This window comes from Acomys minous (assembly GCF_964271855.1).
Source record: "Acomys minous genome assembly, chromosome: 3".
Lineage (NCBI taxonomy): Eukaryota > Metazoa > Chordata > Mammalia > Rodentia > Muridae > Acomys > Acomys minous.
The window spans coordinates 81,586,334-81,729,305 of NC_140485.1; the positions used below are offsets into that span (position 1 = coordinate 81,586,334).

The 142,972-nt window shown below is 47.7% G+C and overlaps 2 protein-coding genes across 22 annotated transcripts; one reads left to right on the forward strand and one right to left on the reverse strand.

The window, feature by feature from the left end:
* Nucleotides 1–2,197: 2,197 nt before the first annotated feature.
* Nucleotides 2,198–56,548, reverse strand: EFCAB8 (EF-hand calcium binding domain 8). 6 transcript variants are annotated; one of them, XM_084774432.1, is made up of 27 exons: nt 56,385–56,548; nt 54,063–54,159; nt 51,611–51,758; nt 47,736–47,854; nt 46,213–46,313; nt 42,738–42,873; nt 41,262–41,367; nt 38,513–38,597; nt 37,608–37,732; nt 35,102–35,175; nt 31,073–31,203; nt 26,655–26,722; nt 26,191–26,342; nt 25,559–25,693; nt 23,404–23,514; nt 21,491–21,718; nt 19,589–19,659; nt 15,419–15,623; nt 13,897–14,079; nt 12,670–12,783; nt 11,037–11,258; nt 10,379–10,537; nt 9,071–9,239; nt 5,322–5,454; nt 4,539–4,734; nt 3,659–3,757; nt 2,198–2,836 (listed from the first exon to the last, which is right to left on the reverse strand). In XM_084774432.1, the coding sequence occupies exons 2-27, from the start codon at nt 54,102–54,104 to the stop codon at nt 2,384–2,386; spliced, it is 3,765 nt and encodes a 1,254-aa protein (XP_084630558.1). In that variant the 5' UTR covers nt 54,105–54,159; nt 56,385–56,548; the 3' UTR covers nt 2,198–2,383. The 6 variants fall into 6 exon arrangements, with proteins under 6 accessions (XP_084630558.1, XP_084630559.1, XP_084630555.1 ...); XM_084774433.1 differs by having other exon boundaries at nt 11,037–11,243; nt 46,213–46,316; XM_084774429.1 differs by having other exon boundaries at nt 46,213–46,316.
* LOC311593237 (cilia- and flagella-associated protein 337-like) lies at nt 56,285–118,873 on the forward strand. Of its 16 annotated transcripts, none has more exons than XM_084774436.1 (8): nt 56,285–56,433; nt 61,402–61,469; nt 61,782–61,933; nt 62,442–62,576; nt 64,092–64,202; nt 65,895–66,122; nt 67,808–67,878; nt 102,116–102,281. In XM_084774436.1, exons 1-8 carry the CDS (start codon nt 56,423–56,425, stop codon nt 102,129–102,131), a joined length of 792 nt encoding a protein of 263 aa, XP_084630562.1. In that variant the 5' UTR covers nt 56,285–56,422; the 3' UTR covers nt 102,132–102,281. The 16 variants fall into 16 exon arrangements, 3 of the variants coding, with proteins under 3 accessions (XP_084630562.1, XP_084630563.1, XP_084630564.1); XM_084774438.1 differs by lacking the exon at nt 56,285–56,433 and adding an exon at nt 56,559–56,727; XM_084774437.1 differs by lacking the exon at nt 67,808–67,878 and having other exon boundaries at nt 102,116–102,284.
* Nucleotides 118,874–142,972: the final 24,099 nt, after the last annotated feature.

Consider the following 142,972-nt stretch of genomic DNA (forward strand, 5'->3'; position numbering starts at 1 on the left):
CAACCCTGAGAGCTGTGTGGCCCAGGTCAATTGTCCTCGGGGTACCTGCCTGTCTCTGGTCTGACAACTGGAATTATTTCCAGAATGGATATGGCTTCCTCTACTGGCCATGTGGGAGAACTGTAACATTCTTGGTCTGCTGAGTACAGAGCTATTGGCATTTTGTCCTGATGCAACTGTGCCCTGAAGTTATATGCCCTTTATCTGTTAGAGTCATCACAACAGCCGATAACTGCTGGACACTTGCCTCTTCCCAGCAACCCCATTCTCCACCCTCCACCCCACATCCCCCCCCCCCACCTCACATCCTGCCACCACACCACACCCCACCCCCAGAGAGTCAAGGCAAAGACAGACTGTTTGGAAATCTTGGGTTTTGTATTATTGTTTTGTTTAAGGCTCAGGAGGCTCGAGTGATGGCTGAGTGGTTAAGAGACCCCAGTAGATTCCCAGCACCCACATGGCGACTAACCACTGTCTGTAACTCCAGTTCCAGAGGATCCAGTGCCCTCTTCTGGCCTCTGCAGGCTCTGCAGAGACACATGGTGTGCAGACATACATGCAGGCCAAACACCCATACATGGAAAATTTTGAAGAATCCGCCCCCCCACACACACACACACACAGGATTTCTCTGTGGTATAGCCATGGCTATACTGAAACTCTGTTTACCAGACTCGCCTCAGAGATTTGCCTACCTCTGACTCCTGGGTGCTGGGAATAAAGGTTCTGCAGTCAGTCATCTTCCTGAGTTCAAATCCCAGCTTTACCTCAGAATAGCTATGTGACCCATGGGCAAGAGATGCAGCCTGTCCCCATCTGGTCGGTTGGGATACCAGGCCCTACAGCACAGAGCTGCTGCACAGGAAGCCATCAGCGACCACCATTATTGTCATGATTGTCATTACAGGCTAATACTTGCTTCCTCCTAGCTGTGTGAGAGCAGGGCCTTGGTGTTCCCTAAGCCCCAAGGCTCAGAGCCATACCCTGACCTGGGCTTAGGAGAAGCCCACCACAGAAACGGGATCCCAGATTCCCCGACCCAGCCCAGGTATGAGTGGAGGGCTCAGAGAGAGCAAAGATAGATGCTGGGATCTCCATAAAGGAGCCAAGAGAGGCCAAGACGCAGAGGCCCAGGTCAGAGCCATCCACTCCTGAGTTTAGCCACGCCTACTTCTTTGTATCTCTTCTAGGGATAGACGAAGGACAGTAGGCTCAAGGAACAGTAACCATGGGCCTCTGCGACCCACAGAGGAGACCCAATCTGGACCCCAGAGAGAGGTCTTGTTCACCTCCAATGATGGTTGGTTCTAAATGTCAACTTGCCATGATTTAGAATGATCTGATTAGGGAGCCACAAGCAGGAAAATTTTTCTATACCCTGTCTTGTCATGCCTTAATTGTGGGTGGCACCTTCTCTTAGCAGCTGAGATTAAAAAATAATGCATAAATAAATAAATAGAAGGAGAGGTGTCTTAGTCACTGTTCTATTGCTCTGTAGAGACATCATGGCTAAGGTGACACTTAGAAAAGAAAGAATTTAATTGGAGGCTTGATTACAGCTTTAGAGGGTTAGTCTTTGACAAGCAGAAAGGCGGAGCTTATAGCTGAGAGCTTTACATACTGATCTGCAGGCAACAGACAGAGAATGAGGGAGAGGGAGAGAGAGAGAGGGAGGGAGGAAGAGAGAGAGAGAGAGAGAGAGAGAGAGAGAGAGAGAGAGAGAGAGAGGAGAGAGAAGAGGAGAGACTGGCCTTGGCTTTTGAAACTTTAAAGCTCACCCCCAGGGGCACACTTTCTCCAACAAGGCCACACCTCCTAATCCTTCCCAAACAGTTCCAGTAACTAGGGACCAAGCATTCAATGGCGACCACTCTCATTCAGACTGCCACACAAGGGAGAAGGAAGACTTTTCACTTTTTTACTCACTTGGCCTTCCCTCTTGCCAGTGAGTTAATTTACCCCATTGTTGCCATTGCTGATTCCTTTGATGATATTAGAAGTGTTTTTTTTTTTTCAGATCGGTGGACTGAGGACCAGTGGCTCTTCAAGAACTTCCAGACCTTTGGTGACAGAATGGGACTGCTGAGACCTGTCCCATAGCACAGCAGGGGCCTGAGGGAGCTAAAGGCATAGCCCAAGCATGTTGACTGTAGGACGCTGACACAGAAGAATATTTATTTATTTTCTTCTCCAAAATTGTGTAGAGCCACAAGACAGCTGGATTGATCCAGAAAGAAGCAGTGTGGGGGCCTCTTGGGAAAGGACCGCATGCCCTGGGCCTGGCAGACAGTGAGCCAGGGACATGCAGTGCCCTATGGGTCCCCTGCTACAAAACAGAGGAAAGAAAGGACACCTCAAAACATGAGGTGGGAATCTCACTTTACAGAGGACATGAGGGCGGCTGCCCCAGGCCTTGGATGCTGCATGAGGGAGGGGAAAGCTGACGTGAGGTTTTCTGACCTTTGTGGGGCACACTCAAGGTCGGTGATGACGTAGAGGAGCTGGACTGAGCCAGAGTGGGTGCCCAGTGTCTCAGGAAGGAGACAGAGGCCTGAGGCCTCAGGGAGGTGGAGCAGATGGGTTCCACAACCCTGGAGGATGATGCTCCCAGGGACAGCATGGAGACGGAGGAAGGTGAGGCAGCAAATGTGTTGCTAGCTGCCGTGTCCGTGAAGATCTGACCCCGCACATAGTCCATCTCTCTCCGGATATCACTAGTCACCCAGTGGATGCGCCGGCCCTGCTGGTCCAAGGCCTTAGGAGCCAGGAAGTCAGGCTGCTGGATTGGCTTCAGGTCGGTGAGGCACAAGCTTTGGTAGACCTGAGGAGAGATCTGGGAGCAGAACAGGAGACGAAAGCCTGCTGGAAACAGGTTTGCAGCAAGGGAGGGCCCTCAGGTCTTCCCGTGACATGTCAATCTCTAGTGCTGGGTTGCTCCTAAAGACCACAGCTGTGGACCACACACAGCCCCCATCAGGCCCACCTTCCCACTCTCCCCTTCCTCTACTTGTCTGTGAGCTGGTCCTGGCACCAGGACTCTTCTGGACTTTTGAGGAGGCCGTGAGTTAGGCCTCAAGTGGGGCTTGCTACAGAGTTCCTGGGCACGCCTCAGGTCTCCCATTAGCACTCCCCAAGCTGGGCTCTGAGAAGCCTCCAGAACCCTCTCATACCAACCTACACAATAGGGAGTTCCCATAATGCACTAAGGCAGATAGGAGGGAGAGACTGGACAGGTCTGTGCAGGCAAGAGACAGGATGGCTGGCTTTTTGAAGTCTCTGATTTTTCCTTTCCTCCACCAAGGGAGAGTCAGCCCTTCCGTGTTGTCCCCACTTGTGCACCCCATACTCACACACCTCACATCTACTCTTGACAGCCCGCACTCACAGGTGCAAGGGCAGTTAATCTGCTAGTGGGTAAGCCAAAGACTATAATGGTGTCCTGGGGGGGGGGGCAGCTCCAGACAGGAAAGGCCAGGAGAGGCCCACCCCTCCCTACGTCCAGTGGTCTGTGTCCCCAGCAACAAGATTTCATGACAGAAAGCACGCCAGCATGACCAGTTTATGCCGGAGGCTGGAAACGGAGGGCACAGACCCAATGCTGTCTGCTGGCCCCAGATGTGGCCCCAGCACCTCAGAAGCAGCCTCGCTCCCTCACCTGCTGCTTCATCCACTCGTACTGCACTCTGACCGTCAGGAATTCGGGGTTCCGCACACGCTCCTTCGGCTTGTACGCTGCTCCCAGGATCTTGCTTGCCTGCAGGAGTCACGGGTAAGAACAGTAGATAGAAGCCGCTGGGATGGGGTGGGGGTGGGGGAGGGGGGCTTTCTTGTAGGGGAGCCATCCTAGAAAAACAGCCATGCTAGAAATCCTGTGCTTAGGCTGCGTGCTGTGACTTTTGCGTTGTTGACTTTGCTGAAGGAGGTCTTGTGTTTAGGCTATCTTTGGATCGTTTACCTTTGAAGGAAATATAGGAGTTCTTACAGGGAGGATTGTATTCTTGCCTGGGGGCCGGGGAAGTGAGATTGTAATGGAGCTTGTGGTGTCCCTGCTATATAAACCGTACTCACGGGTTTTTTTTTAAATTCTTTTTTTAAAATTTTTTATTAATTTATTCTTGTTACATCTCAATGGTTATCCCATCCCTTGTATCCTCCCATTCTTCCCTCCCTCCCATTTTCCCCTTACTCCCCTCCCCTATGACTGTGACTGAGGGTGGCATCCTCCCCCTGCATATGCTCATAAGGTATCAAGTCTCTTCTTGGTAGCCTGCTATCCTTCCTCTGAGTGCCACAAGGTCTCCCCATCCAGGGGACGTGGTCAAATATGAGGCACCAGAGTTCGTGTGAAAGTCATACCCCACTCTCCACTCACCATACTTACTGTTAATAAAGTGAGTGGGCCTTGATCAGAATCCACCTTGGCTGCATACCCTACGTGTCTCTGTCTCTTCCAATTCGCACCCCCTCTTACAGGTGAACCCTGGTTTGCTATGTCCCGAGGATGGTGCCACTTTCTCTTCCCCAACTGTCCCCACCTGCTTGTCCTTGGTCCATTGATTCCAGCTCTCCTCGATGTCTTCCACGGAATGGTCCCTGGTCCACGGGGATATGAGCGACATCTGGTGTAGCTTGGCCCGCGCCTCAGCTTCCTTCTCTGCTTTCCCATGCAGGAGATCCATCAGCGCTGCCTGCTCGCGCCGCTGGAACTCCAGGGCTTCAGCCAGCTCCTTGCTGTGAGAGGCTTCCTTCACAGCGTGCTCCTTCCCATCCCCCCCACCCCCCACCCCCCCCCACCCCCTACCCCCCCCACCCCCCCCACCCCTCCTCCCACCCCGCCATCTCCCCTCCCCCACACTCAGGCCTCTGCCTCCCGACTGCTGGGATTAAAGGTGTGTGCCACTATCCTTGGCAATAATTAAAAGAAAAAACAATTGAAGAAACCGAAATTATTTGAAATTTGAGGAATAAGGATGGAGTGCGTGGACTAGGCAGGAAGGAGCCCGGAGGAGAAACAACAGCTGGAGGAACAGCCCTCTCTGCCGCATGCGTCACAGGTGTCTGCTCAGGACCACAGCCTTGGGTGCAGGGTTAGGCAGCCCCTGGCGATGTAGCAATGAGCTCTCCAGGTATCACTGCCACCCTGCAGGGCTCTGTCTGTGCAGCTCTTCATGACTGCTCAGTCCCACCACTGAGGCAGCTGAACTGAGCCACAAGTTGCTTGTGGATCCTAAGCTTCTTCCCCCACCCCACCCCACCCCACCCCACCCCAGAGAGAGGCTTCTGGGAGCAGGGAGCCCCTGTTGGCTGTAGCGACTCACTGCAGCTCCAGGAAGGAGCTCTTGAGAGGGTGGCCGGAAGAGTCACTCTTCTCCTCCAAAACTGCTTCCTGTTCCAGATCGGCTACCATCTTGGCCACCTGAAGTTTCCTCCAAGTATTCAGGCCAAATGTTCCTGTCATGTGACCAGGCCCTGTTCAGAACCAGGACCCTGGACCCACTGCCCTGCCCCTCCACCTCACCCACTCACGCAAACCCTGCCTGCCTGCCACGTGCCAGGAATCATGCTGGTGATACAAGGAGAACCCTAGACTTGCCAGGCTCCAGTCCCGGGAGGCACCTGCGCTTAGGCGGAAAGTGTCCTGGGCTATGTGTAGGTTGACATGGGACGAGCACTATCGCGAGAGCCTCAGTCTGGCTCCCAGCAGCTCATGTGTGAAATGACAAGGACATAAAATGGTCGGGACCTGCCTGGGTGAGATCTGAGGTGCAGCAGGAGAGAGAGAAGTCAGAGTCCCGCTCGGGACCTGACATGGAAGCCAGTTCAGCCCCCAGAACTGATATGGTAGAGAGAGAACCAAATTCTGTGAGTTCTGACTGCCGTGTGTGTGTGTGTGTGTGTGTGTGTGTGTGTGTGTGTGTATGTGTGTGTATGTGTGTGTGTGTGTGTATGTGTGTGTGTGTGTGCGCGCACACGGTGGCACAGGCATGCCATGTCACGCGTGGAAACCACCCCTCCCGACACACACAACAAATAAATAAATAAACAAAAGCAGGGCATCCTCCTTGCTGTGGAGTTATGAAATTAAGAGAGAGGAAAGATACGGGCTGTAGAGTCCCATTTTGGAGAAATTGCCGAAGAGTTATAGCAACAAATATGAGAGCAAATAAAACGAGAGACAGGAAAAGCGTTGTGAGAAACACTAGGCTGGTGGTCTCTTTCTTCCCCAGGCGGTCCTGATGTGGGTCTAAGCTGTGTGAGAAGCAAGCTTGGCCTCGACAGAAGGACGCAGCTGCGGGGCAGCTGAGTCAGCTCTTGGCAGCCCTGCAGCAGGCAGGACTGGATCTCAGTCCTTAACGCACAGAGTCCTGTGAGGGGTGCCCTGAGCACTGGGAGCGCTAGGAGGTAGAGGGTTGGGCTAGAATGAGACTAAGAGAGAGGGTCCCCCAAGAAGAAGGCCAGCCAAATCCGCTTTGGCATACCCAAGGAGAAGACCAACTGAGTCTGGCTGAATCTGCTTTCCAGCCCCGCCAGCTCGGATCCAGCTCCGGGGAGTGAGAAGACACGTGCTCAGGGAAAATGATGCCAGCTCTAATCTTTACAGGTCATTTACACAACGTCCAGAAAAGCCCCACTGTGCTCTGTTTTTGAAGTGTGTGTTAGTAAACTGTTGTTCTGAGCTCACTAAGAGGCTGGCTTTGGAAGCAGGGGTACCCACCCCCCAGTTGTGTAACACCAACCCCAGTTGTAACCCAAGCATATTTATTTCAAAGTATCCTCCATGACCCTCTGTCTGCTCACGGAGATGTCTTCAATAATAAAGTCGGCGTCCACCGCATAACCACAGGCCCCCGAGTTCAACCCTGCAGTTCAACCACTGCAGAAAGGTGTGATGCTAGATCCTCCCGAGACTGGGGAGACTGAGGCAGGCAGGTCCCCGGGGTTTGCTGGCCAGCTGCCTTAGCCAAGTTGACAAGCACCAGGCCAATGAGAGGATCTGATTCAAAAGATATCTGGCCTCCCTGTGCATACACGCACATGTGCACACTCACAAACACACACAACACACCAGAATCTGTCTTTACAAGCCAAGGAAACAGGAGAAGTTTGTAAATATTGCTCAACGAAATGAGCCAGACAATGGGCCAACTGCACAGCCTCATGTCTAAAATAGTCAGAACTGACTCACGGAAACAGACAGCAGAGCCCCGGCACTGAGCAGGGAGAAACTGCAAGATGACAGAGCTCAGAGATCTGAGGAAGTGTAGCTACGCAGCCAAGTGCTGGGACAAAGAGAGCTTTACACTTGGCTGGTGAAAGAGCGGATACTGGAAAGCGCTTCAGAAGACCGCAGCAATATTAACTGCAACTGAGGAATGTACATTACATATATCCTTAGTTAGGGGTCATCTCTAGACATATGCCAAACAGAAATGTGTGTTTGTTTATAACAAAAGCATGTACAAGAGTATTTATTATTCATTTTTCTTTTATATTATATGAGGTTTATTCTGTGGGCATGGGGAGAGAAGGAAAGGGGGCAGGAAGGTACCCTAGACAGAGAGACAGGGAGAAAGGGGGAGAAGTAAGAGCTGGGGTGCTGTTCTTGATCGTGTGAAAAGCTAGAAAGAGCAACAGGGGTGAAGAGCAGTGTTCACTGTGGATGAATTTCACAGCCAGAGTGTTTAAAGGGCAAAACAGAAACAAAGAAAATGTGATCCTGTATATACAAAGTTCAGAAACAATCTGTGAGTTTAGAAGCCAGGCCAAGAATAGTAGCACCCACCTGGGACCCAGCATTGGAAAGGACACTGCAAAAGAATGGAGAGTCTGAGGCCAGCCTGGCCTGTCACAGGGAAACGCTGTCATTAAAGCCAAAGAAACCAAACCACAATGCAGGATGCAAAGAGACGGCTCAGCTGGTGAAGCGCTTGCTACCGAGTCCTGAAGACCAAGTTCACATCCCCCCCCCCCACAATAAACACCCAGCGCAGCTGTGCACACCTACGCCCCGTGCTGGGCCATGGAGAGAGGCGAACCCCCGGAGCTCACTGTCCAGCTGCTCTAGCCGAATCAGTGAGGAGAGATCCTGTCTGAAAAATAGGGTGGAGAGCAAGTGAAGAGGACATCCGATGCCGATCTCTGGCCAAGACATGCTTGTGTATTCAACAAACACATGCGCACACACCTGTACAAACCTGCATGTACACCACACATGCACACATATACAGAAAAGGGGGGGAAATGCCAGGGCCTGGAGAGCTGGCTCAGTGGGCAAAGACACTTGCCACCGAGCCTGCCAATCTGAGTTCCACCCCAGGGACCCACACAGTGGGAGGAGAGAACCACCTCCCACAATTGTCCTGACCTCTGCGTGCATTGCGAGCCACATGCCTCCCCTAATAAAGAAATAGCTGGGGGGTTTTCAACCGCGTTTTAATTGTGGGTATATCTCCTACAGAAAGGCTAGTGGCAGCCAAGGTGATGAGGGGGGCACCCCGGGTGTCTGCTTCCCAGTGTGGGCTGTACAGGTAGATATATGCACACGCTGGAAATTCAAACTGGGACTTTTTGAGCTCGTGAGATTTTCTTTATATATAACACCAGGACTATGCTTATTTCCTTGGGAGTTTGGCTTTGTGTTTTGTCGTGGTTTGATTTTGTTTTTGAGACAGGGTTTCCCTGTGTGGCCCTGACTGTCCTGGAACTCACTCCTGTAAACCAGGCTGGCCTTGAACTCACAGAGATCTGCCTGCCCCTGTCTCCAAGGTGCTGAGATTAAATGTGTGTGCCTCTACCACCTGGCTAATGCTTTTTTTCTTAAGAGAAAAGATCAGACCTTACCAGATATAAAATTTCCTAAAGCTCACCAAGGCAAGCAAATCTGGATGGATGAGTGAACGTGTGGAAGGATGGTTGATGGGTAAAGTGGACAATTGGACAGATTCACATCTTACAAGATTTTATGTGCAGCTGTGAGACCCTCCTCCCCACAGGGCATCAGGGTAATGCCAGGTGCGCTCTGTCAGGGACAGAGACAGGAAAGGCCATGGGTCGGCAGCAACTATACCTTTGTTTTCACCAGAGAGTTTCCAAGCCTTGAGGTCCTGGTCATCACCAGCACTGACAATCAGCTGGTAGGCGTCAACATACAAGATATCTGCTATGTTTTCCGAGTGGCTAGTCCAGGTAATCAGAAGTGCTGGGGGAACCAGAGAAATGGTCTGGCCCTCCACAACCTGTAGGGGGCAGCAGAGGATGACTTACACCATGCTATCACACAGACTCCTTGTATCAAATATCCTACATGTTAAATATTTACATTATAATTCATAACAGTCGCAAAATTACAGTTATGAAGTGGCTACAAAGTAATCTTGTGGTTGTGGGTCACCACAGCATGAGGCACTGTATCAAAGGGCCACAGTGTTGGGAAGGTTGAGAACTGCTGCCTTAGCAGGTACCTAAGACCCAGAGCAGCAGAGTTCAGGGAAGGGCACTTGGACACCAGCCAATGAGCTAGCTCTGGGCAGTTGGCATTGCCTGACATCTGGTAGGTCTAAGCACTTCCCTGGCCTCATGGGCCCCTTTGTCAAAGCCAACAGAGTCATTTTCCATTTACTCTGCTGAGAGCCTCTACACAGACCACCTCATCGGAACCTCATGATCTTAAAGACCGTAGAGCATGTTCACCACTTTACTGTGAAGAGAGGATCAGAGATACTCAGAAACCAGCCTGAGGCCACAGAGCTAGAATGTGATGGGACCAGAACATAAGCCCACACACCTTCTCTTTTCAGCCAAGCACTGGAAGAACAGACTGTAAGGGGTGGCTGGTAACGTAGCTGGCATTCCACTAGGAAAGATGTTACACTGAGAGAAAATAACTCTGTGTAACTGAGAAGTGACCAAGACCGTGTGTGTGTGTGTGTGTGTGTGTGTGTGTGTGTGCTGCATGAGTGTGTGTATACGGTATTCATATGTATATGTGTGTTTGCCTGTGTCTGGGTGAACACATGCATGTACATGACACACGTGGTGGCCTGAAGCTGACCTCGGGTGTCCTCCTTGATTTCTTGGGATCTCTTGCTGAACCCAGAGTTTGCCAATCCCAGCTGGTCTAGCTAGCCAGCTTGCCCCGGTCTCTGGCCCACGCCATCCTGCCCAGCTGTTAGATGAGTCCTATGGACTCAAACTCCAGTCCCCACACTTGGGCAGCAAGTGCTGTATCCACTGAGACATCTCCCCAGTCCCAACCATTTGGGATAAAACAAGACTGAGGAAGGGACATTTATTCTGCAATAAACAGGAATGATAAGTTCTCTCTTGAGTGGCCCTGGCAGCACGTGCCCAGGCGACCCTCCCGCCATCTTCCTACCTCCTCCTCCTTCAGTGGGATGTAGTACACGGAGCGGATCTGGAGTTTTTTAGGGATTAAGAACCGGAATTTATTCTCTGCTTCGGTGGAGATCTTGATCCCACTTTGTTGGAGTGGTTTCTGGCCAGCAATTAAGCAGTAATCCTTGATGTCCCAGATCTAGGTACAAAGTGTGAGTCAGTGGCCTCGCACCCCTGACCCCAAGCCTAGAGCAGGTGTGAGTTCCCCTGACATTGTCCCTCTGCGCTTCAGGGTGGTTCATCCTTACACCTCTGGGACAAACAACCATTCACCATAGAGGGGCCACAGGGTGATCTAGGCCAGAGCCCTTGCTTAACAGGCAGAGGGGTTTTGAGGGGCTTAGATGGGCAAGGCAGTCCTGCCTCCTGTCTCATTACAGAGCACAGAATCATCCATGAGACAGCTGTTGACATCCATGAGACATGCGCAGTCACAATGGTGGATAACAGGATCCCAGGGGTCTGTGTGAGGGCTTGGAGAAGGCCTTCCAATAAGCTCTGCTTCATTTCACTGGCGATGGCAGAGAAGGAGACTCCTAAGTCACTCACCTTGTCCCCACCAAGTTCCCTAGTGAAACCAGTCCCCAGCAGGGCCGTGAGCAGCACAGAGATGGCCACGAGCTGGGCTGCCTCCTCACCTTGATGATGCCTTTACTGTCCCCTGTGAGGAGGATCCAGTCGTTCTCATCGGTGGCCATGGCACCCACAACAACTTCCCCATTCTCATCGAGGTCCACAGGGAACTTCCCCAGCAGACCTCCATTCCCGTGGATGGACCAGGCGTAGATGAAGCCGTCAGCGCAGCTTGTCAGCATGCTAGCTGTGTGTGGCAGGCGAGGCCTGGTCTGCAGGAAAATGATCTGCAGGAGAGACGTTGGCCTGCCTCAGCACTGCCTGGCTTCTTCTGGCCACTCTTACACATCACTAATGGACCCACACGAGTCACCGAACCCAACTGATGCCCCCACTCTCCCAAGATGCTCCTTTCATCCTGGCAGGGACTAGGAAACAACATACTGGCATGTGAGCTGCCCTCAGCGATGACAGCGGCTTCTGGTACCATAGTGTATGCCCAGCAAATGGTTACTGGAAGAAGACGCATGAGTTTGCCTCGTTCATCTCAAGTTTTCCAAGACGGTAAAGTTAAGGAGCTTAGGGGGAAACTCTTTATCTTGGGTGCACACTTGAAACTTCCAGGCCTGTGGTTCTGGTAGTTGGCGGGGGGTGTGGGGGTCGGCAAAAGTGCCCCAAGACCAGGGGAAGGAAAGTGCCACCTTCAGGGGTAGGCACTGGACAGGAAAGCTTAATAGAAGTTTCTACTATAGTGAAAAGATATTGCTTTTTTCTGAGATAAGATAAAACATGTATATACAGCATAGAAGCATAGGAAAAAATTCAAATAAAGGAAGTCCAACGTGCCTGTGTTGTCTTTTACAGAATGTTTTTTAAGGTTTATTTGTGTGTGTGTGTGTGTGTGTGTGTGTGTGTGTGTGTGTGTGTGTGTGTGATGCACGTGAATGTGGGTGCCCATGGAAGCTGTAAGAGGATGGCGGACAAGACTCACCATCATCCACACCACAAATGGGTCTCACTTCTGAACGGGGGGAAACTGAGGCTTCCTTCCTTCTCATCCCTCACTGCCAGCACGGGGGCGGCAGAACAGCCAGAGAGGAGAATGCGCAGGCTTATGGCAACATCCCAAGAATTGTGGGCCAAGCTAGGGCACAGGACTGATGTGCAGCTGGCGCTGGGGGTGTGTGCAGTCAGGAGCCTGGCTTGGGCAGGACTAGGCCGGGTGCACATGATTAAGGAGCATAGATAACCAGCACCATCCCTGATGTATTCTGGCTCAGATCCCTCAAGCCCCTCAAACCCTCAGACCCCAAATACGGTCCCCTCACACTGGGGAAGGAAATGCTGTGTTGACATTGGGATCCCAGGCTCCCTCAGTCCCAGGCTCCAGTAAGTTCTCAGCCACAAGAGGCTGACAGGTCTTCCTTGGGACCTTTCAGAATAAGCCAGGGCAGCTCACAGCCACTGGAAGTCTGTCCTCAGGAGATCCAGCGCACTCTCCTGGGTCTCTGGGCACCTTCGTGGATGTGCACATATAAACGTGGCAGACAAGCATATACACAGTAATAAAAAAAATCATATTAGTTCCGTCGGCAGAGTGCCTACCTAGCATGTATGGACCCTGGGTGCGCTCCTCAGCGCTGCACAAGCCAAGCGGCAAACAGCTGGTGGCCCAGGGCCCTGCTGAGCACAGCTCACCTTCTCCACTGAAGCATTGGAGTGCAGCAGCATCTTCTTCCAGAATTCTTCCTTTTCCTTTAGAGTATCTTTGTGAAGTGGTGGCTTGTCGGGTGTGTCAGCACTCAGAGATTTCTAAAAAAAAAAAAAAAAAAAAAAAAAATGGCCTCCCAGGTAACCACACAGCATCCTATAGACCATAGGGATCAGAGGTGGGGCATAAAAAAACAGTCAAAGAAACCCAACCCTGCACAAAGACCAGTGGGATATCTAGTTGGGCCTTAGAATACTCTGAGACTGGAGGATTTCCATTCTAAGTGAGCAGCAGTTCTGCTTTATAGGGCAGAGACTCAAGGTGCCTTAGGGTGAACCCTTCCTCTGTCCTGGAGTGAAGCCAGAGGGGCCTAACACCCATTCTTCTCAAGCAGGCGTGCAGAGGCCTAAACTCATCAGTCAAAGATGGCCCAGTGTCTGACAGGAAAGTGTGTTGTTCACTTTACTGATTCTCCAAGCACCCAGAAGTGCCCGAATCTCCGAGCGCCACGACTTGTCAGCACATCTCAGCACGGTACATCTCATAGGGCGGTAAGGCCCATGCATCCCACAGGACAACTTACTTCTTCTCAGTGGACCCTGCAGGCGCCACACCTGGGACTGGGGAAGCTGGTGTCTCGTTCGAGCCTCAGGCCTCAGCTGAGGTCTGCAGAAGCAACCAGACTGCCTCCTCCATCCCTCTGCCCCTGCACTGAGAGCCTCCTGTACGTAGCGTTGGGATAAAGTCATCACTCCCACAAGCCCAAGGTCAGTTACCCTCCTTCAGCCCTTGCTCCCATCCCGCATCCTAAAAACCAGAGCTGTCCATCAATCCTGGGCCTTCAGGGCTCGGAGGTCAAGGCTGTCATCTCACTACACCCTGTCCTTCTGTACTGCAGCTCAGGCTGGTCACAAGTGGCATTTGGGGCCCCCAACAGTTCACCCCTGGGCCAGGGCCATGAAGCCCATGGTCTATCGTTCCATTTAGGCTCTAGAATTCTGTGCCCTGTGGGTTCTATCCCTAAGCTTTCAACTCTTAGACCTGGTCTGGGAGATGCTCTAGGAAGGGGCCATCCCCAGGCCTGAGTAAGCAAAGTGGGTCAGCCACAGTGGAATCAAAGCAGAGAGGTCTCCTGCCTGCTGCCTGCCTCTCTGAAACATGCTCAGAAAAAGTGAGCAGGCCTTTAGGTGCAGGAGGGATGGGCTCTCTCCCACCTGCTGAGTCGAACTCCTTTCTTGCTCTGAGTCTCGCTGGTGTTTCATCACAGGGGGAGTTGCTATCAGCCTCTTTCTCATAGTGGAGACAACAGATCTCTTGTAGGACTTCTGTGCCGTCTTCTGCCTTTCGCTGCCTGGAAAGGCCCTGCCTCTGGGTGCGCATTCCTCTGACTCTTTCACCTATGCAGAGAGAACGGGCAGCTCCAGAGACACAACCACCACAAACCAGTGCAGAGGTCCCCAGCCCTACAGGGAAGCCAGCATTGCCTCCCAGAAACCTTATGCCTTGAGCGGCCTCAGAGAAAAGCTTATAAACACACCCTGGGCCTAACTACCACTAATGCCCTGGGCAGGACACAGCTCCTAAGAGAAACTAAATGTCCCCATCTGAAACAGGAACAGTGGTTTCTGAACATTAACTTAGTCATTTTTAATCTTGGGTGAGCCCACAGTATAAAATAGATAAAACACTGAGCTGTTTGGGGGATGTAGTACCTATTAGAGCCTCCCACCCCCGAGCTTTGCAGGAGTTTCCACCCATCAGCATACATATGAATAGGTGACCTCTACCCACTGGAGGAGGTGATCGCTAGCCCCATTCCATCTTTAGGCAGCTATGATGGAGCAATGGAGAGACTGTGCTACAACTTAGCAATGTACAGACGGTGTACTACAACACAGCAATGTACAGACCGTGCTACAATGCAGCAATTTAGAGACCCTGCTGCCACATAGCAATGTGGAGACTGTGCTAAAATATAGCAATTTTAGAGACTCTGCCAGTTTCCTACATCCCTAATCATTAGCCTGGGGAGCCTGGTGTGAGATTACTGCTCGATTGGGGAAGCTGTGGGCAGAATCTACTGCCAACCTGATGGGGTTTGGAAGGGCCCCAAGAAGAGCAAAGCAGTCTATTGGTGTCTGTGAAGGTGTTCTCAAGGCGGAAAGACCAACCCTGAAATGTGTGCCCAGCTGGAACAAAAGAGGAAGCCCATGTCTCTTGGCACCCTTTTCTCTGATTCCTGGTCACCCTGATGTGAGCCACCCAGGCTGTCCTGGCTCTTTTGCTATGGCAGACTGGAAGCTCGGAAACTGTGAGCCAAGTTAAGTCCGTCAAGTGTTTTGTTACAGCAATGAAAAGCTAACAGTGGGCCACCTTCAAGGCGGGAGTAATCTATTGAAAAGGACAGCATAGCACTACCAGGCCCTGGAGTTGGACTGTCATGGTCTAGTTCTACCCTTCCTTGGATGTGTCCCCTGAGAAAGGTGCCTGAGCTCTTCGTGCCTCCATTTTCTCCTCTGTCACATGAAGATGCTTATAAGAGCCTCCATCCACTGGCCTCGCTACCAACCCCCACCCCACCCCAGTACAACTTTCCATCTCTCCCCTCTGCTCCCATGGTGCTCTCTCTGCACTTCCTGATTCTGTCCCACAGCCCTCCCCAAAAATAAAAGGAAATTGTGATTAGAGTGAAAGGTGCCTAGGAAGCTAGGAGAATGCATGGCACTAAGATTGTACCTTCCTCAGCTGCAAAGGCAACGGGCTCTTAGAGGCATTGAAGCACAAGATGGGCTTCAACATGCGGATATTCCAGAAGATGATGTCGCCGTTGTAGGAGGAGGTCCCAAGGAACTGGTTCTGATACTTGGCCATGCTCAGGATGTCCTCCGTGTGGTAGGTCTGCCAGTGGTAGCAGGACAGGACCGGCTTGCTCTCATGGAACCTGTGCACATGGCCAGAGGCAGGAGGCCCAAGAACTCACAGGCTGCGATGCTCTTTGGAGGACACCACAGCCTTTGGGATTCAGATGCCAACTCAGAGCATCATGGTCTCAGGGTGTAAAGCCCCCACTGGCCTCATTTTCTAGGCACCCACTATGCACCACACATAAAGACTCTGCTTTTCAGGTTTACTAATAATGAATAGAGGCTTAATCATTGCCTGAGTAAAGACGTAAGTTAAAACAAGGGGAGGTGATAGCTGTGACCAGGCCTCCGGGAACAGAAGGGACCTTGTACATGCTGGTCCCTCCTCCCGGAATGTGGGTCCCTCCCAAGTGCTTCCTCATTCTCAGCTTTCATCTAGGCCTCATTGACTCAGCCGTTCAGAGCACTTTCCACTACTAACCAAGGGCTCTGCTCTTTCCTCACAGCAGTCAATACACTTCATAAATCCAATGATCTTGTGACTTAATAGGGACTGAGTGTTTGTATGCACTCAAAATTCCTATGTTAGAACTTAATCTTCAGGTGAAGAGTGGAGCCTTGTGGATGACATCTGATCGTGAAGACAGATGCCTCATGACTGGTATGACAAAGAGACCAAAGAGAGATTTTTGTCCCTCCCTGCACATAGAAACTACAGCAAGAGGATGGCCCTTTGTAAATGAGAGAAAGGCTCTCACAAGACTCTACACTGCCTTGGCCTAGTATCTTTCAGCCTCTGTAAGTGCAAGAAACAAATCTCCATGGTGTTATGCTACAGCAGCCTAAGTGACTAAGGTAGAAACTACACAGAGGAGTAAGGTGCTGCAGTAATCGGTAACACCTAAAAATGTGCAGGTGGCTTTGGAGGGAGCAGTTGGACAGAGGCTGGAGGATTTCTAAGCCACATGCCAGGAAAAGCCTATGTCAGCATATCTGGGCCATCAAGGATGGTCCCAGGTGAGGACATAGAAGAGGGGGGAATAGAGAAGGTCATGGTGGGGATGTAGCTCAGTGGATAAGTCCTTGCCTAGCATGTGTGAAGTCCTGGGTTCGATCCCAAGCCCTGAATAACCTGGGCATGGTGGTGATGGCTGTAATCCCATCACCAGAGGGGTGAAGGCAAGAGGATTAGGGAGTTCAAGGCCAGGGAGGTCAAGGCCAGCTTAACTACAGGAGATGGAAGGAGGGAGGGAGGGAGGGAGGGAAGGAGGGATGGAGGGGAAGACACACACACACACACACACACAGAGAGAGAGAGAGAGAGAGAGAGAGAGAGAGAGAGAGAGAGAGAGAGAGAGAGAGAGAGAGAGAGAGAGAGAGAGAGAGAGAATGTGTTTCTCCAAAACTGCGGAGATGGGACCCAGGCTAAGCACACACTCGGCCACTGAGTTATACGCACAGCCCCATCTTTTTAAATGTCACCTAAGTGGTCCTAAGTTACTATTAACAATGTAGTTGCCAATGACCCTTCTGATATCTCAAGTAGAAATGAGGAACCCACTATCAGAAACTGGAGGCAAAGCCATCGTTGGTACAAAGACCTTGGCTGAACTGTGTTCACACTCTAGTGCTTTGTAGCAAGTTGCAAGCAATAACACTAGGTATATGTTTGACTGAAAGGATTTCTGAAAAAAAAAAAAAACTAAAGGTGTAGATGGTTTTCTCCTGTTTATTGTGCTATTCTGGAAACGAGAAGTGATTTTAAAATGAAATTGTTGAGCAAAGGGGGGAAAGCCTGTGATTGCTGCCCAATTGTGGGGCATTAGCCAAGCACATATGAGGCCACGGTTCAGTCTATAAAGGGGTTGGGGACAGAACTTAAGATTTGAGACCTTCTCTTCTCAGCCTTTATCTGCTGGAAAGAAAGATGAGCCTGCCAGGCTGTGGTCCAGGCTGTCTGAGGCGGTTACTGTGGGTCAGCCCCTTAACCGAAGCTGGGCCCTATGCCCTAAGACCAGTGCTTCTCACCCTGTGGCTCGCCATTCCTTTGGCAAACCTCTATCTCCAAAAATATTTATACTGTGATTCATAACAGCAGTTAAATTACAGTTATGAAGTGGAAGCAAAAAAATGATGCTTTGGGGGTGCTCACCACAACATGAGGAACTGTATTAAAAGCCCGCAGTGTTAGCAAGGTTGAGAACCGCTGCTTCAAACAATGCAAGAATGACTCTGAGAACAAGTCAGGCATTTGAACTATCCTCCCTGCTGAGAAAGGGTTTCAGGGAAGAGGCCACCAGCACAGGTTAGACCTCAGCAGCCCTTGCCTTCATCACCCTGCTTCATGGCCTCTCATCCCGCATTCTGGTCTCATGTTCTTCAGCCATAGCCCCTGAGGGGGATAGTATGACACAAGCTGTACCAACAGAGACGGAAAGCTTGGTTGCTTCCAGCATCTAGATTCCAGTGGGCGGAGCTATGGGTTCAGGACTCCAGCCCCAGACAGCCGCAGGACCCATGCAGGGAACAGACCCATCAGAGGGGCATCACCTGGGCCCAGGGCCACCAAGAGGCACAGCTTCCCCAAGCCAAGGAAGGAGGTTGTTTGAAAGCTTACATGTCCAGCTCCTGAAAAACAGGATCTCCATCTCAGGAGCCTTGGAGGCAGAACATCAAGAAAGAGCAGTATTTAGGAGCCCTAAGAGGACTTGGTGGATAAAGCTGCTTGCACTAACCGTGATGACCTGAGTTCAGTCCCTGGAACCCACATGGTGGAGCTGATGCCTACAATTTTCCTCTGACCTCTGCATGTATCACATGGCACAAATATATGGTAGATAGATGATAGCAGATAGATACATAGATAGATAGATAGATAGATAGATAGATAGATAGATAGATAGACAGATAGACAGACAGATAGAGGCAGATGGATGGATAGATGAATGGATGGATGGATGGATGATGGATGGACGGACGGATGGATGGATGGATGAATGGATGGATGATGGCTAGATGATGAATGGACAATAGAACTGAAATTTGTTTCAATGCGTTCAGATTCATTTGGGATCTGTTGTTCCTTCCCCCACCCCAACCCTGACCCCTGTTTCATGATCTGCCCTGTACTCATTTCTTTTGGACTCTGGAAGTACCTAACTAGTCCACATCACATGTTTATAGCCAAGAGAGAATTTGCCTCAGGATAACTGGTACACTGGGTCTCATCCACATCTGACTTAAATATTTAGGTGAGGCTTTGGACTTAGGCATTTCAGTTGATGCTAACCAAATGCCAACCTCAGGGCCATGGTCTTCCCCACCACCAGCTGGTGGCCTTGTCCCTCCCTCCCCCTTAGTTCTGTTTCTTGGGAAAGGTGTCAGCTCTGAGGTAATTATGTAGCTCACTCATTCCAGGGGACCATTGTTAGAAAGAGCCCGAAGCCTGAAGGAATGCACTTTGCATGTGAAGACATGAATTTGAGAGAGCCAGAGGCAAAACACTATAGACTGAATTTAATTTTTATTCTCTCCAATTCATGTACTAAAACCTAACCCTCAGTGTGAGTGTATTAGGAGGTCAAGGGCGGTGAGGTCGCAAGGATGGAGCCCTCAATCCTTCTGCCCGGTAAGTGTATAGGAAGGAAAAAGCCTTCTAGAACCAGGAAGCAGGCTTCACCAAAAGCCAAACTTGCTAAGACCTTGGGTTTCGACTACCAAGCCTCCAGGACTGCAGGAAATAAGTCCCTGTGTAAGCTACCAGCCAGTGGCATCCCATCCTAAGAGACTGACGTCATCCGCCCACACAGAGAGGCTGCAGGACAGTGGAGACTGCTGCTCTTGCCAGGGCTATCACAAGCAGAAAGCACCTCACGGCATGCTAAGGGAGCGGGCGGGTGGATGCACGGGAGGAGCAGTGGCTGAGAGCCACCACCAGTGCCCGCGAGCTGCAGCAGCTGCAAGGACAGCTCAGGGTGAGGAAAGCACAAGAGCAGGGGAGACACCCGGCAGCCCGAGCCTCCCACTCCCACTTGCTGCTCACGTGAAGTTGGTGATTCTTTTACTCCACCCCGTCGTGTAGTACACTTTGTTCATGTGGACAATCCCACTAATCTGTTGGAGATAGAGAAACGGAGCGACAGACACCTCAGACAGCATGCCTTAGAGCCCAGGGGCTTTCCTACGTGTACCCACCAGAAAGTCAAAACTCAACGCAGGTGAGACTTTCTAGGGTCAGTGCCACCATCAAGCTTTCAGGGTGTCTGCTAATTATCTAACTGATGGGACCTAGAGACCATCAAACCTGATGATGTATCTGAAAGAGACAGACAATGTGGGTGTCCATGTCCATTTTACAGAAGAAATAACTGAGCAACAAGTAACCAGGCTAAGGTCCAATCAGAGAAGAGGCATAGTGTATAGACCACTACTAAACCCCCTGCTGGTGTACAGGTGCACACATGCATGAACATGCTTGTGCATGTGTGTTTGTGTGTGCATGTGCGTGTGCATACATGCACAAATGGAGGCCAGAGGTCAACCTCCAATGTAGATCTTCAGTTATCCATTTTGTTTTGGGCTGAAGTTCACCAATTAGGCTAGTCTGGAAACACAACAAACCTCAGGGATTTGTCTGTCTCCACCTCCCCAGTGTTGGCATTAGAAGCTGATGCCACCACCTCCAGCTTTTGATATGGCTGGTGGGGATCAAACTCTTCCAACAGCTGAGCTTTCTTCCCTGCAGCCTCACCTCTGGCGTCTTGACCAAGTACTCTTTCTGCACGGGTTAAAGGAAGGGGGCTTGAGTCCCACGGAGGCACTTAACGTTGGCTCTACCCTGTGTCCTATGCCCTATCCATGGACTGTTCCTAGCGCCCTGACAACGACTTTGTCTTAGGCTGTCTGAAAGTCCAGAAATGAGATCAAGGTAGACTACAGGAGTGATTATAGATGAAAGCCAGAACTCAGGACCTGTGACACTGTTTCAACTTATCATCCAAAAGGAGTCACATGGCAACCCGTGGCACCTCTCAGCGTCTCAGAGCCCATGCTGGCCTCCAGGCTCCCTCAGTCTCTCAAGTACCGGTTGTACGTTTCAAAGCCCATGCTAGCATCCCAGTCCTTCTCAGCTCCCCAGGTTTTCCTCCTCCTGGGAACACACTTGTTCTCTTTATAATGGCAAGTGTCGTTGCCCCTACACACACACAGACACACACAAACACACACACACACACACACACACACACACACACACACACGCACAGGCATGCACACAAACACACACAGACACACATACCCATGGGTGCATGCACACACAGGCACACAGATGCACACACATGCATGCACACACACACACACACACACACATACACACACACACACTCCACTATTCTCACTACACTCTCTCTCTCACACTGTCTCCTAGCCGTGTGCTCTCCCTTGCTTTGCCATAGGCTCTATCTCTGGCTACCTCGCTATCTCCACTACTCTCTCTTCCACTCTCCCCCTTCCCTCGCCCTGGCCACGTCCAGTCCGCTGGCCACGTTCCGTCTACGTCTTTCTCTCTCTGTTCTGGACTCTTCCAGGTCCTCTGGCTGTTCTCTCTTTCATAGCTACAATAAAAAACCTTAAGCATTTCATGGAGCGGCCATGTTGCCAGTTTCTTTACTGTGCCTCCTCACATACACTTTCAAGTAGGAGTGAGCACTGGAGCCTCCAATTCAAACACCCCCACTGCTAAACACACGACCGAAAGCTGCAGGGAGCAGAACAACAATTGTCCTCGCCACTAGCACCTGTGGACTCCTCGCTAGAGACAGGACTCACAGGCTCAGGGGGGTTTGAAGGCAGGCAGCCTGGGCATGCTGGGCAGCCTCTCAGACTCACAGAACACTGTGCATCCCAGGATCCCCACGAGGCAGCCCAGACAGCAGGCCTCACTGACCTCTACTTTGTCCGGATTGGGAAAAGTGTGAAGGCATTCCCCAGTGTTGTAATTCCACATCTGCATTGTGCCATCACGCAGGCCTGTGAGCAGACACCGCTCCGACTCGTCTAGGGCCATGGCGGTCAGCTCGATTTTCCGCATGCCGGACACTATGAACTCCAGACTCTTCTTGCCCGTGGTGATGTCCCACACACTCACTGTGCCACGTAGGCTGCCACTCACCACCTGTAGGCACAGCACACACAGATGCCCTCACTCACTGCAGGGCAGTCCTAAGTGTGTCATGGGGCTCCTCCTCTCCACAACCCCACCCTCACCTCAGCAACCTATTCCTGAAAACAGACCTTCCTGGGCTCTGTGTCACAAAACTGCAGCGACTGCTCTTTTTTAAATGGATCAATTTCATAAAGCCCTCATTAGTGCAAAAATGTCACTTGGGAAGTCAAGTTCCCAGAAGAGAGGGGAATGCCACTGCTATGTTAAAGATTCTGTGGCACTAGATGACTGGTTTAAACTTCATGACTACAGATGGTTGGACTGTTACAGATCCAGACCCAAATGATCCTGGGCTGTCCTTAGTTACCTCAACAGCCACTCACTGTCCACCTCTGGGTCTGACCTAGCACCCTTTCAACTCTGAGTAAAGTCTTTAAACTGTGTTGGCTTAGCAAACCAGTTTCCACTGGCTCTAAGGCTGAGGATAGCATCAGGTAACATCTGAGACCAACAACAGAGTTCCCTCTGCTTTAGTGTCACTCACTACCTGCTGCTCCCATGAATATGTTTGGTTAAATGCCTCCGTGTATGGCTTTCTTCTCATTCTGTGACTATAAAAGCTCACGTAACCACTTCAACATGAGAACGTGTAATTTGGGGCACCCTGAATCCATGTTCCCAGGCCACAGTTATTCATGTTTGGTTTCATATTCATGCTCATCTTCTACCCCATGGAGTGAGAGTTGTTGTTTACATCAACACACTCATTGCTCTCTCTGGAGAAAAGAATCCATGGTACAGAGAAGATGCTTGCCAAAGCACCTATAGTCAGGACCAAAATAGAGAGAAAAAGCCAAGCAGGGAGTGGGCTCCCAGCTCCTCCACAGAGAAGCACTGAGGAGGCAAGATGGCCGTGCATTTGCTGCCTTCATCCTTCTCCAAGAGTAGCCTATGTGGGTACTCTAAACCGATACGGCCACTGAAGAGAGCTGGGTGTGTTTACCAACAAACATGAATGCTGCTTTGCAGCCATGAAGAGCCCTAAGGCAGCTCGACACTGGACAGTGATGCTAAAAGCCATATTAGAGGAAAGCTCCAGCTTTACACAGCCAAAGGCCACTCCTGCACAGAGAGTCACCCTGTCAACTGCCTAGGCCTGACAAGAGGTGACACTGGGAGTGGGCAGAAGCCTGCAGCCCTCTCTGTCCACATTGTTAATGTATTCTCTGTGGCCAGCTATCCTGTCCATGCTGGGGCATCTCCCCAGCTGAGGGCACAGGCTGCAGTGCCCTTCCCAAAAGAAAGAGAAGCAGCTTCTGCAAGGAGGTACTTTATGGGAGCTCACAGGGTGGAAACGTTGAGGGACACCCCACACCAGCATCTATTTCCGTCGTAAAAGGACTGTTTGCCAAGAGCTGACCTAAGTGACACAGCCCAAGGCAGGGATGCCCAGAGGGGTCAACAATCTAGTGACCAGAGGAGAGAGCTCAGTCAGATCCCATGCCAACCAGTCTGCAAGAGCACTTCATGTCTAGATTTTGGTGACACCAGGACTACAAAGGGGCTAACCATTTCCAGTGCGCCACGTGGGATGACTGCTACTTGAATTCAGAATTGGACCCATGGTGAGGGCTGGGTCCTGACACTGTCACTGTCGCTCCTTCCAACTGCCGAGGCCAGCCCTGTCCACTCACCTGCCTAAATATCTTGCTGTAGAGGACCGCACACAGGGCTGTGTTGTGAGTCGTCATCTTCCCTGTTTTCACGGGGCCCTGGGATTCCAAGTACCCTCTGAGGATCCCAATCTGTCGGGTGGGGAGAGACCCACAGTGACTAAAGCCTTGAGGAGAAACCTCCAATACTATCACATCCAAACATCTCTGGATGTGTACCCTACGAGGCTCCTCAAAGACTCAGAATTCTGTATCATCTCTTTCCCCTCTCCAAGGTCCCTATTCCCAGGACTGGGACTCCTGATCCCTCATATCCCAATAACCCTGAGGCCCAAATCCATGGTCCTCTTGCCTTCTGAGGAGCTAAAGCCTTCCCGAGCTGTTTCCTTTGTAACCAGCATGGCAGACATGAGGATATTCTAAGGACACATTTATGTCTTCCCATCTGACTATGGGACTGTTGAACTGATGGGCCTCAGAGGAATGGGAATTTCCCAGGGGATCTCAGGCTAGGAGGAGGAAAGGTGCCAGTCAGAGGGAAGACTTGTCTCCTGGAAAGAGATTCCACAAAATTCTACCAAATCTTCAGACCATCTTACAGGATGGGACTGGGCTACAGAGAGCATTGGGTTAATGGTGGGTATGCCCAGCACGTGCCTGGGGCTGTTTAGATACTGGCCCTCTAAATAGCTCTTGGATCTCACTTCAAGACACCGTAAATCTCCTTTTTCTGTTTTCCACTGGTGACTTGGCTCTTTTAACTGGCTAGCTGAGGACCTGACTCAAGGCACAGATTGTAACCCACAAATTCAGTAACACCCTCAGGAAGCCTTCTGTAACCAGTCCAGTCCCATGCAGGGGAGACCTCCTGTGCCATGAACCCTTACATCCAACACTGTCACATGACCTTGCATATTCTACTGAATTAACCTTACCTTAGTAAATATACTTTTACATCCCAACAAAGCTGTGGGTTAAATGCTGTCACAGCCCCACCCAGAGAACCTATACTAATGCCCAGAATGAGTGGAAATGAATTTCAAAGGTCTAGTTAATTTTTTAAAAATACTAAGAGCCAGTCCTGCACAAAGCAGATAGTAAGCGCCTAACTTCTTTTTTTTTCTTTTCTTTTTGTATTACTTTATTCTTGTTACATCTCAATTGTTATCCCATCCCTTGTATCCTCCCATTCTCCTCTCCCTCCCATTTTCCCCTTATTCCCCTCCCCTATGACTGTGACTGATGGGGACTTCCTCCCCCTTTATATGCTCATAGGGTATCAAGTCTCTTCTTGGTAGCCTGCGATCCTTCCTCTGAGTGCCACCAGGTCTCCCCCTCCAGGGGACATGGTCAAATATGAGGCACCAGAGTACGTGTGAAAGTCAGACCCTACTCTCCACTCAACTGTGGAGAATGTCCTGTCCATTGGCTAGACCTGGGTAGGGATTTGAAATTTACTGCCTGTATTGTCCTTGGCTGGTGCCGTAGTTTGAGCGGGACCCCTGGGCCCAAATCTGCCTATCGTAATACTCTTCTTGTAGGTTTCTAGTACCCTCTGGATCCTTCCACTTTGCTATTCTCCCACGCTTCTCTCATCTAGAGTCCCAATAGGATGTCCTCCCCTAAGTGCCTAACTTCTGTCTCTCCACAAGCCTACTGCAAAGGGGAGAGCCAGCCACGTGCACAGGATGACACCTGTGACGCTTGACAGAGCAGCCAAGCCACTCTGAGGCTCAGTATATGGCCTCAGTAAAGCTCTCTAGACAGAACATCCTGTCTCTTGTCCACCACTGGGCTCTCATGTGGTACCAGGCCACACCTTGGCTCTAGCCAGTCCTCCCTTCTTTCCATTCTCAACGTCAGGCTGACCCAAGGGCACCAGGCAGGTCATAGTTCACAAGCACTCTTCCTGACAGTTTTCTCCAGGGCCTGCCTGCCTTCCTGAAGTTCACAATTACAACTGGTGGGACCAAAGGAGCATGGAGAAATGACAGGAGTGCGCAAAGGGCGCTTGAGTGGGGATGGAATAGGGGCAGCAGGGTAGAGAAGAGGATGAGCTAAGGTCCAGAATCTACTCTCAAGGAAGCTCAAGAGCCAGAGCCTCATGGACTCCAGGGCCAGGCCAGCACAGGACAGACCCTGCTAGCTGTGCCTAACTCCCAGGACAGCCACTCACGTTGTAGGTGCTACAGATGAGGGTGTTGTCCTTGTGTATGTAGGCACTGGTTATGGGGCAGTTGCCCAGAGGAAAGAGCTTCCCACCGATGGATTGGAGGCACACATATTCCTGCAGGTCCCACACTCGAATGTTCTGTAGGGGATAGGCAATAGGCAGAAGAGTCTGCAGATGCAGCCAGCACCATAAGCCCTGGGGATGCCCCTGCAAGCAAGGTCATCCATGTATAATGTGTCTGCTGTTGCCACAGCCCAGCCTACTAACGCCCAGATGATCCAGGTTCTCAGTGAGTGGGGAAGAACAGAGCCTCATCCCTGGTTTCCTAAGCACCTCTGTACTACCTGCTCTCCTAAGCTCAGCAAGCTAAAGCAAAGACAACAGGCAGCCCATACTCTGCCTCCCATCTTCACTTGCTCCCCCCACCCCGACTCTAGGCTAGTTCTAGACACTACCAGAGTATCTGCCTGTGTGTCTTTGACAAAGCCTGAGACCAGGGCCAGGAAAGTTCCTCTATGACACAGACTCCTCCCCATACTGGCTGAGATACATTATCACCCATGGTGAGTGTCTTTTCCCAGGGAACAGAGCTGGATGTATGGGAGACAGAAGCACACGCTTCATGAGGGTGACACCTTGTCCATGGAAATGCTGATCAGGATGCTGGTGTTGTAGCTGTTCATGAGGAGGTGCGTCACTGATGTCCGATGTCCCTTCATCATCCACACAGGCTTTTTTGCGACCAGGGGGTTCCATAGGCGGATGTGGGAGTCATAGCCACCAGTTGCTGCAGCCAAGAAATGAGTATTAGTAACCAGGGTCTACACTGAGACCTTCTTCCAGGGCCAGGCCGGGGCTCCAGCCAGAGTCGTCATGCTGGGGAAGGCCACTGTGACCTATCGCTGTCCCTCTTGCCCTTTGCTCTCTATCTCTGTCTCTGACAGGGCCTGAGTCACACCACACCTCCCAGTGAGTAGATCACAGGAATCCAGACAGAGGCCAGGAGCTACAGTGCCCTGTCCTCAGATCTGACAACCCCAGGCTGCTGCATCCCACCCCATCCCCAACTCTGCTACTGGGGAGCACAAAGATTACTTACCCAAAAAGCTCCTGTCTGGACAGAATTCAAAGCAAAGAATTCCTTTTCTTAAAGTCAGTGATGATAACCTAGGACATAAAATCAAGGGGAAGGAGTCACTATCTCTCCACCCATGAAGAAGAGTGGCCTCAGAGCTGCCCAGTTACACACACACACACACACACACACAGTACCCAAAGTATAGCCCAGCACTACTGGTGAAGTAGCAAATGCTAAAATCAGTAGCTCATAGGGATGTACCCACAACTTACAAAGAAAAAGCCCCCACACATGAGCAAGTCTTTCCACTTGTAAAGTGTTTTTGTGTTGTTCCAAGAACAAAGTTTAATATGATTTTACATCTACCATCTACCACTCCCAGGCAGGTATCCTCTGAGCCATAGCACAAATAAAAAAATGAGTAAAAATAATAACTTAATAAAAATAATAACTTAAAAAGCAGCCTATCGCCACCAGCACAGCGCTCTCACTCTGTGCTGGCTGCTGTCACAGGTCACCCATGCTCACACATGCAGTCCTGGCCCTGATGAACACTAGAAACAAGAGCAAGGGTGCACAACAGTCGCACATCTGCAGAGGGAGGAGGGTTCTGCTGCCAGGGCCTGGTGGGCACAACAGGAAATGGCTCAAGACACCCAGGAATGAGAAAGAGGAGGAAGGGCTAGACAGGGCTCAAAGGTCCAAGAGACCCTAACAGGATCCCAGGGCTGTCAGCTCCCCCACACAGGCCACTGAATTTTCTCGAAGTTGACCGGAGTGATAGTCAGGCCAACTGTCCCTTATCACCTTCACGCCACACCATGGCTACTCTAGAGCCCCTTAACTTCCATCGCAGCCTCCCAGCTGCTTCATAACCTCCAACCTTGCTTCAAAATTCCAAGAACGCATCAAAGCACATCTATTCCACGCACTGGTGAGCCCGAGATGTGGGCCAGTGAGACGGCTTAGTAGGTAGAAGCCCTTGCTGCCAAGCCTAATGTGCTGGGGTCAACTCCTGGCACCCAAACCCCATGGTGGGCGAGAGCCGCCTCCCACAAGTGGTCCTCTGACCTCCACAGGAGTGCAGTGCTATGTGTCACCATCCCTATAGTAGGGACATGTTTGGTTTGGTTTGGTTTGGTTTTAAACAAAAGACAGATGCCTCCCTCTATGCATTTATGTGCAGAGAAATTTTCTGGAACAACAGTCACCAAGATAGCATAGAAGAAATTGCTTCAGACTGAGTCACTCATCTGTGCGACAGGCACCCACTGGCTCCTGCTTCCTGCCAGGACTCAAGAGTCACTGTGCTCCCTGCCTTACAGTCCTGTCTCCTGGAGCAATGCACAGGAGCAAGGAAATGGATGGAGCCAGGAGGGACAGTGGCCAACCATGAGGAAGGCTGCAGGGGAAGCAATGGGGAAAACGGAGTGACTCACTTTAGATAGCCTCTCTAAAGAGCGTGATGGGAGGCAGGAACCTGCGGGGGGGGGGGGGGGTTTGACCAAGGGGAGCATTATAGGGAGAGCCCGGCTTCAGACTGAGGCAGCAGTAAGTCCAAGGTTATAGGGCTGGCAGAAGTGGTCAGAGGCAAGGTAGGCAGGGCCTGGACTATGAAGGGTTTGTGGAGGGCCCCAGCTGGAGGAGATGTGTGGATGGTTGTGTATAGGGACAACAGACAGAGAGAACCTAGTGAGCAGTGACAACGACTTCAGGATGGCGGTGGTGGAAGAAGTAAGGGAAAAAGGAGGGGAGGCAGTGTGGGTCAGTTCACGCACTCCACACTAGCTCCTACAAGCCCAAACCCTGACCCTACACCAGCTCCACTTCTGCCTTCAATCACCTGAAGAGCTCAGGTAAGACCAACTACAGGGAAGCTGGCCCCTCAGGGCCCTGGGAAGCTGAGGTTGACTCCACAGGGTCAGGTTCAGCTACTTCAAGTCTCACTACAATGGTTATTCCCCCAAAAGGCCAAGTGCCAGAGACCAACAGGCAGCCAATACTGCCACCTCCTGTCCTCAGGTGGTACTGCACAAAGACTGGGAGGGAGGGGCGGTGTTGTGGAGAGAAAGTAGGTACAATACATCCTCCTAAGTATTCCAACCTCTCCACCTCCACTCTTGGCTAACTCCAGGTCACCGTCATGCGTAGCCTGAACTATTGTGATAGTTTCCTCCCTGGTGTCCCCGCCTCTTCCTGGTCCTTGGGCTTGAAGACATACATTAGACCCACCATCCCTCTGCTCAAAACCATTTGATTCCAAAGAATTAGAACAAAGCTTTCTAAGGAACTTGGCGAAATATTAACTTGGACTAGTTCCCAGGTGATAATAAGGAACTATAGCTTTTTTATGCCCTTATGCATATATTTAAGATTTTTAAAATAAAAATGTTAATTAAGAAAACAACAGGTGGTGGTAGCACATGCCTTTAATCCCAGCACTCAGGAGGCAGAAGTAGGTACAACTCTGAGTTCAAGGCCAGCCTGGTCTACACAGTAAGTTCCAGGATAGCCAGGACTACACAGAGAAACCCTGTCTCAGGAGGAGGAGGAGGAGGAGGAGGAGAAGGAAGAGGACACAGGGGACGGTAACGCATGCCTTTAATCTCAGAATGCAGGAGGCAGGGAGATCTCTGTAAATTAGAGGCTAGCCTGGTCTACATGGGGAGTTCCAGACCAGTCAGGGCTATACAGTGAGACCATGTCTCTAAAATTAAAAAAAAAAAAAATATATATATATATATATATATATATATATATATATATATATATATAAGAAAGAAATAAGATAAAACAAGGGAAAGTGTGGGCTTTATCTCAGTGATGGAGTACTTGCCTAGTAAGCACAAGACCTTGGGTCTGGTCCCCTAGCACAAGGGAAAAACAAAACACGAGAGGCAGATATGGTGGCTCATGCCTATAATCCCAGCACTCAGGTGACAGAAGCAGGAAGATGACAAGTTCAAGGCCAGCCTGAATGACACAGCAAGGCTCCCTTAAAATCTAAACAAAAATATGGAGAGAAAGAAAGAAAGAAAGAAAAGGAAGGAAGGAAGGAAGGAAGGAGGGGGAAAACACAGCAGGGACAGAGAAGCAGAAGGCACGAGGCAGCCGGGGGTGGGGGGAGTGTTGGGGGTTGCAGGGGGCCCTCAACTCTGGGCCTGCAAGTCTAGAATGGAAAGATGAGCAGGTGAGAAAAGGAAGGCAGCAGGACCAGCCTCCAGGGGCCACGGTGAGGTGACCCTCTGGCCTCCTCCTGCCATCAAATGCAATACAATTAAAATCCCTAGAATGAAGGAAACATGTTTGAACCGTCTCTAAGAATACATGTGTGTGCTTGGGAGGCGTCTCTTTCTGCATCGTGGCTTGCTGTGGACAGAGAAGATGTGCCTTTTGCTAGCCTACCTGACTTATTCTGAGGGTGGTAGGTCTGTGGTTTGGTTTTACACTGTGGATCAACATATGCCACCCAAAGTGTTATCCGCTCAGAGAATCCCTGAAGTAAAGGAGGTGGGCACTGGCTTCACCCCACAGGTGAGAAAACCGAGGTCCCCAGGGGGAAGCCACTGGCTTTCACTACTTCGGTCAGAAGTGTATACTGAGCCTAGCACAGGCCTGTAATCCTAGCCTTGCAGGGTGGAGGCAGGAGGATCAGAAGTTCGAGACCAGCTTGGGCTACATGAGATCCTGTCTCAATGTTCCCTTCAAAAAAGAGAGAGAGAGAAAAGACGAGACATGCCTTTTGTGTACCTCCTTAACATATGCTGGCGTTGATTTGGGTTTTGATGTTTGTTTTTAACACGTTGGTAGGTAAAACAGGAGGACTGGTGCTGGCCAGGTGGGTCAGTGGGTAGAATATTTTCTACACAAGTGTGAGGACATGAGTTTGGATTCCCGGAAGCCAGGGAAAGTTGGGAATTGTAGTCTGCCTCTGTAATGCAGTATTTCTACAGCAAGCAAGAACCTTCAGGGTCTCACAGGCCTAGTGGACACAGTCATCATGAACAAAGAGGCCTTGTCTCAAACAGTGGAGGTGAGGACCAACAGCCAAGGTTGTCCTCGGGCCTCGACATGTGCACTAAGGCATGCATTTCCTCCCCCACCCCCGCTCTCAGACACAAGAGAGAGACAGAGACAGAGACAGAGACAGAGACAGAGACAGAGGAAAGAGGTCTGTTATCCTTTTGCCACAGATAGAAATTCCAGAATGATGATTAAACAGAAAGCAGAGCCCATGTGTTAGGTCCCACCTCACTGTCAGCCTATGGGATACAAGTTGCTTCTGGGACCCAGCACACGCGTCAGGAAAGCACCCTGCTGACACACACCAACCCAGAAGCAAGTCCTCTCTCAGTAGGGCTCTCTGCATGTGGCAGAGGGAAGCCAGATCTGTCCAGGGATCAGCTGCTGTCCCCCTCCCTGTGTCAGCTGCTCCTTACCTGGGTTTCTCAACATCTTTGCTTGGCAGTATTATCAGCACTAAGGAGGCTCTCTCGCTGGCTGAACAGGAGACCACTCCATTCAGCTGGGGGATGTATTTGACCTGCTGACACCAATTGGGGTGCAGACCCTGGGGGAGAGAACGGCTGTAGCAGGTGATCTCCCAGGGACAGTCTCCTTCCATATCCTGCCCCTGGGACATGGCCAGGGCCACCACCGGGTGGGACTGGTGTTGAGGGGGGGGGTGTCTAATGTATTTTGATGCTAATTACTGTTTGTTGTCTCTGCGACCCACCTTTTAATTAATAAAAAACCATCCCACCTGGGCAGGGCAGAGGAGATAGAGGTGCGGCTAAGGGTCCCAAAATGGAGAGAGAGGAATCCTGGGAAGAAGAAGAAAAGACCAGGAGGGAGACCTGAGGGGAGAGCAGTAGGAGGCCGCCGTGGGTTAGATGGAGGAGACGCACATGGCCGGTGTGGATGGAGATCCGGCCCAGATGGAGAACATTAGCACGTATTTGGGATAATGGATGGGAGGTAGCTGGACAGAAGTTATTAGAAGCAGATGGCATGGGATTGGGGCAGGGATCCCATACCTGCCCCACTGTGGGAAGTAGTTTAGAGGATTAATGTCTGCCCTGCCCCAGGTTAACTAAAGCTATTTTAAAACATAACCAGTGTCAGTGTCTTCATTGATTGCAGCCGGGCCTACTAGTAATACAGATAATTTAAAAACAATAGACCGGCCCTTGCCTTAGAGATCACAGCTTGGTGTAATAAACATGTCAGGGCTTGTTTCAAAGCCCAGTGTAGGAAGCAGCTACATGCCTGGGCTTGTTTCAAAGCCCAGCGTAGAAAATAGCTGACAATCCAAAAAGCTGACGTCTGACCAGATGCGTGAGTGATAGATAAAACCTTAGTAGTAAGTTCTGACCTAGGAGCAGCCAGGACTGCAAGTTGGTGATAAGAGTGCCGCAGAAAGCTAGATGTGTGAATTAGAGAGGGTAAGGTTAAAGTTAGTATAAAAACCCTGAGAAGAAGCAGCTAGCTCTCTTCTCTTCGCTCGCTAGCTCTCTCTCTCGCTGCCACCATGATCACTTGAAATGCTGCCAGCCAACGGGGCGCTCCCCCCCCCCCCCGACGGAGCAGACAGACATGCTGTCAGATAACAACCCGAGAACCGATTCAAGTCGCAGCAGCGAACCTGTTCGGCAGAACTTCGCAATATCAGGTCGTATACCCTAATGGCATAAGCTCCCAGAACATTGATATTATAAGATGCTAAATGCTACTCCTATTAGAATTAAGATAGTTTTAAGAGTGTAATGAAATGGTATTGGTGGCTTGGCCTTGGAGCCTTAGCCGCTGCCTTTTGTTGTAGTTGCCTTTGTATTGCTAATAAACCTCTCTTGCTAAATCGTACCACTTGCTCTTGGCCTGACTCTTTTGTTCCGGATTCTGAGTGTAAACTCTCTGCTCGCGACACTTGGGCAAAGCCATGTGCCCCTTAGTCCTAACCAGGTCCCATGACCAAGGAGTCTAGGCCATGCCTATCTCAAAAACTGCCTAAAAGCCCCAAGCCTACCATCATCTGGACTCCTGTTCTCTAAGAGTCGCTTAGATTTAGAAACCGCAACGACTGGGCTCATGATAATACCATTCTTTCTTCAAAACAGGAAAAGAGTGAAGCCAGGGGTGCCTGGGCCCCAGTCTGCTATCTACTGGCTGCCTCCGCTACAGGAGCCTGCATTTCTGGGCCCACTACCCTGCTCTGCACTCGGGGCAGAGAAGGCAGGTTGGGCCAGGCTCCGACTGCCCTCTGTGCTGGCAAGAGTTCATCAACTTGACACCAACTAGAGTCATGCGGGGAGAGGGAGCCTCCGTTGACAATCTGCCTCCATCAGACTAGATGATCTGCCTCCATCAGACTAGACTGCAGGTGTTTCTACGGTCATTTTCTAGATGAATGATTGATGTGAGAGGTCCATGTCACTGTGGGCGGGGCCAGGCCTGGGTGGGTGGCCCTGAGCTGTAGAAGGAAGCAAGCCAGGAAGTAGCACTCCTCCATGGTTCCTGCCTCCGCTCCTGCTTGAGTTCTTGTCCTGACTTCCCTCAGTGACAGACTGTGATGGCGTCATGTAAGCAAAAGAAACCCTTTCCTCCTCCAAATTGCCTTTGCTCAATGTTTCATCACAGCAACAGAGGGCGAAGTACCACACCCACACTCTGGCCCCGGATAGCAATACTGCTTAGCCTCCCAGTCTGGAGATTTCCCTCCCCAGGACAAGCGAAGAGATTGAAGACCAGGGAAGGGGTGAATCAAAAAGACTATCAAATATAGCTGGGTGGTGGTGGTGCACACCTTTAATCCCAGCACTGGAGAGGCAGAGGCAAGCGGGTCTCTGTGAGTTCGAGGCCAGCCTGGTCTACAGAGTGGGCTCCAGGACAGCCAAGGCTACACAGAGAAACCCTGTCTCAAGGGGAAAAAAAAAAGACTATCAAATATTCATACAGCACCTTATACATGGAAATCACTGGGTTGGGTCTTATGTCACTACTTCCTCTAATGCCTGTCACAATAACAGTACTGAGGCCAAGGCACTGAATGAGCCCTGGGGATGCTTAGTAACTTCAAGGGCAGCTTCTCCGAAATGGAAAAAACCTCAGATGAAAAGAGGGAAGGAGCCAAGCACGGTGGTGCATGCGGCAATCCCAGCACTTGGGAGATAGGGGAACATGAAGCCCAATAAAGAAAAAGAAAGGGGGGAGGGGAGAGAAATAGTGTGGGTATCGCCTCCTGTGAGGTCACGTGCCTGTTCCTAAAGTGAGTCCAACTCAGATCTGCCCTGAGAGCCTCATTCCTGCATTTGTTCCTCAAACGTACCAGGAGTCACGAGGCCCTGGGTGGCCTGACTCAGGAACTGGAGACAGAACATAGAGCGCAAGCCACCAGGCCCCTGTCCCTGAGGCGCTGTCGCTGTGGTGAGCATCACAGGGTAAGAACAATCAAAGTCAGGACCCATAATCTGTTCTGGGGACAGAGCTACCAGCAGAGGCAGCAGCAGGGCATTAGGACCTGAAGTACAGAGACAGCAGAGAGCTGAGCAGACCTCTGCAAGCCTGTGGTGAGAGGGGACCTGGGGAGCTCTGGGGCAAGCCAAGGAGAACAGCGGAAGACAGGGGTGCCTGCCTGCCTGGCGTGCACAAAGCCCTGGGTTCAATCCCCAGCACATATGTGTGGCACATGACTGTAATACAGCACTGGGAAGGTGGAGGCAAAAAGATCAGAAACTCAGTCACCCTTGGAAACACGGCAAGTTCAAAGCTAGCCTGGAATCCATGAGACTCCAAGTCTGGTGCTGGAGGGAAGGGGTTGACAATGGAATAAGGTGGGGGCTTGATAGGCTTGTGTTTGATGCTGTAGTTAAAGACCTAAGATTGTCTTAAGTAGGACACGAAGCCGCTGGGGTGACATGACTATATTCTAAGGCAGATTTCCTCTAGTTGAACTGAGCAAGCACTGCATGGAGAGAGAGAGAGGGTAGGGAGGTCAAACAGAAAGCCAGCAGCTGTTCAGAATAAAGGTGACATTGTCACTGCCTGGAGGGAGCCAAGAAGGCAGTGAGAGACACAGGGCTGACCCTGGGACACACCTGTGCCCTAGAGCCATGTGGATGGGATGTAACAGTTCCTGCACTCTGCTCTTCGACCCTAAGCCTCCAGACAGAGGCTGAGCCTAGAGCATACATCCATTTGAAGCATTTATTTTATTATTTTTTTTAAAGATTTATTTATTATTATGTATACAGAACTCTGCCTGCATGTACACCTGCAGGCCAGAGGAGGGCATCAGATCACATTATAGATGGCTGTGAGCCACCATGTGGCTGCTGGGAATTGAACTCATGACCTCTGGAAGAATAGTCAGTGCTCTTAACCACTGAGCCATCTCTCCAGCCCCTGGAGTATTTATTTTTGAGTAGAGCAGGCACATGGATAATTACAAGCTAAAGGAAGACACAACTTACCTTCATTCGGAAGCTTTTATACAGCGGGGACCTCTCACTTAAGAGTCTCTGCAAGGGAACATTGGTCCATTGATCTGACAGGGAAACAACCAGAATGCTCATTAGCACCCTCTCCTCTGGCAGCTTAGATGACATCTTCCCTGATGTGCATCTTCCATGCTTTCCCAGAACACCAGCCAGCCAGCCCGCCACTCCTTGGATCCTTGTGTGACACCTGTTTTCCTGCTGCCCCTCATGACCCTGCAAGCCCACAGTGCAGCAGTGGCCAGCTTCTAGGGGCCACTCACTCCCAGGTGCTGCCATATGAACAAGATGGCTCCCTATTAGTGCATTCCAAAGGATGGAACTCACTAGTCCCAAGAAGTACAGGGCTCACATATGTATCATGAGCGAGCAAGCCATATATGCCAGGCACCCCACCCACAGACTGCCCTGACCTTGTGAAACCACCCAAGCTACTGCTGATGAACCCCTGGAAGAGCAAACTGATACAGATGGATGAGTCGGTGGCTCCAGGGGACACTTGTAGGCTCAGGAGCTGTTCAAGAAAGTAGATCAGAAAAGCAACCCCCAGGGAAAATACTGGTGGGGCGAAGGGTCTGTACAGAGGTAAGAGGAAGCTTACTAAAAAGAAAAGTCCCCAGGATGGGCAGAGAGATCAGTCTGTAAGGTGCTGGCTACACAAAGCAGGAGATTCAACCTCAACCCCCAGAGCCTGTGAAAAGCACACTTGTCCCCAGAGCTAGAGAGGTGAAGACAGGAGGATGCCTAAAGTTTGGTGAACCCCAGGTCCTACGAAGAGACCCTGCCTCAAAACACAAGGTGGACAGTTCCTGAGTAAGGATGCCTGTGGTTAGCCTCTGGTCTCCACACACATTTACACACACGCCTTAGTATCCAGAAAACATGTATACACACATGGACACACACAGAAGCAGCCCTGAGTCAGACGGGATGCTGCTTGTGGCTGCTACCCTGGAAGCTGTGCACAGCAAGGCCTACTGCCCCTCTCTCCCACTAGGCTATGGGGTCCTGGCAGGCACGTCCGTGTGCCTAACATCATTCCGTGCATCCTATAGCAGAGGCTAAACGTTAAGCATGGCTGTCCCCATGTGAATAAGGAGCCTGAGGCACAGAAAGGCTAAGCCTTAGCTTTGCCTTAGCTTTGCTCATCCCCTCTGGCATCTCACCATATTCCCTTAGTAGGTGGCCCAGGAGGACTCACACCCGACACTCTAGCTTAACCCTGCCTTGTTCCGTTCACATCCATCACAGCGGCCACCACAGTCACTCCCAGGGTAGCACAAACATGACCAGGGACTGACGGAGCAAGGACTAAGTAGAGCGCTAGCTGGGAGTGAGCTCAGTGCGACAAAGCTTGTCTGACACATAGAAGGCTGTGGGTTCAATCCTCAGCACGCGTGCATGCTCCCTTCCTCCCTCCCTCCCTCCCTCCCTCCCCCCTCTCTCTTACACACACACACAATGCGAAAAACAAGTCACTAGTACTTGCTCCTTCCCTTCTTTAACAGGGTCCCTGCCAAGGCCTGGGGACCCAACAAGGGACACTCTGGTGTCCTGGATGGAAGGGAGGTCAGTTTCCTGGAGGCAGGGCCCCAGGGTCCTGGCCTTCTAGACTGGCTAGAGGCCCAGCACCACACCTAAGGTTCCATCCTGGTGTAATCCAGCTCCAGTGAGTCTCGCAGGCAGCCCCAGGCCCATGACCTCTGTTGACCTTGCACCCTTTGGCAAAGAATCTCCAAAGACTTCCTTAGTCAATTTAGGACACATCCGAGCAAGTGGTGAGAATTGGGTACTCTGCGCATGCTGCTTGCCTTTTGATCTCAGTCGCCACTCCCCAGCCCCAGGGTGTGTGCAAGTGGCTTTAGCTCACTAACCCACTTAATGGGCAGCAACAAGCCACTCAGTCCTCCTGGGTGGAGACAACAGGAGACGATGCATCAAGAGTCTGCATACAGCTGCCTGCTGATGCTCGTTCATGCTGATGCTTGTTCATGCTGATGCTCGTTCATGCTGATGCTCATTCATGCTGATACTTGCCAGGTGGTCCCCCAGGCTCCACCACAGCCCACCTGCCTTGCCAGCCTACTTCCACCCATTCAAAGATAGCTCACAACCAGGAAGACCCAGGGCCTCTCTCAGCCATCAGACAGGCCCACTATCTTAGGCCTCAGAAGATAGGAGACTCATCCCAGGGTCCCAGCCGAGCATTTCATTCTCCCAGAGGTGAGGAGGGTCGGCATCCCTCAGTCAGTCCTCACCTGCAAAAGACTGTCCCTCGGCTCAGACCCTCTGACCTTCTCCTATCACCGCTGCACCATCTCCCTGCCCTAATAAGCAGGGGCCCTCTGAGCACTGAGGAGCCTCATCAGAGATGCAGAGCAGGGAAACACGGAGGCAAGAATGTCTCAGAGACCGGGGCCAACTTAGCACCCATGTCTACCCACTCCTCAGGCCTCTGCCCATCCCCATGCCTCTTAGCTACCCCATTTGGAGGTCCGGGGAAGGATGAGTGGGTTGAACAGTCCACTAGCCACATTGTCAGAGGTGAAGATGACGACATTGCCCTTGCTGTCACCGAAGCAGAACACACCTTTGTGATAGTCGGACCTGGGAAGAGATGAGGATAGAGCGTGCTCGGTTACAGGAGAGAGGAGATGGAGCTCTACAGAAGGGGGTTGTCCTTTAATCAGAACAACCAAGAGCCGCCTCCCTGTGAGCGTGGAGACTGTGCCAGGGCACCGGGGTTCCACAGGGAAACAAAGTGAACTTTCTGCAGACCTACTTTCTGCTTTCCCAAGCTCATAAAGGAGGCCCTTACCACACTGGCATCCTTGCCAGAACCTCCTGGGAGGTCCTGATGACATGCTGACCTCTTGCCAACTGACCTCCCTGCTTCTCGCTGCCCACTGATACTACTGATATTATCATTGTGTCAAACCTTCCTGCATGGAGTTTCTCGGCTGCTTGAGGCTTTTAGGTTATTGACCCCCTCAGTGTGGAGCCTTCTGCCTTAGTGCTCCAGGGCCCTGTGTACCTTAGGGACAGTTCCAACAGATTCCATCCTTGCTCTGGGCCTCTGTCCAGCCGCCAAGCATACCCCAGTCACCACTGAACTAAAAATTCAGGTTCCATTTCAATCACTTTACTTCCCAAAGACCTCAGTGTAGCAGGGCAAGCCTCTGCTAACACTTGGTGGCTGATGGGGTGAGAAAAGAAAGCAGGGGAGGGGGAGGGGACGGAGTGACTGTGTAAACCCAGGGAAAGAAGCATCAAGGGGCAATATGGCACTGAGCTCAGAACCATCTCTCCTAGGTGCCTCTCTAGGGTCCCAGCCCCTTTCCCAGCGATGTGGTAGGTGCCACTGTAGCCATCTCCTGTGAGACTTACCAATAGTCCATGGCATTGACACAGCTATCCAGGTCAGTAAAGGTGAAGGCCCGGACACATTTGTGTTTACTGACATCAAAGAACTCTGGGAAGGAGAGAAGAGAGGGGCATACAGAGCGAAGAGCCATGTCCTAGGCCTGCGAGCTTTCTAGATGTGGCAAGCACCTCCCAGCACTCCCTGCCAACTCTCTGGCCATGTAGGCCACTCCACTCCACCTCCCCATCACCACCCGTCACCACAGCAACCAAGGGTAGCAGGTCCAGAAGAGCCATTCATGAAGCCAAGATCCAGCTGCAAACTACTCTCTGATCCCCACTGTAGCCAGAACGAAGCCCCAGTGCAGACCTCAGTCTGTAAAGTCCTATAGGATCAGACCCTCCACAGCCCAGCATATCTTCTATACCTGAACACCACCTCCGTGCCTCCCCCTACCTGGCCTGCAGGCCCCATCCAGCCACCAGGCTCTAATCGTGCCAGCTTTAAGCTCTAGAGATACATCAACCTCATCCACCTCTGGGTCCCACCACCACCCCCTGTTCTGCCTACCTTGAATATCCCCAGAACCCTCCCAGATCAGCTCCATGACCACTTCTTAGAAAGGCCTCCTCTTCAGCTAGGCCCACTGGCATTCTCCCACCTGGCTGCCTGCCTATCAGTCCCCCTCACCACCTTTATCTCTGCCTTAAGTCCATGTCTGTTGCATTTGAATACAGGGGCTTGCCTGGCTTAGCCTGGCCTGGCCTGAGAGCTGTGTGAGAGCACGGAGCATGTCTGCATGGCACCTGTGGTATCCTTGGCATCTAACACAGCACCCAGGCTCTGCTTTGCTGAGTGACTGTGGCCATGATACACAGATGAAGGAACAAGGGCCGAGCCCTGGGTAATGTGGGTAGCAGGCAACTTCTGGCCCCCATGGCTTCTGCTAGTCTGTCTGTGTGTGAGCCCCTTTGGGTGTTTAGAGCAGACAGAGACAGCCACCTCTCCTCCCCATCACTCACTGCCCCTCATCGGGGTGAGAGCTTGGAAGCCCAAAGCCTATCAGAGACCAGGTAAATTCACAACATGCAGATGTATATGAGAAAGGGATTGTACTGTAGTTTTGTGTAGGTTCACTGCATCCCTCATTGTCTGATACCAGCCTGCCTGACATTGATCTTCTGAAAACATTATTTTCATCTTGCCCAAAAGCCTTCCATGAGGCCCTGACACATAGCTGCTACTGACTAAACCTCACTACTTTGGAAGCCTGGCTCCTTCTGGCAGCCTCAGCCTCAATTCAGTTGGCATAATGAGGCTAAGAAGCAGCCTCCCATGTTTGAATGACAGGCCCTCAAGTGTCTGCTTCCTACAGGCCCAGCCACCCCAGAAGGGATATGGGTCACAGAGCAGGGCTAGTTGGGCTGAGCCACAGAGGTCAAGGCCCACAATGGTGCCCTTCCACCCTTGCTCCTGGCCTTGACCAAACTCTCTGAGCAGACCACGGCAGTTCAGTCAGCAGAACTTGATGGCGTGAGAAGCCAGGGCCAGGCGGAGGGTGAAGGGACAGACCAGCAGGAATCATGGGTAGCAACAAGCTCCTAAACTGCTCAAGCCCTTGCTTATGATCGGCTGCCTCTCTGACTGTGTCACAGTCTGTCCTCTTGATAAGGACAGCGTTGGCTAAAGTACCCAGTGTATGCCAAGCACCTCACCCATCCAATCACTAACCCACACTCAGGAGAGATCAGAGCATTACCTTGTTTTCCCTCTGGATAGCTTAAGGCCCTTGAAAGTAAAGTAACTGCACAAAGCCACACATGTACTGAGTAGCAGGACCAGGGCGGAAACCTGGGCACTGGCTGTTACAGCTGCTCTCCATCCCATTTAGCTGGGTACACACATGAATGTCCTCTCCAGCACAGAGAAGAAGACAGATACCAAAGACTCACGCTTACAAATATCCGACCACATTATGAAGGGGCTTGACAGGGAGAGGGCCTTGTCTTGTGCAATTTTTTTTAAGAGGCACACCTGATTTGGACTACGTGCTCACAGAAAGGTCTCTGAGGAATTAACACCTGTGATGAATCAAAGGAAAAGTAGAAGCTCTGGGGTGGGGAGGTGCGTGGGGAGTAAGACACAGCACACACACTGACCCACAGTGCCCAACAGAAAGGGCAAGAGAAGGTCATGGTAGCCTTGGCGTGGCATGACAGGAGGAAGGTCTGGTCCAGGGAAAACAATGGGCAGCAGGGGCCTGACCGTCCTGGCCTCATGAGCCACACCAAGGACCTCCCTCCATCCATGCTTTGTGGGGGCAGGGGGTGTAAAGGTTTTCTGCAGACAGACATTTCAAAGCCTATTTGTATCTATGGGGATCTTCAAGGGAGATGCGCTAAGCAAGAGGAGGCTGCAGTGCTGCTCCAGTGAGAGCAGAAAGTGGCCTGGGCTGGAGGCAGCAGCCAGAAAAGGTGGGAATCAAACGGAGAGGCTGGCATGGGCTGAGCTTTAGAATGTGAACTGTTCGGTGCGTGAAGACATTCAGCACTCACTGAGCACATCAGCCTATAAAGCAGTCACCAACACAGTGGGCCAACACCAGACCCTCTTACAGCAACACTCAGAGGCCCCACTGACCACAGCCTCTCTATCCAAGAGCATTCCCAGTGGACTCCCATCCGTGCTCGCGGTCGCTCAGCCAACAGGTCTGTCCCAAGTGCACAGCTCGCTAGAAGCCAAGGGCAGGCCTGGAGAGCCCTGGGGACTCACCTATCTTTAGCCCAGTCGAGGCAACTGCAATGAGGTTCATGTTGTGCAGATATACCATGTCGACAACCCACATCTTCTGGTGGAGGAACTGCTGGGGCTGGGTAAGCTGGCAGAAGAAGAACAGAGGAGGCTCAGGCCACAGAAAGTTGCTAGCAGAGTGCAGAGAGGCACAGGGATCTTTCCTGCCACACAAGATCCTGGAGCAAGCACAGCCCTGGCATGGAGCCTTAATGCCAGCACTAGGAACAGGGCCCTGGCTAAACTCCTCCAGGCTGTCCCCTCATCTGTAAAATGGGCCCAGCAGTCACCCATCTTCATGATCCCAGTGACTTAAGGCCAAGCCCACCTCCCAAGCCTCCCACTTGCCTGACAGCAAGCCCCCAATGGGCATTCACCAATGGTGCTGGAAGGCCCACCCTTGCCAACATCCAACCCTAAACCAGCTCCTCCAGGAAGACCCTCCAGGACTCTCAAGACTTCCCACGAAGGCTTCCTCAGCCTCCTTAGGGCCACAGAGGTAACATATAGCAGCCACGGCCAGGAGATCAGTCGACTAACATGTCCTTCCACGCACATGTGGAGAAAAGGAAGACAAGAGTATGCCAGAAACCACAGGCTCGGGAGTGCACATGCGAACACACACACGTGCATGCATGTACACGTGAAAGAGTAATGAAGCCTCCACAGACCTTACCCCCTGCAGGTCTCTCCTCCTACAAAGGCTGGACCCTGCTGCAAGTGTAAAGCAAGTATGGCCACATATGTGTGAAGTCCCTCACAGTGTTGACAGTGCTCTGCATACGCCCTGGAAAGCAGGGCTTTCCTTATTGGCTGCAGGCTCCTCCACTAGCCTGGCAGTGTCAAGTGCACAGCAGATTTGCCTGGATGCGTCGTTCCTTACTGCACTAGGCCATGAGGCGATAGCGGAAATGCCTTGATGATGTTGGCTTATACTCCTCTGTCCTCACTGAACGCCTCAGCCTGCTCAAGCATGCCCTGGGCCCTATACCATGAAGTGCCCCACAGCCCAGGTAGGGGCTACTACTCCAAGCCTCCTTGGGCAGACATCTCGGCCAGCATCCCACAGCTGGTGCGTGGTATAGGTAGGAAGTTGGACCCCAGAGCCCAGACACCATGACTTTCTGCCTGATCCAGATAAAGGTTTCAATCAGCTGGACTTAGGGACAGAGGGGTATGTCAGGGCAAGGAGAGACGGTGGGCACTGGCACAGAGGCTGGAGGCTAACACTCATTGAGATGGGGACTCCAGGGACACGCTCCTTGGCTGAACTGCTTTGGAGGCGCCTAGTAGACATCCAGGCGGGACTCTGCTTAGCAGATGACAAGTGTGAGGGTCCCATGGCCAAGTCGCAATCGTGACTTCAGGGCCTGGCTGCCGGGATAATGAGTGCCAAGGGCAAGTCTCCTCAGGGTGCCACAGCAGAGGCGCCACCAACCCCAAGAGTGTCCCACTCACCCGAAAGAGGCTCATCATTGAAAAGGTCTCAGACCAGAACTGCAGTTTCCCATCCTTGGTGACAGTCAGGAAACACCCCAACTTTTTAAACCGTTGGGTTAAAAATGCCACTTTCACAACCTCGCTCCCATGGCGCCTGTAGATGGCAAGAAACATGCAGACATGACTGAGAAAGGAAGTGTCTGCATGAACCAAGAGGTCAGCCAGAGGGGACTGCTACACACATGTGCTCACACACACAGACACACACACACCACACACACACACACACACACACAGACACACACACACAGAGACACACAGACACACACACAGACACACACAGACACACACACCACACCACACACACACAGAGACACACACACACATACAGACACACACACACACAGACACACACAGACACACACACATATACACACACAGACACACACACACACATACAGACACACACACACACAGACACACACACACACATACACACACACACACACACACACCAAGAAACTGAAGGTAGCTCCAAGGGACATTGGACTCTGTCCCTTCTCCAAATGGACTTCAACTGGATCAAAAAAGGCCAAGCACGCGTCAGCGCTCCCTGCCAGGGATTGCAAGGCCAGCTCTCTGGCTCGGAGGGCTCCCAGTCCCCCATGTCATCTGCCCATCTTGGATCACAGCAGGGCAAGGTAGGATACATCACCTGCATCCCACTCAGGCCTAGCTAGCTGGAACTAAGCCCCAGTGCTTTCATCTCTCCTCTGGGGCCTTTTCCAAAGCTTGAACACAGGCGTGAGCTGACTGAGGCTAAGGGGGAAGCCATGCCACTGGGAAACACAACTCCAGTTCGTGTCTCACTGCAGTTCCAAGAAGGGAGGGCAGAGCCGCGCGTTCTAGCTGTAGATCCCCGTCTCCTGCCATTGGCCTACTTCTCTGCACTGAGAGTTACCACGATTCTCAGCTGTCTCTCTCTAGGACTTCATGTCTGCCTCTTCCATCAAGACCAAAGACTGTGAGGAACAGAGAGGTGAGCCCGAAGCTAACACAGCCACGGGAATGGCATCTCAGGGAGGTCTGTTTCCTCACCCATGTGTGGCCACGCCTCTCCCTTTCTGGACAGGGAAGGGATCAAAGAGGGTGGTGTGCTGGGTGTGTGCTCAGCCCAGATTCAGTAATGGTAAGCTGACTTTTAAGAGTCACTCACTCATAAAATTAACTAAACTTTGCTTGGCTATTCGGGCTACTTTCTCCATCAAATCCAAGCTCCCTCTGGGTTTGTAGGCTGTAGAAATAAATTAGAGCAAATAAAAGAAGTGTCCTGGCATTTTATTTACTTATTTATTTATTTAGGTCCCAGATTTTAAACATTCTTGAGCTCTGAAGAAACAGAAAGACTGGTGGAGGAAGTTACATCCAGCCAAGAATTCATGTCAAAATTACAGTTATAAAAACTCTCATTATTCATATTTAATCAGCTACTCCTCAATTAACTCCCAACCACAATTTCTCTTTACCAGCTACTCTTCTATGATCTCCATTAAGCACCCTCTCCACTAAAGCTCCAGTCAGCCAGAGGCGGAGACAACCTCCAGATCTCGCTCTTCTACAACCTGCACTAAGGTGTGGCTCTCTAAGGGGCCCGCCCACCCGGGCCCGCCCACCCTCAGCCCGCTGACAGACCACAGATTCACCAAACTGTGCTCCACAGGAGCTGGCACCCTAGCCACACAACCCAGGCTGCTGGCGCTCCACCCCAGGGTGGTTCCAGGAAAGGAGAAGGAGTCCCGCAGGCAGCCGAGCTCAAGAGCCTTGGCTGATGAGGGCCAAGCACTAAGCCAGTGGTTCTCAACCTGTGGGTCGGGACCCATTGGGGGGGGGGGTGTGGGTCAAATGACCTTTTCATAGGGGCCACATATCAGGTGTTTACATTACAACCCAAAGCAGTAGCAAAGTTACTCTTATGAAGAAGCAACAAAAGTAGTGGGGGATGGGGAGTCACCACAACATGAGGAACTGCATTAAAGGGTCACAGCATTAGGAAAGTTGAGAACCACTGCAAGCCAACAAACCACCCCTGGTCCCTAGGGTGTTAGGGGAGGACTGCCAGCGGGGGAGACAGGGCCACAGCATAGAAAGGAAAAGGCTGATAAAATGTGAGACGTGCCATTCCAAAGCATGGTGCTTTGCACCATTACATATTTTTTTCAGCTGAAGGTGTTTGAGCAGCAGTGTGTTTGGGACATAAGATGCAAGTGGGAGCGATCTTTTTTCTTGTTCTTTTCTGAAACAGGGTGTCGTGTATACCAGGCTGGTGTCCAACTCATCCTGCAGCTGAAGGGGACCCTGAACTTTTGATCCTCCTGCCTCTACCACCTGAGTGCTGGGGTTCCAGGCACGCACCGCCACCTTACTTCTGAAAAGCCAAGGGCACAGAGAGGACTGGGGATGGGCAGGCTGGCCACATCTCCTCCAGTTACTACACCTCCCCTGCCGTGCCCTCATTTCCCAGGGAAAATGGGGGATTTAGATCCGTTAGAGGAGGGCGTGGCTGGGACGTGTAAAGCTTAGGATTTGATCCCAGCACTGCGTGAAACCGGATCATACCTAGACTCCAAGCACGTGGGCAGCAGAGGGAGGAGGATCAGTTCAGCCTACATGTCGGATTAGGGGCCAGCCCCAGCCCTTGAGATGCACGTCGTCTCAAAAGTTAAATAAGCAATTTCCCCATAACTTTCCATTCTTCCTCAAACCTAGCAAGCAATCACTGAGGATTTACAGCCTCTGTGTTTTCACTTCCCTAGGAGGGATCCCACGAAAACTTAAAGCTTGTATCAGATAAGTCTGTTTGCTCTTCTCTTGTGGGTCATCAGCTACAGAAGCTCTTCAAGGCCAAACTTCAGTGGACGCCGTAGTGGGGGCGGAAGGGAGAGGGAGGGGGGAGAGCAGCACCGTGGGGGGAGGGGAGCAGCAGAGTAAATAGCTGCTCAGGCAGAGCCAAGGCCACCCTCTCCAAAGGGTCAGCAAGGCCTTGCAAGGCCTTCACAGCCTGGCCGGGGAGTCTATGAGTAGCTTCCTCCCAGGAGAATCCAAGCTGCACACGTGTGAGCCATCTGTAGTTCTGGGGAGGAAATTGCCAGCTTCGCTCAGCACTGGCCCCATCCAGGGAAACAGGAGAAACTGCGTAGTGTTCAGAAGAGGCGGGGACAAGCATGCAGAACAGCCCCGCCCCTTCCTGCCTCTTAGCCTAGGCAAGCCATCAGGCTGGCCTCTCTGAGCTCCTCTGTGACTAGGGGACAAGCTACCCACCTTCTTTCTCGTCATGATCACCCATAGCTTGTGAAGGACAAACTGAAGGGACAACAGGCCACCCAGCACCTTGGTTGGGCTAGCAGCGAGGCTTGTGGACTGCGGAGGGGGTTCCCTGCAGGACTGGCACCTGCACTTTTCCATCACACTGCAGCTGCAGGGAAGAGTCTCTTACAGGGGGATGATGGTCATGGGAAGGTGGAAGCGCAGGCGGTACTGGCTCTTCCTCATCTTCTCCTTGCCCTGGAACTCACGAATCATATAGTCCACGTACTTCTGCTGCCTCGGAAAGACAAAGCGAGGGGAAGAAGACGTTGGCGGTGGTCTTGATGTTTGCCTTTGAGGACCCAAGCCTTGTACAGTGTTTTCCCTTAAATCTCTACAGTGCAGGTGGCTCTGAAGGCTGTCCTCTGAGCACTCACTGGGGACGTAGCCAAGCAAGGGGCTTGTGCTTGAATCTCAAATGTGCCAAGCATGGTGTATAACAGTAAGCAGCCCTCGGGCACAGGCACACTACCTAGACACCCATGGAAAGCTCCTGGTCACCTCTGCTTCGCACACAGGGCAATCCAACTGAAGCACCATGTCTGATGTGTCTAAGTCCATCACCAAGTTGACAGTAGGGAGGGTCCACAGCTACGAAGGTACACCTATCCTACAGACATCTGCAACTCTGGGCTCCAGTGGCCAGCCCCAGGAAAAGATGGCCAAGCTACAAACATATGAAGCCATAACAAGAAATAGGAACAGGGAATGTTGACACATCTTAGTCCCAGCTACCCAGAAGGATCACCTGAGTCCAAGAGTTCAAGACCCACATGCACAACATCTCATCTCAGTGAGAAAGGAAGGGATGGAGGGAAGGTGAGGAGGGAACTCAATGGCAGAACACTTGCTTAGTGTGCACAAGGCCCTGAGTTCCACCCCTAGCACCACAAAAAGAAGAGCTGGTAAGAATCATTGTGCAGATGGACAGAGAATGCTGGGAACATTATGTCTAAACCATGAGGAGGTGTTCATTGCAGTTACCCCACAGACTGGTAACGCACACTCCCCGGGTTCAAATACGGGCTCAGCAGGTAGCCAGCTCTGTAACACTGAAACAAAGTTCCTAATGGCTCTGAGCCTAAATTTCCCAGCCACTATTTCTTCTGGATCCTGTGAGTTGCCAAGAGGGGAATATACAAAGTTCTGGGCATGGTTCCTCATCGTCCTCTTTATGACATCAGTCTCCCTGACCAGGCTCTGCACGTTTCTGTAGGCTTAATGTCATGTGCTCTGTTGAATGCATTGTTACTATGTTATGAAGACCTGACAGTTCTGGATTCAACAGCCATAAGCTTGCCTGTCCCTGGGTGACAAGAAAGGGCCATGATACTGTCATGGTACAGATGCAGATCCCCCACCCTGGATGGGAGGCTAGCTAGCTATACCTCGGATGTGAAGAGCAAATGCCGGACACGGAGGTCTCAACATGGGGGGCCAATGAGCCCACCTCACAGAATCCTCAAGGGAGACCCCTCAGAGACGCCAAGCTTCCCTTCACCTGGCAAGTACCCCAACTGGTACCAGGGTCCAGACGGACTTTCTGATACTTGCCGCCTCCCATCTCTAAGCCTCTGCCTGCTCCGCTGAGACATCCAGGCTGGACTGTCTAGCTTCTCCTAGCCTCCTGTGGCAGCAGGGCCCCCTCCTTACCCAGGTGACAAAGCCACTGCAGTCGGAGTCCACCTTCAAGAAGAGCACCTCGAGCATCTCCTCCGTCATGTTGCTCAGCACCCTCATCATGACCCTGACGAACCCTGCCTTGTTCAGGGCTTTGAGAGAGAAAGACATGGGTGCGCAGTCACAGGTCATGTGACCCTCGCCTGCTGCAGGCTCTAGGCACCCCACTCCACACACTCTCTGCCTCCTGCCTGTGACTGTCAGTTGGACCCCTCAAGGGAGGCGGGTGGGAGAAACTCTAGCTAGAGGTGCAGTTGCCTAGGAGGCAGCCCCTCCCCAACCCTTCATCAGTCACAAGCTTGGTCCTGCTTCTTCTTCCCTCAGCCTCCAGCATCCAGCCTAGCACAGGCTCACTAATTCCTGAGGCTTCTGCCATCACGCAATTATCTTTCCCATCTCATTTGCCCACCCACGCTCAGTGATGCCTCATAAACATCTACCACTGTGTTTCCCCCACAGCAGGAGGGAGGGTAGACAGAGCCTCTCAAAACTCCAAATCCCACTTCAAGGGATCAAGGGATACAGACTAGAGCAACAAGTCTCCACAGACCAGAGGCACCTCCAGTGCAAGTGATGAGCAGCAACCACCGCAGCCCACTAAGTTCGTTTTTTAAAAGCAATTTAAGAAAACAAAAATGTTAGTCAGTGTGATGGTGCATGCCTGTCAGTATGAGGGTGCATGCCTGTCAGTATGAGGGTGCATGCCTGTCAGTATGAGAGTGCATGCCTATCAGTATGAGGGTGCATGCCTGTCAGTATGAGGGTGCATGCCTGTCAGTATGATGGTGCATGCCTGTCAGTATGATGGTGCATGCCTGTCAGTATGAGGGTGCATGCCTGTCAGTATGATGGTGCATGCCTGTCAGTATGAGGGTGCATGCCTGTCAGTATGAGGGTGCATGCCTGTCAGTATGATGGTGCATGCCTGTCAGTATGATGGTGCATGCCTGTCAGTATGAGGGTGCATGCCTGTCAGTATGATGGTGCATGCCTGTCAGTATGAGGGTGCATGCCTGTCAGTATGAGGGTACATGCCTGTCAGTATGAGGGTGCATGCCTGTCAGTATGAGGGTGCATGCCTGTCAGTATGAGGGTGCATGCCTGTCAGTATGAGGGTGCATGCCTGTCAGTATGAGGGTGCATGCCTGTCAGTATGATGGTGCATGCCTGTGATTCTAGCACAGGAGGAGGAGCAGAGGCAGAAAGTTCAGAGTTCAAGGTCAACTGAGGCTACACGAGATCCTGTTTCAGAAAGACAGTAATTATAATATAATATAATATAATATAATATAATATAATATAATATAATATAACAACAACAACAACCTTTGCCTAGAGAGGGGGGGGAGAAAGGAGGAAGGCAAGGCAAGCATAGAAGACTTTCTCCCTGAGCTGGGTTCTAATGTTTATAAGGAAATCTGTTTGCAAAGGTGTCAATTGGCCCTGACTAATTTTTTTTAATGTAATTAGGTCTTTAAAAAAAAATCACTTCTTTTAAGAAAGATTTATTTATTATTTACACAGTATTCCACCCACATGTGTGCCTGCCCACCACAAGAAGGCACCAGATCACATTACAGGTGGTTGTAAGCTACCATGTGGTTGCTGGGAAATGAACTCTGAACCTTTGGAAGAGCAGACGGTGCTCTTAACTTCTGAGCCATCTCTCCAGCCCCCAAAATCACTTCTAAAACTCCTTCAAACACTGGAAGCCTCACGGTGGCCGCAAGGCTATGCAGTATCTAGCTCCTCTCAGAAAGTACCATCTTCCACGACATCCTTCATACTCGGCTCCAGCCATAGTGACCTCACTTCACCGACTACTGCGCCTTTGCACAACATGGATGGCACTCCCTGCACTTCCCCTCACTTTTTCTACAAGGATGCCTTTCTTCCTAAGGATTGTCTGAGGATGCTGCCATCCCCGCTGCCTGGCTTTCCTATTGTCTGACACCTTCAGTATCTCCCAGTCCATTATCACTCAACAAACACTGGTGCAAGTGTTTCTGTGGGCACCAGGAAGTGACAGCTCTGTTCTCTGCACCTTATGAATGCTGGCGGCATAAGAGGGACTTGGAGGAAATGGGGGTTGTCTGCCCAAGGTCACACCGCCAGCAAGTTGGGGGTAAAGAGGAATGTCAGCATCTGTCCCCAGAGCTCACGGTCTGCATACCACCCTGCACTATCTTTAACAGAACAGCGCCATTGTCCCTGCCATACTAGACTGGGGCTCAAACCAAAGCCTGGGAACATGTACTCAATGGGAGAGATGACCATCTCAAATACATAGAGCTGGGGCTACGAGGCTTCCATGCTGTCACAGGAACTAGAGAGAAAAGCCAGCCTGATTTCCTAACCCTCCATCAATGCAGAGGGAATTGTCCTTCCGCAAACTAACACCATGGCCAGAGTTTTCAAAATAAAAATCTGAGGTGGGGAAGTCAGTTCTGTGGTAAAGCACATATGAAGATATGAGGAGCCTATGTACAAAGCAAGACATGGAAGCACATGCCTGTGGCCCTAGTCCTAAGCAGGGCAAAGGCTGCTGGATCCTGGGTGCTTGCCGTCCGCCAGCCTTGCCAAAAGAAGAAACCTCTGCTCTGGTGAAGAGACCCTGTCTCAATCAAGTAAGGTGAAAAGCAATAGAAGACATCTTGATGCCAGCTTTTAGCCTCTACATGTGCACACTCTCTCTGTGCCTCTGTCTCTCAGTCTCTGTCTGTCTGTCTGTCTGTCTGTCTGTCTGTCTGTCTGTCTCTCTCCCTCCCTCTGCACGGTGTGGCTGAAAAATTCAAATGAACAGGAAAGTAGATGTGCCCAGCACTAGCATCCATAGTGTAGCAACTCAAGACTGACGAGGCCTTTAATCTTACTTGACTTTCAGGAGTTATCATCCCAAAGGGCATAAATCAAGTTGCCAGGAGAGAAAAGGTCTGATATGCAGAGGGTATCCCCAAAACATCAATGGAAGGTAAATAAACAAAATTAGGCCCATTAGAAGGGTTGCCTAGGAGGCTCCAAGGCACAATGCCAAGTCCTTCAGATATAAAAAGAAGGCTATGTAATAACACATAGTCCCCAGCTTAGGGCATTTCTATTTTACAATGGTGCAAACACATATAATCGCCATTTCTTGCTTTCATGGGATATCCCACACTTTATTTCAAAATGTGCATTGTTTTAGCAGGGTTTGCTCCAGAGGCTGAGTAAGTGTCCGGAGCACATCTAGTAAGAGAGGCTAAGCTAGTGCTTGGCTGGGCAGGTGTGAAATGCTTCCTCAGCTCAGAATATTTTCTTCTTCAAATTAGTATCTGAGGAGTCAGATTAGAGACCCATACAGAGGCCCCAGGATGGGCAGGTCCTGCTGTTCACACCCTCCTGTGGTCCCTCCTGCTTAGGGTGAGACCTTTGACTTGCTCTTAAACAACAGGGCATCACATCTTTGCCACCGTCCCATGACACAAATTGTGACTCCTGTGAGTGCAGTTCTACCCTTGGCTCAAGCCTTGCCATCTGTCATGTAGGTAAATCCCACGTGGCCAGCCACTGTGGGGTGGCTTCTGGGAGCTAAGGGCAACCTCTTTGCAACAGCCAGAAAGAAGTGAAAGGTCTCTATACCACAGTTTCAAGGATCTGATTTCTAGAACAGTGTATGTAAGCTTAGAAGTAAGTCCTTCCCAAGTCAAGCCTCAGATGACAACATGGCTCCAGCTGACTTCCAAACTGTGGTTTTTGAGATCCTGAGCAGGAAGGCAGCTCAGCCCTGGCCTCACTCCAGACCCATGGAAACTATGAGATCACGAGCACTCGGTGGGAGTCACAGAAACCAGGCTACAACACGGCCATACCTCCAGTCTCGGCTGTCTCCTTCTCAAACACCTTTTGTAGGTCGCCCAGGCTCATCTCAAGCTGCTGGGTCCTTTGATGGGTCTCCTTGCTCTTCTGCAGCGGGTCGCCAGAAGTCTCATTGTCTTGGGATCCACCTGGATTGGCCAGCTGGGACAAATATGACCACAAGAACTAGGCACTAAGAAAGTTAGTTCTCCGAGCCAAATGTTTGTTGGCATGTTTGGTTTATAAGGGGGAATCTGTGAGGAAGTAGCTGAGTGCACAGTGTTGCTTACTGCTCAAAACAGTGGGGCTTCCTTATTAGTTCTGATGTGTTTTAATCCTATGATGACAGAGAAAGGTCTAAAGTCCTTCTTGTGGTGGTGGGGAGGTAACCCCTGTCCTCTTATGGATGCTGTGTTTGGGTCAGCAAGGTTAGGTGACATGGGCTCCATTTTTTGTTTTGTTTTTTAACTTTTAGTTTGCTTTATTTATTGAGACAGAGCCTTGCTATGTAGCCCAAGCTGGCCTTCAGAGCCTCCTGTCTCCACCACCCAAGTGCTGGGGTTACTGCAGTCTGCCACCCAGCTTGCTTAAAACTCTTTAATGAACTGCAGCCACAGCAGAGGGGCAAACATGCTTGGGCTCCTATGGGTGTCCACTAAGTCCCTCATGATCTACACATGCTGATGAGCACCAGGCACTGCGGGCCCAACAAGGAACAGAGCTGAGAATCCTGCCTTCACAGAGCCAGATGGAGTTGACATTTTCCTTCTCCCCGAGGCCCGCTGGGAATGCCAGCACAGCCTCAGCTTTTCCCTGTCCTCCCTGTCCCTGCTTACTGCTCCTCTTCTTCGTTCTTCTTGATATCCACGTCCCAGCCCCCAGCCCAGCCCGAACTCTGGCCTATGGCAGGCTCAAGCACAATGTGTCCTCTACAAGCCTGGGGTCTGTCTGTCCTTCCTTTCCAGTCCATCTCTCAGCACTGGTATCAGTCTCTCTTCCTAGGAGGCAAATACGGCCATGACTTTGCCTGGCCCTGACACACTGCATAGCTGCTCCCTCCACTTCCCGCTCCTAAGCTTAGCACGCAGAGCCCTTCACAGCCTCACTTTCAGAGGCTTCTGCCTTTCAAGGCACATGCCATGTCCCAGGCATCCCAACTGCACCCAAAAATCTAACAGAGCAGGTGTTCTGCTTCTGAGGCTGCATGCTATGCACAGCATTGCCCTCCTGCCCTGAGTCTAACCTCCACGTGCCAGCACTTTCTCTAAGCAACTTTTTCTTAACCTTCAGTTAAGAGCCACCACCGCCAGCTCTAACATTCCCCAGGCTCCGATCGTATCTGCCACTCTGGCATGTCTCCCATCTATACACGCAGATAGCAGGCTTGAGAGGAAGCCCATGGCTACAGAGTCCTGGACTCTGGGCTGGAATTACAAAAACTCTCCCACTTTGAAGCTGTTTTATCTTGGGCATTTCTCATCACCTCTCTGAGTCACAGATTTCTCCACCTGAAAAACAGAAATCCATAGCACCCAGCCTGCAGGGTTCTCAAGACCTAAATGACACAGGAAACCACATGAAGGCCCAGGAAAGTGGCTTCACAGTAAATGGTGGCTCTTGTGACATATCTTGGAATGAGATTTAGGAAGATGAGGGACACATTCAGTAAACCTAATCACAATTTGCACTGTCTCTATATTACCTGGTTCCATGCACTGAACAGATAATGTGATATACATCTGGCTTGATGATGACATATATAACCCACCTCACCACTATCACTACTCTGCTAGGCAAAATTAAGTGTCAGCCATGAACAGACTGTGAATTGATATCCGTGTGTGTGTGTGTGTGTGTGTGTGTGTGTGTGTGTGTGTGTGTGTGTGTCATTTGGTCAGTGCTGTGCTCTCAAAGAAACTGCCAAGTTAAATGTGAGGTGATGAAAGCACACACCAGCAATCACAGCCAGTACCTGGGTGGCTGAGGCAGGGCAGCCACGAATGTGAGGCTTCATAACGTAACCCTGGTTCTGTGTCTTTAATCCCAGCACTCGGAAGGCAGAGGCAGGCAGATCTCTATGAGTTCAAGGCCAGCCTGATCTACATAGTGAGTTCTAGGCCAGCCAGAGTTACATAATGAGACACTGTGTCCAAAAAAAAAAAAAGCAAAGCAGTAGGACTGGGGATACAGGCCAGTATCGAACATGCCTGGCTTACTGAAGGTCCTGGGCTCCAGCCTTAGTATTGGGGTGTGGAGGAGAGGAGAGGGGAGAAGAGGAGCCTGCTTCTTAGGCTCACCTAAGTTACCACGTGGCCCTATTAATACCTAGGTTTGCAAGCCTGGTGCAGAACATAGTGGCCCTATGCTGGTGACATCTTGGAGGGCAGTGGACTTGGAGGCTGGCAGGTGACATTTCGCATGGCTCCCGAGTGCCCTCTCCTTCTGCTCACTGTGCTGCGTTCTTACCTTTTGAGGCCGAGGGTTCGCTCTTAACTTCTCAGAAGACATCCTTGGCCTAAGATGAGTGATCACAGACACTTTAACGCAAGTCTTCAGAACTGACCTAGGAGGTTGGAAAAGGTCAAAGGAGACAATGGCTGCCTCTTGTCCACAGACAAGTGTCTCATAGCATTCCCTTTCCCATAGAGACCCTCCCTAAGTTTACAGTGGAGCCTTCTAGAATGGATAGAAAGGCCAGCCCGCTGAAGCCGTGAAGCTTCTCAGGTTACTTTACTCCTAGCTTAAATCCAGGATCTGTAGCATCCAGGCGCTTGGTGGGCATGTGATGATCCCGTGAGCCATTCACTACTAAGGAGAAGCAGATCCAGAGGTAGATACGCATCCAAGGTCCTGCCGAGGGCCTTCCACTACACACACACACCCCCAACACACTCCAGCCATGTTTCTAATGAGAGGTTAAGAGATCGGGGCACTAGACCAGCAGGGACCCCAGACCTGATGAGAGTTAGGAGGCATTCTCAGAGAGCAGAATTGCCAGCAATGCAGAAGAAACTGCCAAAACCAGGGGACTGACAAGTAAGCCATGTGACTGGACCACAGGGCTCCTAGGAGGCATCAGGGAGAGAGGGAACGTGGAGAGAAAATAGAAGGAAAACAAGGCAAATGAAAGATCATACACATCTGGCTCGGAAGACTGAGTGGCATGAAGGGCACTAGGGAAGGCAATGGGGAGAAACACGGAAGACTGGCCGAGAAGTCCTCTCCAGTGGTGTCTTGACAACTCTCAAGTCAGGACCAAGGGAAAGCGAAGAGGCAAGAGGAAGGGCGAGAAGCCAAGATCCAGGGTAACCAAGGGGAATAGCAGAAACCTCTCCAGAAAAAGGAGCAGGGAGGGAAGGGGACATGAGGCAAGAAATAAAACTCAAATGTCTGAAAATTTGGGGATTGATAAGCTTTGGGCATAGATACATTTAGTGAACAGAAAAAAGAAACACAAAAGACAGCTAGGATGTGGTATTTAAAAAAGAACACTGAGCTGGGCGTGGTGGCGCACGCCTTTAATCCCAGCACTTGGGAGGCAGAGGCAGGCGGATCTTGATGAGTTCGAGGCCAGCCTGGTCTACAAAGTGAGTGCAGGACAGTCAAGATAACATAGAGAAATGCTGTCTTGGAAAAAACAAAAACAAAACAAAACAAAAAAACAAAAAATAAACAAAAACAAAAAAAAACTTACTGAAAATGGCAATAAAATAACTGCAAAAGTATATTTATAATTACATTTCTGTTAAATATATGAATGTGTATGTTGATGCATGCATAACCTGGTAGGGCTGGAGAGACAGCTCAGCAGTTAAAAGCACTGACTGCTCCTGCAGAGGACCTGCATTCAAATGCTAGCACCCAACATAGCAACACACAACTGTCTCCAACTACTGTTCTAGGGGATCTAGTGCCCTCTTCTGACCTCCTTGGACACTGCACACACATAGCGCACATACATACATCCACAGAAAACACTTATACAGACAAAACAAATTTAAAAATTAAAAGGCCTGGGGAACTGTGCCTTAAGTTTAGTGGCAGTTATTTGCGGCAGATGTGATGGGGCATGTCACATGTTAAACACGCATTTCTCTAACACACACAAATGGGGGAGGGAGAGAAAATGCTCTTTGCTGGCTGAGACAAACAACTTCCTCCTCACATCAGAAGAGAGGGAGAAGGTGGTCCTTACAGCCTGGGCATCGGCATCTACCCTCCCCCCCCTCACTCTGTGGCAGGGTAAAAGGGGAAGGGTCCCAGCGTCCCTTACACCAAGGTGCTCAGGAGTGCAGCCCCTGCACTGGCGTCCCCCTCACCACAGAGTACCTTGAGGAAGGGAAAGCTGACAACCAGAAGGCTGAGGATGGATATTTAGTCCTGGCAAGAGCGGTAGGGGTTGGTGTCTGAACATGAACACCGAAGGAAAAATAACACAATTGTCCAGTAGTAGTTTGTGAATGAAGGGAAAAAAGAGAACACGAACTTGGGGAGATGGGGAAGTGAAGGAGAGGATAGCTCCTAGCTGTGAGTATCCCACTGGGTGAAGGGACACAGTGCAGCACCGAAGTGAGGTGGGAGAGTGTCCCAGCATGCCTTGGGCAGCTGTCGCAGTTAACAGGGCCTCACGTGAATGATGGGTAATGCTTGTCTGGATCCCCGCTGAAGGGAAAGTGGGTGGGCCTCAATCCCTGTCCTACTTCCTGTACCCCAGGGACTTGCCCAGCCAGGTGGAGCGGAAGTAGCCGAGAGCTCCAGCTGGTGGCAGTTTGACCGAGGAGGACATACCGGGATCTAGCGGCCAGTTCAGTCAAGACCTTGTCAGAATGGGGATGAGGTTTGTATCCCTTTCAGGCAAAGAGGGCGCACTCCCGAGCTGCTCTGCGAGGCACGGGGTGAGACTATGTGGGACTGGACGTTATTTTTGTCTGGGAAGGCGGGCAAATGTGCGCGTGGGTAGGAAAGGCCTTGGGATTGAGGCTGGAGGAAAACTGCTCCCCACGTGGCAGCAACAGCAAAGCCCTGCGGCGGGTAGGTGGGAGTGGGCGGGAGGGGCGGGGCCTTGGGAGGCGGGGCCAAGGAAGCAGCAAGAGGCGGGTCTTTCCTGCTCCTTGGCCTAGGACTTCCGCAAGTAGGTTTCTTCTAAGACCTCTAGTTTGGGAGGGTTGTCCGTTGGTCTTCTCCCTGGAGCTGGGGTGGGTTTCGAGGTCTCGGCAGGACCCTTATTTTCGATTCTCTTTGGTTGGTCAGACATCTCTTCAGTGTTGGCACTTCGCGGGTCTCCATTTCACTCCTAACCAGACTCACCAAGGCTGCACTGGTCTGCCTTCTCAGTTCCAACCTGTTCCTGTTTGGAGGCTCATAGCTGGCTGGGCTTCACTTTCTACTTTCACTCACTTATCTTCCGGTGGCAAAAGGATAACAGGCCTCTTTCCTCTGTCTCTGTCTCTGTCTCATCTCTGTCTCTCTGTCTCTGTCTCTCTCTTATGTCTGAAGGCGGGGGTGGGGGAGGAAATGCATGCCTTAGTGCACATGTCGAGGCCCGAGGACAACCTCAGGCGTTGGTCCTCACCCCCACTGTTTGAAACAAGGCCTCTTTGTTCATGATGACTGTGTCCACCAGACTGGCTGGCCTTTGAGACCCTGAAGGTTCTTGCTTGCTGTAGAAATACTGCATTACAGAGGCGGACTACAATTCCCAACTTTCCCTGGCTTCCGGGAATCCTACTCACGTCCTCACACTGAGCGACCTGGCCAGTACCAGTCCTCCTGTTTTACCTACCAACTTATTAAAAACAAACAACAAAACCCAAATCAACTCCAGCATATGTTAAGGAGGTACACAAAAGGCATGTCTCGTCTTTTCTCTCTCTCTCTTTTTTGAAGTGAACATTGAGACAGGACCTCATGTAGCCCAAACTGGTCTCGAATTTCTGATCCTCCTGCCTCCAACCTGCAAGGCTAGGATTACAGGCCTGTGCTAGGCTCAGTATACATTTCTGACTGAAGTAGTGAAAGCCACCGGCTTCCCCCTGGGGGCCTCGGTTTTCTCACCTGTGGGGTGAAGCCAGTGCCCACCTCCTTTACCTCAGGGATTCTCTGAGCTGATAACACTTTGGGTGGCATATGTTGATCCACAGTGTGAAACCAAACCACAGAACTACCACCCTCAGAATAAGTCAGGTAGGCTAGCACAAGGCACATCTTCTCTGTCCACAGCAAGCCACGATGCAGAAAGAGACCCCTCCCAAGCACACACATGTATTCTTAGAGATGGTTCAAACATGTTTCCTTCATTCTTGGGATTTTAATTGTATTGCATTTGATGGCAGGAGGAGGCCAGAGGGTCACCTCACCGCGGCCCCTGGAGGCTGGTCCTGCTGCCTTCCTTTTCTCACCTGCTCATCTTTCCATTCTAGACTTGCAGGCCCAGAGTTGAGGGCCCCCCTCACCCCCCACCGCCCGCTGCCTCATGCCTTCTGCTTCTCTGTCCCTGCTGTGTTTTCCCCCTCCTTCCTTCCTTCCTTTCTTTTCTTTCTTTCTTTTCTTTCTTTCTTTCTTTCTCTTTCTCCATATTTTTGTTTGGATTTTGAAAGAGCCTTGCTGTGTCGTTCAGGCTGGCCTTGAACTTGTCATCTTCCTGCTTCTGTCACCAGAGTGCTGGGATTATAGGCATGAACCACCATATCTGCCTTTCGTGTTTTGTTTTTCCTTTGTGCTAGGGGACCAGACCCAAGGTCTTGTGCTTACTAGGCAAGTACTCCATCACTGAGATAAAGCCCACACTTTCCCTTGTTTTATCTTATTTCCTTCTTATATATATATATATATATATATATATATATAAATATATATATATATATATATATATATATATATATATTTTTTTTTTTTTTTAATTTTAGAGACATGGTCTCACTGTATAGCCCTGACTGGTCTGGAACTCCCCATGTAGACCAGGCTAGCCTCTAATTTACAGAGATCTCCCTGCCTCCTGCATTCTGAGATTAAAGGCATGCGTTACCGTCCCCTGTGTCCTCTTCCTTCTCCTCCTCCTCCTCCTCCTCCTCCTCCTCCTCCTGAGACAGGGTTTCTCTGTGTAGTCCTGGCTATCCTGGAACTTACTGTGTAGACCAGGCTGGCCTTGAACTCAGAGTTGTACCTACTTCTGCCTCCTGAGTGCTGGGATTAAAGGCATGTGCTACCACCACCTGTTGTTTTCTTAATTAACATTTTTATTTTAAAAATCTCAAATATATGCATAAGGGCATAAAAAAGCTATAATTATCACCTGGGAACTAGTCCAAGTTAATATTTCCCCAAGTCCCCAGAATGCCTTGTTCTAATTCTTTGGAATCAGATGGTTTTGAGCAGAGGGATGGTGGGTCTAATGTATGTCTTCAAGCCCAAGGACCAGGAAGAGGTGGGGACACCAGGGAGGAAACTATCACAATAGTTCAGGCTACGCATGACGGTGACCTGGAGTTAGCCAAGAGTGGAGGTGGAGAGGTTGGAATACTTAGGAGGATGTATTGTACCTACTTTCTGTCCACAACACCGCCCCTCCCTCCCAGTCTTTGTGCAGTACCACCTGAGGACAGGAGGTGGCAGTATTGGCTGCCTGTTGGTCTCTGGCACTTGCCCTTTTGGGGGAATAACCATTGCAGTGAGACTTGAAGTAGCTGAACCTGACCCTGTGGAGTCAGCCTCAGCTTCCCAGGGCCCTGAGGGGCCAGCTTCCCTGTAGTTGGTCTTACCTGAGCTCTTCAGGTGATTGAAGGCAGAAGTGGAGCTGGTGTAGGGTCAGGGTTTGGGCTTGTAGGAGCTAGTGTGGAGTGCGTGAACTGACCCACACTGCCTCCCCTCCTTTTTCCCTTACTTCTTCCACCACCGCCATCCTGAAGACGTTGTCACTGCTCACTAGGTTCTCTCTGTCTGCTGTCCCTATACACAACCATCCACACATCCCCAGCTGGGGCCCTCCACAAACCCTTCATAGTCCAGGCCCCGCCTACCTTGCCTCTGACCACTTCTGCCAGCCCTATAACCTTGGACTTACTGCGGCCTCAGTCTGAAGCCGGGCTCTCCCTATAATGCTCCCCTTGGTCAAACCCCCCCTGCAGGTTCCTGCCTCCCATCACGCTCTTTAGAGAGGCTATCTAAAGTGAGTCACTCCGTTTTCCCCATTGCTTCCCCTGCAGGCTTCCTCACGGTTGGCCACTGTCCCTCCTGGCTCCATCCATTTCCTTGCTCCTGTACATTGCTCCAGGAGACAGGACTGTAAGGCAGGGAGCACAGTGACTCTTGAGTCCTGGCAGGGAGCAGGAGCCAGTGGGTGCCTGTCGCACAGATGAGTGATTCAGTCTGAAGCAATTCCTTCTATGCTATCTTGGTGACTGTTCCAGAAAATTTCTCTGCACATAAACACATAGAGGGAGGTATCTGTCTTTTGTTTAAAACCAAACCAAACCAAACCAAACCAAAGCAAACATGTCCCTACTATAGGGATGGTGACACATAGCACTGCACTCCTGTGGAGGTCAGAGGACCACTTGTGGGAGGCGGCTCTCGCCCACCATGGGGTTTGGGTGCCAGGAGTTGACCCCAGCACATTAGGCTTGGCAGCAAGGGCTTCTACCTACTAAGCTGTCTCACTGGCCCACATCTCTGGCTCACCAGTGCATGGAATAGATGTGCTTTGATGTGTCCTTGGAATTTTGAAACAAGGCTGGAGGTTACGAAGCAGCTGGGAGGGGCTGGAGAGATGGCTCAGTGCTTAAGAGCACTATTTGCTCCTCCATAAGTCCTGAGTTCAATTCCCAGCAATCCCATGATGGCTCACACCGGTCTACACAGGGATCTGATGTCTTCTTCTGGCCTGCAGGTGTACATGCAGACAGAACATTCATATACATAAATAAATAAAGAAAGAAAGAAACAGCTGGGAGGCTGCGATGGAAGTTAAGGGGCTCTAGAGTAGCCATGGTGTGGCGTGAAGGTGATAAGGGAGAGTTGGCCTGGCTATAACTCTGGTCAACATGGAGAAAATTGAGTGGCCTGTGTGTGGGGGCTGACGGCCCTGGGATCCTATTAGGGTCTCTTGTACCTTTGAGCCTGTCTAGCCCTTCCTCCTCTTTCTCATTCCTGGGTGTCTTGAGCCATTTCCTGTTGTGCCCACCAGGCCCTGGCAGCAGAACCCTCCTTCCTCTGCAGGTGTGTGACTGTTGTGCACCCTTGCTCTTGTTTCTAGTGTTCTCATCTCATCAGGGCCAGGACTGCATGTGTGAGCATGGGTGACCTGTGACATCAGCCAGCACAGAGTGAGAGCGCAGTGCTGTTGGCCATGGGCTGCTTTTTTAATTATTATTTTTACTTATTTTTTATTTGTGCCCTGGCTTAGAGGATGCATGACTGGGGGTGGTAGATGGTAGATGTAAAATCATGTTAAACTTTGTTCTTGGAACAACACAAAAACACTTTACAAGTGGAAAGACTTGCTCATGTGTGGGGGCTTTTTCTTTGTAAGTTGTAGGTACATCCCCATGAGCTACTGATTTTAGCATCTGCTACTTCACCAGTCATGCTAGGCTATACTTTGGGTACTGTGTGTGTGTGTGTGTGTGTGTGTGTGTGTGTGTGTGTGTGTGTAAGTGTGTGTAACTGGGCAGCTCTGAGGCCGCTCTTCTTCATGGGTGGAGAGATTAGTCACTCCTTCCCCACCAAGAACCTAGCTCCCCCCTTTCCCAGGCCCAGGCTGCTGATCTTAGCCCTGCATGTACCCCCACCCCTTGATTTTATATCCTAGGTTACCATCACTGACTTTAAGAAAAGGAATTCTTTGCTTTGAATTCTGTCCAGACAGGAGCTTTTTGGGTAAGTAATCTTTGTGCTCCCCAGAAGCAGAGTTGGGGATGGGGTGGGATGCAGCAGCCCGGGGTTGTCAGATCTGAGGACAGGGCTCTGTAGCTCCTGTCCTCTGTCTGGATTCCTGTGATCTACTCACTTGGAGGTGTGGTGTGACTCAGGCCCTGTCAGAGACAGAGATAGAGAGGAAAGGGCAAGAGGGACAGCGATAGGTCACAGTGGCCTTCCCCAGCATGACGACTCTGGCTGGAGCCCCGGCCTGGCCCTGGATGAAGGTCCCGGCGTAGGCCCTGGTTACTAATACTCATTTCTTGGCTTCAGCAACTGGTGGCTATGACCCCCACATCCGCCTGTGGAACCCCTTGGTCGCAAAAATGTCTGTGTGGATGATGAAAGGACATCGGACATCAGTGACGCACCTCCTCATGAACAGCTACAACACCAGCATCCTGATCAGCATTTCCATGGACAAGGTGTCACCCTCATGAAGCGTGTGCTTCTGTCCCCCATACCTCCAGCTCTGTTCCCGGGAAAAAGACACTCACCATGGGTGATAATGTATCTCAGCCAGTATGGGGAGGAGTCTGTGTCATAGAGGAGCTTTCCTGGCCCTGGTCTCAGGCTTTGTCAAAGACACACAGGCAGATGCTCTGGTAGAGTCTAGAACTAGCCTAGAGTCGGGGTGGGGGGAGCAAGTGAAGACGGGAGGCAGAGTCTGGGCTGCCTGTTGTCTTTGCTTTAGCTTGCTGAGCTTAGGAGAGCAGGTAGTACAGAGGTGCTTAGGACACCAGGGATGAGGCTCTGTTCTTCCCCACTCACTGAGAACCTGGATCATCTGGGCATTAGTTTAGTTTCTCTAGGCTGGGCTGTGGCAACAGCAGACACATTATACATGGATGACCTTGCTTGCAGGGGCATCCCCAGGGCTTACGGTGCTGGCTGCATCTGCAGACCCTTCTGCCTATTGTCTATCCCCTACAGAACATTCGAGTGTGGGACCTGCAGGAATATGTGTGCCCCCAGTCCTTCAGTGGGAATCTCTTTCCTTTGGGCAACTGCCCCATAACCAGTGCCTACATACACAAGGACAACACCCTCATCTGTAGCACCTACAACGTGAGTGGCTGTCCTGGGAGTTAGGCACAGCTAGCAGGGTCTGTCCTGTGCTGGCCTGGCCCTGGAGTCCATGGGGCTCTGGCTTTTGCGCTTCCTTGAGAGTAGATTCTGGACCCCAGCTCGTCCTCTTCTCTACCCTGCTGCCCCTATTCCATCCCCACTCAAGCGCCCTTTGGACACTCCTGTCATTTCTCCATGCTCCTTTGGCCCCATCAGTTGTAATTGTGAACTTCAGGAAGGCAGGCAGGCCCTGGAGAAAACTGTCAGGAAGAGTGCTTGTGAACTATGACCTGCCTGGTGCCCTTGGGTCAGCCTGACGTTGAGGATGGAAAGAGGTGAGGACTGGATAGAGCCATGGTATGGCCTGGTACCACATGAGAGCCCAGTGGACAAGAGACAGGATGTTCTGTCTAGAGAGCTTTACTGAGGCCATGTACTGAGCCTCAGAGTGGCTTGGCTGCTCTATCAAGGGTCACAGGTGTCATTCTGTGCACATGGCTGGCCCTCCCCTTTGCAGCAGGGTTGTGGAGAGATAGGAGGTAGGTGCTTACTATCTGCTTTGTGTTGTACTGGCTGTTAGTATTTTTAAAAAATTAACCAGACCTTTGAAGTTCATTTCCACTCATTCTAGGCATTAGTATAGGCTCCCTGGGTGGGGCCGTGACAGCATTTAACCCCCAGCTTTGTTGGGATGTTAAATATATTTACTAAGGTAAGGTTCATTCAGTAGAACATGCAGGTCATGTGACGGTGTTGGGTTGTAAGGGTGCATGGCACAGGAGGTCTTTTCTGCATGGGACTGGACTGGTTACAGAAGGCTTCCTGAGGGTATTAGTAATTTTGTGGGTCACAATCTGTGCCTTGAGTCAGGTCCTCAGCTAGCCAGTTAAAAGAGCCAAATTATCAGTAGAAAACAGAAAAAGGAGATTTATGGCATCTTGAAGTGAGATCCAAGAGCTATTTAGAGGGCCAGTATCTAAACAGCCCCAGGCAAGTGCTGGGCATACCCACCGTTGACCCAGCGCTATCTAAAGCCTATTCTCATCCTCTAGGATGGTCTGAAGATTTGGTAGAACTTTGTGGCATCTCTTTCCAGGAGACAAGTCCTCCCTCTGACTGGCACCTTTCCTCCTCCTAGTATGAGATCCCCTGGGAAATTCCCATTCCTCTGAGGCCCATCAGTTCAACAGTCCCATAGTCAGATGGAAGGCACAAATGTGTCCTTAGAATATCCTCATGTCTGCCATGCTGGTTACAAAGGAAACAGCTCGGGAAGGCTTAAGCTCCTCAGAAGGCAAGAGGACCATGGATTTGGGCCTCAGGGTTATTGGGACACGAGGGATCAGGAGTCCCAGTCCTGGGAATAGGGACCTTGGAGAGGGGAAAGAGAAGAAACAGAATTCTGAGTCTTTGAGGAGCCCCGTGGGGGTACACATCCACAGATGTTTAGATGTGATGGTATTGGAGGTTTCTCCTCAAGGCTTTAGTCACTGTGGGTCTCTCCCCACCCGACAGATTGGGATCCTCCGAGGGTACTTGGAATCCCAGGGCCCCGTGAAAACAGGGAAGATGACGACTCACAACACAGCCCTGTGTGCGGTCCTCTACAGCAAGATATTTAGACAGGTGAGTGGACAGGGCTGGCCTCGGCAGTTGGAAGGAGCGACAGTGACAGTGTCAGGACCCAGCCCTCACCATGGGTCCAATTCTGAATTCAAGTAGTAGTCATCCCACGTGGCGCACTGGAAATGGTTAGCCCCTTTATAGTCCTAGTGTCACCAAAATCTAGACATTATGTGCTCTTTTAGACTGGTTGGCATGGGATCTGACTGAACTCTCTGCTCTGGTCACTAGATTGTTGACCCCTCTAGGCATCCCTGCCTTGGGCTATGTCACTTAGGTCAGCTCTGGCCAGGTAGTCCTCTTAGCATGGAAACAGATGCTGGTGTGGGGTGTCCCTAAAAAAAAGAAAGAAAGAAAGAAAGAAAGAAAGAAAGAAAGAAAGAAAGAAAGAACCTCCTTGCAGAAGCTGCATTCTGTTTCTTATGGGAAGGGCATCGCAACCTGTGCCCTCCGCTGAGGAGATGCCTCAGCATGGACAGGATAGCTGGCCACAGAGAATACTTCTAACGAGTGTGGACTTCTGCTCACTCCCAGTGGCACCTCTTGTCAGGCCTGGGCAGCACACAGGGTGGCTCTCTGTGCAGGAGTGGCCTTTGGCTGTGTAAAGCTGGAGCTTTCCTCTAATATGGCTTTTAGCATCACTGTCCAGTGTTGAGCTGCCTTAGGGCTCATCACAACTGCAAAGCAGCATTCATGTTTGTTGGTAAACACACCCAGTTCTCTTCAGTGGCCCTATCGGTTTAGAGTACCCACATAGGCTACTCTTGGAGCAGGATGAAGGCAGCAAATGCACGGCCATCTTGCCTCCTCAGCGCTTCTCCGTGGAGGAGCTGGGAGCCCACTCCCTGCTTGGCTTTTTCTCTCTTATTTTGGTCCTGACTATAGGTGCTTTGGCAAGCATCTTCTCTGTACCATGGATTCTTTTCTCCAGAGAGAGCGATGAATGTGTTGATGTAAACAACAACTCTCACTCCATGGGGTAGAAGATGAGCATGAATATGAAACCAAACATGAATAACTGTGGCCTGGGAACATGGATTCAGGGTGCCCCAAATTACACGTTCTCATGTTGAAGTGGTGACGTGAGCTTTTATAGTCACAGAATGAGAAGAAAGCCATACACGGAGGCATTTAACCGAACATATCCATGGGAGCAGCAGGTAGTGAGTGACAGTAAAGCAGAGGGAACTCTGTTGTTGGTCTCAGATGTTACCTGATGCTATCCTCAGCCTCAGAGCCAGGGGAAACTGGTTTGCTAAGCCAACACAGTTTAAAGACTTTACTCAGAGTTGAAAGGGTGCTAGGTCAGACCCAGAGGTGGACAGTGAGTGGCTGTTGAGGGAACTAAGGACAGCCCAGGACCAATTGGTCTGGATCTGTAACAGTCCAACCATCTGTAGTCATGAAGTTTAAACCAGTCATCTAGTGCCACAGAATCTTTAACATAGCAGTGGCATTCCCCTCTCTTTTGGGAACTTGAGTTCCCAAGTGACATTTTTGCGCTAATGAGGGCTTTATGAAATTGAATCACTTAAAAGAGCAGTCGCTGCAGTTTTGTGACACAGAGCCCAGGAAGGTCTGTTTTCAGGAATAGGTTGCTGAGGTGAGGGTGGGGTTGTGGAGAGGAGGGGTCCCACAACACACTTAGGACTGCCCTGCAGTGAGTGAGGGCATCTGTGTGTGCTGTGCCTACAGGTGGTGAGTGGCAGCCTACGTGGCACAGTGAGTGTGTGGGACATCACCACGGGCAAGAAGAGTCTGGAGGTCATAGTGTCCGGCATGCGGAAAATCGAGCTGACCGCCATGGCGCTAGACGAGTCGGAGCGGTGTCTGCTCACAGGCCTGCGTGATGGCACAATGCAGATGTGGAATTACAACACTGGGGAATGCCTTCACACTTTTCCCAACCCGGACAAAGTAGAGGTCAGTGAGGCCTGCTGTCTGGGCTGCCTCGTGGGGATCCTGGGATGCACAGTGTTCTGGTGTCTGAGAGGCTGCCCAGCATGCCCAGGCTGCCTGCCTTCAAACCCCCCTGAGCCTGTGAGTCCTATCTCTAGCGAGGAGTCCACAGGTGCCAGTGGCGAGGACAATCGTTGTTCTGCTCCCTGTAGCTTTTGGTCGTGTGTTTCGCAGTGGGGGGGTTTGAGTTGGAGGCTCCAGTGCTCACTCCTACTTGAAAGTGTATGTGAGGAGGCACAGTAAAGAAACTGGCAACATGGCTGTTCCATGAAATGCTTAAGGTTTTTTATTGTAACTATGAAAGAAAGAACAGCCAGAGGACCTAGAAGAGTCCAGAGCAGAGAGAGAAAGACGTAGACGGAACGTGGCCAGCGGACTGGACGTGGCCAGGGCGAGGGAAGTGGGAACAGAGAGTAGTGGAGATAGCGAGGTAGCCAGAGATAGAGCATATGGCAAAGCAAGAGAGAGCACACGACTAGGAAACAGTGAGAGAGAGAGAGTGTAGTGAGAATAGTGGAGTGTGTGTGTGTGTGTGTGTGTGTGTGTGTGTGTGTGTGTGTGTGTGTGTGTAGGGGCAACAACACTTGCCATTATAAAGAGAACAAGTGTGTTCCCAGGAGGAGGAAAACCTGGGGAGCTGAGAAGGGCTGGGATGCTAGCATGGACTTTGAAACCTATAATTGGTACTGGGGAAACTGAGGGCGCCTGGAGGCCAGCGTGGGCTCTGAGACGCTGAGAGGTGCCACGGGTTGCCATGTGACTCCTTTTGGATGATAAGTTGAAACAGTGTCACAGGTCCTGAGTTCTGGCTTTCATCTATAATCGCTCCTGCAGTCTACCTTGATCTCATTTCTGGACTTTCAGACAGCCTAAGACAAAGTCGTTGTTAGGGCGCTAGGAACAGTCCATGGATAGGGCATAGGACACAGGGCAGAGCCAGCATCAAGTGACTCCGTGGGACTCGAGCCCCCTTCCTTTAACCCGTGCAGAAAGAGTACTTGGTCAAGAAGCCAGAGGTGAGGCTGCAGGGGAGAAAGCTCAGCTGTTGGAAGAGTTTGATCCCCTCCAGCCATATCAAAAGCTGGAGGTGGTGGCATCAGCTTCTAATGCCAACACTGGGGAGGTGGAGACAGGCAGATCCCTGAGGTTTGCTGTGTTTCCAGACTAGGCGAAGTGGTGAACTTCAGCCCAAAACAAAATGGATAACTGAAGATCTACATTGGAGGTTGACCTCTGGCCTCCATTTGTGCATGTATGCACACGCACACACAAACACACACACATGCACAAGCATATTCATGCATGTGTGCACCTGTACACCAGGGGGGTTAGTGGTGGTCTATACACTATGCCTCTTCTCTGATTGGACCTTAGCCTGGTTACTTGTTGCTCAGTTTTATCTTCTGTAAAATGGACATGGACACCCACATTGTCTGTCTCTTTCAGATAGATCATCAGGTTTGATGGTCTCTAGGTCCCGTCAGTTAGATAATTAGCAGACACCCTGAAAGCTTGATGGTGGCACTGACCCTAGAAAGTCTCCCCTGCGTTGAGTTTTGACTTTCTGGTGGGTACACGTAGGAAAGCCCCTGGGCTCTAAGGCATGCTGTCTGAGGTGTCTATCGCTCCGTTTTCTCTGTCTCCAACAGATTAGTGGGATTGTCCACATGAACAAAGTGTACTACACGACGGGGTGGAGTAAAAGAATCACCAACTTCACGTGAGCAGCAAGTGGGAGTGGGAGGCTCGGGCTGCTGGGTGTCTCCCCTGCTCTTGTGCTTTCCTCACCCTGAGCTGTCCTTGCAGCTGCTGCAGCTCGCGGGCACTGGTGGTGGCTCTCAGCCACTGCTCCTCCCGTGCATCCACCCGCCCGCTCCCTTAGCATGCCGTGAGGTGCTTTCTGCTTGTGATAGCCCTGGCAAGAGCAGCAGTCTCCACTGTCCTGCAGCCTCTCTGTGTGGGCGGATGACGTCAGTCTCTTAGGATGGGATGCCACTGGCTGGTAGCTTACACAGGGACTTATTTCCTGCAGTCCTGGAGGCTTGGTAGTCGAAACCCAAGGTCTTAGCAAGTTTGGCTTTTGGTGAAGCCTGCTTCCTGGTTCCAGAAGGCTTTTTCCTTCCTATACACTTACCGGGCAGAAGGATTGAGGGCTCCATCCTTGCGACCTCACCGCCCTTGACCTCCTAATACACTCACACTGAGGGTTTGGTTTTAGTACATGAATTGGAGAGAATAAAAATTAAATTCAGTCTATAGTGTTTTGTCTCTGGCTCTCTCAAATTCATGTCTTCAGATGCAAAGTGCATTCCTTCAGGCTTCGGGCTCTTTCTAACATTGGTCCCCTGGAATGAGTGAGCTACATAATTACCTCAGAGCTGACACCTTTCCCAAGAAACAGAACTAAGGGGGAGGGAGGGACAAGGCCACCAGCTGGTGGTGGGGAAGACCATGGCATTTGGTTAGCATCAACTGAAATGCCTAAGTCCAAAACCTCACCTAAATATTTAAGTCAGATGTGGATGAGACCCAGTGTACCAGTTATCCTGAGGCAAATTCTCTCTTGGCTATAAACATGTGACGTGGACTAGTTAGGTACTTCCAGAGTCCAAAAGAAATGAGTACAGGGCAGATCATGAAACAGGGGTGGGGAGGGGGGGAGGAACAACAGATCCCAAATGAATCTGAATGCATTGAAACAAATTTCAGTTCTATCGTCCATTCATCATCTATCCATCATCCATCCATCCATCCATCCATCCATCCATCCGTTCATTCATCTATCCATCCGTCTGCCTCTATCTATCTATCTATCTATCTCTCTATCTATCTGCTATCATCTATCTACCTTAGTATTTGTGCCATGTCATACGTGCAGAGGTCAGAGGATAACTGTGGGCATCAGCTCCACCATGTGGGTTCCAGGGACTGAACTCAGGTCATCACGGTTAGTGCAAGCCGCTTTATCCACCAAGTCATCTTAGGACTCCGAAATACTCCTCTTTCTTGATGTTCTGCCTCCAAGGCTCCTGAGATGGAGATCCTGTTTTTCAATAGCTGGACATGTAAGCTTTCAAACAACCTCCTTCCTTGGCTTGGGGAACCTGTGCCTCTTGGTGGCCCTGGGCCCAGGTGATGCCCCTCTGATGAGTCTGTTCCCTGCATGGGTCCTGCGGCTGTCTGGGGCTGGAGTCCGCCCACTGGAATCTAGATGCTGGAAGCAACCAAGCTTTCCCGTCTCTGTTGGTACAGCTTGTGTCATACTATCCCCCTCAGGGGCTATGGCTGAAGAACATGATACCAGAATGCGGGATGAGAGGCTGTGAAGCAGGGTTATGAAGGCAAGGGCTGCTGAGGTCTAACCTGTGCTGGTGGCCTCTTCCCTGAAACCCTTTCTCAGCAGGGAGGATAGTTCAAATGCCTGACTTGTTTTAGTGTCATTCTGGCATTGTTTGAAGCAGCGGTTCTCAACCTTCTTAATGCTTTGAGCCTTTAATACAGTTCCTCATGTTGTGGTGAGCACCTCCAAAGCATAATTTTTGTTTCCACTTCATAACTGTAATTTGACTGCTGTTATGAATCACAGTATAGATATTTTTGGAGATAGAGGTTTGCCAAAGGGATGGCGAGCCACAGGGTGAGAAGCACTGATCTTAGGGCATAGGGCCCAGCTTCGGTTAAGGGGCTGACCCACAGTAACCGCCTCAGACAGCCTGGACCACAGCCTGGCAGGCTCATCTTTCCTTCCAGCAGATAAAGGCTGAGAAGAGAAGGTCTCAAATCTTAAGTTCTGTCCCCAACCCCTTTATAGACTGAACCGTGGCTTCATATGTGCTAGACTAATGCTCCACTATTGGGCAGCAATGACAGGCTCTCCCCCCTTTGCTCAACAATTTCATCTTAAAATCACTTCCCGTTTCCAGAATAGCACAATAAACAGGAGAAAACCATCTACAGCCTTAGATATATATATATTTTAGAAATCTCCTCAGTCAAACTTATACGTGGTCTTAATCCTTGCAAGCTCTACTTGCTACAAAGCACTAGAGTGTGAACACTGTTCAGCCAAGGTCTTTGGCACTTTGTACCAAGGATGGCTTAGTCTCCAGTTTCCAATAGTGGGTTCCTCATTTCTACTTGACACATCAAAAGGGTCAATGCCAACTACATTGTTACCAGCAACTTAGGACCACTTAGGTGACATTTACTAAGATGGGGCTGGGAGTATAACTCAGTGGCCGAGTGTGTGCTTAGCCTGGGTCACATCTCCTGTACTGGAGAAACACATCCTCTCTCTCTCTCTCTCTCTCTCTCTCTCTCTCTCTCTCTCTCTCTCTCTCTCTCTCTCTCTCTTCATCTCTCCTTCCTTCCCTCTGTCCGTCCCTCCCTCCTTCCCTTTGTCTCCTGTAGTCAAGATGGCCTTGAACTCCCTAGGCAGTGGACTTTGGAGTTCTGATCCTCTTGCCTTTACCTCTCTGGTGATGGATCCAGGTTATTCAGGGCTTGGGATCGAACTCAGTGCCCCACACAGGCTAGTTTCTCTGTGTAGCACTGACTGTCCTGGAACTTGTTATATAGATCAGGCTGGCTTTGAACTCAGAGGTCACCTGCCTCTGCCACCCATAGTGCTGCGATTACAGATGTGAGTTCCTGGCCCAGATCATTAGTCTACTTTTTTTGTTTGTTTTTCCAGACAGGGTTTCTCTGTGTAGCCTTGGCTGTACTGGACTCACTTTGTTGACTAGGCTGGCCTCAAACTCACAGTGATCCACTTGCCTCTGCCTCCAGAGTGCTGGGATTAAAGGCGTGTGCCACTATGCCTGGCTCAGTAGGCTACCTTTTAAAAGTAACTGTGGCCTTAGGGTGTGCATAGGCCTCCATATGGAGCCACATAGAGATTACAGTTTGTCTTTTCTCCTCACCCATGCTGAGTGCTGGTAGAGAATACTTGCCTAGCATTCACAGAGCACTGGGTTTAGTTCGCACGGCTACGTGAACCTAGATGTGGGATCTTGCCAGCAGGATGACCAGAGATGGTCAAGGTTTTGCTTTGGCTACTTAGTGAATTTGAGTCCAGTGTGGGATACATGGGACTCTCTGTCTCAAAAGTAAATAAATGAGTACAAATTTTTGAATTGTGCTTAAAAAGAGCATGCTTCTGGTCTGCCTGTCGACTGCCTTCTGCTGAGGCTGCGTCCCAGGGCCCAGCTTCTCACTCAGGGCTCATGTAGCCACAGTTTAGGCTTATCTAAGGGTAGACTTGTAATGCTTGTGTGTTTTGTTTTTTTAAAGATTTTATTTATTTATTTTATGTATGAGTGTTCTATCTGCATGTACACCTACAGGCCAGAAGAGGGCATCAGATCATATTGTAGATGGTTATGAGCCACCATGTGGTTGCTGGGGCTTGAACTCAGGACTGCTGGAAGAGCAGACAGTGCACCTATCCACTGAGTCATCTCTCCAGACTGCTTGTGTTATTTTTGTTTTTTGTTTTTTTGTTGCAGGAGCTTGAGCACAGAGCCCTACATATGCTAGGCAGTGCTTTACCACTGAACAGTACTCCCAGTTAGCTATTTTATATAAATTCATCAATTATGTTTCTTATTCCCAGAAAGAACAAAGCCAAGCCTAGTACCTGCTATCTCGGGGCCAGTGTTATCAAAGCTACAGTTTGCCAGAGAGACAGTGAGTTAAAACAAGAGCAAACCATGTTTCTGTGTGTGAGAATTGGACAGTGTGTAGGAAAGTGGTAGAAAGAAGGTATTCTAGGGGTCCTGTTACTCAGAGAATGTTACTGTTGGGACTTTTATTTTGTCACTGTCTGTATGTAGATATCATATGTTCATAACTCAGAAGCGCTTACTTTGAAAAGCTATATGCTATACACTCTTTTTATGTTTCTGCTGTTTAACTTATTTAACTTGGCCTCTCTTTTGAAACAGTCTCTTCCCAAATTTCTCAGTCTGGCTTTAACTTACCCTGGAGCCTAAAATTTATGATTATCTCAGCTTCCTAAGAAGCCGGGGTTACACACAGTCTGCCCCACCAGGCTCGGCTATGTAAACGCTTCTCAAACATGTCCATTTAGCTCTCAGTGTATTCCCAAGAGGGTGGTTAGGTGCAGGCACCTCCAGTATCAATGGGAAAGATGACGTAGAGAGTTTTGAGTAATGAGTCTCGGCGTATAGAACCATGAACACAGTGGAGATTTGAGCCTTTTTCCAAATCAAGAACCTATACACTTTATTTTCATACACTTTTCCCCACTGGACTTTTTTCTTAGCTGGTTGGTGCCATTTGGGTTGATTTAAAGAGGCTGGCATTCCTTAGCTGCTGCCGTTGGTGCTCAGCTTTTGGACTCCTTTTTTTCCCTTTTCTTTTCTTTTTTTGAGAGTGGAAGGGATCTTAGGCTTGGTCTTGGTTTCATCTGTTTGTATTATTTGCCCTGTGAGGTCCAATCTGTTTCACCATTGTCTAGAGGGAGGCGGAGTATGAAGAGTAAATACAGTAGCTAACGGTTCCCAAGAATGGCCTTTATTAACCTTATTTTGTTATAAAATAGATTGCTTCAGATTTGTGCTGCTGCCCTCTGTCTCCTGTTCATTTTCCAGCTTTTCATTGCTGTGCCACCATCTTTTGAAGTCTTTTAAAGCATGTGTTTGTCCCGTGATCTATGAGGAATGTGGGGGTGAGGTCATCTTCGTTTTCACTGGAGACCGATTTCTCACCAGCAGTTTCCCCCTAAAATTTATTTCTGTCTATAAAGACAGTTCAAAATATTTCTCACTTAATTAGAAGATGCTCCTCTTCCTGGGTAGATAGGTTGTGCATGTCCCAGTCTGGCCCCAGGCTCTCTTATTTAGGCAGAGAGCTGCTGTCATGGACACGACATGGCACGAAGAGCTCTTTCGTCTGCTTTGAGCCGTGTGACCGTGGTTGAATTCTTTGATGGTCTTCTAGTACTGTTTCCTCAGCTGTGAACTGGGGCAGTAATTTTGACTCACCAGCTTGGTTGTTGTCAGGGTTCCCTGTAATAGTGTTGATTGCATGTCAGATCCTGGAGGTGAATATAGAGATCTTTTCACTTTAAAGATGAGATTGCCCATGGGACACGGCTTAGACATTGCAGAACCTAGGTTTGAACTAACTCTGTCTCTCTGTCTCTCTCTCTCTGTCTCTCTCTCTGTCTCTCTCTCTGTCCTCTGTCTCTCTCTCTCTCTCTCTCTCTCTCTCTCTCTCTCTCTCTCTGTCTCTCTCTGTCTCTCTCTCTCTCTGTCTCTCTCTCTCTCTGTCTCTCTCTCTGTCTCTCTCTCTCTCTGTCTCTCTCTCTCTCCGTCTCTCTCTCTCTCTTTCTTTCTCTCTCTCTCTCTCTGTGTGTGTGTGTGTGTGTGTGTGTGTGTGTGTGTGTGTGTGTGTTGTGCACGGATGCTCAGAAGGCTAGGAGAGCATTTGGATCCCCTGAAGCCAGAGTTACAGATGCTTGTGAGCTGCCTGGTGTGAGTGCTGGGAAATGAGTCCTCTGAAAGAGCAGCCAGTGCTCTTAACTACCGAGCCATCGCTCTAGTGCCCTCCAGCCTACCATTTTTGACACACAGTTTTATTCTGTAGCAAAGGGTAGTTGGCCTCAAACTTGTGGTCATTCTCCTGCGTCTGCTTCTCGTGTGTTGGGATTACCTCTATCTCATTACACATACGGGATTAATTACACACGGCGTGTGTGCATTTTAAAAGAAGCATTTGGAAGAGAGTTGAACAAATAGAATTGTATATAGTTAGTTATAATGACACTGTTTTACCATAAACTCTGTGAAGTATTTCCATTTTTCCTAGCTCCTGCCACTATTCTCATCCAAGATTAGGTGTTGCTCCTTAGTAGAAAGTGGTGAGTGTAAGACATTTACCTGACGTGTTAGTAAGCTCTGTTCATTGCCAGGTGCCCTCTTGAAAGCTGTGTGGGACGGCTCTGGGAATACGTAGGTGGTTGCATTGTATTTCACATTGGCATTTTGAAGGCAGCTCTCTGGCTTGTAGCTTGAGCGTGCACAGGATAAGCTGCAGACTGTTCCTAAAGAGTTGGAGTGAGCTCCTGTGTGCCCTTCCAAACTGGGCCTGCTTCTTCCTTAATGAACTCCTAATAAGCAGTGGGTCAAAAAGACCAGAAGTCTTCACCGAGCACAGTCTTTAGAAGGTTAGGTTTTTTTCTAGAAGCTGCTGGCTGTGATGAGCTCCCCATCTGCACACAGTAAGGAGTACTTGGTGACACTGGCAGCCTGGTTCAGGAGGCATCCGGTGTTCTCTCAGGCATCAGCTCTGGGGCACTAGCCAGTCAGGTATGCTGCAGATAACTTCAAAGAAAGAATGGTCTTTACCCAGTGATTTTGACATCACCCAGAATGGTTTGGACAGTAGGCTTGCTTTTGTCCAGAAGGATCCAGCTTTAAAAAGGAAAAAAAAGTCTACATTGTCCTGGTATTAAAGAATAGGAATAAATGAAAGTCAAAAGAAGTGGGAGAGTTAGCCTTGGAGGAGAGTGACTGACAGGGATGTGTGATGCTAGGTTCTGGGAAGAGGCTGCAGCCTCCGACCTAGGCTGAGGCTCGGCCATAGACAGTAGGGCCTAATTGACTTGGGTTGAAAGCTGAAGCCAGCTGTCACCTCTGGCAGAGGAGGTCAGGGCCTCCTCTCTGCGAACTGTTGGATTTTAAGAGAGACTTACTTTACAACTGTGAACAGTGACTGTCACAGCGTTTTCCTCTGCCACTCCTGGCATCTCAGAGAGAAAGAAGACCATTGGGAAGGGTGAGTGTAGGCCCTGTTCCTGCAAGAGTGAGGTGGCAAGAGTGCTGGCATGCAGTCCCTTGCCAATGCTTTTCTTTTCTTTGACTTTCTTTTTTTATTAATTCATTCATATTACATCTCAATGGTTATCCCTTCCCTTGTATCCTCCCATTCCTCCCTCCCTCCCACTTTCCCCCTACTTACTTCCCCTATGACTGTGACTGAGAGGGACTCCCCCCCACCTCGTATATGCTCATAGGGTATCAAGTCTCTTCTTGGTAGCCTGCTATCCTTCCTCTGAGTGCCACCAGGTCTCCCCATCCAGGGAACATGCTATACTATGGGGCACCAGAGTTTGTGTGAAAATCAGTCCCCACTCTCCACTCAACTGTGGAGAATGTCCTGTCCATTGGGTAGATCTGGGTAGGGTTTCAAAATTTACTGCACGTATTGTGCTTGGCTGGTGCCATAGTTTGAGCAGGACCCCTGGGCCCAGATCTGCCTGTCATAATGTTCTTCTTGTAGGATTCTAGGACCCTCTGGATCCTTCTATTTCCCCATTCTCCCATGCTTCTTTCACACAGAGTCCCAATAGGATGTCCTCACCTCTATCCCACTTTCCTGGTAAGTGTAGACTTTCACGGGACATGACCCTTGGGCTAGTGTCCAATTATAAGTGAATATATGCCATTTCAGTGTATCTGCTTCTGGGTTAATTCACTCATGATCATTTCTACTTCAATCCATTTGTCCACTAATTGTACAATGCCTGTGAGGGGCTCTCATAGTTTCCACAACAATCCAAGTGTAAAGAGAGGAATGCAAACTTTGAATGGAGGTATGTGAGATCTGTAACAGACAGGTGTTGCCAGAGCATTTTTAGTTCTACTTGCAAAGGGCATTGGAGCATCCTCTGGGCTCACTTACTTCCTGGTAAATGTCAGAGTCTATACCCAGGAAGGCATAGATTTGGAGCCTATATTATCATTGTTAGCATTCCTGTTGTTCTTCCTATTGAAGTGGGGATGGTCTTTGCTGTGATATATATGTGAAATGTCCCCTATAGATGCTGTGTTTGAACATGTGATCTCCAGCTGGTAATACTGTCTTGGGCAATTGGGGTCTAGCTTTAGGAGGTTGAGGTCTAGCTCCAGAAAGCATTTTTCTGGCCTGGCATCGGAGGTGGAGGTGACTACCAGGACAGTGTAAGAAACCGCATGCTAACACTTGCTAACACTCCCGCCACCATGCCTTCCCTGTTCCCTCATGGTGTGAGCCAAAACCAGACCTTCAACAAGTTGCTTCTTGCTGGACAGTTGTTGCCCACAGAGGCACTAATACAGTCCTTCTGGACAGGAGTGTGCCCATCCCTCATGGGTCCATGGCTGCTCTGACCTCACAAAGAGCCACTGTGAGGGATGGCTGGTACCTGTGCATATAATGTACTGCCTAGGGCTGGATTTTGTCCTTCTAGCACAGAGAGCTGGAGTGTGGTGATCTGTGCGACTTCTACTTTGGTGGAGTTTTCGCCTGGAATATTGGTGAAGTTTGGCCTTGGATGCTGGCATCCAGGATGATGGATTTGGCTTTGACAGAGTGAGCCTTTCCTAGCACTCCCGGGTGGGCTGTTGGTGGTAGCTTTTTATTTTACTCTTTTACATTTATGGTTTGGTTTCAGAATTTAATTTTTATATATTTTAAATGTTTGTTGTTAGTTTTCTTTCATCTGTTTTTAACTACTCATTTCCTTTGTCTTTTGTTTCTTTTGTATTAATTTATTCAGATTACATCTCAATTGTTCTCCCCTCCCTGTATCCTCCCATTGCTCCCTCCCTCCCTCTTTCACCCTATTCCCATCCCCTAGGTCTGCGACAGAAAGCGACCTCATCCCCCACCATATGGTCACAGCCTATCAAGTCTCATCTTGGTAGCCTGATTATTCTTTCTCTGAGTGCCACCAGGCCTCCCCACCGAGGGGAAGTGGTCAAATATGGGGCCCCTGAGTTCATGTCAGAGTCAGTCCCCACTCTCCACACAGCTGTGGAGAATGTCCTGTGCATGGGCTAGATCTCTGTAGGCATTCAATGTTTAATGAATTTATTGTCCTTGGTCCAGTAGTATAAGTAGAGGCCCCTGGGTCCTGACCCACCTATCATAATGACCTTGTTGGTTTCTAGGACCCTCTCGGTCCTTCTATTTCCCTATTCTCCCACACATCTCTCACTTAGGTCCCAATAGGAAGTCTCCACATCTATCCCAATCTCCTGGTAAGTAAAGACTTCCATGGGACATCCTTTTGGGCTTAGTGTTCAATTATAAGGGAGTATATACCATGTGAGTCGTTCTGGGTCTGGGTTAAGTCACTCAGTATGATCATTTCTAGTTCCATCCATTTGCTTGCAAATCTCAGGGTTCCCTTGTTTTTGTTTTTGTTTTATTTTGGTTTTTCGAAACAGGGTTTCTCTTTGTAGCCTTGGCAGTCCTGGACTCCCTTTGTAGACCACGGTGGCCTTGAACTCAAAGTGATCCACCTGCCTCTGCCTCCCAAGTGCTGGAATTAAAGTTATGGGCCACCATGGGTGTGCCACCATGGCCAACTCCATTTCCCTGTTTTTAATAGCTGATCAGTATTCCATAGTGTAAATGTACCACTGTTTCTTTATCAATTCTTCGACTGAGGGACATTTAGGTTGTTTCCTGGCTCTGGATATTATGAACACGACTGCTGTGAACATGGTTGGGCATATGTCTTTGTTGTGTGGTAGAACATCTTCTGGGATTATTCCAAGGAGTGGAATAGCTGAGTCTTGAGGTAGTGCTATTCCCAGTTTTCTGAGAGAGCACCAGATAGATTTCGAAAGTGGTTGTACAAGTTTGTACTGCCACCAGTAAGGAAGGCGAGGTTCTCTTTCTCTACATCATCGCCAGCATGTGGTGTCACTTGAGGTTTAGATCTTGGCCATTCTGATGTGTGTAAGGTGGAATCTAAGAGTCGTTTTAATTTGCATTTCTCTGCTGACTAAGATGCTGAGCATTTTTTAAAGGGTTTCTCTGCCATTCGATAGTCCTCTGCTGAGAATTCTCTGCTTAATCCTGAGCTCCATTTCTTAATTGGATTATTTGGCGTGGTGGTATTTAACTTATTGAGTTCTTTATGTAGTTTCACTATTAGACCTTTGTCAGATGAAGGGTTGGTGAAGATCTTTTCCCAGTCTGTAGGCTGTTGCTTTGTTCTGTTGACAGTGTCTCCTGCCTTACAGAAGCTTCTCAGCCTCATGAGGTCCCATATTTTAGTTGTTGACATGAAGGCTTGGGCTGTTGGAATTCTGTTCAAGAAGTTGTCTCCTGTGCCAATGAGTTCCAGGCTCTTGCCCACTTTTTCTTCTAACCGACTGAGTGTCTCTGGTTTTTTGTTGAAGTCTTTAATCCACTTGCACTTGAGTTTTGTGCATGGTGATAAATATGAGTCTACTTACATTTTTCTACATGTAGACATCCAATTAGACCAGTACCCTTTGTTGAAGATGTTTCCCTTATTCCATTGAATAGATTTGGCTTCTTTGTCAAAAATCAAGTGTCCATATGTGTGTGGATTTATTTCTGGGTCTTCCATTTGATTCAATTCCATTGATCAACCATCCTATTGCTATGCCTGTACCATGCTACTTTAATTACTGTTGCTCTATAGTACATCTTGAGACGGGTATGGAGATTTCTATGGAAGAACTTTTATTGTACAGGATTTTTTCGCTGGTCTGAGTTTTTTGTGTTTCTACATGAAGTTGAGAATTGATCTTTCAATGTCCTTAAAAAACTGTTTAGGTATTTTGATAGGGATTGCATTGAATCTGTAAATTAGTTTTGGTAATATGGCTAATTTTTTTACGAGAAAAGTTTTCTCTGTGTAGCCTTGGCTGTCCTACACTCACTTTGTAGAGTCTGCTGGTTCGAACGCACAGCGATATATCTGCCTCTGCCTCCCAAGGGCTGTGATTAAAGGCATGCACCACAACGCCTGGCAAGATGACCATTTTTACTCATTAATTCTCATAATCAATGAACAAGGGAGATCTTTCCATCTTCTGATGTTATCTTCAATCCCTTTCTTCAGAGATTTGAAGTTTATTTCAAACAAGTATTTCAGTTACTTGGTTAGAGTTACTCCTAGATATTTTATATTCCTTGTGGCTATCGTGGAAGGTGCAGTTCCCCTACTTCCTCCTCTGCATGATTGTCATTTGTAAGTAGGAATGCTACTGATTTTTTGAATTCATTTTGTATCCAGCCATTTTGCTGAAGGTATTTATCAGCTGTAGGTGTCCTCTGGAGGAAATTTGGATGCCATTTCTGTATACTATCATTATCATCTGCAAAGAGGGATAATTTGACTTCCTCCTTTCCCATTTGGATCCCCTTGATCTCCTTTTGTTGTCTTATTGCTCTGGCTAGAACTTCAAGAACCGTATTGAAGAGATATGGACAGAGCGGGTAACCTTGCCACAGCCACGATTTTCGAGGAATCTCCTTGAGTATCTCTCCACTTAATTTAATGTTGGTTATTGGCTTTCTGTATATAGTGTTTATTATGTTTAGGTATGTGCCTTGTATCCCTGATCTCTCCAACACTTTAAACATGAATGGGTGTTGGATTCAGTCAAATGCTTTTTCTTCATCTAGGCAGTTGGTCATGTGTTTTTTTATTAGTTTGTTCATATATTGGATTACATTGTTTGATTTCCATATATTAAACCATCCCTGCATACCTAGAATGAAGCCTACCTGGTCATGGTGAATGATATCTTGGATGTGTTCTTGTATTCAGTTTGCGAGTACTTCATTGAGTATTTTCATGTCAATGTTCATAAGAGAAATTGGTCTGAAATTCTCTTTTTTGGTTGGATCTTTGTGAGGTTTAGGTACCAACCTGACGGTGGCCTCATAGAATAAATTTGGTAATATTCCATCCATTTCAATCTTTGGAGTAGCTTGAGGAGTATCAGTATAATCTCTGACGGCCTGTTAGAATTCTGCACTGAAACCATCTGGCCCTGGGCTTTTTGTGTGGGAGACTGTTAGCAGCTGTTTCTATTTCTGTAGGAGACATAGGACTATTTAATTTGTTCATCTGAACTTGATTCAGTTTTGGTAATGGCAATTGATCAAGAAAATTGTCCATTTCCCTTAGATTTTCAAATTCTGTGGCATATATGCCTTTGAAGTAATATCTTATGATTCTTTGTATTTTTTCAGTGTCTGTTGTTATGTCTGCATCAATTTGGATAGTGTTTCTCTGCCTCTTGGTTAGTTTGACTAATGGTTTGTCTACCTTGTTCATTTTCTCAAAGAACCAGCTCCTGGTTTAGATGATTCTTTGAATTGTTCCTTTTGTTTCAGTTTATTGATTTTAGCCCAGAGTTTGATTATTTCCAGGTGTCTCCTCTTCTTGGGTGTTTCTGTTTCTTTTTTTCCTAGGCCTTCCAGATATGTCATTCAGTTGCTTATATGGGATGTTTCCAAGTTCTTTATAAAAGCACTTAGCACTATGAATTTTCCTCTTAGCACTGCTTTCAGTGTGTCCCACAAATTTGGGTATGCTGTTCCTTCATTTTCATTGAATTTCAGGAAGTCCTTAATTTATTGTTTCTTCCTTGACTCAGCTGTCATTAGGTAGAGTTGTTTAGTTTCCATATGTGTGTAGGCTTTTTGTTCTTTCTGTTGTTGTTGAAATCCAGCTTTAGACCATGGTGATCTGTTGGAATACAAGGTATTATTTCAAACTTCTTGTATCTTTTGAGGCTTGCTTTGTGATGTACAATTTTGTGATGATCAATTTTGGTGAAAGTTGGAGTGTTGAGGTCTCCCACTGTTAATGTGTGGGGATTGATGTGTGGTTTAAGCTTTGTCAATAGTTCTTTTACAAATGTGGGTGCCCTTATATTGGGAGTGTAAGTGTTTAGAATTGTGATGTCCTCCTGGTTGACTTTACCTTTGATGAGTATGAAGTGTCCTTCCTCATCTCTTTTGAATCATCTTGGTTGAAAATCTATTTTATCTAATATTAAAATGGGTACACCAGCTTGCTTCTTGTGTCCCTTTTCTTGGAATCCCTTTTTTTCAAGCCTTTTACCCTGAAGTAATGTCTACCCTTGTGTCTGAGATATGTTTCTTGAATGCAGAAGAATGTTGGGTCTTGTGTATGCATCCAATCAGTTAGTCTGTGACTCTGTGTTGGAGAATTGAGACCATTGATGTTGAGAGATATTAATGACCAGTGACTGTTATGTCTCTTCATTTTGATGTTGGTTACATTAGTGTGTTTGAGTGATTATGTTTTTGTGATGGTGTAGTTATCTATTTCCCATGTAATGTTGTTTGTAGCTGTCACTTTAAGTTGGATGTTTCCTTCTAGTAACTTCTGTAAGGCTGGATTTGTGGATAGGTACTGTTTGAATTTGCTTTTGTCATGGAATTACTTGTTTTCTCCATGAATGGTTATTGATAGTTTCCCTGGCTATCATAGTCTGACCTGTCATCTGTGGTCTCTTAGGTTTTGCAGGACCTCTGTCCAGGCCCCTCTGGCTTTTATGGTCTCTGCTGAGAAGTTGAGTGTAATTCTGATAGGTTTGCCACTGAATATTACTTGGCCCCTTTCCCTTGCCACTCTTAATATCTTCCTTTTTTTCTGTATATTTTGATTTTTATGTGGCAAGAAGATTCTCTTTTTTGGTCTATTCTATTTGGTGTTCTGTAGGCTTGTTGTTTGTTTATATGCATCTCCTTCTTTAAACTAGGGAATTTTTCTTCTATGATTTTGCTGAAAATATTTTCTGTGCCTTCCAGTTGGGTGTCTTCTCTTTCCTCAATGCTTTTTTTCCTCTGGGTTCAGTTTTTCATGGTGTCCTTGATTTCTTGGGTGTTATGTGTCAGGAAATTTTTAGATTTGGAATTTTCTTTGATGACTGATTGAAGTCGTGCAATTGTATCTTCTAGTCTTGAGCTTCATTCCTCCATCTCTCTTATTTTGTTAGAGAAGCTCACCTCTCTGTTGCTTGCTTTCTTCTCTAAGTTCTCTCCTTCCCGTTTTTCATGTGACTGTGCCTTTTTTGTTGTTTCCATTTTCATCTTCAGATCTTGAACTGTTTTGTTGATTTCCTTCGTATGATTGTTTGTATTTTCCTAAATTTCATCCAGTTCCTCTCTATAGGCATCTTTTATGTCTTCAATCTGTTTGGCTGCATATTTCTCCATTTGTTTACAGTTTTTATTTGTTTCTTCCATTATCATCTTCACAACTAAGGATTTGAGGTCAGTTTCTTGTATTTCAATTGTGTTTGAGTTATTTTCTTTGGGATAGCTGGTATCTGGAGTTGCCACATTGTTTTGGTTTTTGTTGTTTGAGTTTTTTACACTGGCCTTTAGTCATCTTGCTATTTCTAAGGTTGTGAGGTAGCTTCTGGTGTCCTTCACTGGTCAATGAGAACGGATTGTGGGTGAGTGCTTATAGGTTGAGTGCCCTTGGCTGTGGGGATCAGGAATCCCTTCCCTGGAATAGGCCTGTGGTTTTGCTCCGCACCCCGGGCTCCCCACTGGGTCACCAGTGGTAGGTGCTGGTGCTCTGCAGCCCCAGGAGCAGTTTGAGGTAGTGTATGTAGAGATGACTATCCTGTCTTTGAGTGGGCTTTGAATACACTGCCCTTAGGCCTCGAGTATATGGATCCTAGGCTCAGATCACCCTAGAGTTCCTGAACCCCTCCTGGCTTCTAGTAGTTGTTTAGGTTTCTGCCTGATTTATCCAGGCAGTGTGGACTAGGCTCTGCCCACCATGGAGAGAGCAGCTACTGTCTTCTGATTGCTGTTGTTTGGCTAGATTTCTTCCCTATCCGCTCAGTCCTGTCCAGCCCCTACCAAGAGCATGGGAGGCCCTACTGGGCTGTGAAGCCTGCCTAGGCCAGGTCGGGTCTTACCAATTGGGCAGGAAGTCCACTGGGGTAGGTTGCTAGGTTTGTGTCTGTCCCATTCAGAGTCCACAACTGAGGCAGTTTAGTCCCGCTGGCTTGGGCAGCTAGTTATTTTTCTGCCCTATCCCCTCAGTCCTGCCCACCCTCTCCTGAGACCATGGGAGGCCCTGCTAGGCTGCGGAGCCTGGCTAGGCTGGGTCAGTTTCTCCCAATTGTGCAGGGACAGTCCGCTGGGTTCCTGCCCGGTCCCATTCGAAGCGCACAGATGTGGCTGGATAATGTGTCCACAGCTGCCAGAGCCCAGTGGGCTCTCTATGGACAGGAACCAGGCAGGTGGTAGGATGGTCTCAGGACAGATCCACCAGTTCCCCTGAGATTTCCCCAGGCCAGGAGCTCTGGTGCTTCACTGCCAGGAGTTCAGTCCCATACACCCAGTTCATGCTACTTTGCAGGCCATTTCGGTCCAGACTCAGGGACTGGGCTCCTGTCCTCTTTGGGCCGTAGGATGTCCAGGGGCCAGACCTGCCTGTGGTCTACACTGTGTGGATCCCTCTCACCTCGTGATTTCCACATCTTGCAATCTGTGTCTCCCAGGAGGTTCCTTAGTCTCCTTCTTGTAGACCAGATACAGTACATGTTCAGTGCCGCCCTCTTGGAAAGCTCATCTTTTTAAAAAATAATCTTTCAATGGGTTTTTTTTATTCATACTTCTCTCATGTTACATCACAGTCACAGTTTCTCCTTATTCCTCTCTCCCTAGTGCCCCCAACCCCACCCACCTCCCTACTTTCTCATTTCTCTTCTGAAAAGGAAAGACCTCCCAAGGGCATCAAACAAGACATATCAAGTTGCAGTAAGACCAGGCACCTCCGCTTATAAGAAATCTGGACAAGGCAATCCAGTAGGAAGAGAAGGGTCCCCAAAGCTGGCAAAACAATTCCATTTTACACCTGTCAGAATGGCTAAGATAGAAACACAAGTGGCAGCTCATGCTGGCAAGAATGTGGAGCAGGGAGAACACGCCTACATTGCTGGTGGGAGTGCAAGCTAGTACAGTTACTTTGGAACTCTATCTGGTGCTATTTAAGAAAATTGGGAATAGGGCTTCCTCAAGACCCAGCTATTCTACTCCTTGGAATATACCCAGAAGATGCTCCAGCACACAACAAGGTCACATGCACAACCATGTTCATAGCGGCCTTATTCATAATAGCCAGAACATGGAAACAGCCTCAGGATCCCTCTGTAGAAGAATGGATAAAGAAACTGTGGTCCATTTACACTATGGAATACTACTCAGCTATTAAAAACAAGGATTTCCCAAAGTTTGTGGACAAATAGAAAGCTCATATTTTATTTCTTTTGGATTTGGCAAGTTATTATTTTCCTATGATCTTAACATGCATCTTTTTGTTATTTGGGACATCTATCTGTATTACTGGTGGAAATTTTAGCCATGTTTGTCCTTGAGCCACTTTTAATTTATTTTTATCTTGCATCACTAGTTGGTGTTTATAGTGGACATTGACCCCAACAAAGATGAAGAGTTGACAAGAGATTAAAGACATAAGTTTTGATGGTTTGATGACCTGCCTATAGCAGAACAGTTTAACATCTTAAGAACACTTGGGATGGGAGCATATGGTGATGAAAAACTGGCAGTCACCTCCTTCTAGAAGCTACAGTGTTATACACACACACACACACACACACACACACACACACACACACACACACACACACCTGTACTCCTGCAGGACCCTTGCTACATAGTATCCAGGCTTTATTCTCAAAGTAGCCATTCCACAGAGACCTGGAGAAAAAGACTGGCCCCACTCAGTGTCTCAGCGGTTCTGTAGCATACCGCATACCGATGTACCTGAAACCAGGCTGCATGCCTCTGTATTATGCAAAGGCTCATGAATGGATCGGGCTGCCTTGGGTAGAGCTACCCCACCCAGACTCAGAGCCTCTGGAAGTCCCTCAGAGAAGACTGTCAACTGTAGTTGTACTGGGGTCTGCAGTTGCCCTTAGTGACCAGCCACCAGGTACCTGCCCAGCCTTTGTAAAGAAGAGATACACCTGGACAGATGCGTACCGTGGCCTCTAACAGTCTCTAGGCAGATAGAGAGGGAACAGGGTGATGGCCATTTCCTCTGAAGGCCCAGAGTCAAAGATGGATTTGGGACTAGTAGTCAGGGAGAGGAGGGAAGAATATGGAGAGGGGGATGAAGAGGGGAGGAGAGAGGCAGGGCCAATTCAAGGTTTCTTTGATTATCTGGCCAGAGTTCTCATGGACTCTTTTGATAAATCAATGGCCTATTTTGGCCATAAAACCAGAAAGCATAGCCAGCTTAAAAAAAGAAAAAAAAAAGGTCTATGTTGTCCTGGTATTAAAGAGTAGGAATAAATGAAAGTCAAAAGAAGTGGGAGAGCTAGCCTTGGAGGAGAGTGACTGACAGGGATGTGTGATGCTAGGTTCTCAGAAGAGGCTGCAGCCTCCGACCTAGGCTGAGGCTCTGCCATAGACAGTAGGGCCTAATTGACTCTGGTTGAAAGGTGGAGCCAGCTGTCACCTCTGGCAGGGTGGTCAGGGCCTCCTCTCTCTGAACTGTTGGATTTTAAGGGAGACTTACTTTACGACTGTGAACAGTGACTGTCACAGCATTTTCCTCTGCCAATCCTGACATCTCAGAGAGAAAGAAGACCATTGGGAAGGGTGAGTGTAGGCCCTGTTCCTGCAAGGGTGAGGTGGCAAGAGTGCTGGCATGCAGTCCCTTGCCAATGCTTTTCTTTTCTTTGACTTTCTTTTTTATTAATTCATTCATATTACATCTCAATGGTTATCCCTTCCCTTGTATCCTCCCATTCCTCCCTCCCTCCCACTTTCCCCCTACTTACTTCCCCTATGACTGTGACTGAGAGGGACTTCCTCCCCCTGTATATGCTCATAGGGTATCAAGTCTCTTCTTGGTAGCCTGCTATCCTTCCTCTGAGTGCTACCAGGCCTCCCAATCCAGGGAACATGCTATACTATGGGGCACCAGAGTTTGTGAGAAAGTAATATCCCACTCTCCACTCAACTGTGGAGAATGTCCTGTCCATTGGGTAGATCTGGGTAGGGTTTCAAAATTTACTGCATGTATTGTGCTTGGCTGGTGCCATAGTTTCAGCAGGACCCCTGGCCCCAGATCTGCCTGTCATAATGTTCTTCTTGTAGGATTCTAGGACCCTCTGGATCCTTCTATTTCCCCATTCTCCCATGCTTCTTTCACACAGAGTCCCAATAGGATGTCCTCACCTCCTCCCACTTTCCTGGTAAGTGTAGACTTTTATGGGACATGCCCCTTGGGCTAGTGTCCAATTATAAGTGAGAATATGCCATTTGAGTCTATCTGCTTCTAGGTTAACTCACTCATCATTTCTCTGTCAATCCATTTGTCCACAAATTTCATGAATTCCTTGTTTTTAATAGCTGAGTATAACTGTACCATAGTGTAAATGTACCACAGTTTCTTCTTTTTTATATTCTCCCTTGTTTTATTTTATTTTAAAAAATATTTTATTAATTTATTCATATTACATCTCAGTTGTTAGCCCATCCCTTGTATCCGCCCATTCCTCCTTCCCTCCCGATTCCCCCCTACTGCCCTCCTCTATGACTGTGACTAAGGTGGGCCTCCTCCCCCTGTATAGGCTCATAGGGTATCTAGTCTCTTCTTGGTGACCTGTTATCCTTCCTCTGAGTGCCACCGGGCCTCCCCATCAAGGGGATGTGGTCAAAAATGGAGCACCAGAGTTTGTATGAATGTCATATCTCCCTTTCCACTCAACGGTGGAGAATGTCCTGCCCGTCAGCCAGGTCTGGGTAGGGGTTCGAAGTTTACTGCCTATATTTTCCTTGTACCACAGTTTCTTTACCCATTCTTCTACCGAGGGACACTTAGGCTGTTTCCATGTTCTGGCTATTATGAATAAGGCTGCTATGAATGTGGTTGAGCATATGTACTTGTGTTGTGTGCTGAAGCTTCTTCTGGGTATATTCCAAGGAATTGGAATAGCTGGGTCTTGAGGAATCCCTATTCCCACTTTTCTGAAATAGTACAAGACAGATTTCCAAAGTGGTTGTGCTAGTTTGAATTTCCACCAGCAACGAAAGAGTGTTCCTCTTTCTCAACATCCTCGCCAGCATGTGATGTCGCTTGCATTTTTTATCTTAGCCATTCTGATGGGTGTAAGATGGAATCTCAGTGTTTTTTTCAGAGTTGTTTTGATTTGCATTTCTCTGGTGACTGAAGACATTGAGCATTTCTTTAAGTGTTTCTCAGCCATTCGATATTCCTCTGTTGAGAAGTCTCTGTTTAATTCTGATCCCTATTTTTCAATTGGGTTATTTGGTTTGGTGGTGTTTAACTGATTAAGTTCTTTATGTAGTTTCACTATTAGACCTTTGTCAGATGTAGGGTTGGTGAAGATCTTTTCCCAGTCTGTAGGCTGTCACTTTGTTTTGTTGACAGTGTCCCCTGACTTGCAGAAGCTTCTCAGCCTCATGAGGTCCCATTTATTAATTGGTGACCTTAAGGCTTGGGCTGTTGGTGTTCTGTTCAGGAAGTTGTCTCCTGTGCCAATGTGTTCCAGGCTCTTGCCCACTTTTTCTTCTAACCAATTTAGTGTCTCTGGTTTTATGTTGAGGTCTTTAATCCACCTGGACTTGAGTTTTGTGCATGGTGACAAATTTGGGCTAATTTCATTTTTCTACATATAGAAATCCAGTTGGACCAGCACCATTTGTTGACGATATTATCCTTTTTCCATAGAATAGATTTGGCTTCTTTGTCAAAAATCAAGTGTCCATATGTGTGTGGATTCATATATGGGTCTTCGATTGAATTCCATTGATCAACAGTCCTATTGCCAGTACCATCCTGTTTTAATTACTATTGCTCTATGGTATAGCTTGAGATCAGGTATGGAGATTACTCTGGAGGATCTTTTATTGTATAAGATTGTTTTACCTATTCTGGGTTTTTTTGTCTTTCCATATGAAGCTGAGAATTTACCTTTCTATGTCTTTTTAAAATTGTGTAGGTATTTTGATAGAGATTGCATTGAATCTGTAAATTACTTTTGGTAAGATGGCCATTTTTACTATGTTAATTCTCTGGACCCATGAACAAGGGAGATCCCTCCATCTTCTCAAGTCGTCTTCAATCACTTTTTCAGGGATGCCGCTGTTTCTGAAAGACCCACAGGTTGCACCACAAGGGAGAGATTTTGAATATACCCAGCCACTGGTTTGCCCAAATGCAGGAACAGATCATTTCAGGGCCAAGGTTACAACAAAAGTGTCACCTGACTATCTTCTCCTTCTATTGTTCTACTAAGTGAGGAGGCACACGAGGAGAAAAGTGCTATGAGAAACAAAAGGAGACCAAGAAAACAAGCAGAGAGAGAGAGAGACTGTCCCCACTCCTGAAGTAAGGAAGGTTGTGAAAATAGACTTGGTTTCCTAGGTGTGTGCATTCATGACAGGGAGAGGGTGAGTGAGTGTGTGTGTGTGTGTGTGTGTGTGTGTGTGTGTGTGTGTGTGTTTGTGTGTGTGACTGTCCTCAGAGCAGCAGCAAAGCTACATGTGAGGTGGCATGATGGCTGTGCTCTGCTCAAGGGTGGGGACCTTTCCATGCTGCTGCAGGCCAGGGCTTTATAAACTCAGAGACAGTAGGGCAGGTATGCTCATGACCAACAGCTCTGAGACTGGAGGGAGCTGGAGAGAGCTAGTAGCTTCAAGGCCTTCATAGTCACTACAGTCAGGCCTCCAAGTGTCATTGTGGGTAAGAGGGGCTGTGAGCAGAAGTGACGATGGCAGCTGAACCGTCTTGGTAGAGCAGATGGATAAGGTGCACTAGAACGGGAGGATGAGGCCAAAGCTGGCTCCAGGTTTGCATTTTGATGTGGGCATGAGGTACGCTAGATGTCAAGAACATTGAGCTAATCCTACTCTGCAGCACTGGGGGGCACTGGGGGGCACTGTCACTGGCCCTCTGTGGCTCCATCCACCATGTGTGGAAGGCAGGTAGAGAGAACTGGGCCTGGATTGTCTGCACTGGGTGCAATGGGTGAGAGGGATCACCCAGATGGAGACGAGAGAGGGAAGAGACCAGGCAGGAGGAGGCCCTGCTGCTCCTGTATTTGTACTTCTACCCGTGTTGTCCGTGGGGAGTCCCCACCCCACCCCATTCCTGTCCCATGTGTGTCATCCTGTGAACCATGGGTTAGAAAGGCTTCACAGAGCTGGAGTAAGGTTGCTGTTTATGAAAGTCACTGGGTGGGAAGCGGGAGGTGGATTGGCTGATCGGCAGAGAAGACAAGTTCGCATCCCTCCCCCTGCCTCTGGCTCTAACAAGAGCCCCCGTTGGCCTCCACTTATCAGCAGTGATGTCTGTGCTCTGCGTCTCCCTTATTCTGGAGCCTAGAACTTGGCATGTGCCAGGCAGAGGTGTCCATGAGGCCAGCCCCCAACAGAGCCCTGGACTCTGAGTCAGTCCCAGATCCCTGGTAGACAGCATGTCACAGGAGCCCTGGGAGCTCTCAGCTGGGAACAGCTGTGTGTTATGTGGCTGCAAGGAATGACAACGCTGGGGGGTTCTGCACTCTGACTGCGAAAAGGGGGAAGGAGCTCTTGACCACACAATTAGATAAAAATGGCCTTAAAGCACGTTGAAAGAGGGTCCCTTGAAGCTGAAGTTCATAGCACACTTAATTTGAGAATATCTGACTGAGTATCCAGGGAGAAGTTTAAAGGGTATCCCCTAACTGTACTCAACTATGGAACCCGTCTTGTGAGGGGTACTTGTCAAAACCTCGCCAAAGCACAGATATCTATAAATTGATCTATTTGTGGACTGATCAGAGAAGGTGCTCTCTGCTCCATGATATATGTGGCTCTTTTCTAAATAAGATTTTTTTGTTCTTTTAAAGATTTATTTATTATGTATACCGTATGCACCAGATCACATTATAGGTGGTTGTGAGCCACCATATAGTTGCTGGGAATTGAACTCAGGATCTCTGGAAGAGTAGAGTAGTCAGTGCTCTTAAGCGCTGAGCCATCTCTCCAGCCCACTAAATAAGATTATAAAAAAGATTACTTATTTATTTTATGTACAAGTGCTCTCTCTGCATATACGCCTGCACCTGTTACAGATGGTTCGGAGCCACCATGTGGTTCCTGGGAATTGAACTCAGGATCTCTGGAGTCAGTGCTCCTAACCGCTGAGCCATCTCTCCAGCTCAGCTACATAAGTCCTTTCTTTAGTGCCAAAACGTGGGCATCTATTGGTTTTGTCTGCAGTGCCCTTCTCCTGAGGGCCTTCCATGGCACAGGCACATCTTGATTCCTCCATCAGCAACACACCACAGAAAGATGCCTGGGCCTAGACATCGATGAGCACTTCTGAGCAGGTCCAGCCATCCCCTTCTGTGGCAGGCCCATGGAGCAGATGAGGAAAGTCTGCAGGTTTGCATAGCTGCCTGGTAAAAAGGTGGAGAGCAGAGAGAGGCAGAGGGAAACCAAGGACGCAAGAGTCAGCCACGTAACACCTTTGTGTCACTTTGTGTGCTACTGCACCTAGATCCTGCTCTGAGCCTCTGGGTTTTCAGCTTGGCCTCTAGATCCAGCTACCAGAGGCATAAACGTTCCACTTTTGAAAATGTTATGTGCTTTCTTTCTATAGAAGATGGGGCTGAACGCATGCTGGCTGATGGGTGCAGAGGGGGTGAACACTGTCCTTGCTCATTTGGGCTCACAGTTCAGGGCATTAAATCTTCTACAACAGAGAAATGGGCAGCGAGAGACGAGGTATCTTGCTCCCAGTATCTTGCTCAAGGGCACACTACCAAAGACCTGATGCTATGGGTTGGAGGTAAGGCATCTCCCACAGGCTGCATTTGAACACTTGGTCTCCAGTTGGTGTTACTGTTTTGGGATGTGGTGGGCCATTTAGGAGTGGGGGGGGCCTAGGGGCAGGAGCTGCTGAAGAAAGTGAGTTGCTGGGGGTGGACCAGGAAGTATTCTCTGCTTCCTAGGCCACTGCCACATAGAGAGCTTCCCCACATGCCAGCTTCTCCAGCAGCCATGCTGCTCCTCTTGTGGAATTCTTTATATATGACCTGTGGACTCTCTCTCTCTCTCTCTCTCTCTCTCTCTCTCTCTCTCTCTCTCTCTCTCTCTCTCTCTCTCACACACACACACACACACACACAGAGAGAGAGAGAGAGAGAGAGAGAGAGAGAGAGAGAGAGAGAGAGACAAAGTAACTAATGTGACTAAGATCCTCCCAAGGGAGAAATCTCAGGATATGTCTGTTACCTGGAAAGTAGTGCCTTTGGGGGACATTCAGGAGCCAAACTCTCTCAAGCGTGTCTTAGGATGGAGGATGAGAAAGCCTCCACTAATCTAAGTGACAGTGTCCAGGTACCGGGAGACATGCCCTGCACCCTAGGGAATGAGGTTAGTTGTACTCAGTGCCCTGAGGTCCAGTTATTGCTAGAGATCAATCATCTTCTCCCTTTGGATGGACTATTGTTTTGTTTCAAGAAGTGATAGTTTAAATGTGGTGATGTGTAGACATGTTCTGTCCTGGTTGTACTGAACCTTCTATTAATAGAGACTGCCACTTTGGTCTCTTCTAAACTATTCACACAGTTTCCTTAACCTGCACTGTGTGGTGGGATTTTTAATGTTCCCACTGGGGCTTCATTTCATGTGTAAAGATGGTGGCGCTCATGCAAATCTATAGAATGTGGCTTCAAAAACATTGCAAACGTTGGTCCAGACCCATGCCCCTTAGCTGCAGATGCCACAGTCACATGAATGCCCACTGTGTTTCCAGTGGGAATAACATCTCCATTTTGACACCTTACTGACTTAGATCATATAGAAAACAGAAATGTGCTTTTATTGAGAGAAAGCCCCCAGTAAAAGAGCCAAAAATAAAGGGCGAAATCCTCCTCTCTCTAGTGGTCAGCTCCTCCCTACTAGAATCCAGACATAGAGTTCACAGTTACTTATACAAGCAACTAGGATGTAACTCGAGGAGCCCCTGGTGCCTTAGTCTAAACGGTCAATTTCACAAAAGGAAATGGGCGGTGTTATAAAACATAATCATCTGTCCTCTTTTGTTGTCATTTTGATTTTTTGAGACAGGGTTTCACTGTGTAACAGCGCTGGCTGTACTGGATTCTCATTGTAGACCAAGCTGGCCTGGAACTCACAGAGAGATGGCTGCCCCTGCCTACCAAGTGCTGGGAGTAAAGTCATGTGCCACTACACCTGGCGGGATCTGTCTTACTCAAGTAAGAGACATACACAAAGTGCCCAAGAAGCAAGGCCAGAGAATATCTAATGGCTACAAAATGGACCCCGTTCACTCTTAGGCGAGGAACTCTTTCAGAATCTACCTGCTGGGTGTCTGCCTAAAGTACCTATTATTCACTGAAATGTCCAGCAAATATTTCACCCTGCACCTTGTGTAGGGATAGTGCTGCCACAGCAGCTGTAATGTCAAACAAAGGAGTGGGCCTCAGGCTACAAGGCTCCTCAGGATTTGGAGGCCTAAACACTCTTCCACCCGAGTTGTAGAATGCAGGCCACTCCACCCTTACAACACACACCACACAAATGACAACACCACGACCTTGTACCTCTACATCATAGCATAACTTTAATAACCGAAGATTTTCCGTCTTCAATGCCTGTGGGAGGAATGCTTTTCCTGTCTGTAGGACTGTAGTGGATGTAAACATGTTTTTGTTTTGATCCCAAGTGTGGGATAGCTATTAGATGTAAACATATTTTTGGTTTGATCGCAAGTGTGGGATGGGGAACAGACTTGTGAGAAAACAGGTGATGATTATGCAGTCGAAGCTGAACCACCTCGTGCGGGGCCTTGGTTTTTGCCAGGTGAAAGACATCCTAAGACAGACTCTCAGAGGATACACACACACACACACACATACACATACACATACACATACACATACACACACACACACACACACAGAGAGAGAGAGAGAGAGAGAGAGAGAGAGAGAGAGAGAGAGAGAGAGAGAGAGAGAGAGACATCGCCACCCCCCCCACACACACACCCAAAAGAAGGTAGCTGGGACTTTTTGGTTCTCAGTATCCTTTGGCTGTTCGTCGCTGTTATGTCCAAGTCGAGAGACCCCCGTAGACCATCAGAGACCAGCTGGATGCAATTCACAAAGGGTCTTTTTATTGAGCAAGCTCGGGAGCAAGGTCTGTCTGTTCCCTGGAAACTAGAGGAAGATGGCAGCCTCGACTCCTTAGGATACAGGGTTCATAAAGGCAAAAACTGCAAGCAGGCTTTACAAGCCTTTGCGTTAAATGATTGGGTAAGGGGGTTGGTTATAGGGAAGCTGGCCTTAACGCTGATGGGGTATAATAGGGGAGGGGGCTTTGGGCCAAGCCATAAGAGGAATCTTCTCTAAGATTTATCTACTGTAACACTGTGGGTTTTTCACCTTATGAGCTGGCCCGTAGCGGTTAACTCCTGGTGTTACCAGGCTTACTTTTGTGGGCTTTCCTAACCTTGGGTAATTAGAGGAAGGGGGCAGTTCTCTCAGAGAGCAAGACAGGCTTGGTGCAAGATGGCCTCTGTTTAGCCCTTTCAATCACTCCACTTTGAGATAATCCTAGAGAAAACCGCTCCAGTGAAGGCTGCGATGCTCTAAGTTCTTCTGGCTGCTCTGGGTTCCGGCTGCTGTTCCAGGTTCCAGCAGCAACTTTGGTGGAATTGCTGGTCTGCTGATATCCTGCTGACTGCACCAGGGGAATCGCTCCCAGGAAATGAATTCAACGAGGTCTACTTCTCCTGTTCCCTTTTACCTCTTTTCTCTCCCATCTAGGGTAGGTGGGTTGGAAGGGAGGTATATGCGTTACTGAACCCCAACTAAAGTAGGTTTGGAAAAGGTAAAGCCTACATAGCACCTAGGTTGACATTTTTCTTTCTTGGTTGTACTGAAGATGTCTGCCTACTGCTTTCAGGGCTTCTGGATTCTGATGAGACATCTAATGAGTCTCTTGGGGGAGCAGTGATCAGTTTCTTCCTTTGAGTCCCACAGATGTAACTTGTCCTGGAGTGTCTTGGGAGACTGAAAAATTGTTACAGTTGTATAATGCCAGTGAGGGGCTCTCATAGTTTCCACAACAATCCAAGTGTAAAGAGAGGAATGCAAACTTTGAATGGAGGCATGTGAGATCTGTAACAGACAGGTGTTGCCAGAGCATTTTTGGTTCTACTTGCAAAGGGCATTGGAGCATCCTCTGGGCTCACTTACTTCCTGGTAAATGTCAGAGTCTATACCCAGGAAGGCATAGATTTGGGGCCTATATCATCATTGTTAGCATTCCTGTTGTTCTTACTATTGAAGTGGAGATGTCCTTGCTGTGATGTACAGTGAAATGTCCCCTATAGATGCTGTGTTTGAACACGTGGTCTCCAGCTGGTGATACTGTCTTGGAAAATTGAGGTCTAGCTTTAGGAGGTGGGGATCTAGCTCCAGAAAGCATTTTTCTGGCTTGGCATCGAAGGTGGGGGTGACTACTAGGACAGTGTAAGAAACCGCATGCTAACACTTGCTAACACTCCCGCCACCATATCTTCCCTGTTCCCTCATGGTGTGAACCAAACCAGACCTTCAGCAAGTTGCTTCTTGCTGGACAGTTGTTGCCCACAGAGACACTATTACAGTCCTTCTGGACAGGAGTGTGCCCATCCCTCATGGGTCCATGGCTGCTCTGACCTCACAAAGAGCCACTGTGAGGGATGGCTGGTACCTGTGCATATAATGTACTGCCTAGGGCTGGATTTTGTCCTTCTAGCACAGAGAGCTAGAGTGTGGTGATCTGTGCGACTTCTACTTTGGTGGAGTTTGGCCTTGGATGCTGACAATGATTTGGCTTTGACAGAGTGAGCCTTTCCTAGCACTCCCGGTTGTGCTTTGGGGCTGTTGGCTGTAGCTTTTTATTTTACTCTTTTACATTTATGGTTTGGTTTCAGAATTTAATTTTTACATATTTTAAATGTTTGTTGTTAGTTTTCTTTCATCTGTTTTTAACTACTCATTTCCTTTGTCTTTTGTTTCTTTTGTATTAATTTATTCAGATTACATCTCAATTGTTCTCCCCTCCCTGTATCCTCCCATTGCTCCCTCCCTCCCTCTTTCACCTTTTCCCATCCCCTAGGTCTGTGACAGAAAGCGACCTCATCCCTCACCATATGGTCACAGCCTATCAAGTCTCATCTTGGTAGCCTGATTATTCTTTCTCTGAGTGCCACCAGGCCTCCCCACCGAGGGGAAGTGGTCAAATATGGGGCCCCTGAGTTCATGTCAGAGTCAGTCCCCACTCTCCACACAGCTGTGGAGAATAGCCTGTGCATGGGCTAGATCTCTGTAGGGGTTCGATGTTTACTGCATGTATTTTCCTTGGTTGGTGAAGGAGTTTAAGTAGACACCCCTGGGTCCTGACTCACCCGTCATAATGTTCTTCTTGTAGGTTTTTAGGGCCCTCTTGGTCCTTCTATTTCCCTATTCTCCCACACATCTCTCACTTAGGTCCCAATAGGAAGTCTCCACATCTATCCCAATCTCCTGGTAAGTAAAGACTTTCATGGGACATCCTTTTGGGCCTAGTGTTCAATTATAAGTGAGTATATACCATGTGAGTCGTTCTGGGTCTGGGTTAAGTCACTCAGTATGATCATTTCTAGTTCCATCCATTTGCCTGCAAATCTCAGGATTTCCTTGTTTTTTTGTTTTGGGTTTATTTTGGTTTTTTGAGACAGAGTTTCTCTTTGTAGCCTTGGCAGTCCTGGACTCCATTTGTAGACCACGGTGGCCATGAACTCACAGTGATCCACCTGCCTCTACCTCCCAAGTGCTGGAATTAAAGTTGTGGGCCACCATGGGTGTGCTACCATGCCCAACTCCATTTCCCTGTTTTTAATAGCTGATCAGTATTCCATAGTGTAAATGTACCACTGTTTCTTTATCAATTCTTCGACTGAGGGACATTTAGGTTGTTTCCTGGTTCTGGATATTATGAACACGACTGCTGTGAACATGGTTGGGCATATGTCTTTGTTGTGTGGTAGAACATCTTCTGGGATTATTCCAAGGTGTGGAATAGCCAGGTCTTGAGGTAGTGCTATTCCCTGTTTTCTGAGAAAGTGCCAGATAGATTTCCAAAGTAGTTGTACAAGTTTGTACTCCCACCAGCAAGGAAGGCGTGTTCCTCTTTCTCCACATCATTGCCAGCATGTGGTGTCACTTGAAGCTTAGATCTTGGCCATTTTGATGGGTGTAAGGTGGAATCTAAGAGTCATTTTAATTTGCATTTCTCTGCTGACTAAGATGCTGAGCATTTCTTTAAGGGTTTCTCTGCCATTTGATAGCCCTCTGCTGAGAATTCTCTGCTTAATCCCGAGCCCCATTTCTTAGTTGGTTTATTTTGCTTGGTGATGTTTAATTTCTTGACTTCTTTATATACTTTGGATATTTGACCTTTATCAGATGTAGGATTGGTGAGGTTCTTTTCCCAGTCTGTAGGCTGTTGCTTTTTTCTGTTGACAGTGTCTCCTGCCTTACAGAAGCTTTTCAGCCTCATGAGGTCCCATATTTTAGTTGTTGACATGAAGGCTTGGGCTGTTGGAATTCTGTTCAGGAAGTTGTCTCCTGTGCCAATGAGTTCCAGGCTCTTGCCCACTTTTTCTTCTAACCGACTGAGTGTCTCTGGTTTTATGTTGAAGTCTTTATTCCACTTGCACTTGAGTTTTGTGCATGGGGATAAATATGAGTCTACTTACATTTTTCTACACGTGGGCATTCAGTTAGACCAGTACCCTTTGTTGAAGATGTTTCCCTTATTCCATTGAATAGATTTGGCTTCTTTGTCAAAAATCAAGTGTCCATATGTGTGTGGATTTATTTCTGGGTCTTCCACTTGATTCAATTCCATTGATCAACCATCCTATTGCTATGCCTGTACCATGCTGCTTTAATTACTGTTGCTCTATAGTACATCTTGAGATCAGGTATGGAGATTTCTATGGAGGAACTTTTATTGTACAGGATTTTTTTGCTATTCTGGGTTTTTTATTTTTCTATATGAAATTGAGAAGTGATCTTTCAATGTCTTTAAAAAATTGTGTAGGTATTTTGATAGGGATTGCATTGAATCTATGAAATAGTTTTGGTAATATGGCTATTTTTTCATGAGACAAGGTTTCTTTGTGTAATCTTGGCTGTCCTAGACTCACTTTGTAGAGTCGGCTGTCTTCAAACTCACAGCAATATGCCTGCTTCTGCCTCTTGAGTGCTGTGATTAAAGGCATGCACCTCAACGCCTGGCAAGATGACCATTTTAACTATGTTAATTCTCATAATCAATGAACAAGGGAGATCTTTCCATCTTCTGATGTTATCTTCAATCCCTTTCTTCAGAGATTTGAAGTTTATTTCAAACAAGTCTTTCAATTACTAGATTAGAGTTACTCTTAGATATTTTATATTCCTTTTGGCTATCATGAAAGGTGCAGTTCCCCTACTTCCTCCTCTGCATGATTGTCATTTGTATGTAGGAATGCTACTGAGTTTTTGAATTCATTTTGTATCCAGCCAATTTGCTGAAGGTATTTATCAGCTGTAGGTGTCCTCTGGAGGAAATTTGGATGTCATTTCTGTATACTATCATTATCATCTGCAAAGAGGGATAATTTGACTTCCTCCTTTCCCATTTGGATCCCCTTGATCTCCTTTTGTTGTCTTATTGCTCTGGCTAGAACTTCAAGAACCGTATTGAAGAAATATGGACAGAGCGGATAACCTTGCCACATCCACGATTTTCGAGGAATCTCCTTGAGTATCTCTCCACTTAATTTAATGTTGGTTATTGGCTTTCTATATATAGTGTTTATTATGTTTAGGTATGTGCCTTGTATCCCCGATCTCTCCAACACTTTAAACATTAATGGGAGTTGGATTCTGTTCAATGATTTTTCAGCATCTAAGTAATTGGTCATGTGGTTTTTCTATCAGTTTGTTCATGTGGTGGATTACATTGTTCGATTTCCACATATTAAACCATCCCTGCATGCCTGGAATGAAGCCTACCTGGTCATGGTGAATGATATCTTGGATGTGTTCTTGTATTCAGTTTGCGAGTACTTCATTGAGTATTTTCATAAGAGAAATTGGTCTGAAATTCTCTTTTTTGGTTGGATCTTTGTGAGGTTTAGATACCAACCTGACGGTGGCCTCATAGAATAAATTTTGTAATATTCCATCCATTACAGTCTTTGGAGTAGCTTGAGGAGTATCAGTACTAGCTCTTCTTTGAAAGTTTGTTAGAATTCTGCACTGAACCCATCTGGCCCTGGCTTTTTGTGGGGGAGACTGTTAGCGACTGCTTCTATTTGTATAGGAGACATAGGACTATTTAATTTGTTCATCTGAACTTGATTCAGTTTTGGTAATGGCAATTGATCAAGAAAATTGTCCATTTCCCTTAGATTTTCAAATTCTGTGGCATATATGCCTTTGAAGTAATATCTTATGATTCTTTGTATTTGTTCAGTGTCTGTTGTTATGTCTGCATCAATTTGGATAGTGTTTCTCTGCCTCTTGGTTAGTTTGACTAATGGTTTGTCTACCTTGTTCATTTTCTCAAAGAACCAGCTCCTGGTTTAGATGATTCTTTGAATTGTTCCCTTTGTTTCAGTTTATTGATTTTAGCCCAGAGTTTGATTATTTCCAGGTGTCTCCTCTTCTTGGGTGTTTCTGTTTCTTTTTTTCCTAGGCCTTCCAGATATGTCATTCAGTTGCTTATATGGGATGTTTCCAAGTTCTTTATAAAAGCACTTAGCACTATGAATTTTCCTCTTAGCACTGCTTTCAGTGTGTCCCACAAATTTGGGTATGCTGTTCCTTCATTTTCATTGAATTTCAGCAAGTCCTTAATTTATTGTTTCTTCCCTGACTCAGCTGTCATTAGGTAGAGTTGTTTAGTTTCCATATGTGTGTAGGCTTTTTGTTCTTTCTGTTGTTGTTGAAATCCAGCTTTAGACCATGGTGATCTGTTGGAATACAAGGTATTATTTCAAACTTCTTGTATCTGTCCAGGGTTGCTTTGTGACCTACTATATGATCAATTTTGGTGAAAGTTGGAGTGTTGAAGTCTCCCACTGTTAATGTGTGGGATTGGTGTATGGTTCAAGCTTTGTCAATAGTTCTTTTACAAATGTGGGTGCCCTTATATTGGGAGTGTAGATGTTTAGAATTGTGATGTCCTCCTGGTTGACTTTACCTTTGATGAGTATGAAGTGTCCTTCCTCATCTCTTTTGAATCATCTTGGTTGTAAGTCTATTTTATCTAATATTAAAATGGGTACACCAGCTTGCTTCTTGTGTCCCTTTTCTTGTAATACCTTTTTCAAGCCTTTTACCCTGAGATAATGTGTATCCTTGTGGCTGAGATATGTTTCTTGAATGCAGAAGAATGTTGGGTCTTGTGTATGCATCCAATCAGTCTGTGTCTTTGTGTTGGAGAATTGAGACCATTGACGTTGAGAGATATTAATAACCAGTGACTGTTATGTCTCTTCATTTTGATGTTGGTTACATTAGTGTGTTTGAGTGATTATGTTTTTGTGATGGTGTAGTTATCTATTTCTCATGTAATGTTGGTTGTAGCTGTTACTTTAGGTTGGATGTTTCCTTCTAGTAACTTCTGTAAGGCTGGATTTGTGGATAGGTACTGTTTGAATTTGCTTTTGTCATGGAATTACTTGTTTTCTCCATGAATAGTTATTGATAGTTCCCTGGCTATCGTAGTCTGGCCTGTCATCTGTGGTCTCTTAGGTTTTGCAGGACCTCTGTCCAAGCCCTTCTGGCTTTTATGGTCTCTGCTGAGAAGTCGAATGTAATTCTGATAGGTTTGCCACTGAATATTACTTGGCACTTTTCCCTTCCTGCTTTTACTATCTTGCTTTTTTTCCTGTATATTTTGATTTTTATGTGGCAGGAAGATTTTCTTTTCTGGCCTATTCTATTTGGTGTTCTGTAGGCCTGTTGTATGTTTATATGCATCTCCTTCTTTAAATTGGGGAATTTTTCTTCTATGATTTTGTTGAAAATATTTTCTGTGCCTTGGAGTCGGGCATCTTCTTTTTCCTCAATGCTTGTTATCCTCCGGGTTCGGTTTTTCATGGTGTCCTTGATTTCTTCGATGTTTTGTGTCAGGAAATTTTTTTTCAGATTTAGAATTTTCTTTGGTGGTGCTACAAATAATACAATTTCATCTTTGAGTCCCGATTTTTGTTCCTCTGTCTCTTGGATTCTGTTAGAGAAGCTCATCTCTCTGTTGCTTGCTTGCTTCTCTAAGTTCTCTCATTCCCGTTTTTCTTCTATCTAGGCCTTTATCATTGTTTTTGTTTTCATCTTCACATCTTGAACTGTTTTATTGATTTCGTTCATCTGATTGTATTATCCATAATTTCCTCCTGTGCCTCTCTATGGCCCTGTTTTATGTCTTTTACCTGTTTTGCTGCATCTTCCTACATTTGTTTTTGTTTTTAATTCATTTCCTCCGTTATCATCTTCATTACTAAGGATGTGAGGTCATTTTCTTGTATTTCAATAGTGTCTAAGTTCTCAGGGTTGCTTATCTTTGGATATGTGGTATCTGGAAAAGTCAAATTGTTTTGGATTTTGTTGTTTGAATTTTTACACTGGCCTTTAGTCAGTCATCTTGCTATCTCTGATGTTGTAAGGTAGCTTCTGGTGTCCTTCACTGGTTGTTGAGAGGGGATTGTGGGTAAGTGATATAGGTCAAGGGTCGTTACACCTGTGGGGATCAGGAAACTCTCCTTGGAATAGGCAGGTGACCTGGTGTCAGTTTCAGGAGACATTGCTCCATACCCTGGGCTCCCGGCTGGGTCAGCAGTGGTAGGTGCTGGTGCTCTGCAGCCTCAGGAACAGTTTGAGTTGGTATGTAGAGATGGCTATCCTGTACTTGGCTGGGCTTTGAATAGCCTGCCCTCAGGTCTCGAGTATGTGGATCCTAGGCTCAGGTCACCCTAGAGTGCCTGAACCCCTGCTGGCTTCTAGTAGTTGTTTAGGTTTCTGCCTGATTCATCCAGGCAGTGTGGACTAGGCTCTGCCCACCATGGAGAGTGCAGCTACTGCCTTGTGACTATTGTTGGTTGGCTAGATTTCTGCCCTGTCCCCTCAGTCCGGTCCAGCCCTTACCAAGAGCATGGGAGGCCCTGCTGGGCTGTGGAGCCTGCCTAGGCCAGGTCAGTTCTTACCAATTGTGTAGAACGTCTGCTGGTGTAGGTTGCTAGGTTTGTGCCGGTCTCATTCAGATTGCACAACTGAAGCGGTTCAGTCCCAATGGGTTGGGCAGCTAGTTATTTTTCTGTCCTATCCCCTCAATTCGGCTCAGCCTCCCCCAAGAGCATTGGAGGGCCTGCTACGCTGTGGAGCCTGGCTAGGCCGAGTCAGTTTTTCCCTACTGTTCAGCGACAGTCCACTGGGGTCAGTCACTAGGTTCCTGCCCGGTCCCATTCAAAGCACACAGCTGTGGCTGAATAATGTGTCCACAGCTGCCAGGGCCCAGGTGGCCCCTGGGGCTCTCTATGGACAGGAGCCAGGCAGGCGGTGGGGTAGTGTGAGGACAGATCCACCAGTTTCCCTGAGATTTCCCCAGGCCAGGAGCTCTGGTGCTTGACTGCCAGGAGTTCAGTCCCATACACCAAGTTCATGCTACTTTGCAGGCCGGTTTCGGTCCAGACTCTGGGGACTGGGCTCCCTTCCTTCTTGGGCCATTGGATGACCAGTGGCCAGACCTGCCTGTGGTCTGCACTGTGTGTATCCCTATTACATAGTGATTTCCAGGTCTTGCATTCTTTGGCCCCCAGTAGGGTCCTTAGTCTCCTTTCTGTAGATCAGATACAGTTCAGTGCTGCCATCTTGAAAATCTCCTCTTTTGTTTCTTGTGGAATTGGCTAGTTCTTATTTTCCTATGATCTTAACATGCATCTTTTTGTGGTTTGGGACATCTATCTTTATTACTGTTGGAAATTTTGGCCATGTTTGTCCTTAACCCACTTTTACTTCATTTTTATGTTGCATCACTAGTTGGTGTTTATGGTGATCATTTACCCCAAGCAACAATGAAGAATTGGCGCTGGATTAACGACATAGGTTTGGATGGCTTTGATGACCTGACTATAACAGAACATTATAACATCTTAAGAACACTTGGGATAGGATCATATGGTGATGTAAAGCTGGCCAGTCATCGCCTCACGCAAAATGAAGTAGCAGTAAAACTTCTCCCGAAAGGCAAGATGGACACCACCTCCATGTCAGAAATTGAAATATTGAAATCTGTAGACCACCCTAATATCATTAAACTTTTACACTTAATCGAGACTACAAAACATATTTACATAATTATGGAATATGCCTCGGGAGGAGAGCTGTTGGACAAGATCCTAGCATTTGGCTACTTACCAGAGGAGGAGTCCTGTAGACTTTTTACACAAGTGGGGTGTGCCATTCATTATTGTCATCAGAGAGGAATTGCCCACAGGGATATAAAACCTGAGAACATTTTAGTGGACAGCAAAGGAAACATAAAACTGTGCGACTTCGGGTTCAGCGCTAAAGTCATAATGGGACAGAGGCTGAAGGATCGTTGTGGGACCCTCCCTTATTGTGCCCCAGAACTCTTTAAAGGTGAAGCCTATGATGCTTTCTCCATTGACATCTGGAGCTTGGGCGTTCTGTTGTACCTCATGTCTACAGGGTACCTGCCTTTCTATGGCCATACGCGGGCAAGAACAAAGAGGAAGATCATGGTAGGAACATACTCCAGGAAATTCAACTTGTCACCAGAGCTTTGGGAGGTGATTGCTAAGATGTTAACAGTGGACCCTGGACAAAGGCCAAGAATAGGTGACATCCTGAACTTCACGTGGCTGAACCATGGTAGTGAAGGTTCTCCAAGTTCCTTTAGAGAAAACAGAGCTGACAGCCACCCAGACCCCAATGTAATGGTCACAATGGGCGCCCTGGGGTACAAGCCACGCGAGATAAAGGAATCTCTCCTAGAGAAAAAGTTTGACGAGGTGATGGCCACCTACCTCTTGCTTAGAGAACAGTCACCCTGTGGGGGCAACTTTATAAAACACTTGAAGCCCAGGCAGTCTAACATTAAAGAGACAACACTGAAGAGGTCATCTAGTGTCCCTTCCCTAAAAACATTCATCTTACCCACTCCTGAGAATGACAGAAACTGCAGGAGGAGGAACAGTATGCCTCCCATCCTCAACTTCTTGGACATGAGTGAAACCCCTGTTCTCCCAATCCGCCTTGTAAGTGTCCAAGAGGACTCTGTCATGAGCGGCGTCTGGGAAGATACCAACATCAGTGACACCTATATTGTAAGACAGAGCAGCACATCTTCACAGTGTCTGGGAATGTCCTCTAGCCAGTCATCCTTGGATGAGTTCAAGGCTTCTTCTAGAACGTATGAGAACAAGGTGTCCTCACAGAGTGTTTTACCTCATGTCCCCGTGGAGAAAGGGCAGTCTAAAATAATCAACACACCCCCTGAAAAAATTAGCTTCTCCCTCCCACAAGCCTCACCTCAGGAAGACTGCAGTGGACAGCCCCATGAAGTGACACTAGCAGGAACAGAGAACGGCAACACCGCAAAAACAAAATCACTTGCCATCTCCAATGAGGAGGCCCAGGATGAGGGGGTACAAAAAGAGCCATCTTCTCCAGATACACCCCAGGGAGATCTCGGTGACCAGCACCAGACTGTACCAGGAGTCCCCTTCAGAAAACGCCTCTGGAAGACCTTGAGAAGAGGCTTCTTGAGAGGGCTGGGGGGGTTATTTTGTTGCGTGACAGGTGAAAAGCGGGAGCGCCTAGCCAACAGAAAAATCCTGGCTAGGAGCTAAAAGGGCTATGGAGTCAGCCATGGTACCAGGTAGGTGGAGAAGCTACAGTGCACCTCTGCATCTAGGCTTACTTTTTCTTTTAATGATGTCACTTCTCTCTCTCTTTTTTCTTCCTTCTTTTTTTGAGACAGGTTTTCCTTGTTCAGCCTTGTCTGTCTGTCTGCTTTGTAGACTAACCTGGCCTCGAACTCACAGAGATCTGCCTGCCTCTCTCTCCCCAAGTGTTGAGATTACAGGCATGTGGCACTGCACCTGGCTTAATTTCCCATAAAAAAATTCTCTCTCTCTCTCTCTCTCTCTCTCTCTCTCTCTCTCTCTCTCTCTCTCTCTCTCTCTCTGTGTGTGTGTGTGTGTGTGTGTGTGTGTGTGTGTGTGTGTAGGTTAATGTATAGGAGTCTCATGTCTATACCATGTGAGCCATGGAGCTGTTTCCTGGACTAAACGGTATGCTTTCAGAGAAACAGATGATAAGAATCCACATCTTAGGGTGTGGTGATCCTGTGTTATCACCCTGGAAAGCAAATTCCACAGGATCTGTCCTGAGAAACTTGAGTGGTAGGTAGAGTGCAGAGGATGGTGACTCGACACTGGGCAATGAAGCTGGGGAAAGGTTGTCGAAGGGACCAATGAATCCCTTGGGAGGAAGCAGCCTGAGGGCTTATGCCAGCCAAGGGGCAGCACAGCCAAGCATACGTCCTGCATATTTATTTCTATGAAGAGGCCCCCACCGTGTTATGTCAGTTCTAACTGCTGTGGGAGGCACTGTGCTCCCTGTGGGCTGATAGGGAGTGGAGATCAGTGGAGATCAGCTTGCTGATGGTGCATACAGGTGCAAGGGAGGAAAAATGCAGGGAGGAATTGTGCATGGCTGTGAGCCCCTGGGAGGCTATGTCCATATAACAGGCTTAAACTAGAGGCAAAACATTCTTGTGTCCCGAGAAGTGTATGTGTGTGTGTGTGTGTGTGTGTGTCTGTGTGTATGTGTGTGTGTGTGTGTGTGTGTGTGTGTGTGTGTATGTGTGTGTGTGTCTGCCGCACCCTTCTCGGATCACTTGGGACCCTGAGGACTGAGGATGGATTTGGGAGGCAGGTCTGAACTCATGATCCTCCTGACTCTCCTCTCTGTGTAGATTCCAGAAGGCTGGTGGTACCACACTTTACTCAGCCAAGTGAAGCACTCCATGGGCCTCAGAAATCTTGGCAACTTCCATCCACGGAGTGCTGGTGATCATCAGGAAAACAGGACTCAGGGGTCCTTCTGTTAATGGTGACACCAACCAATCATCTCCGAATGTACCTGTGGAACTTTAGAAGATATAATGGCAGGTGGAAGAGAGGACTACAGTGGGCCTGACATGTGTTTGTTTGTGTGTGTGTCTGTGTGTGTGTGTGTGTGTGTGTGTGTGTGTGTGTGTATGTGTGTGTGTGTGTATACTAGTGATGAATATTGCTGAGCAGATCAGAGCCAGAAACAAAGGAATGGGATTGCAATGAGTCTCCATCGAGTACTCATTTGGCATGTGGAGCGTACAGAACCAGGTGAGTCCATTGGTTACAGTGCTGTACTCAGATCCATCCTGACTTACTAGACAGCTCGTTCCTACCCCCACCAAGATACAAAAGCCTTCACTACTCACCCCAGTGCTATTATCAGTGAGCCTGCTTGTTCCTTGCAACTTGAGTCAATTTGGATGCATTCCTTTGTCCTCTATATCTGGACAGACAGGGACAAGTTATGCGCGCGTGCACACACACATACACACACACACACAGAAACATGTATGCATGCACACACCATTGTCCATTGCCTGTGTACAGTACTTGAAATGGAGAGGATTTGCATTCAAAATAAGGTAACTTCCTATTTTGTGTGACTTCCTCTTCTGAAAGGGCCTAGATGGCTCTCCAAATCAGCTTTCTCTTGTCTGCAACATTAACCACTTTACTGCACCCTAGGAGCCAAGGAACATCAGGACTTGCATTGGTGCCCACTTTGCCCCAGAGCATCCTGAATGGAAGAAGGTGAGAACCACCTACTGTGCTTTGAGTGGAACTAAGGTGAAGTCTGGAGTGTGTGACAGTTGAATTCAGTGCTGGAGCTGGTTCAAAGTGTGATCATGGATAAGAACCCATTGATGGTAAAACAATGCAGACCCTCTGGTCTGACACTGAGGGCTTTCCTCATGGTCTCCTGCCACATTCCCACTTTTCCATGAACACTCAGGGATTTAAGGGGTCAGATTCCTAGTCCTCATTAGCCCCATACTCTTGCTTATTGTCAATAGAACTTCACACAAAGATCCAAGCTGTTTTCTTTCTGAGACTCTTTAGGGATGCAGCTGTACCTGAGCCTCTGTGTCCCCAGGCAGCAGGCTTGCAAAGACTTGGTGTCTTTGCTGCCTGTATGACACTATGCTGGGGCTACCAGAGAGACTCCTGGGACCACACTCAAAATGGGATAAAGCCTGACGACCGTTTCATCTGCATGCTGCATAGGGTAGGGGATGCCCCTCAAGCCCTAACACACTGGAGGGAAGAGGGACACACGGGTGATGCAACTTTGCTCCGCCCATGGGGAAGGCGTAATTGGCAGCTGGGTGATGGGCAACTGAATGCTTGGTAATCATACCACAACACTTTGTTTTCAGGTCTCCTTTAAGAACAACTTGTTTTGATCCCGGAGCCCGCAGCATCTTAAGCAATCCTTTCTCTCCTGAAGGAGCCAGGTGTGTAGACTACAGGGCGTCTCAAATCCCCTCCAGCCACCACATCCACTGCTGTGTGCATGGGGTCACACACATTCAGCTGGAGATACTGCCCTCTTGGTCACCTAGGCCAAGACACCCCTCCCCCAGTAAGAAGACTCAAGAAAGACTGGTGGCTGCAAGGGCCAGACATACAGAACACTGACAGTCATTTGGGGGTGGGAAGACGCTCTATACTGGGTCCCCGCTACAGCAGTGACATCACCCCATACCTACTGACCTGAAGCTTGAAACACTCCTTAAAATAGGTCCTAGTTGTAGAAAACTGAGTGACTGTTTATTTTAGGTTTGTGGTTCCTCTTGAAGATGTGTATAGAGCTGGGCCTAAGAGGTGTCATCAAGGGAGTCACACCCAGGCAGCTTCCTGGACAAAAGGACATGGCAACACTAACTGTGAATACAGAAGTTTTTTATTATAATAAACTGCTTTGTGTATTTGAACCTTGTGTTGTGCTGTCCTGCTGTATAATTACATGATACTCTGATACTGGATTTGTCAGCACGCCTATCTTCTGAAGGCACCATTTCTCCCAGTGGGGAGAGCTGCACTAATTCTCCATGATGCACTGTGGTTTTCATTCTGTGCCCTACATCTTTGCCCTCTTCTTCCTACACACTGCCAGGTGTGCATCCTGGAAACCCCTCTCCATCCTGGTATTGGTCATCACTAGTGAAGATTGTTTTAGGCTCCACCTAGGCACTATCTATTTCCCTCTCTCATTCCATTGCATAATATCTTTCAGGTTTACTCGTGTTGACCACAAATCTCAGGATCCCTCTCCCCTTTATTCTTCTGTGACAGGGTCTTGCTGCTAAGAATTCTGGGTAATGTGGTGACAGGATTCTACCTCCTGTAATACGAGGCCTAATTACATTCTTCTTCAATAGACATGTGCATGTAGAATAGGCAGGTTGCTAACAGATTAGATTTTGATTCCTTTTGAAACACTCCCAGTTTTCTCTGCAAATAACCTAATTAAGTGTCCTCAAAATGGTCCTCACAATTGGGTATGGAGATGCTCACAAGATTCTGACTTCCGTTTTCATGGCAATGCCTTTGTGCAGCTTGTAATCTGGTTCACCCTCAACTTTTATTTCTGACCTGCCATTCATATGCTGTGTGTGGACAGATCTTTCTTTAGAGGACAAGGGATGGTCTGTGCTGTCTTGGGAACTAGAGATGGAGAGGCTTCCAAGGTGACAGGAGCCCTGGTGCTCTGCAGCCAAATCACCTCAGGATGAAACTTAGAAACCAGCTCACTTCTCTTCCAGGGGAGGCACAGGCAGCACAGACCACCTGACAGGTCTGATTTGGTTTTGTGGGGGATCGTGGACTGTGCTGTATCAGTGCGTCCCCTCACTGCACACTGGTTCACTCCACAGCTTGGCTGTCACCAACAGGTCTCTAATACTCAGGGACGCACAGAAGTCTCGTTGACATCCCGATTGCCTTTCCTTTCCTTTGTTAGGTACCCAATGATGGGGATGGCTGGATCACAGGAAGACATGGGTTTGGGGCCAGGCTGTGGAGCAGGGTAATGAGCTGGAAGGGAAGGACAATAAGGCCCTGAGTGCTGGGAACATCAAAGATGCTTCCCAGTGCCACTCTGAGGCAGCTGAATCAGATCTCCCCAATCATGTGCTCTACAGCAATAGCACTGCATCCTAAGCCAAGAACGGGGACTAGCAAAGGCCTATGAGGATGGCTGTAAGACTGTCGAGCTGAGTCCTGGCTGGGGCAAGGGTTATTCAAGGAATGCTGCAGCTCCTGCATTTCTAGACTGATTTGAAGAAGCTAAAGGAAGCTAAGAAAAGGGCTTAAAACAACCTCCAGCTTCAGGAGGGTCTGCAGAACATGGAGGCCTGGCCAGTAGAGAGGAAGTTCCTGAATTCTTTCACTTTGGCTGATCTGTACCTGAAGTTGGAGACTGATCCCAAAACAAGGGCACTTGCTGCTCAGTGACCACACTTGCCTGAGAGAGCCTTCCCACAGAGTATGTCTATCCTGAGGTCCTGTGGCTGGCAGCACATACTGCAGCTTCTTGTCACAATGCCTCTCTGGGCCTGGCATAGCCACAGAGAGCAGGGAGGAAGAGACTTTGCCTATGAGGCAGGGCTCCTGGCCAGCAAGGTCACCCTAAGGACTACAGGAAGCCCAGGAACCTACAGGTGAGTCCATCAGATGGCCTTGGAGCCATATTTTGGAATGTAGTTTAACCAACCAACTGGCTTTCACCCAGTTCTCAAACCTGAGCCCCCCTTCACCCCTACTTCAAGGTCACCTCCCTGACTACCTCAGGCAGGAGACTCCCCTCCACCCTTTCAAGGACAGGATCTATCTCTCTCTCACACACACACCTTCAGTTTGGAAGACGTGGTGCAGAGCTCTGGACATGAAGTCTAGAGATGCTGGCGACCAGACTTGAGAGAAATGAGTCGCCAGCTGCTGCCAGCTGTTGCCAGCTGCAGAGATTTAGACAGGAAAGACTCCATCCCAGGCCCCATCTGCTTTGTGAGCCTGACTGACATTGGTGTAGTGCTCCTTGCTAGTGCTCTTCACAGGCATCCTCGGAGCCCACCCTGCAGGTGGATAGGGAGATGCTGTGGACTCCGGGGAAGCAGCACACAGACACCCAAATGAAACATAAGAGGCTGGGCAGTCAGAGGAGTTGCCCACGGTACTGGGTCTGCCCTAAGGAGGATTATGGGGGAGTTGGAGATGACCCTGAAGCCAAAAGGCTCTGCTGTGCTCAGCGAAGAACCCTCTGTCTTCAGGAATGGAAGGAGCAGGTAACTGAGGAAGTGCCACAGCAGGAGGGACTGCTCTTCTTTACCAACTAAGTGTGAAGGCAGAGAGTTGAAGATTAGAAGGAAGGGATGAGAATGAGGAAGGGAAGAAAGGACAGAGGAGGGAGAGAAGAAAGCAAGTAAGGCTGTCAGGGACTGTAAGGGAGCTTGGAGAGAGAGGGGGGGGAAGGAAAGAGAAGAAGTCAAAGGAGAAGGAAGGTGATGGAAAAGAAGGTGTGGAGAGAGGAGATTGGAGGGGATCAGTGAAGGAGGAGGAGGCTGGAAGGTGGAAGGAGAGGAGGAAGCAACAGCAACCCCTTCAGAAGCTACAGTGTTACACACACACTCACACAAACACACACACACACACACACACTCATGAATGCATGCACACACACACACACACACACATGTGCACTCCTGCAGGACCATTGCTAAATAGAATCCTGGCTTTATTCTCAAAGTAGCCATCCACAGAGACCTGGAGAGTAAGTCTGGCCCCACTCAGTGTCTCAGCAGTCCTGCAGCATACCGATGAACCTGAAGCCAGGCTGGGTGCCTCTGTTTTATGCAGAGGCTCAGGAATGGATCTGGCTGCCTTGGGTAGGGCTACCCCACCCAGACTCGGAGCCTCTGGAAGTCTCTCAGAGAAGAATGTCAACTGCAATTGTACTGGGGTCTGCAGTTGCCCTTAGTGACCAGCCACCAGGTACCTGCCCAGCCTTTGTAAAGAAGAGACACACCTGGACAGATGTGCACTGTGGCCTCTGTCACTAGGCAGACAGAAAGGTGACAGGGTAATGACCTTTTCCTCTGAAGGGCCAGAGTCAAAGATGGGTTTGGGACTATGGTGAGGGAGGGGAGGGAAGAGTGCGGAGAGGAGGATGAGGAGGGGAGGACAGAGGCCAATTCAAGGTTTCTATGATTATCCGGCCAGAGTTCTCAAAGACTCTTGATGAGTTGATGGCCTCGTTTAGCCTCTTACTTGTAAAACTAGGAAGCAAAGCCATCTTAAAAAAGGAAAAAAGTCTGAATTGTCCTGATATTAAAGAATAGGATTAAATGGAAGTCAAAAGAATTGAGAATTAGCCTTGGAGGAGAGTGACTGACAGGGATGTGTGTTGCTAGGTTCTGCGAAGAGGCTGTAGCCTTCAACCTAATTGACTCTGGTTGAAAGGTGGAGCCAGCTGTCACCTCTGGCAGGGTGGTCAGGGCCTCCTCTCTGTGAACTGTTGGATTTTAAGAGAGACTTGCTCTGCAACTGTGAGCAGTGGCTGTTAGAGCCTTTTCCTTCTGCCACTCCAGGCATCTCAGAGAGAAAGCAGACCATTGGGAAGGGCGAGCATTGGCCCTGTTCCTGGAAGAGTGAGGTGTCAAGGGTGCTGGCATCCAGTCCCTTGCCAATGCTTTTCAAGGACCCACAGGTTGCACTAGAAGGGAGGCATTTTTAAACACACCCACACCCTGGGTCCTTGCCCATATGCAGGAACAGATCACTTCAGGGCCAAGGTTACAACAAAAGTGTCACCTGACTACCTTCTTCCTATATTGCTCTACTAAGTGAGGAGGAACACGGGGAGAAAAGTGCTATGAGAAACAAAAGGAGAGCAAGAAAACAAGCAGAGAGAGAGAGAGAGAGAGAGAGAGAGAGAGAGAGAGAGAGAGAGATAAGCTACTGAGATATAAGCAGGAACCCGTTTGCTTATCACCTTTGCTTACTTTCTTGTCATGAAGTTTTTACTACTGGGCTAGAGAGCAGAATAGCTGTTATTAGGTTCCCATAGCAACCCTACTCTTGCCCCTCTGACATTCTATAAAAATCCTGTGAAAACCACTTTGGAAAGCTATCTGGTGCTTTCTCAGAAAAATGGGAATAGGGCTTCCTCAAGACCCAGCTATTCCACTCCTTGGAATATACCCAGAAGATGCACTACCACACAACAGGGACATATGCTCAACCATGTTCATAGCTGCCTTATTCATAATAGCCAGAACATGGAAACAACCTACTTGTCCCTCAGTAGAAGAATGGATAAAGAAACTGTGGTACATCTACACTATGGAATACTACTCAGCTATTAAAAACAAGGAATTTCCAAAATTTGTGGACAAATGGATTGAACTAGAAATTGTCTTAATGAGTGAGTTCACACAGAAGCAAAAAGAGCTAAATGGTATATAGTCACTTATATCGAGACACTAGTCCACGGTGTACGTCCCCATGAAAAACTGTACCTACCAGGAAAGTGGGTAAGAGGGGAGGATATCCTATTGAAACTTTAGGTGTGAGAAGCCTGGGAGAATGAGGAAATAGAAGGATCCAGTGGGTCCTGGAAAACTACAGGCGAGTCTTGGCCCTGGGGTCCTCCACAAACTATGGCAACAGCCAAGGAAAATACAGGCAGTAAACCTCGAACCCCTACCCAGACTAGCCGATGGGCAGGACATTCTCCACTGTTGAGTGGAGAAGGAGATCTGACTTTCACACAAACTGTGGTGCCCCATATTTGACCATGTCCCTTGGATGGAGACACCTGGGGGCACTCAGAGGAAGGATAATAGGTCACCAAGGAAAGACTTGATACCCTATGAGCATATACAGGGGAAAGAAGTCCCCCTCAGACACAGATATAGGGGAGGGTAGTAGGGGGGAAGTGGGAGGAAGGGAGGAATGGGAGGATTCAAGGGATGGGCTAACAACTGAGATGTAATATGAATAAATCAATGAAAAAACTGGAAAAAACCCTGTGAAAATTTTCAATAAACAGGGCTTGATCAAAATTCAGATTTCCCCCCAGTTCTTCGTGTTTCCTGTTCTTTGTGCCCTCCTTCATCCCTCTCCCAGGTTCCATTGGAAGGCCTCGCAGGCTGCGGCAGTTTGGCCTGAGGCTCGGCCAAGGAGCGCCATCGTAAGACTGCAGTGGCATCATACATTGAGGTCCTCAAGGAGAAAGTCCACTCCGGGAGTGAAGACCCATAAAGAGGTCAGCGTGGGGAAATGCTCACTCCAAGAGTGAAGACCTGCAAAGAGATCGCCATGGAGAAACGCCCACTCTGTGAGAGAAGATCCAAGAGGTAAGCAGACAGTGATATTATGGGACAGGGAATTAATGTACATGAAAATTCATAGGTGGACTTCAAGATTCTCTCAAGGCAAGAGGAAATAGGGTTAAGAAAAAAGATTTAGTTCATTTCCTCCTCTTCCTTAAGGACGTTTGTCCCTGGTTCCTGCAGGAAGGAACCATAGATGAAAAAGGATGGAAGAGTGTAATACTTTGAATGATTGTTTGATTAATGATAGCTTGTGTGTTAGGTACTTTCATGAGGATATTAAACATATATTAGAGGAAGGTGAAGATTTTCTTAAAGAAAAACTTTGAAAAAGTCTTGGGAATCCCTGTTAAGGCCGAAGTCTGTACATCTCCTCTGTCTGAAGAGTCTCCTCCCTGACCTGGACTCTAGTAGAGGAATTAGGTAAGGCAGCCGCCACTCTTCTTTGTCTGTCTTCTTTGTCTCTCCATGTTCTTTAGCTTAATTTTGAAGCTCGAACATTGAAGTTAGTCACATTGTCAGGGTTACTCTTTGCCAGTGCCAGGAGATAGTGTACCTCCTGAAGGGGAGGCTGGAAGACCTTCCTGACCTCCAGGAGGGGGAGTCAATCCCCCCTCTACTTGGGGAGTGCCCTCAGCCCGCCCGATCACAGGGTCTGATCGCTCAGTTGGTTCTGGTTTTGGTGTAGTCCAGATTATTGTGGCTGTTTGGCGGCATTTTCTGTTTTTGTTTATTTGTGTGGACCTTCTCACTATGAGACAGAAAAAATCAACCCCCCTTGACTGTTGTGACAGATGGATGGACTGGGACACATAACTTGTCCCTCATAAGTGAAGAAAGACAAACCTGTCACATTTTTGTCTTTTTCTGGTGTTTAGATGTTGTTTTACATATTATATTCTGTAGAGAAAAAAAAGAACGAAATTTCATCTGCTGGCCATTAGTTCTAACTCATTTTAATGATTCTCAAAAACAACAAGAACAAAAATTGATAAACTAGCTCTGTCTGTTGGTGCCCGGCTGCTGCTCTGGAGAGGTCCAGGGTGGGGCCTCTGGTGCTGGATGCAGATGTCTTTCCAGTTTGCTTCACCTCTTGGGTGGCCAGAGATGGTGGCTCAGACAACCGATCAAAATGAAAAAAAAAAAAAAGGAAAGGGAAGGGAAGGAAAAGAGAGCTTAAGGTTTCTTCTCTAGGGACTGGCTGTACTGAGGCCAAGGAGAACTTAAACTGACCACATTTTTCCTATGGCTGAGGCTGTAAAAGTGGCTTTTGGCTAGAAACTGCACAGGAGTCGTAAAAGGAGGCTCTTTGATCTATAGGTAGGCCTCTTTGCAGAGCTCTCCAATAACTTGGTGTAAACTTAGGCTTATTAGCCACAGAAGGTTGATGGCTCTGAGTCTGCTAATTTATTTGCAAATTTACAAAAAAAAAAAAGAAGTAAGAGAGAGATAGTGTAGCTCCCACGCCACCAAGGTACAGAGTCAAGGGCGAGGGACTGCTGATTTAACTCACACACATATATACACACAGTAGCACTTTGTGCTAAGAGAGCAGCAGCAGTGGCAGCAGCAGCAGCAATCTTTATTCAGTGTTCAAAGAGCCTTTTTATAGGCAGCAAAACAAGCATGCCACTTGCAGGTGATTGCACACAGGAGGAAAAGTCCCAAGGAGGGGAGGGGTGTGTTCTCAGAGCAGTAAACATGACTAGCTAACCAACATAAACAGACACAGAAGCTGCTAGAAACAGGACATGAAACAGCATGACAGGCAGGCAGCCCAGTCGGGCCTGGTTCCTACAGGTCCCCCCTTTATATAAAATACAAATGAGCTCCTGTCTTAGGTTGCCAGGACATTGGCTTCCTGTCTTACCCGTCATTGGAAAGGCTTTGTACTTCAAAACCCTCCTGTCTTAGGTGGATAGGTACCTCCATGGTCTTATCCGTCATTGGATACTCATTTATCAAGGCTCAGCCAAGCCAGGGCAGTGGGGTTGTCCCCTGACAAAGGCACGAGGACCTGTTGTGCATGGAACTGTTGAATGCCTGTTGTTTCCTCGTGCGGCAGAGACTCCAGAACAGAAAACCTCCTAAGCCCCATAGCAGGATGCCTAGCGCGACAGCATCACTTCAGCCTTTTAGCAAGCTTCCCACATCTGTAGGCGCTGTATGAAGGCATGCCCCGTAATGGGTGGAACTCTAGTCTCCTGTAGTAAGGCTGTTCACTGATTAAGATTTTAGATAGCCAGTTGTATCATAGAATTGAGGGAATTCTGAGTAACTAACGCACTGGCCACCTCTCCTGAGAGTGTATCTTTCTTGTGCCCAGTAGTAATAGTCTGAGAAACGGCAATGCCCGCAGCAGTGGCGGCAGTAGCTGCTACAGCAATGGTGACAATAACAGTGGCAGTATTTCTGAAATCTCTCCTTTTATGATAGATCACCAGGCCTTGCCAGCCATCATGGGCCACAGGAAAGGGAACCTCTCCAGGTGTCCATGCCACCACTACAGTCTTCTCACCGTTCCAGCAACTTCTTAGATGGCAAACCTGCAGGGAACAATTTAAAGTCTTCCCCTCAAGGGAGTCATTAGTAAGAACAAAAAGGAAAGATGCTACAGAACAGATAGCTGAACTTACAATGATATTTTAAATGAAATATATCTGTAATGTTACTCCTTTCCAGATCCTGAGGCATAGCAGCCCTGCCCAGGCTGCGATTAGTCAAATACAGCCATACTGGTCTTCTCAGACCTACTGGCAACAGGATGAGGGGGGATCTTCATCAGAGCCCAAATGGTCTCCTGTAAGCTAGGCTGACTCTTGTGGAACAACAGAACACATGTAGCACCCAGGAACCCAGATTGGTACTTCATTGTCCTGTAGAAAGACACAAGCAGACCCTAGGGCATACACCAGTATGGGGTCCGGACCAGTGCAAAGCTATTTCCATTTCACCAGTCCTTTATGTGTCTTGGGAGGTCTACAATGTCTATCTGCAGCAGATAAGCCTGAATCATGTACAGACAAAAAATTAAGAATATACAAAATATAAGCTAATTGAGAATGCGAGGAGGAGTTTCCTCCATACTCCCCCTTCTTTATTTTAGCAAGGTAAACCTTAATGGTGTGATGCGAACATTCTACCAATGCAAAGATGGACAAGCTGTAACTATCTGGGTGGCTTGATCTTTGGTAACGCCAGTGTGATAACGTAAGGCCTGGCGTTGTGGTGGAATTTATGGTGTAATTGCTGAGCTTTATCCACCCCTGTGATGACTGTCAGAGCTATGGGCTCTTGAGTAAGGACATCCACCATCCTGTTTCTTTCACTCAAGGATCCAGGCAGGGATGTGTGTGCTCTTAAGTGTCCAAAACAAAGAGGACCCTATCTCCACCAAATTAATCGCTGAATCTGTGAAAGACGACCATGTACCGAAGAAATGGGAGCTATGTAGGCAGATGTCTCCAGGGAAGGGAGAATTTGAGTTACATATTTACTATCAGAATAAATGTTTATGGAAGTATTAGTAAATAGCTGTAGAGCCAAAGGAACAGCCTGCAATTCTGCCTCCTGAGCAGAAAGAGTGGAGACCATAATTCATTTGACTACTCCCTAGGAAAAGACTGCCGTGATACCTTTAGAGGTCCCATCAGTAAAGGCCACCCTGGCATGAGGAATAGGCTGCTTCTGTATAATTTTGGGAAAAACAAGAGGGTGCATTTTAAAAATTCAACTAACTTATTTGGAGGATAATGATTGCCAAATATCCTGAGGGTAGAAGACATAAAAATTGTCCATCATCATCATTATTATTATTTTGAAGCCAAGTTACTTGGGCTGAAGAAAAAGGGGATACGACTAGATCAGGCTCCTTTCCAAAACTATGCAGGCTAGATTTCTGGGCCCTAAATAAAAGAGCTATTACAGCTTGGGGATAAGAAATCACCACTTTAGCAGGCAAAGGCTTGGAGGGTACCCACAAGACAGGCCCCCATCTGCCAAAAAACTCCATTATAATCTATATAGTTAACATGGACCTGAGATAGGGCCTTTTGCAGAAGTTCAATGCAAGTACGACCCCCACCCCACCCAGTGTTAAATGTCGGGCAGAAGTAGGGTCAGGATCTCCTTGCAAAATATCAAACAAAGGTTTTAACTGTCCAGGAGTAATTCCTAAACTGGGACAAATCCAATTAATATCTCCCTGAAGCTTCTGAAAGTCATTGAGAGTCAAAAGGAATGCAACATTAAAGTAACCTTTTGAGGTTTAAAACCATTCTGCAACAACAGATGACCTACATATTGATAAGGAAATTGCTTTTGAATTTTTACAGGTGAGATCTGTAAATTAGCCTGTTTCAGCATCTCCTGCAAGTCAGCTAAGTCAGATAATTCCTTCCCCTTTGTCTGGGCAGCCAGCAAAATATCATCCATATAATGAATAATATATATGACAGGCAAACACACCCTGACAGGCTCTATGGCAGGTGCCACATAATTCTGACAAATGGTGGGACTATTAGCCATACCCTGAGGCAATACTACCCATTGATATCTTTTATAAAAAGGAGAGCTGCTGGACAAGATCCTAGAATTTGGTTACCTACCAGAGGAGGAGTCCTGTAGACTTTTTACACTGGTGCTGTTTGCAATTAATTATTGTCATCGGAGAGGAATTGCCCACCAGGATATAAAACATGCGAATATATTAGTGGACGGCAAAGGAAGCATAAACTTTTGCGATTTCAGGTTCAGTGCCAAGGTTAAAATGGGACAGAGGCTGAAGGACCATTGTGGGCCCCTCCCTTATTGTGCCCCTGAATCCTTTAAAGGTGAAGCCTATGATGCTTTCTCCATTGACATCTGGAGCTTGGGCATTCTGTTATACCTCATGTCTACAGGGTACCTGCCTTTCTACGGCCATACACAGGCATAATAAAAAGGAATGTTAGGAACATACTCCAGGAAATTCAACTTGTCACCAGAGCTTTGGGAGGTGATTGCTAACTTGTTAACAGTGGACCCTGGACAGAGGCCAAGAATAGGTGCCATCCTGAACTTCCCATGGTTGAAGCATGGTGGTGAAGGTCCTCCCACTTCCTTTAAAGACCACAATGCTGACAGCCATCCAGACCCCAATGTAATGGTCACGATGGGCACCCTAGGGTACAAGCCACGTGAGATAAAGGAATCTCTCTAGGAGAAAAATTTTGATGAGGTGATGGCCACCTACCTCATGCTTAGGCAACAGTCACCCTGTGGCGGCCACTTTATAAAAAAAGTGAAGTCTAACCTTAAAGAGACAACATTGAAGTGGACATCTAGTGTCCCTTCCCTAACAACATTCGTCTTACCCACTCCTGAGAATGACAGAAACTGTAGCAGGAGGAACAATATGCCTCCCATCCTCAACTTCTTGAACATGAGTGAAACTCCTGTTCTCCCAATCCGTCTTGTAAGTGTCCAAGAGGACTCTGTCATGAGCGGCACCTCATGACATTTCAGTGACCTGTATAATGTAACACGGGCCATCATATCCTCAAAATTTCTTGAAAGGTACTCCAGCCAGTCCTCTTTGGATGTGGTCATGTCTTGTTGTAGAACTTCAGAGAACAAGGTGTCCTCACAGTGTTTTATCTCATCATGTCCCTGTGCTGGAAAACAGTGTTAGATAATCAAAATAGCCCCTGAAAAAATTAGCTCGTCTCTCCCATAAGCCTCAGCTCAGGAAGACCTCAGTGGACAGCCCCATAAAGTGACACTAGCTGGAACAGAGAACAGCAACCTCAAAAGAAAAATCATTGTCAGTCTTCTGTGAGGAGGCCCAGGATGAGGGGGTACAAAAAGAGCCATCTTCTCCACATACACCCCAGGGAGATCTCAGTGACCAGCACCAGACTGTACCAGGAGTTCCCTTCAGAAAACGAATCTGTAAAACCTTGAGGAGAGGCTTCCTGAGAGGGCTAGGGGGGTTATTTTGTTGTGTGACAGTATTAAAGCGGGAGCGCCTAGCCAACAGAAAATCCTGGCAAGGAGCTAAAGGAACGATGGAGTCCGCCGTAGTACCAGGTAGGTGGAGAAGCCACAGTGCACCTCTGCATCTAGGCTTACTTTTTCTTTTAATGATGTCACTTCTCTCTCTCTTTTTTCTTCCTTCTTTCCTTCTTTTCTTTCTTTTCTTTGAGACAGGGTTTCCTTGTTCAGCCTTGTCTGTCTTGGACTTGCTTTGTAGACTAGCCTGGCCTCAAACTCAGAGATCTGCCTGCCTCTCTCTCCCCAGGTGTTGAGATTACAGGCATGTGGCACTGCACCTGGCTTAATGACCTGTAAAGAAAAAAAAATTTCCTTTGTGTGTGTGTTTGTGTGTGTGTGTGTCTGTGTGTGCACATTAACATGCAGGAGTCACATGTCTATACCATCCAAGCCATGGATAATGGAATAAGGTTGCACTTCTGCAGGACCCTTACTAGGATGTTCCCTGGCTTTATTCTCAAAGTAGCTATTCCACAGAGACCTGGAGAAGTAGTCAGGCCCTACTCGTTGTCTCAGCAGTCCTGCAGCATATTGATGTACTTGAGATGGAGAGTGAGTGAAAGGGATTTGTGATGCTAGGCTGGGAGGAGGTCACAGCTTCCGACCTAGGCTGAGGCTCTGCCATAGACAGTAGGGCCTAATTGACTCGGGTTGAAAGCTGGAGCCAGCTGACACCTCTGGCAGGGTGGTCAGGGCCTCCTCTCTGTGAACTGTTGGATTTTAAGAGAGACTTACTCTGCTACTGTGAGCAGTGACTCTTTGAGCCTTTTCCTTCTGCCACCTCTGGCAACTCAGAGAGAAACCAGACCATTGGGAAGGGCGAGCATTGGCCCTGCTCCTGGAAGAGTGAGGTGTCAAGGGTGCTGGCATCCAGTCTCTTGCCAATGCTTTTCAAGGTCCCACGGGTTGCACCACAAGGGAGACATTTTGAAACATAGATCCGCTGGGTCCTTGCCCATACACAGGAACGGATCACTTCAGGGCCAAAGTTACAACAAAAGTGTCACCTGACTACCTTCTTCCTGTATTGCTCTACTAAGTGAGGAGGCACACGGGGAGAAAAGTGCTATGAGAAACAAAATAGACCAAGAAAACAAGGAGAGAGAGAGAGAGAGAGAGAGAGAGAGAGAGAGAGAGAGAGAGAGAGAGAGAGAGAGACCTTTCCCTCCCCTGAAGGAAAGTTGTGAAAATAGACTTGGGTTCCTTTTTGTGTGTATTGACAGGAGGGGGGAGGAGAGAGGGGGGGTAGAGAAGAGAGCAAGTGTGTGAGTCACTGTCCTCAGAGCAGCAGCAAAGCTACCTGTGAGGTGGCATGATGGCTGTGCTCTGCTCAAGGGTGGGGACCTTTCCATGCTGCTGCAGGCCAGGGCTTTATAAACTCAGAGACAGTGGGGCAGCTATGCTCATGACCAACAGCTCTGAGACTGGAGGGAGCTGGAGAGAGCTAGTAGCTTCAAGGCCTTCATAGTCAGTACAGTCAGGCCACCAAGTGTCATTGTGGGTAAGAGGGGCTGTGAGCAGAAGTGACAATGGCACCTGAGCACGTGTGAGCCAGAGACAGGAGGATCACTATGAATTTGAGGTAGGCACGGTCTGGGGAGAGAGAGAGAGAGAGAGAGAGAGAGAGAGAGAGAGAGAGAGAGAGAGAGAGAGAGAGAGAGAGTGTTCCAGGGAAGGAATGCTGTGAGACCTTGCCTCAAAATGGTGCAGATATTAGGACAGGAATGGCGTGGCATGCCTTTAATCAGAGCACCTGGGAGGCAGAAGCCGGATGGTTTGTGAGTCCAGCACAACACAGAGTCACAAGGAATGATGACAACAGTGAGAGGAAAGCATTTCAAAAGGCTTCAGCCTAAATGAATTACAAACCTAGAATGCACCCCATTCTGACCCTAAACTGAATACAGGGTAGAAAACAGAGTCCATTTACTTTCCAGGCTCCCTGATTCCAGTACCTACAGGACTCTCACCTCCACTAGAAAGCATGCTGATGTGCCCTTATGTTCAACATTCCCTCAGTTAGTCAAAGGCGCTAACAAGTACAAGGCCTTATGTGCAAAGTGTTGATTTCTTTCCAACAGGGCACTGTAAAACAGATGAACCAAAGACTCTCAGAGATGTTCCCAAGCAGACAGCACTATGGCAGAGTTGGGCCTTCCAAAGCTTTTACCTTCCTTCATGTATTCCGGAGGGCATGACAGGGTTAAGATTTTTTATTTTTTCTGGTTAATTTGTAGATACTATAGTATGATGGTACTTAATTTTTATCTCAGCACTTGGGAGCAGAGGCAAGAGGTTCACTATGAGTTTGGGGTTAGGCTGATGCGCAGAGAGAGTGTTCCAGAAACACAGTTAGACCTTGCCTAAAAAATTACAGGCAGCAAGTGAAAGCCAGAGTGAATCCTGGAGGACTGTGGCGCTATGTCCACTCACAGTTAGGACCACATCTTAGCTTGTGTCTAGCACAGTGCCCTGGACCCTGTAAGTGTTCAGGCCAATGAAATCACAGTGGGCAATACCACATCTGCGTTACCTCTGTTGGAATCTCCTGCTCTGCATACAGGCCACTTGGGATGTGGACAGCAGACATGGTGAGGCTGATTATGTGGTGAGTCTGGATGAGCAGCGTCATCAGAAGCTGAGGGAAGAGCCGGAATGCAGCTGCTCGAAGTCTGTTTCCCATAAGCACCTCATGAAGAGCATCTGTTCCCTGTGGCAGAAAAGTCACCAGGAGGCACTAAGCACCTGTTTGTTCTAACCCTCTGTCACAGCCAGTCCACAGACAGAGCAGCAATGGTAACTGGCAGAAGGAACAGACCTGGGAGGGAAAGGAAGAGGAAAGTGATCATTAGAAGTGAGCGGAGGCCACTCAGAACAGAGTATATGCTCAGCAAGTCATGGACCAGCACCACATACATATATACATATTGAGAGAGAGAGAGAGAGAGAGAGAGAGAGAGAGAGAGAGAGAGAGAGAGAGAGAGAGAGAAGAAGAAGAAGAAGAAGAAGAAGAAGAAGGAGGAGGAGGAGGAGGAGGAGGAGGAGGAGGAGGAGGAGAGAGAGAGAGAGAGATCTGACTCATAATTAAAAGGGCCATGTTTTCTATTTTATATATCATTACATTAAATTATATTTCTTCCCTAGTTTGGATTACTCTAGGTTATTTTTAAAGGACAACGCTAGGACTGTTCATACTGTGCTACACTTTACTACACTCTCCATCTCCCTCCATGTCCGTGCCCATGTAGAGATGCACACAGATTTACAGTGGAATGTTAGAAACAAATTTTCAGCCAGGCACCTGTAACCCCAGCACAGGCTTTAGGCTCCCAGAAAGACCTGTGAGTCTCCTGTCCCTGTCAGGGACGAAGAACCTAGAACCTAAAGAAAGTCCAGCGACATGGTCAAAAGCTTTCACGATGCCAAGGGTGGCTCCCGGACAGGCCGTAGGCTGCCGGTTGCATTCGAATGACAGAAGAAAGCCTGTCATGGGCTCCATGCTGCCACGGTTTTCCCTGGGCCTTGCAGGGACCAGTATGCGCTGCACAACCGCCCACCAAGGTTTCTGGTCGTCGGGAATTCACCTGCCCACAGCCTGTGGCACCGTTGGCCCCAAAGGCCCTAGCCCATGCCCCCGCCCAGTAGGAGAGGGGAACAGCGCCGGGCTGGTGCCAGTGTGCTCCAGACTAGCCTCCTGCTGGCGACGCCCTGCTCCCCAAGGCCTTTTGGCAAAGGAACCTCACCCGTCAACGGCATTCCTCTGAGCAGGTCCCACTGGAGGCCGAGCAGGCGGACTTCTGCTCCGGGATTGCCTGGATAGGCTCCTGGCAAAGGTCAGTCTCGCGGTCCCACGTGGCAGGGCCGTTCCCAACGGTCCCACTTGGCAGGACATTTCTCAACCGTCGCGGTGTGGGGGTATTGAGTCGTGGCGTGCCAATTGCTCCCATCGTTCCTGCTTGGGTACCCGCCATCTCCCCTGCACCACGGCCCACTTGGAATCCATGTGCTGTCACTCATGGGTCTCTCCTGTAGCCAGGCCAATTTTAAAGCCACGAGAAGCGTCTGGTTGGGCGGGGAGAGTCATAGTGACAGATGGTTTTGCCTACTTTGGGAAATTCTGGTTAAACGATTACTTAGATTGTTAATAACGGGTTCACACTGAAGTTTTATCCAGTTTTCAAACCAGTGAGCTATACAGTAAGAACTTCATACACTATATTTTGATCCTATTCATTCCCTTCGCCCAACCCCCTACCCACTCGACTTCATGGTCTATTTCTCTCTTTCCCTTTCTAAAAATAAGAATAAAAAACAAACTAAGTAAGGAGACCTGTCCCGGAGAGTGGCTGACAGACCCTGTCACTCCACTAAAGAAAACGGATTTTCCTTCTCCCAGCAGGTGGTGTCAGTTATGAATAGCTTTCCGGCTGGGGGAGGGGTGTGGTTTGTGCCCACTAAGCCTTCTCTGTGATGGGGTTTTGTATGGCTCGTGCTTGTGCAGGTCTTGTGACCACGATGACAGTCTCTGTGGGTTCATGTTGCGTCCCCCTTGTCATACTTGGGAAATGCTGCTTCCCTCTGGCTCTCTCAGTCTTCAGGCTCCTCTTCCGCACAGGTCCATGAGGCCCCAGGTGAAGGGTGTGATAGGGAAATCCCATCTAGGGCTGAGCTGGACAAAGTGTCTCCTTGTCTGCTCGTTGATCAGTTGGGGGTCTCTGTGTCAACCGCTGTTGCTCCAAGACGCAGCTTCTCTGCCCTGCATGTTGAGCAGACTCAACATGGAAGCCAGAGCCGAGACGTGTAGCTCCAGTTACTGACCGATCACAGAGCAGCTGGAAGCAGCACTAGCATTCCTCACACATTGTTTCATTTACTCTTTTTTTCCATTGAACTCTGTATATTTACTTTATTATTGTTGTTGTTGTTTAATCAATTAGCTCCATTTTCAATCTTCCTTTTAAAATACTTTTATTTTATTACACATGTATAAAACAAACTACATACAGCAGGGAGGACCATGTGACAATCACGAGAATACTGAGTTCTATACATGTTACATTCATAGTGACTTGGCCATCTGCATTCGTGTCATTTGAAGTTAGTGTTTTTCCTATCTTGTTGAGTCTAGATTTCCAAATGAGATTCAATATCTATCTTACCTCATGTCTAATAGCCTAATTTCTTCATCTTGATCTAAAACAGTCTTCTCCCTTAACCAGCTAAACTTGCTTATAAAACTATACTATCTTGTTGTCTTCAATGCCCCTCAGAGACTTGAGAAGGAATAAAACTTAAATTCCTGAGTGAATCAGCAGTGCCACTGGGAAGCCCAGAACCCACCCAATCTGAGAGGACCATGACACTGCTGATGTCACTGCCCCTCATGTTGACCACCAGAAAATGGTACCTGAATTTGGGGTCCTCCTGCTACGAGCATCAGGATCTGTGAGGACCAGGATCTAGAGTTTTCTTGGATTAAAACTGTACAATGAAAGGCCACTAGACCTATTTGTAACCTGGGTGGGCGTCAGCACTTTGCCCACCTTGCCCACCTCTACATGCTGCATGTGGCAGCCACCTCCAGCAGGCTCAGCGGCCCTGCCCACTGGCTGATGTTGGCCTGCATGGTGTATGGCAGGATGGAAGGCACACACGCTGAGTCCTGAGTGCCGTGAACCCAAGATGCTTCTATGGCCTTCTTGTTAGCTATTGTGAGCATATAGTTTCACAATATGGTAATACTTTTTTCACATTGCCCAATTTTGTTTTGTTTTGAGACAGGGTTTCTCTCTGTAGCCCTGACTGCCCTGAAGCTCACTATGTAGACCAGGCTGTCCTCAAACTCAGATATATGCCTGCCTTTGCCTCCTGAGTGTAGGGATTAAAGGCGTGGGCCACCACCACAGAGCGTCCCAAATATTATTCAACTACGCAGGGGAGAGTCAGTTCTGTGTCTAGTAGGTACCAGTCCTCCATATAGCAGCCATCAGCCCTACGCAGTTATTTCACTTTGAACTTAGTTAAACTAAGTAAAATGTCAGCATCTGCTCCCCCGCCGCATCAGATGTGCTTCAGATGCTCCCTTGCTCAGTCAGGGTGGCTGCTGGATGTTGTATGAGGTGATTTGAAATTACAGGGTAGATTTTTTCATTATCCCAGAGCATGCTATTTGGTAGTGCCAAACTAGCCTACACTTGAAAGGACTCTACCAATTCAGTAATAAGACAAGCCAGTGGTGTGCTAGAGAGAGAGCCAGCTGTTAAGTTTTTAGGAATTTTTGCAAATTGGCTAAATATAGCTTTTTAAGAGGTTAAATTTTACAGCCATTTAAGTGAAAGAAAACATGTTGAAAATTTAACTCTTCCTTTCCTGATTTTATTACATTTTACCATTGTCTGAGCATTTGCGATGGCCTATATGCATGTAATAAATACCTCACTGGTGGAATGTGATGAAATAGTTTGTTTCCAAGAGTAACATTTGTTATTTGATTTGGCCATCTTTATTTACACCACAAAACAGAGCTTTCATGATGCCAAGGGTGGCTCCCGGACAGGCATATGTGGTAAAGCAGAGCTTGGTTTATTGTTTTGTTGATTATCTAACCTAATAGTGGGAAACCGTTACTAGAGATTCCATTTTAAAATATGTCACCTCTGGTATGGTGGTGCACACCTGGAACCCCAGCACTTGTCACACAGACACAGGAGAACATGAAGTTCAGAATCCCCTTCAGCCACATCATGAGTTTGATGCTGGCCATAGCTACCATACACGCAGAGTGTTATGACTGCAGCACTGACATTGTGGATAGTTTGACTTTGTCTTTTTTGTTACAGTCATGTCTTACTTATTGATGTAAAAGAAAAGAGTGGGGCTGGAGAGATGGCTCAGAGTTTGAAAACACTGACTGCCCTTCCAGAGGACCTGAGTTCAATTCCCAACAACCACATGGTGGCTCATAAACATCTATAATGAGATCTGCTGCCCTTTTCTAGTTGTACATGCAGACACGACATTGTGTACATATTAAGTAAATCTTTTTAAAGTTTATATTGAAAAATGAAATCATTCATATTACCTTTCAGTTGCTATCCCATCCCGTGTACCCTTCCATTCCTCCCTCCCTCCCACTTTCACCCCATTTCCCTTCCCTATGACTGTGACTGATGGGGACCTCCTCCCCTTGAATATGATGCTAGGGTATCAAGTTTCTTCTTGGTAGTCTACTATCCTTCTTCCGATCAAGGGGAAATTGCCAAATAAGGGGCACCAGAGTTCCTGTGAAAGTCAGCCCCCAGTCTCCACTTAACTGTGGAGAATAGTCTGTCCCTTGGCTAGGTCTGGGTAGGGGTTGATGATGACTGCACATATTATCCTTGGTTGGTGCCTTAGATCAAGCAGAACCTCTGGACCCAGATCTGCCCATCATAGTGTTCTTCTTGTAGGTTTCTAGGACCCTCTGGATCCATCTATTTCCCTATCTCCTATATTTCTCCCACCTTAGGATATCCTCACCACTATTCCATTTTCCTGGTAAGTAAAGACTTTCACGAAACATACCCCTTGGCCTAGTGTCAAGATATAAGTGAGTATATACTATTTGAGTCTCTCTGCTTCTGGGTTAGCTCACTCATTATGATATTTCTAGATCAATCCATTTGTCCACAAATTTCAGAAATTCCTTGTTTTTAATAGCTGAGTAGTATTCCATAGTATAAATGTACCACAGTTTCTTAGTCCATTCTTCTACTAAGGGACACTTGGGCTGTCCATGTTCTGGCTATTATGTATAAAGCAACTATGAACATGGTTAAGCATATGTCCCTGTTGTGTGGTAGGACATTTTCTGGGTATATTCCAAGGAGTGGGATAGCTGGGTCTTGAGAAAGCCTATTCCCATTTTTCTGAGAAAGCGCCAGATAGATTTCCAAAGTGGTTGTACTAGTTTGCATTCCCACCAGCAATGAAGGAGTGTTCCTCTCTCTCCACATCCTCGCCAGCATGTGGTGTCGCTTGAGTTATTGATCTTAGCCATTCTGATGGGTGTAAGATGGAATCTCAGTGTCGTTTTGATTTGCATTTCTCTGATGACTAACAAGGACGAGCATTTCTTTTTTTTTTTTTGAAAGCAGAAGGTGCTTTTATTTCCAGAAAGGATAATGAGTTAAACACATCACTTATTCTGCCAATAATATAATACATTCATCTTATTATTTATGTTAATTAACTGCAAGCTTGAAATTTTATATACATGCCAGTACTTTTATAATAGCAATTATATGAAGGATAAAAATACTTGAAATTTTTAGGTATATTTTTTAAATGAAGTTATAAATAAAACTTTGTAAGAAACATTACAAGTACTTTTACTAAATATTTAAAGAACAAATTTAAAAACAAATATTTTAAATAATATTTAAATATTTAAACAGACAGTGAATAGTATTTTTTCCCTTTTTTCTCCTTTATTAATTTATTCTTGTTACATCTCAATGGTTATCCCATCCCTTGTATCCTCCCATTCTTCCCTCCCTCCCATTTTCCCCTTATTCCCCTCCCCTATGACTGTTCCTGAGGGGGATTACCTCCCCCTGTATATGTTCATAGGGTATCAAGTCTCTTCTTGGTAACCTGCTGTCCTTCCTCTGAGTGCCACCAGGTCTCCCCCTCCAGGGGACATGGTCAAAGGTGAGGCACCAGAGTATGTGAGAAAGTAATATCCCACTCTCCACTCTACTGTGGAGAGTGTTCTGTCCATTGGCTAGATCTGGGTAGGGGTTTAAGGTTTACTGCCTGTATTGTCCTTGGCTGGTGCCTTAGTTTGAGTGGGACCCCTGTGCCCAAATCTGCCTATCATAATGTTCTACTTGTAGGCTTCTAGGACCCTCTGGATCCTTCTACTTTGCCTTTCTCCCATGATTCTCTCATCTAGAGTCCCACTAGAATGTCGTCTCTTCTGTCTCAGTTTCCTGGTAAGTGAAGGCTTTCGTGGGACATGCCCCTTGGGCTAATATGCAGATATAAGTGAGTATATACCATTTGAGTCTTTCTGCTTCTGGGTTAACTCACTCATTATGATCATTTCTAGCTCAATCCATTTATCCACAAATTTCGGGAATTCCTTGTTTTTAATAGCTGAATAGTATTCCATAGTGTATATGTACCACAGTTTCTTTATCCATTCTTCTACTGAAGGACACTTAGGCTGTTTCCATGTTCTGGCTATTATGAATAAGGCTGCTATGAACATGGTTGAGCAAATTTTCTTGCTGTGTGCTGGAGCATCTTCTGGGTATATTCCAAGGAGTGGAATAGCTGGGTCTTGAGGAAGCCCTATTCCCATTTTTCTGAGATAGCACCAGATAGATTTCCAAAGTGGCTGTACTAGTTTGCATTCCCACCAGCAATGAAGGAGTGTTCCTCTCTCCCCACATCCTCGCCAGCATGTGGTGTCGCTTGAATTTTTTATCTTAGCCATTCTGATGGGTGTAAGATGGAATCTCAGAGTTGTTTTGATTTGCATTTCCCTGATGATTAAGGAGGTTGAGCATTTCTTTAAGTGTTTCTCAGCCATTTGATATTCCTCTGTTGAGAATTCTCTGTTTAGTTCCATGCCCCATTTCTCAATTGGGTTATTTGGTTTTGTGGTGTTTAATTTCTTGAGTTCTTTATATATTTTGGATATTAGACCTTTGTCAGTTGAAGGGTTGGTGAAGATATTTTCCCAATCTGTAGGCTGTCGCTTTGTTCTGTCGACAGTGTCTCCTGCCTTACAGAAGCTTCTCAGCCTCATGAGGTCCCATTTATTAACTGTTGACATTAATGCCTGGGCGCATGGTGTTCTGTTCAGGAAGTTGTCTCCTGTGCCAATATGTTCCAGGCTCTTTCCCATTTTTTCTTCTAAGTGACTTAGTGTCTCTGGTTTTATGTTGAGGTCTTTAATCCACTTGGATTTGAGTTTTGTACAAGGTGACAAATATGGGTCCAGTTGCATTTTTTTTACACATAGACATCCAGTTAGACCAGCACCATTTGTTGAAGATGCTATCCCTTTTCCATCGAATGGATTTGGCTTCTTTGTCAAAAATCAAATGACCATATGTGTGTGGATTCATATCTGGGTCTTCGATTCGATTCCACTGATCAACCAGCCTGTTGCTGTGCCAGTACCATGCTGTTTTAATTACTATTGCTTTATAGTACAGTTTGAGATCAGGTATGGAGACTCCTCCAGAGCACCTTTTATTGTACAAGATTGTTTTAGCTATTCTGGGTTTTTTGTTTTTCCATATGAAGTTCAGAATTGAACTTTCAATGTCTTTAAAAAATTGTGTAGATATTTTAATAGGGATTGCATTGAATCTGTAGATTGCTTTTGGTAAGATGGCCATTTTTATTATGTTAATTCTCCCTATCCATGAGCAAGTTGGATCCTTCCATCTTCTCATGTCATCTTCAATCTCTTTCTTTAGGGTTTTGAAATTTTTTTCAAGCAGGTCTTTCACTTGTTTAGTTAGCGTAACTCCTAAGTACTTTATATTGCTTGTGGCTAATGTGAAGGGTGTAGTTTTCCTAATTTCTTCCTCTGCAAGCTTGTCATTTGTGTATAGGAAGGCTACAGACTTTTTTGAGTTAATTTTGTATCCAGCCAATTTGCTGAAGGTGTTTATCAGCTGTAGGAGTTCTCTGGTGGAATGTTGAGGGTCACTTATGTAGACTATCATATCATCTGCAAATAGGGATAATTTGACTTCCTCCTTTCCCATTTGAATACCCTTGATCTCCTTATGTTGTCTTATTGCTCTGGCTAGAACTTCGAGTACTATATTGAAGAGATATGGAGAGAGTGGGCAGCCTTGCCTTGTTCCTGATTTTAGAGGAATTACCTTGAGTATCTCACCATTTACTTTGATTTTGGCTATTGGCTTCCTATATATAGCCTTTATTATGTTGAGGAAAGTGCCTTGTATTCCCGATCTCTCTAAAACTTTAAACATGAATGGGTGTTGGATTTTATAAAATGCTTTCTCTGCATCCAAAGAGATGATCATGTGGTTTTTTATTTTCAGTTTGTTTATGTGGTGGATTACATTGATGGATTTCCGTATATTATATCATTCCTGCATGCCTGGAATGAAGCCTACTTGGTCATGATGAATGATATCTTTGATGTGCTCTTGTATTCGTTTTGCAAGTATTTTATTTAGTATTTTTGCATCGATGTTCATCAGAGAAATTGGTCTGAAATTCTCTTTCTTTGTTGAGTCTTTGTGAGGTTTAGGTATCAATGAGACTATGGCCTCATAGAATGAATTTGGTAATGTTCCGTCCATTTCTATCTTTTGGAGTAGCTTGAAGAGTATTGGTACACTGAAGAAATACAAAGAATCATAAGATCCTACTTTCAAGGCATATATGCCACAAAATTTGAAAATCTAAGGGAAATGGACGATTTTCTTGATCAATTTCACTTGCCAAAGTTGAGTGAAGAACAGATAAACAAGCTAAATAGTCCCATTTCCCCTACAGAAATTGAAGTAATCATTGATAGTCTCCCAACCAAAAAAAGCCCAGGGCCAGATGGCTTCAGTGCAGAATTCTACCAGACCTTCAAGGGCGAGCTAATACCGACACTCTTCAAGCTACTCCATCATTTTCATTGAATTTCAGGAAGTCTTTTATTTCTTCCCTTATTTCTTCCATGACCCATGTGTCATTAAGTAGAAAGTTGTTTAGTTTCCACGTGTTAGTATGCTTTTTGTTATTTCTGTTGTTGTTGAAGTCCAGCCTTAGACCATGGTGATCTGATAAGATACAAGGTATTATTTCAATCTTCTTGTATCTGTTGAGGTTTGCTTCGTGACCAACTATGTGATCAATTTTAGAGAACGTTCCATGGGGTGATGAGAAAAAGGTATACTCCTTTGCGTTTGGGTGGAAAGTTCTGTAGATATCTGTTAGATCCATTTGATTCATGACATTGGTTAACGAGGTTATTTCCCGGCTTAGTTTTTGATTCAAAGACCTATCCTTGAGTGAAAGTGGGGTGTTGAAGTGTCCTACTATTAATATGTGGGTATCGATGAGTGGGGCAAGCTTTGTTAATAACTCTTTTACAAATGTGGGAGCCCTTGTATTCGGAGCATAGATGTTCAAAATCGTGATGTCTTCTTGGTTGACTTTACCTTTGACGAGTACGAAGTGTCCATCCTCATCTCTTTTGATTAATTTTGTTTGAAAGTCTAATGTATTAGATATTAGAATGGTTACCCCAGCTTGTTTCTTGTGACCATTTGCTTGGAATATTTTTCCCCAACCTTTTACTCTGAGGCAGTGTTTGTCCCTGTGGTTGAGATGTATTTCTTGAATGCAGAAGAATGTTGGGTCATGTTTATGCATTCACTCCGTTAGTCTGTGTCTTTTTATTGGAGAATTGAGACCATTGATGTTGAGAGATATTAATGACCAACGATTGGTAATTCCCTTCATTTTTGGTGTTTGTAACAGTCGAGATTTTGTGAGGTTGGGGTTTTGCAATGGTATAAGTTACCTATTTCCTATGTAGTTGTGATTGTAGTTCGATCAGTTGGGGTGGAATTTTCCTTCTAGTAACTTCTGTAAAGCCAGATTTGTGACTAGGTACTGTTTGAATTTGTTTTTGTCATGGAATATCTTGTCTTCTCCGTCAATAGTTATTGATAATTTCGCTGGATATGGTAGTCTTGCCTGGTATCTGTGTTCTCTTAGAGTTTGCAGAACCTCTGTCCAGGCCCTTCAGGCTTTCATGGTCTCTGCTGAGAAGTCAGGAGTAATTCTGATAGGTTTGCCTTCATATGTTACTCGGCTTTTTTCTCTTGCCGATTTTACTATTTTTCCTTGTTCTGTATATTTTGTGTTGCTATTATTATGTGGCGGGAAGATTTTCTTTTCAGGTCTATTCTATTTGGTGTTCTGTAGGCCTCTTGTATGCTCGTATGCATTTCCTTCTTCAAATTCGGGAAATTTTCTTCTATTGTTCTATTAAAGATATTTTCTGGGCTGATCTAACCTTCGAGGTAAATGAAGTCATTCATGGTCCTTGGCTTCCGTTTGTGCTTTTCTGTACAATCGGATCACTGTTATAGGGAAGGCAGAGAAAAACAAAGTAAATCCATTTTCCTTTACAAAAAAAAAATGTAATATGAATAAATTAATAAAATATATTTTAAAAAAGAAAAGTATCTGAGAATAATTGGGGCAGAAGAAAAATATGTTCAAAATATATTAGATGAAATTTTTTTAGAAAAGTGTAAAAATATATAAAACATGCTTCAATAAACACCCTTATGAATGTTATTGCTCCTACATGAAAAAAAAAAAAAAAGATATTTTCTGGGCTGTTGAGTCGGTTGCCTTCTTCCATCCCTGTTATTCTGAAGTTTCGTCTTTTCATGTTTTCTTTTATTTCTTGAATGCTCTGTGTCAGGAACTTTTCAGATTTAGCATTTCTCTCGATAGTTGTTTCCAGTTCTGCGATTGTATCTTCAAGTCCCGATATTCGTTCTTCCATTTCTTGCAATCTGTTAGATAAGGCCACCTCTGAGATGCTTGCTTTCTTCTCTGATGCCTCTTGATCACGTTTTTATTCTGTGTGTCCCTGTATCATAGTTTCCATTTTTATCTTCATGTCTTGGACTCCTTTTAATGATTTCCTTCATCTGGTTATTTATATTTTTCTGAAATTCTTCAAGTGCCTCTTTTAACTCTTCAGCCCTCTTGTTTTCCTCCTCCTGCATTTGTTTACAGTTTTTATTTGTTTCTTCCATTATCATCTTCTTTACTAAAGACTTGAGGTCATTTTCTTGACTATCCATTGCTGTTAGGTTCTCCAGGTTGTTTTCATTGGGAATGCTGGGATCTGGAGATGCCAAACTGTTTTGTTTTTTGTTAGCATTCTTTCGTTGTCCTCTTGTCATTTTGATGGCTCTGATGTTGGAAGGTATTTGGTAGTGACCTTCGCTGGTTGAGAGTGGTTAATTGATGACTGATTATAGGTCAGGTGCTCTTGCCTGTGGGGATCAGGGAGTATTTCTGTGGAACAGGCAGGTGATCCCGTTTCACTCCTGTTGATTTTCCTCTGCACCGTGGGGTCCAGGCTGAGTCAGCCAAAGTAGAATTCTGTTTGGATTTTACTGCTGTAATTCAGATCAGCAGTTTGGAGACCTAGAATAAGGTCTGCACACAAACGTTCTGCTTGTGTAGGTTGATCCCAGCTGCCTGTCCTTCCTGTGGCTTTGTAGTCAAGACCCCAGGTAGATCAGATCTTCTGGTGGTGTAGCTGTCTTTTAGCTCTGTCTCTATACCCTGTAGAGGTGTCCAGCCTCTCCCAGAACTATATGCCTGGAGGGACCAAGATCGCTCTAGGCCAGCAATTAGACACTGCAAGCAAGACCCACCCATGTCTCCTGATAACGTGAGAGTGCCTGCCTTGCTCAGGGCAGGTGCCCCCGCTAGGCTCTCTCATTCTGGGAGTGCAGGGCCAGTGCCTTGCACCTGGGCAGCTGGGAACAATAGGGTTGCAGATCTCTGGCGGTCGCCCTGGGAACCAGGTCTTCCTGCAGGGCTATGATGCTCCGCTATCGCTCTAGGTCAGTAATTAGACACTGCAAACTTGACTCACCCAAGTCTCATCTCCGGATAATGTGAGCGTGCCTGCCTTGCTTGGTCCAGGAGCCCCAGCTAGGCTCTCTCGTTCTATGAGTGCAGGGCCAGTGCCTTGCTGCTGGTCAGCTGGGAACACTAGGGTTGCAGAGCTCTGGCCATCACCCATGGAACCAGGTCTTCCCGCAGGGCTATGATGCTCTGTTATTGCTCTAGGCAAGACCCACATCTCCTGATAGGCCTGTGGAAGCATTCCAAGCTGATTTCTCACTGCCACTGTTTGCAGTCTCAGTCCGCTGTGATCAGTGTTAGGTTGGGCCCCCGATGGCCAGTGAGCTGCAGTCCCACTTTAGGTGTCTCTGTTAGGTCCCACCTCCTGTGTTTCCACTCGGCCTAGGCGGGTGACCTCCGCAGTTTGGGGTGGTGTGGAAGGAGGAATCCTAGGGCAGATTCACCCTCTTCACTGAGACTCCTCTGGCTGGAGACTCTGGAAAATCCCCTCCCCAAACAGCGAGTCTCTGCTTTATATGCCGACTGTAACTTGCATGTGGGTTCCATACCAGAGTTTGGGGGGTATATTTAGCACCTCCGGGATGTTGCTTGTCCCAGAGGTTTGCCCCCTGTTTAGTCTGTGGCCTTTGGGGCCCAACTCACCTACAGTTCTCAAGGTCCAGCAATCTGTGGCTCTACTAATGTCCCAGTCTCCTTGGAGTAGATCAGATACGTGGCTTATTGGTCGGCGCTATCTTGGAATCCTCTTTATCCATTCTTCTACTGAGGGATATTTAGGCTGTTTCCATGTTCTGGCTATTATGAATAAGGCTTCTATGAACATGGTTGGGCATATGTCCCTGCTGTATGCTGGAGCATCTTCTGGGTATATTCCAAAAAGTGGAACAGCTGGGTCTTGAGGAAGCTCTATACCCAGTTTTCTGAGATAGCTTTCCAAAGTGGCTGCACTAGACTGTATTCCCATCAGCAATGAAGGAGTGTTCCTCTTTCTCCACAACCTCTCCAGCATGTGGTGTCTCTTGAATTTTTTATCTTGGCCATTCTAATGGGAGTAAGATGGAATCTCAGATTTCTTTTGATTTGCATTTCTCTGATGACTAAAGACGTTGAGCATTTCTTTAAGAGTTTCTCAGCCATTTGATAGCCCTCTGTTGAGAATTCTCTGTTTAATTCTGAGCCCCATTTCTCAATTGGATTATTTGGGTTGGTGATGTTTAATTTCATGAGTTCTTTATATATTTTGGATATTAGGCCTTTTTCAGATGTAGGGTTGGTGAAGATCTTTTCCCAGTCTATTGACAGTGTCTCCTGCCTTACAGAAGGTTCTCAGCCTCATGAGGTCCCATTTATTAATTGTTGACCTTAAGGCCTGGGGTGTTCTGTTTAAGAAGTTGTCTCCTGTGCCAATGTGTTTCAGGTTCTTCCCCAGTTTTTCTTCTAACTGATTTAGTGTCTCTGGTTTTATGTTGAGGTCTTTAATCCACTTGGACTTGAGTTTTGTACATGGTGACAAATATGGGTCTAATTGCATTTTTCTACATGTAGACCTCCAGTTAGACCAGCACCATTTGTTGAAGATGCTAACCTTTTTCCAGTGAATAGATTTGCCTTCTTTGTCAAAAATCAAGTGCCCATATGTGTGTGGGTTCATTTCTGGGTCTTCAATTCAATTCCATTGATCCACCGGCCTAACTAGGCATGGTGGATGATACCTTTGATATGTTGTTGTATTTGTTTTGTGAGTATTTTATTGAGTATTTTTGCATCAATGTTCAGAAGAGAAATTGGTCTGAAGTTCTCTTTTTTTGTTGGGTCTTTGTTGGGCTTCGGCATCAATGTGATTGTGGCCTCATAGAATGAATTTGGTAGAGTTCCATCCATTTCTATCTTTTGGAGTAGCTTGAAGAGTATTGGTATTAGCTCTTCTTTGAAGGTCTGGTAGAATTCTGCCCTGGCCTTTTTTTTTTTTTTTTTTTTTTTTTTGCTTGGGAGACTATCAATAATTGCTTCTATTTCTATAGGAGAGACAGGACTGTTTAATTGGTTTATCTGTTCTTGATTCAATTTTGGCAAGTGGAATCAATCAAGAAAATTGCCCATTTCCCTTAGATTTCCAAATTTTGTGGCATATATGCCTTTAAAATAGGATCTTATGATTCTTTGTATTTCTTCAGTGTCTGTTGTTATGTCTCCCTTTTCATTTCTGATTTTGTTGATTTGGATAGTGTCACTCTGCCTTATAGTTAGTTTGGTTAATGGTTTGTCTATCTTGTTGATTTTCTCAAGAAACCAGCTCCTGGTTTTGTTGATTCTTTAAATTGTTCTCTTTGTTTCTAATTTATTGATTTCAGCCCTGAGTTTGATTATTTCCAGACGTCTACTCCTCTTGGGTGTTTCTGCTTCTTTTCTTTCTAGGGCATCTAGCTGTGTCGTTAAGTTGCTTATGTGGGATGTTTCCACTTTCTTCTTAAAGACACTGAGTGCTATGAATTTTCCTCTTAGCACTGCCTTCAATGCGTCCCACAAATTTGGGTATGTTGTTCCTTCATTTTCATTGAATTGCAGGAAGTCTTCTATTTCTTTCTTTATTTCTTCCCTGGCCCAGGTGTCATCAAGTAGAGGGTTGTTTAGTTCCCATATGTGTGTAGGCTTTTTATTGTTTCTGTTGTTGAAGTCCAGTCTCAGACCATGGTGATCTGATAGAATACAAGGTATTATTTCAATCTTCGTGAATCTGTTGAGGCTTGCTTTGAGACCTGTTATGTGGCCAATTTTGGAGAAGGTTCTGTGGGGTACTGAGAAGAAGGTATAATCCTTTGTGGTTGGGTGAAAAGTTCTGTAGATATCTGTTAGATCCATTTGATTCATGACGTTGGTTAATGTTGTTACTTCTCGGTTTAGTTTTGTTTCAATGACCTATCCTTCAGCGAAAGTGGGGTGTTGAAGTCTCCCACTATTGTGTGTGGGGATCGATGTGTGGTTTGAGCTTTGTTAATAGGTCTTTTACAAATGTGGATGCCCTTGTGTTGGGAGCATAGATGTTCAGAATTGTGATGTCATCTTCTTTGACTTTACCTTTGATGAGTATAAAGTGTCCTTCCTCATCTCTTTTGATTAATGTTGTTATAAATTCTAATATATTAGATATTAAAATGGCTACACCAGCTTGCTTCTTGTGTCCATTTGCTTGGAATACTTTTTCCCAGCCTTTTACCCTGAGATAATGTCTATTCTTGTGGCTGAGATGTGTTTCTTGGATGCAGAAGAATGTTGGGTCTTGCTTATGCATCCATACGATTAGTCTGTGTCTTTTTATTGGAGAACTGAGACCATTAATGTTGAGAGATCAGTGACCATGACTGTTAAATCCCTTGATTTTGATGTTGGTTGCAGTACAGTACTTGTGTGGTTGTTTTTGTGACAGTGTAGTTATCTAATTCCCATATAGTTTCAGTTGTAGTTTGTCACTTTGGTTTGGAGTTTTCCTTCTATTAACTTCTGTAAGGCCAGATTAGCAGTTAGGAACTGTTTGAATTTGTTTTTATCATGGAAGATCTTGATTTCTCCATCAATATTTATTGAGAGTTTTGCTGGGTAGAGTAGTCTTGCCTGGAATCTATGGTCTCTTAAGGTTTGCAGGACTTCTGTCCAGGACCTGCTGGCTTTTATGGTCTCTGTTGAGAAGTCGGGTGTAATTCTGAAAGGTTTGCCACTAAATGTTAATTGGCCCTTTTCCCTTGCCGCTTTTAATATTTTTCTTTATTCTGTACATTTTGTGTCTTGATTGTTATGTGGCAGGAGGATTTTCTTTTATCGTCTATTATATTTGGTGTTCTATAGGCCTCTTGTATGTTTGTTTGCATCTCCTTTCTTAGATTGGGGAAATTTTCTTCATTGGTTTTGTTGAAGATATTTTCAGGTCCTTGGTGCCGGGCATCTTCCCTTTCCTCAACTCCTATTATCCTCAGATTTTGTCTTTTCATGGTGTCCTTTATTTCTTGGATGTTTTGTGTCAGGAACTTTTCAGATTTAGCATATTTTTAATGTGTGTTTCAAGTTCTACCATAGAATCTTCTACTGTGTAGATTTGTTTCTCCATCTCTTGAATTCTATTAGAGAACCTTAGGTCTGTATTACTTGCATGCTTCTCTGAGTTCGTTTGTTCCGGTCTTTCTTCTGTCTGTGTTTTTATCATTGTTTCCATTTTCATCTTCAGATCTTGAACCGTTTTATTGATTTCTTTCATCTGGCTGTTCGTGTTTTCTTGAGTTTCTTCCAGTGACTTTCTATGGGCCTTCAGATCTTGAATTGTTTTATTGATTTCAATCATCTGGCTGTTTGTCTTTTCCTGGATGTTTTCCAGTTCCTCTCTATAGGCCTTTTTAATGTCTTCAACTTGTTTGGCTGCATCTTCCTGCACTTGTTTTCGGATATTACTCATTTGCTCCATTATCATCTTCATTACTATGGATTGGAGATCATTTTCTTGTATTTCAATTGTGTTTGAGTTCTTAGGGTTGTTTTCACTGAGAGAGTTGGGATCTGGAGATGCCATCTTTTTTTGGGTTTTGTTGTTTAAGGTTTTGTGTTGACCTCTAGTCATTTTGTTGTCTCTGAAGTTGGGGCCCTGATCCACACTCTCTGTTCTGCCTGGGCCAATAGGCCCACCGAGCCTCCAGAGAGGGAGACAGAGGGTGGGCAGGCGTGAAATTCTCACAGGCATGCCTGCTCGGCAGTGGGAAGCCTTAAAGCTGTGGCTGGAGGTGTAACTGCAGCTACCTGAAACCTTGTGTGGGCCCTGGGTCTCTCCGAAGGGTGGTGTGCCTTATGTACACTCTCCGTTCCTCTCGGGCCGGCATGCCCGCCGGTGGTCAGGGAGGAAGACAGGGGGTGCAGGTGAGCCTAAGACCCCTGGCTCTGGTTTTAGGTTTTGCACTCCCACTCACCTGGACACTGGCCCCTGGAGCTTTCTCTGGACTATCGTGTTTGTCTTGTGTCAGAGCCACCCGATGCCTTGCGTCTTTTCCAGGCCATTAGTTCCAGCCTGGAGTTACACTGCCCACAGTTCAGTCTCAGATACAAAGCTCACGGTTAACGATGGCAGGCACCTGTCCCACTGACAGGAAGAGTGCACCCTTCCTCTAAATTCTTAGAACAGAAAAGACAAGCTGTAAGCGCAGCTTTAGCCCTGCAGCTGACGGGTATATCCCCACCTGCCTGGTCTCCTGTCGGGCTCTGGGACTCTTTGCAGACTGGTGAGCCCAGAAACACGCTCTCTGATCCCCCTGGACTTAATATGGTCCAGATCTTCCAGACACCGTGCCAAACACACCCGCAGGCGGGTCACCACGCTAATCACTTCAGTAGGCGGGGCCTTGTCTTTGCTTCTGTTTACCCACTTAGGTGGCTGCAGGCCTGGCAGCTGCTCTTCAGGGTGGTCCGTGCTCTCTGCATGGGCTCTTAAACTTTCTGTGGGTTCCCAGAAATATGCTCTGTTCCCACTGGGCCTATTATTGTCTAGATTTTTCAAGGCACCATGCCAATCACCTCAGCTGGCAGGACTTTGCCTGCTCCAGGCTACCTGCTTGAGAGACTGCATCCGCAGTGGCTGCTCGCCGGTTCTGGGTCTCACTGTGGAACCCAGACGCAAGCTCTCTGTTCCCCCTGGACCTATTTCTGTCCAGCTCTTTTGGACTCCCCGGCAATCACCTCAGTAGGCGGGGCCTTGCCAGCGATCTGTGCTACCCATTTGAGTGTCTGCAGGTGCAGCAGCTGCTCGCTAGGGGATCCGTGCTCAGCGCAGGTTAGGGTCTCACTGTGGACCCCCAGAAGCATGCTCTCTGTTCCCCCAGACATATTTCTGTCCAGCTCTTCCAGAATCCCTGGCAATCGCCTCAGTAGGCAGGACCTTGCCAGAGATTTGTGCTACCTGTTTGAGAGTCTGCAGTCGCGGCGGCTGCTCTCTAGGGGATCCGTGCCTCGCGCGGGTTAGGGTCTCACTGTGTACCCCCAGAAGCACACTCTCTGTTCCCCCTAGACCTGTTTCTGTCCAATTCTTCCGAACTCCCCGGCAATCGTCTCAGTATGCGGGGCCTTGTCAGCAGGCGGGGTGGCGGCTGCTCTCTAAGGGGTCCATGTTCTGCTTGGGTTCCAGGTCACACTGTGGATCCCCAGACGGAAGCTCTCTGATCCTCCTGGACCTGTTACTGTCCAGGTCTTCCAGACACTGCACCAAACCCCACTGCATGCGGGATCTCGCCTGTATCCCCGGCTACCTGATTGTGTGGCTGCTGCCGCCACAGTGGCTCTTTGCCAGTTGGTCCGTGCTCTCCGTGCGTTCCGGGATATGCAGGATTGCTGTAGTTTATTTCTGTTGAATAGTGGAATTCTCCCACTGTGGTGAAGTCGGAAGCTTGGTGTTTCTGGTTAAGAAAATAGTCCAGATCTCTGAGTCGTTTAGTCCAGTTTCTAAACAAGGTCCACCCTGCTCGCCACCATCTTGGATCTCCTCTCAATAAATAAATCTTTAAAAAAAGAAAAGAGCCATTTATCAGTGTTCCCTTAAGAATTATACTTCAAAGCGGGGCACAGTGGAACATACCTGTAATCCCAACACTCTGGGCTACACAGAGAAACCCTGTCTTGAAAAACCAAAAGAAAAAAAAACCAAACAAATTAGACCTCAGGTTGGGCTCAGTGGTAGAGGACTTGTCTAATATGCCTAAAAACCAAAATTAGATCTTTTTTTCAAGACAGGGTTTCTCTGTGTAGCTTTGGCTGTCCTAAGCTCACTTTGCAGACCAGGCTGCCCTGTAACTCACAGCAATCCAACTTCCTCTGCCTCCCAAGTCCTGGCATAAGGCATGCACCACCACACCTGACGCCTGAGTTAGATCATTAGCAAAGAGCGCTGAATGCTCTGGAGGTCCTGAGTTCAAATCTCAGCAACTACGAAGTGGCTCACAACCACCAGTGATCTGATGCCCTCTTCTGGCCTGCAGGTGTAACACAGGCAGAGCACTGTATTCAGAATAAATACATCTTTGTGGATTCCATTTCAGAGTTTGGGGAGTGTGTTTAGCACCCCTGGGCTGTTGCTTCTCCCGGGGTTAGACCCACAGGTGGTCTGCGGAGTTTGGGGCCCCACTCACCTACAGTTCTCAAAATCCAGCAGTCTGTGGCTCCATTCACATCCCTGGTCTCCTCGGAGTATATCAGCTATGGTGCCTACTGGTCGACGCCATTTTGGAAATCCTCCCCCTCATGACATTAACCCAGTTAGAGGAAAAAGTGGGGAAGAGTCTGGAACACATAGGCACAGGAGACCACTTCCTGAACAGAACGCCAACAGCCCAGGCCTTAACGTCAACAATTAATGAATGGGACCTCATCAGGCTGAGAAGCTTCTGTAAGGCAGGTGACACTGTCAAGACAACAAAACAACAGCCTACAGACTGGGAAAAGAACTTCACCAACCCTTGATCTGACAAAGGTCTAATATCCAAAATATATAAAGAACTCAAGAAATTAAACACCACCAAACGAAATAACCCAATAGAGAAATGGGGCTCAGAACTAAACAGAATTCTCAACAGACGAATATCAAATGGCTGAGAAACACTTAAAGAAATGTTCGACCTCCTTAGTCATCAGAGAAATGCAAATCGAAACGACACTGAGATTCCATCTTACACCCATCAGAATGGCTAAGATCAATAACTCAAGTGACACCACATGCTGGCGAGGATGTGGAGAGAGAGGAACACTCCTTCATTGCTGGTGGGAATACAAACAAGTACAACCACTTTGGAAATCTATCTGGCGCTTTCTCAGAAAAATGGGAATAGGGCTTCCTCAAGACCCAGCTATCCCACTCCTTGGAATATACCCCGAAGATGCACTACCACATAACAGGGACATATGCTCAACCATGTTCATAGCAGCCTTATTCATAATAGCCAAAACATGGAAACAACCTAAGTGTCCCTCAGTAGAAGAATGGATAAAGAAACTGTGGTACATTTATACTATGGAATACTACTCAGCTATTAAAAACAAGGAATTCCTGAAATTTGTGGACAAATGGATTGATCTAAAAATAATCATAATGAGTGAGTTTACCCAGAAGCCAAAAGAGTCAAATGGTATATACTCACTTATATTGAGACATTAGTCCAAGGGGTACATCCCCATGAAAAACTTTACCTACTAGGAAAGTGGGTAAGAGGGGAGGACATCCTATTGAGACTTTAGGTGTGAGAAGCCTGGGAGAATGAGGAAATAGAAGGATCCAGAGGGTCCTGGAAAACTACAGGTAGGTCTGGACCCTGGGGTCCTCCTCAAACTATGGCACCAGCCAAGGAAAATATAAGCAGTAAACTTTGAACCCCTACCCAGTCTAGCCAACGGACAGGACATTCTCCACCATTAAGTGGAGAAGGAGATCTGACTTTCACACCAACTCTGGTGCCCCATATTGGGCCATGTCCCTTGGATGGAGACGCCTGGTGGCACTCAGAGGAAGGATAATAGGACACCAAGAAGAGACTCGATACCCTATGAGCATATACAGGGGGAGGAAGTCCCCCTCAGACACAGACATAGGGGAAGGGAGTAGGGGGGGAAGCGAGAGGTAGGGAGGAATGGGAGGATACAAGGGATGGGCTAACAATTGAGATGTAATATGAATAAATTAATAAAAATTTAAAAATTAAAATAAAATAAATAAATACATCTTTGAACAAGAAAGGAAAGAAATACAACCAAAAATCAGGCTGCAGTTGGAGACTCTTGTTAAAACATATACCAACAACCAAGTGTGGTGGCTGATGCTTTTAGTCTCAACAATTGCGAGGCAGATCTCTGTGAATTTGAGGCCAGCCTGCTCTACATAGTGAGTACCAGGTCAGCCTGTGCTACATAGTGAGACCCTGTCTCAGAAACAACAAAAACAGTAACATTAAAAAACATACCAACAAAGCCGGGCGTGGTGGCGCACGCCTTTAATCCCAGCACTCGGGAGGCAGAGGCAGGCGGATCGCTGTGAGTTCGAGGCCAGCCTGGTCTACAAAGCGAGTCCAGGACAGCCAAGGCTACACAGAGAAACCCTGTCTCAAAAAACCAAAAAAAAAAACATACCAACAGCCAACTTCACAGAGCCTGGTAAAAAAAAACAAGGGCAATAAAATTTTATCCGATGCCTCATCAAAGTGAATGTATGAATCAGAAATAAATATAAATACATGAAAACATGATCAACATTATTGCAGATTAAAACATGGGCAGATACTGCTAAACACCCACTCACATGTTCAACAAAGTCTAACAGCATCAAAAGCTGACAAGGCTATGAAACAACTAGAGTGCTTATACACTGCTATTAGAAATCTAGCATACAGTCATTTTGTAAAGTTTCTTTAAAAGATTGACATTTTCTTAAAGAGTGACTTATACAATGCAACTATTCCACTCATAGTGTTTGTCCCTAAATATTACTATCAGGGACTGGAAAGTCATCTCAGCAGATAAGGGCACTTGCTGCTCTTGCAGAGAACTTGGGTTTGATTCCCATAGGGTGGCTTCCAACTTTCTGTTAGCTTCAGTTCGAAGAGATCAGATGTTCCTTTCTGGCAGCCCACAGGTATTAGGCATGCAGGTCGTACCCAGGCATTCTCAGATATATGTGATACCCAGGCAGGCTTACTTTCATACACATTTTGAAAAAATCATTA

Bases quoted from the DNA above. Each gene is read 5' to 3' on its own strand.
- EFCAB8 (XM_084774429.1), bottom strand. From the start codon at position 54,104: ATGTCTTCTGAGAAGTTAAGAGCGAACCCTCGGCCTCAAAAG. The intron at 9,240-10,378 runs GTAGGAAGATGG...TGCCCCCTACAG, and splicing joins TCCCACTGAAGGAGGAGGAG to GTTGTGGAGGGCCAGACCAT. The intron at 2,837-3,658 runs GTGAGGGAGCGA...TTCTGCTCCCAG, and splicing joins ACGAGTGGATGAAGCAGCAG to ATCTCTCCTCAGGTCTACCA.
- LOC311593237 (XM_084774436.1), top strand. The intron at 61,934-62,441 runs GTGTCACCCTCA...TATCCCCTACAG, and splicing joins TCAGCATTTCCATGGACAAG to AACATTCGAGTGTGGGACCT. The intron at 62,577-64,091 runs GTGAGTGGCTGT...CCCACCCGACAG, and splicing joins TCATCTGTAGCACCTACAAC to ATTGGGATCCTCCGAGGGTA.